This window comes from Schistocerca piceifrons, chromosome 2 (assembly GCF_021461385.2).
Source record: "Schistocerca piceifrons isolate TAMUIC-IGC-003096 chromosome 2, iqSchPice1.1, whole genome shotgun sequence".
NCBI classification, from domain to species: Eukaryota; Metazoa; Arthropoda; class Insecta; order Orthoptera; family Acrididae; genus Schistocerca; species Schistocerca piceifrons.
Genome location: NC_060139.1, coordinates 847,543,200 through 847,687,378, shown reverse-complemented (window position 1 = coordinate 847,687,378; position 144,179 = coordinate 847,543,200). Strand labels below are relative to the sequence as shown.

At 41.9% G+C, this 144,179-nt stretch overlaps 1 protein-coding gene across 1 annotated transcript; it reads left to right on the top strand.

The window, feature by feature from the left end:
• The first annotated feature begins 28,675 nt into the window (after window positions 1-28,675).
• On the top strand, window positions 28,676-115,034 carry LOC124776682. Its single transcript, XM_047251785.1, has 8 exons — window positions 28,676-28,792; window positions 42,109-42,234; window positions 63,552-63,808; window positions 73,706-73,757; window positions 81,596-81,844; window positions 94,264-94,453; window positions 106,486-106,700; window positions 112,177-115,034. The coding sequence occupies exons 3-8, from the start codon at window positions 63,653-63,655 to the stop codon at window positions 112,356-112,358; spliced, it is 1,044 nt and encodes a 347-aa protein (XP_047107741.1). The 5' UTR covers window positions 28,676-28,792; window positions 42,109-42,234; window positions 63,552-63,652; the 3' UTR covers window positions 112,359-115,034.
• Window positions 115,035-144,179: the final 29,145 nt, after the last annotated feature.

The window sequence follows — 144,179 nt, the reverse complement described above, 5'->3', positions numbered from 1 at the left end:
TTCCGCACCAGGTCGGATTGAAGGGAGGCATCGAAGGAAATCAGAGACCAGCTGCTAGATTTGTTACCGGTAGGTTCGAACAACGTGCAGGAGTTACGGAGATGCTTCAGTAACTCAAATGGGAATCCCTGGAGAGAAGGTGACGCTCTTTTCAATGAAAACTATTGAGAAAATTTAGACAACTGGCATTTGAAGCTGACTGTAGAACGTTTCTGTTGTCGCCAATGTAAATATCGCGTAAGGACTACGAAGATAAGATACGAGAAATTAGGGCTCGTATGGAGGGATATAGATAGTCTTTTTTCCCTCGCTCTTTTTGCGAGTAGAACAGGAAGGAAAATGACAAATAGTGGTACAAGGTACGCACCATACGGTGGATTCCAGAGTGTGGATGTAGATGTAGATACCATCTACATCTACATCTACATGATTTGCCAAGCACAGAGCTTGTCTCGGTTATGATGGGAAAATGCGGACTTTCACACCGACTACCAGCCAGTAATTTCCATGGACTGACACAGAGTACCATGTTTCGGGCATAGAGGCTGTTTTCTTCCATTTCACAACAAATACTAGAGAGTATCCGTGCTTGTGGGGGGGGGGGGGGGGCGACAGCTCACGCTAATTTTGATTATGCCTGTCAAATCCTAAAGACTACAACTTTAACCATTTAGGACCTGTTATGCCTCGAGCACCTCCACGAACTTTTGGTAAATAACAGACGGGGGCTTTAAGGTTCAGTGCTTTCAATTTCAGTCAGTGTATTTTTGAACTACCGGTCACTTTGCTCTTCCATGTTTACAGCCACATTTGAAATGAGCTAACTACAAGAAGTAGTGCCATCACCATAGAGGAACCACATATTTAAAGGCACCGTATGACGTGAACCCGACTTACGTCGAAATATTCCAATCTTCTTCGCTTTTGTTAATCTGGGTTCTCGAAATGCCTCGTGGGATATTCTGACACCTCCTGCTATGTAGGCTCTTTTAAACCTATCTTGCAACTTTTGATATTATTCGGTGATTACTGGAACATCCGGTAGAGCGAGACAATACAAAATATCGCGTAAAACTGTACTAGTAGCTCCACACGGATAAAGCCTCCATCAGCTCTATCCACGAATCCAGGACATTCAATACGTTCAGTGTTATTTGCCGTCGTAAACACCGCTGTTCCATATCTAACATAACCTGTAAAGTTGGTAGCATTACTTCCGTTGCGATATACACTATAAATTTGTGAAATAATTGTTCCAATCTGTACTCAAAATTATCCCCCCCGCTCCATCCTCCCTTATCTCTCTCTCTGTTTTTCTCCCTCCCCTCTTCTTCTCTCTGTCATTCTTTCTCTACCTATCTCTAACCTACGTCACTTTCCTTTTTCTCCTCTCTTTCGTCCTCTCTCACGTAATAACTCCTCCCCCTCTCAGTCCACATCAGTACCCCATACTCTAAATCTTCCCTCGCCCCTTCCACTCTCTCTCTACATATAAGGAGCGAAATTCAAATATTTGCTCAATGGCGGTGGTTTCTGTTATTCGTGGTTTCCTTGAGTCAGCTGAGACGAATGGTGATACCACCAACGATTCCGTTGTTCAGCATTTGCCTATCAGAGCTTGTACTCTCTTTCTCATTTTCTTGATGTCAACGGAAATTATAATTTTCTTTTGTTTTATCACTTTTTCTGATGTTATCAACATGTAGTCACTTTTACTCCCATCGTACTCCATCTCAAACGATCATACTGATGACGAGACGTCAAATGATACCAAAATAAGAGAAGAAGAAAAATCATTTCCATAGACGTTGCATTACAATGTTCAGTACTATTCTTAAAACAGAAACAAGCAAAGCAAAATCTTGACCAATTAAATACCAGCAAATTGGCGCCAGAACGTGTATTCGACATTTTAGGAAAATCTAGGAACTTTCTCAGTCGTACGTTGCAGCGTTTGATAGCTTTCGGATTGTGTCAGAATGAGGAAGCTGGTCAGACATTATCTTTTAGTTTCAACAACTTCACTCGATACATATACATCGCACTCTTTTATCAAATAACCAATTGATAATTACTGTGGCCTACTCGTTCCGTTGAAAACGCGCAAGAAAGATTTCTTGCCATCGGCAGGGCATGGGCGGTGTAGTTACTTGTATCAGCTAACTACTTTGTAATCAAGAAGGCGCTACACAGCTCTCTGATATAAAGAAAGAAGACTAGCTACTGGCGTCCTCCGCAATGCTTGGCTGTAAAGACGCAAGGTTAGGGTATGACATATCTTTAGAGACAGATCAAAACATACCGAAATGTACGTACAATGAGATAGCAGAAACGAAACAAGTCATGAGGACTGAGTGAAGATCTGAACATGATGCAGACAAAAACTCAAAAGAATTTTGTGAAATGTGATTCATAGTGTTTGAACATCGGAAGAGGGGCCAGAAAGGGACATGTAAATTTACAGACGTAAAGTGCTACGCTACTACAGCATCCGTCCATTTCACGATTCAATGTTCACGATTAAAACATCCGCTATATCTGTACAGTTATTTATTAAGTGAAGTGTTTACACCGCCAGGTTTCAAGGACTCAGCCCTACCTTCAGGTGCATCTATAAATAGTAGAGCGAAGAGTCCATGTGAAAGCTAGCTTACAAGGCAACACATCTGCCGCACATGGCTCATGAGTTTGAATACCCAAAAGTGCCCGCGCAACAAGCATCTTCAACATGTTACTGATCGTAAGTTACCCTTTGTTCTTTGAGGGGCCCGTATTTCTCGTGGGCCCCGATGTTCATGGAGCGCTGCCACTGAAAGGCAACATACGGGTGAGCTGCAACAAAAACTCGTACAGAGCGCTAATTCATCCCGTCTGCTAATAGAAAGAGTCTGATGAGCCATGTACTGTAGATGTGTTGCCTTGCAAGTTAACTTCGACATGGACGTTCGACTACTGTTTGTAGATACCCCTGAAATCTAGTAGCTTACGAACTTAAGCCAATAAATACACTCCTGGAAATGGAAAAAAGAACACATTGACACCGGTGTGTCAGACCCACCATACTTGCTCCGGACACTGCGAGAGGGCTGTACAAGCAATGATCAAACGCACGGCACAGCGGACACACCAGGAACCGCGGTGTTGGCCGTCGAATGGCGCTAGCTGCGCAGCATTTGTGCACCGCCGCCGTCAGTGTCAGCCAGTTTGCCGTGGCATACGGAGCTCCATCGCAGTCTTTAACACTGGTAGCATGCCGCGACAGCGTGGACGTGAACCGTATGTGCAGTTGACGGACTTTGAGCGAGGGCGTATAGTGGGCATGCGGGAGGCCGGGTGGACGTACCGCCGAATTGCTCAACACGTGGGGCGTGAGGTCTCCACAGTACATCGATGTTGTCGCCAGTGGTCGGTGGAAGGTGCACGTGCTCATCGACCTGGGACCGGACCGCAGCGACGCACGGATGCACGCCAAGACCGTAGGATCCTACGCAGTGCCGTAGGGGACCGCACCGCCACTTCCCAGCAAATTAGGGACACTGTTGCTCCTGGGGTATCGGCGAGGACCATTCGCAACCGTCTCCATGAAGCTGGGCTACGGTCCCGCACACCGTTAGGCCGTCTTCCGCTCACGCCCCAACATCGTGCAGCTCGCCTCCAGTGGTATCGCGACAGGCGTGAATGGAGGGACGAATGGAGACGTGTCGTCTTCAGCGATGAGAGTCGCTTCTGCCTTGGTGCCAATGATGGTCGTATGCGTGTTTGACGCCGTGCAGGTGAGCGCCATAATCAGGACTGCATACGACCGAGGCACATAGGGCCAACACCCAGCATCATGGTGTGGGGAGCGATCTCCTACACTGGCCGTACACCACTGATGATCGTCGAGGGGACACTGAATAGTGCACAGTACATCCAAACCGTCATCGAACCCATCGTTCTACCATTCCTAGACCGGCAAGGGAACTTGCTGTTCCAACAGGACAATGCACGTCCGCATGTATCCCGTGCCACCCAACGTGCTCTAGAAGGTGTAAGTCAACTACCCTGGCCAGCAAGATCTCCGGATCTGTCCCCCATTGAGCATGTTTGGGACTGGATGAAGCGTCGTCTCACGCGGTCTGCACGTCCAGCACGAACGCTGGTCCAACTGAGGCGCCAGGTGGAAATGGCATGGCAAGCCGTTCCACAGGACTACATCCAGCATCTCTACGATCGTCTCCATGGGAGAATAGCAGCCTGCATTGCTGCGAAAGGTGGACATACACTGTGCTAGTGCCGACATTGTGCATGCTCTGTTGCCTGTGTCTATGTGCCTGTGGTTCTGTCAGTGTGATCATGTGATGTATCTGACCCCAGGAATGTGTCAATAAAGTTTCCCCTTCCTGGGACATTGAATTCACGGTGTCCTTATTTCAATTTCCAGGAGTGTAATTGTACAATTGTAGCCTATGTTTTAATAATGAACATTACGTGTAGCATTTGTGGATCATCCACCAGCAAACAGGGAATTCAGTTCCTAATGGTCTCAAAGGTGCCGGCTTTAATGACGCTGATACCTTTATGAGAACCAGTGCCGAAGATTCACCGAATTATAAAGAGATCAAGAAGAACTTTAGGTGTGAGGTCCTTAAACTTCATAAATCTTTTCATCAGATCTGTTGTAGTATGGAAATATCCATGAGATTTTAGAGTAACAGGCGTGGTGCCCAGTACAGTTAAAATACGATATGGAAGCCCCAAAACCAATTTTTATGACGAGAATGGCTTGTTATTTTGTCGGAGTTAGCGTCACGCCTAATACCTATGACTGAAAGCGACAGTTCGAGCTCCTGTACCACAAATAATATTCTTATGTCTGTCCTTCGCTAGTGAGCTGCATCACTCATACTCTGTGAATCATGGCATAACGTTTGGTCGAACTTGTAAAATTTACATGTCGCTACACGACCGTGGGGAAAACATTTAAAAAGACCCCCTAGCACTGCCGTATTTAGAGGCTACTGCATTTACCTGAGTTGTGGAGGGGTATGATTGTAACATACTCCTCGATACCTGGGAAAAGGTCTATATTAAGAGTTACTAGCTAGTGTGAGTTCTGGAATTCAGTTTCGTAATTGCTATCAGTGGGGTTTCAGGAAATATATTTCTATTCTTGATAAGCTGAATCCTGTTGCAGGCAACCGGAAGTCAAGCTTTCCTATTATAACGATACCTAATAATGCCGTTTGATTTCATGCGTAATAACTTTGTTTAACTCCGTTTTTTGGGGTTCAGAGGATGACTAATTATCTTTATACGAGCCTGTGTTCGCTACTCTGCGAGACCTCAAAAATCAAAAGTATGTGTGCGTTTGCGTGCGAGTGTGTGTTTCGACGTTGAACTGCGTTCTTAAACTGTGACAAGTTTCAACCCTCTCGATCAACTTTGTGGAAGTGGACAAGCAGATTACTGTAGACTTGTTCTTGCACTCTGCTGAAACATGTCTCCAACAAAAAAATCGAGACGGCTTCTGCAACTCTGTGTATTTCCCAGATATGTTAAGTTAAAGGAAAGAAGTAAGATTGGGGTTTAACGGCCCGTGGACAAAGTTATTACGGAGAATTGACAAAAGTGCAAACAGGACTGGTCACATACACAAACTTACCATGCAATCGTCTGTTACACTCCTCCCGGTAACTACAAAGTTGCTTAGAAACCCCGCAATACACTGTTTAGCGGCACTTACGACTGAAATAGACAGCACTCTTTCAGTATAAGGATGATAAATACAAGTTTACATTACCATACTGGTTTTTAATATCTGAAGTTAGCGCCAACGTCACATGGAAATACACGCTAATGGCAAACATTTTATAAATGAAAACCACAATATTATTTATTTTCTACATATTTCTGTAAAACATAGACAGTATTGCATATCAGAATCAGTTAATTTCGGATCATTTTAGGTTAGTCTTGACCGTAACCGTTATGAATACATCATCAACAGATATTGTACGTGACATAAATACTTCTGAGATAGAAGCCTTTGGCCACTGAAAGACAGTGCCACGTATTGCCCACAAAACGTCATAGATACTAATCGTCCATGCTTTAATAATTAAAATAAATGCACCTAATGACGGAGGAACAATAAACGTGACTCGTTACAATGATTTGTAATTTGAAATGATATCCTAAAGGGTCTGTTCAGTGATGCTATCTCACTACAATCTCAATCTCCGCATACCAAATGGATTAAGCATCTGCGATGCTGAAATACACGCAGAATTAAATGAGATGATGCAGATGAGAATATGTAATCTGGTTCTGAAATTTTTTTGGTACTGCGACTGTGGGTACTTCAAACTATCCAGTGCTGGGGACGTACCAACAAATTTAGACCAAATAGGACTCCCTTCTGCATGAAAAAATAATTTGGAAGCAGTTGTCGTTAAGCAGCATACCAGGGCATATATTTATGAAAATATACACTGAAGTGACAAAAGTCATGGGATACCTCCTTATATCGTGTTGGACTCCTGCTTCCTGTCGTAGGCAAGGACTCAAGTCGTTTAAAGTTCCCTTCAGAAATATTGAGCCACGTTGTCTGTATGACGATCCATTATTGAGAAAGTTCTCCAGGTGCAGGATTTTGTGTACGAGCTAACCTCTCGTTTAGCTTCCACAAATGTTCGTTGGGATTCATGTTGGGCGATCTGGGTGACAAAATCATTCCCTCGAACTGTCCAGAAAGTTCTTCAAACCAATCGCGAACAACTGTGGCCCAATGACGCGGCACATTGTTATTCATAAAAAATTCCATAGTTGTTTGGGAACGTGAAGTCCATGAGAGGCTGCAAATGGTGTCCATGTAGCCGAACGTAACCATTTCCAGTCTACGACCGGCTCAGTTGGCCAGAGGACCCAACACTTTCCAAGTAAGCACAGCCCACTCTATTATGGAGCCACCACCAGCTTGCTGAGTGCCTTGTTGACAACCTGGATCCATGGCTTCGTGGGGTCTGCGCCACACTGGAACCCCACCGTCAGCTCTTACCAACCTAAATTGGTACTAATCTGACCAGGCTACGGTTTTCCAGTGGTTTAGTGTCCAACCGGTTTGCTCACGAACACAAGATTGGCGTTGCAAGCGATGCCGTGCTGTTGCAAAGGCGTCGGCCTGCTACCATAGCTCATTAACGCCAAAGTTCGCGACACTGTCCTAACGGATACGTTCGGCGTACGTCCCACACTGATTTCTGCGGTTATTTCACACACTGCTGCTTGTCTGTTAGCACTGACAACTCTGCGCAAACGCCGCTACATTCGGTCGTTAAGCGAGGGCAGTCGGCCACTGCGTTGACCGTGATGAGAGGTAATGCCTGAAATGTGGTATTCTAGGCACATTATTGCTGCTGTGGGTCTCGGAATATTGAATTCCATAACGATTTGCGAAATGTAACGTCCCGTGCGTCTAGGTACAACTAGCATTCGGCGTTCAAAGTTTGTTAATTCCCATCGTGCGGCCACAGTCATGTCGGAAACATTTTCACATGGATGACCTGAGTGCTAATGACAGCTCCCGCCAATGCACTGCCCTTTTATATCTTGTTTGTAGTCGGCCGGGGTGACCGAGCGGTTCTAGGCGCTACAGTCTGGAACCGCGCGACCGCTACGGTCGCAGGTTCGAATTCTGCCTCGGCATGGATGTGTGTGTTGTCCGTAGGTTAGTTAGGTTTAAGTAGTTCTAAGTTCTAGGGGACTAATGACCTCAGAAGTTACGTCCCATAGTGCTCAAGGCCATTTGAACCATTTTGTTTATACAAGGGTTGGAACTTATTCACAACCGATACAAAAGTATTACATATTTGCACCTGTCACTGTCCTTCAAAGTAGTCGCCAGCGTTGTGTAGAATCCGTAACAGCGATGTGGAAGGCGTAGTATACCATTAGCAGAGCCTGTTCTGTTGATGGTGCGAATGGAGCGGTCTACTGCCTGTTGAATCTCTGGAACAGTTCTAAAGCGAATGCCACGAAGTGGTTCCTTCATCTTCAGAATCAAATCAAAGTCACAAGGACTTAAGTCGCATTACTGTTTGTTTTTGGAGCATCGCCTGCGAACAGCTTTGCGAAAGAAGCGGCGACACTTTCTGTGCAACCCACCCATCATTTTGCACGACAATGCGCTGGCGCATACAGTGCAAGCTGTGGCTGCTCTGTTCGGTCTATGGGACTGGGAAGTAGTGTACCACCCACCATACTCCCCGGACTTAAGTCCTTGTGACTTTTATTTGATTCCGAAGTTGAAGGAACCACTTCGTGGCATTCGCTTCAGAACTGTTCCAGAGATTCGACAGGCAGTAGACCGCTCCATTCACACCATCAACAGAAAAGGCTCTGCTAACGGTATACTACGCCTTCCAAATCACTGGCAACGGGTTCTACACAACGCTGGTGACTACTTCGAAGGACAGTAGTAGGTGCAAACATGTAACTCTTTTGTATCGTTTGTGAATAAATAGTTGCCACTATTTAAGTTCCAGACCTCGTACGTGCATACCGCTGCCCCCTGACTTCAGTCACCTCATTGCAGTAGACACTTCACCCAGTATGTCGTCATGATTCAAATTGCATCTCAATGAGCCATCTCCATACAAGCACTTGACGATATTGTTGAACGTACATATGGCAACGTGAGTGGTAAGAAGTAAGAGGTAACTGGAAGTGTTCCAGTAGACAGCTATCTGGCCGACGATTTCCTGTTAGCGTTCTTTCGAACAACCCATTGCATTTGACACACAAATTGTTTCCCCACTGAAAGACTCGCCTGTGTGTATTAATATTCCACATTTTGGTGAATAGGACGTTATATGCTGATGATAGGGGAGCGTACAGTTCAGCTTAAGGGCTTACACTTCAATTTGCTTATCGACCCGACAAATCCCAAATGAGATTTACATTTTTATGTTAAGTACCATTTAATTTCAATTGTATTCTATTTTCAGAAGTCTGGTATGTATTTCCACGGCACCTTTTGCACCATCCTTTACGGTACCTTAATTTATTTAAAAATGGCAGTCTTCTGTTTAATGTTAATCCTTTTTGTCGCGTTTGTATGTTCGACTTTATAATTGAATTCCTTTTGAGCGCGTATAACAATGACGTTGTACCCCCTACTCCAAATAAAAAATGAATAGCCTGCCGCCTTGATTTGCAGTTTCAACACCAGAGAGCTATTAAATCTGCTAATACATTTTGATAAGAAAAGAGTTTGGATATTAGTTAATTCATTCATCAGATATCAGCAGACACCCTTTGCGCAACTAAGAGTCTTAAATATCACGCGATTATTATGTTCCTGGCCAAAGACTGGGATAATCAGCAACGTTACGGCAACATTTAAGCTTGCATCATCTGAGTCAAGTGACCAGCTGAAGTACTTTCACAATCATGAATTGACAAGTCCGGTGCTGTCGGTAGTACATTATATATTTCGTAATGAGACTCGTCAAGGTCAAGAAGAATCTAAGTTTTGCTTTACCAACAGCCTACTTTTAGCTTATCTGCTGCATCTCTAATAGCACAATAAGAGACTTTGTCCATTTTGTTTCCATATTCATTTATTGGTCTACTTGAAACAACTTAAATTTATTTCAAACGACTGGTTTCGGTGCATCACTTACGTCATCTTAAAGTCCACTGTCAACCAAAAAAGTTCTTACATTCCTTAGTCCGTGTATCGTGGCGCCCTTATAGTAGTACTTGTCGTGTAGAGTGTACTCCCCTGATGTATGAAATCCACAAGAACTAGCATTGTATGGGTTCTACGATACACGGGCCAAAGAATGAAAGCACTCTTTTTGCTTAAAGCAGACCTGAGAATGGCGTAAGTGTTGTGTCGAAATTATTAGTCTGAAATAAATTTATTTGATGATATGACTGTTGTGGTTCATGTTTCTCTCTCAAATAAATGTTCACAAATAACTATTCTACAATTGGTTTAGCACCTATGTCGCTGGTATAAAAATACATAGAAAAGAACGTGATCAATCAGATTCTCTCGAAGCAATTCCGCAAACTAATTATTTTGAAAATTTAATGAACATAATTCAAATATTCCTACTATAATAACCTATGACACAACTAATTAAGTGCTTATGATCTAGATTAAAACGGAAGAGGATAACTTATGAATGATTTGTGATCAATCAGATTCTCTCGAAGCAATTCCGCAAACTAATTATTTTGAAAATTTAATGAACATAATTCAAATATTCCTACTATAATAACCTATGACACAACTAATTAAGTGCTTATGATCTAGATTAAAACGGAAGAGGATAACTTATGAATGATTTGGGACATGTTATTTATACATCAACATGAAGCTACAATTTGACACATACAGGAATACGGTGTTTAAAAAATACGATGAACCACCTAAAGTTGCTCATCTCTGCTAAAAACATGATCAAGTAAAATTTTTCGAGAAGATGTTTCTTCAAAGATTAAGCTCTGATTACACTAGCAGGATATCTGATATCAAGAACTCATTGAATACTTTTGTGCTCGAGAAATGAGCATTGTGTTCATGATAGACCACATGTTTCGTAAAGGGAATGATTCATAACGAAAAAACCACAAAAAATATTATTTTTGTATACCTATGGAAAAACACGTGCAGATGTCACAAGTTTTCTGTTCGGTATTTCACTAACGGAAAGGGAGGATAAAGTTATTCGTAGCTCTTGTTCACAGTGAGAGGTAAGGGACAGAAATGGGCGCAACAGAGCCCTATGATACTCTAAGGATGACCGCGTAGCTCTTCAATAAAACTGAAATTCCATCCAGGGGTGGTTTAGACGTCATGACAAACATTTCTGAGAACAGATTAAATTTTCTGCGTCCAGCGTTCCCAGGAAAGCTGTTCCAAAGTGTGAGAAAAGTCCTCCTAGCTTCCCAGAGACGTGACAGATTACGGAGCGTTCTCAATCTTACGTCAGTCCGCTATCTAGGGAAATATCCTCCTTGCAGTGTAGGTAGCAGGTTTCCCAAGTTGTCCCTGTAAGTAAAGCGTGAGGTTATGGAGCTTACCCATCGCTGCAGACTAAAGCCTAAATGAGCAGTCACAAAATCAGTCAGAAAGACACGTCTCTTGTGGTAAGCTGCAAAAGGCCGGACCACAGGCAACGATCTGTATGTGCAGTTACCTGCACAGTGTCTCTACATGAAACACACTAGCGGAGAAAAATCGCAGCACCGCGGAGTTGTGCTACATAAATGAAAGATGTTAGGCATGTTTCTACATCTGTAAAATGTTGCCGGCCGGGGTGGCCGAGCGGTTCTAGGTGCTACAGTCTGGAACCGCGCGACCTCTACAGTCGCAGGTTCGAATCCTGCCTCGGGCATGGATGTGTCTGATGTCCTTAGGTTAGTTAGGTTTAAGTAGTTCTAAGTTCTAGGGGCCTGATGACCTCAGAAATTAAGTCCCATAGTGCTCAGAGCCATTTGAACCATTTTTTTTTTTTTGTAAAATGTTGTCTATTAAGATTTCAAGCCAGTCGCGTAAGAGTGGCGCTAGTAGTGTAACTGTGAGGATGCAAATCATGTCTACTTTAAATACACGCTGTAACTGCCGTGAACGTTAGTTACCTTCAAGATTGGATGTGGTGTGTTGATGTTAGTCAAGAGTACATTTAAGGTGACAAAGACGCCACTATCAACGCCCTACTGAGGTCTTGACAAATGGACCCAAGGAGGTCTTGTAATATGGCAGCGAGCAGCTTAATGTTCCTTCTGCGATATTGCAGAAACACTGGACAGGAATTTAGTCACTGTACACGATTGCTATCAACGGTAGGCACGAGAGTAAACAGTCGCAAGAAGATAGGGCTCCAGATGGCCACTTCGCACCACCGAGAGGGAAGACCGCCTGTTCGTCGTATGGCTCTGGGGCATCATTTCCGCCGTTTTTACTGACGTGAAAAACACACACAGCGAGACCTCGAGAGTTGGTGGTCCAGATTGCTGCACACACCGGTACCTTTAATAACAAGTAGCACGTCCTGTTGCAATGACGCATGTCTGTATTCGTCGTGGGGTACTATACACAACTTCATCAAGGCACTGTTGATCCAGATTGTCCCACTCCTCAACGGCGATTCGGTGTAGATCTCTCGAGTGTTTGGTGGGTCACGTCGTCCATAAACAGCCCTTTTCAATCTATACCAGGCATGTTCGATAGGGTTCATGTCTGGAGAACATGGTGGCCACTCTAGTCGAGCGATGTCGTTATCCTGACGGAAGTCATTCACAAGATGTGCACTTTGGGGGCGTGAATTGTCGTCCATGAAGACGAATGCCTCCCCAATATGCTGCCGATACGGTTGCAGTATCGGTCGGAGGATGACATTCACGTATCGCACAGCCCTTACGGCGCCTTCCATGACCACCATTGGCGTACGTCGGTACCACATAATGCCACCCCAAAACAGCAGGGAACCTCCGCCTTGCTGCACTGGATGGACAGTGTGTCTAAGGCGTTCAGCCTGACTGGGTTGCCTCCAAAAACGTCTCCGGCGATCGTCTGGTTGAAGGCATATGCGACACTCATCGGTGAAGAGAACGTGTTGCCAACCATAGCGGTCCATCCGGCGTGTTGTTGGGCCCATCTGTACCGCGCTGCATGGTGTCGTCGTTGCAAAGATGGACCTCGCCATGGACGTCGGGAGTGAAGTTGCTCGTCATGCAGCCCATTGTGCACAGTTTGAGTCGTAACACGACGTCCTGAGGCTGCACGAAAAGAATTATTCAACATGGTGGCGTTGCTGTCAGGGTTCTTCCGAGCCATAATCTGTAGATAGCGGTCATCCACTGCAGTAGTAGCCCTTGGGCGGCCTGAGCGTGGCATGTCATCGACAGTTCCTGTTTCTCTGTATATCCTCCATGTCCGAACAACATCCCTTTGGTTCAGTCCGAGACGCCTGGACACTTCCCTTGTTGAGAGCCCTTCCTGCCACAAAGTAACATTGCGAATGCGATCGACCCGCGGTATTGAGCTTCTAGGCATTGTTGAACTACAGAAAACACGAACCGTGTACCTTCTTCCTGGTGGGATGACTGGAACCGATCGGCTGTCGGGCCCCCTTCGTCTAATAGGTGCTCTTATGCATGGTTGTTAACATCTTTGGGCGGGTTTAGTGATATGTCTGAACAGTCAGAGGGACTGTGTATGTCTGAACAGTTAGAGGGACTGTGTCTATGATACAATATCCACAGTCAACGTCTATCTTCAGTAGTTCTGGGAAACGGGGTGATGCACAACCTTTTTTGACGTGTGTAATATTTTACAGTGAATATTACACAATGGACTTCTGATTTAACAGTTTTAATCACTTCATCTGAGTTCAACAAAAGATAACTTAAGGGATATCATTGCACTATAGCTATCATCCCTTAGAGCTACTTACCTGTATCTGTTTCACTTACCGTTTTACGAAGGCTTTTATATCTTTTTTATTATGCAAATGTTTGTCAGAACATCGTATTCTTCACATTTACACAGCAAATGAACAGAACGTCAGTACCTCACATATTGTCATACTTGTGTTGTTATATAATAAAAGTTTACTATTTTGCCAATAACTTTATTTAAAGGTAGATTGCAAGTGCTATTAAAGAAACTGTACTAATTTAATAATGGCCAGTGATATGTGTAAGCAGACAACACTAAGGAAAAACCAAAAGACGTTTATGTCAAGAAGGCATAATCTGACTGTTTAAATAATGTTTCACGACAGTTCGTTGTCATTTAGAATGAGCGCATTTGCGCAAAAACACTGGCTTATTTATTGCTGAACATCTTTCATTTATAGTTATTGTGAATGATCTCAGTCTGATCTAATACTTATAACAGTTATTTATTTAAATATTTTTGTAACATATTACTTTATGTGACTGTAGGCTTTTCTGGTGTATACTGCTGATGAAGGTTTCTCCCGTCTCCAGCGTTGACATAGCGTTGATATTTCGCGATGTATCAACGCTACCACCCGGCTGGAGACCCGAGAAACCTTCATAGTATTAGTTTAGTCTGGGTAGTTGACAAAATGAATCATATCATGTCTCTGGCATGTAAGAACATTGTATTTTTGGCGTGGATGACCTTCAGCCAGTGGAGAACCAGGAGGTTCCACAACACCACAAGAAACAAGTGGAGACTGAGACATTTCGAGTAAAGAGGGAGCGAGTTGAGTCAACTCAGGTTGAGTTTTTTAGCCTGAGGTAACATGCATGATTCGGTCATATAGGTGTTTTATTCTGGGCAGTGGATGGCTGCTACCATACCTGAACTTCTGAAGGGGATTCATATTTCGAGAGGTCTGAATGTGCTCCGTAATAGGACTAAGTTATTCCGCTTGTATCACAGAGCTTAGGATAGACGAGTATGAGAAACTATTCTATGTATCACATGTGATAATTTTAAATCATCAGGTCAAACTCTGAACTGTTTTGAGCTAATGAATACCTCATGTTTTTTTGTTCATGAAATGTGCTTAGTTTTCACATAGCTTTGTTGACAATTACGTTTGGGAATTTTTGTATCATTCTCGTAACACTCTCAATGTAGATTTAGTGCATTTGATAAGGGTATTTTTTGTCTATATTTTAACTGAATATTGTATTTGAGATGTCCTCTATTGAATCAACATCATTCATAGTTATTCTCTGTCGCCTGCATTAATTGGAGGCGTTACAGTAGAACCATTGTTATTAAAATATTAATTTATCTTTTATTTTATATTTCTGTATATTTTATTAATTCGCAATTATAGTCACCACATAGACTATTTGACTGCAGGATCACAGCTACAGGTTATTATTTGCAGTGAATTAGCGGTGGGGCGCGAAAGCAGATGGGCGCAGCTTGACCCTATAACTACATCAAGCTGTTCTTTTTAACCAGAGCCGTGCATAGTCCCAGTACCTGAAGTAAGAGTAACTGCACAAAGACACAACAGGTTTGCTTGTGTTAGGAAGAGCAATAATAGTACCGTTCCAACACAGATGGGAAAAAATTGCTGCTACTACTTCTACCTTCAGCTCAGTATAGTGTGTTTAGGATCTAGCCATCGTTTCCCTTAGTGCTTGACACGACTCAGTGTCTGTAGCAATGTCTGTTATTATTCGTCTACTTCAATTATATCGTTGTTTCCAGACCTGCATTCCACCATGCTTTTTACAGTGCTTCCTTTCACTTACATTGGGTATGTGTAGTAATTCCAAGATCTAAAGAGAAAAACAGAAATCTCTTGCAAGATATATGTTCAGCCTTTTGCGTCCCTCACAAACCTTCAACTAATTCCATGCACATTTTGGAAGCATTTGTTAATGACTACCCCTTGTGAGGCACTTTGACTTCACGATTGATCGTTCACAACACAGATTCAGCCTATTAATCAGGGAAATTTTTTTGTATCCTGAAACAGACAAAACAGCTATAATCTGGATAAACTATCCTATAAGAAGATAAATTTACTGGGTGGCATTGAAGAAGGACAACAGTAGGATAAGACAGAAGTCACATCGTGATGCCAGTGGTTTGTATTACAGCCATCTCTCCATGGTCCCAGTATCATGTTGAGATACGAAGTGCAGCGCGCTGATGACCTCTCCCGTTTTCCCTTTACCATACATATACCTTTACCATATATATTCCATCAACACTGCCGGCCGGAGTGGCCGTGCGGTTCTAGGCGCTACAGTCTGGAGTCGAGCGACCGCTACGGTCGCAGGTTCGAATCCTGCCTCGGGCATGGATGTTTGCGATGTCCTTAGGTTAGTTAGGTTTAATTAGTTCTAAGTTCTAGGGGACTGATGACCTCAGAAGTTAAGTCGCATAGTCCTCAGAGCCATTTGAACCATTTTTGAACCATCAACACTGTTAGGAGTCACAAAATGGGCCTTGGGACAATTTTATGCTATGGAAGAGTTACCATGTACGACGATTTTCGACAATAGGCACCAATTGTTAGCTCAAGGAACTCACCTGCCTTTTGTAGAACCAAGGACATTCGCCACCTTCTCTCAGCACTGATATAACCACAATTAAAATGTATGTAACAAAACAGGACCGTCCCAGTATTACTGCTACTAGGAATGAGAGTTATCAATAAAAATTTAATAATAAAAATAACTGATGTTTAAGGTTGAAGACAGTTTGATGAAATATGTTAAAAGAGGAAGAAACCTGATATGTTTCTATATTTCGAATGATGCTTGAATTCACCGAATATAGCACACACTCAGGCTGGAACAATTACTAAGATTTACCAAGAGAAGTAAACAAGGTGGCACAATGGCTAAAGAATACTATGGTATGACAAGTTCCGAGATGTAACAAACGCTGACCATTACATATTTGTCACATTGAAAGTTTTCACACGGTATAAATGCTTCGCCAACGAAAATTTGTCTTCTCTTTCCTGATCGGTCTTAGACAATTGGCTTAATGACGAACACTACAAGACTTGTGTATTTTATATGTACATTGCATAAAGCAGCACACAATTCGCCGTGCACTTTGGATAAATATGAACAAGTTAGGAGTATCCCCCACAAACACCACAATTACACTTTTATATGTAGTAAAAGACGAAGAACACACACACACACACACACACACACACACACACACATCGTATAAGAATGAAAGAAATGTCAAAAGAGAAAGTATTCGTAAATATGTAGTATCCTGCTATGAACAAACTTTTATCAAACAAACCACTTTCAGTTAAGCCTACTTACATTCCTAAAGATGTTTTATTATTTTAAATGCCTGGAAATTAAGAGGCTTCAGGTAGGGAGCAACAATAAGAATTATATAACTTCAGCAAAAACTATGTGAACTGATTGACCATTCTGTTGTTCTTGGCAAATTATTTTATACATTCTGAATGAAGACACACAGTATTATAGAATATTACACCAGTATTGCGTATGCTCCCATTCATACTATAAGAAATTATGTGTTTTAGAAACAAATTTTCAGAAACTTGCTAACATTCCTAATGTACAATCGTTAAACACATAGCAGTGGGAAATGTCATGTCGTCATCCCACCTTGGCCCATGGATCAGAAGTGTGATCCTTATTGAGAATTTCCGCTGTAACTGTTCTCTTGCAAATTACCACTTGTGTGGCGATGCAGTACCAAGTGAAGTACTTAGTCTTCTCAGTAAATGAAGTGTCTGTAGTCAGCGATGTCGACCAAACGTGATACACTTTTACATTTCTACTTGACAGCATGTGGTCAGCGTCAAAAACAGTCCACTTAGTGATCAAATTTCCCCATTATTGAAACATCGTAGATTTCGAATTACTTTGTGAAATATCAGCACATGACAAGAAGTGAATTTTTATTTCACAATATACACCATGCAATGAAAGCAGCCATTTCAAATGTCTCTTCATTCTTCTGATACGGTAGCTTTAAATACATTTTTATACGAGTATTATGACAGAATTGTTTATGTGGTGTCTTATATCGATACCACCCCATGGTGTTTCAAGTATGGTAACGGAATGGCTGGTTTCTGTCTGATTCCGATAGCTGTTGTGCTGTATCTGGCGGACCCAGAGGTGTGCTTCTGCTGAGTCACTCCTCCAGAAGCTCTGTACTATGAACTTCCTCTCACACCGTAATATAACATGTCCAGCGGTAGCTGCTCATTCCATTTGCACTTGGAGCCTCAACGCAACATCTCCATTATACATGCTTACTTTAGGGAGCCTCATCCTGGTTGATATTGTGATAGCTGGACTCCACTTCTTGCTGCATTATTTATGGTGAATCTTCGTTTGTTGTGTTAACTTGTTGGTTAATCATTTGCGCTCCTGTTCGGCGTAGCCCGGCTCTCGTTACCGTTGTGTATGAAGTCAAACATAATATTTTTTACATTACCGATCAGGTGTTCTGATAAGGGAACCTCCCCATCGCACCCCCCTCAGATTTAGTTATAAGTTGGCACAGTGGATAGGCCTTGAAAAACTGAACACAGATCGATCGACGAAACAGGAAGAAGTTGTGTGGAACTATGAAAAAATAAGCAAAATATATAAACTGGGTCGTCCATGCGCAATATAGGCAATATTAAGGGCAGCTGAAAAGAGGAGAGCCGTGGTCCTGTGGTTAGCGTGAACAGCTGCGAAACTAGAGGTCTTTGGTTCAAATCTTCCCTCGACCGAAAATTTTAACTTTTTATTTTCAGTTTATGTGACAAACCCTTATGTTTTCATCACTTTTTTTTGGAGTGATTATTACATCCACAAGAAAACCTAAATCGGGCAAGGTAGAAGAATCTTTTTACCCATTCGCCAAGTGTACTAGTTAGGTGGGTCGACAGCATATTACTGTCATGTGACGCACATGCTGTCACCAGTGTCGTATAGAATATATCAGACGTGTTTTCCTGTGGAGGAATCGGTTGACCTATGACCTTGCGATCAAATGTTTTCGGTTCTCATTGGAGAGACACGACCTTTCGTCAACTAATCGCACGGTTTTGCGGTGATGTCGCAAAACACAGACACTAAACTTATTACAGTGAACAGAGACGTCAATGAACGAACGGACAGATCATAACTTTGCGAAAATAAAGAAAGCAAAATTTTCAGCCGAGGGTAGATTCGAACTAAAGACCTCTCGTTCCGCAGCTGTTCACGCTAACCACGGGACCACGGCGTTCCTCGGCACGCATTGCCCTTAATATTGCCTATCTTAGGTATGGACGACCCAGTTTGTATATTTTGCTTATTTTTTCATAGTTCCACACAACTTCTTCCTGTTTTCTCGATTGATCTGTGTTCAGTTTTTCAAGGCCTATCCACTGTGTCAACTTATAACTAAATCTGAGGGGAGTGCGATGGGGATGTTCCCTTGTGAGTAGCGTTTGTTTCAGGAGAGTTTGCTAGCCATCACAGTCTATGGAAACCCAGATCACTTCGACATTACTGTGCAACCCTTGATCCGTGGCAACTCGCACTTTCTTCTTGAAAAATAAATGGCCCAAGGTTTGTATCAGTGAATGGTTCTGGCTATTTTCATTATTTCCTTTACAGTGATTCTACAGTATTCCATACCACTTTCTGTAGCAATACATACTTTTGTCCTAATTATTTAGAACAAAAGACACCCCACACCAAAAAACCTTCAGACTATGGTATGATTCCAAGAACATGCACATTGTTCAGCTCCTCTGCTACATCATTTTCAGTTTCAAGCTAGCATCTCTATCATACACATTAAACTTCTTTTTCTCAGAGGAAATTGCCCACTTCTAGTGGTAGCGTAGTTTGTAAGTAGAATTCACTTTGATTCAAATTCCGTTAAATTCATAGTCCACTCTATGCATAGGAAATAGTTCACGTTATACAATGTAAACACACTCTGTAAAGCTCCTGTCATAAACGAGCGATTCCCACGCTTCAGTACGACAAATAATCAGTCTCTCCACTTCTCTCCAGACTCGTTTGATACAGCTTCATATAGCGACTTATCCATTACCATTCAAAACTAGTCTCTCTCCCAAAAATTATATTAATTACAATTTTACATTATAATACAGTTTTATGTACGGAGAAACATTATAAGAAAACGTCAGTAAATGTGTAAGCACACAGAAAAAAAAAGAAAAATAACGATTCCAGACATGGCAGTTACATAATATACATTGACGGAAAAAGAATTACAACACCAAGAAGGAGGTACACAACATAACTAAAGTAGTTAGGTGTGTTTCTACATCTGTTGTAAGATCATATCTGTTCTATTTTCGCTCTAGTCGCCTAAGATTAGCACTAGTAGCGCCACTATGAGGATGCAAATCAGGTTTGCTTTAAATAAACGCTGTACCTGTCGTGAGAGTCAGTTACCTTTGAGACTGGACATATTGAGTTGACATCAGTCAAGAGTGCTATTGAGGCGGCGAAGACGCCATTATCAACACACCAGTGAGTCTGAACGAAGTCGTGTAATAGGGCTAGGAGATGCGGGATGTTTCTTGTGCGATAATGTAGAAAGACTTAGCAGTAATGTTGGCACACTACACGATTGCCGGCAGCCGTAGACACTAGAATGTGTCGTCGTAACAAGAAGGCCGTGTGATCCTACCGAGGGGGAAAACCATCGTGTTCGGCGTGTGATTCTGCCGCATCGTACTGCATCTACAGAAGCTGGCAGCACAGTGACACAACGAACTGTTCCAAATCGGTTACTTCAAGGACGCCCTGTAGCATGCATTCCACTGCCTCCAAACCGTGGCCATTTGCGACTCTAATGGTGTCAAGCGAGTGCTCATTGGAAGGTAGGGTGGAGGTCTGTTGTGTCCTCAGATGAAAGCTGCCAGTGATGGTCGTGTGTTGCTTAGAAGGAGGCCAGTTGATGGTGTGCAGCCAAGCTGTCTGCATGCTAGACACACTGGACCTACACTTGGAGTTATGGTCTGGGGGCTCGATTTCGTGTGACAGCAAGAACACCTCGTGGTTGTTCGACGCACCCTCACTACAAATTTGAACTCAGTCTAGTAATTCGTCCTGCTGTTCTGCCATTCATGAACAGCATTCCATGGGGCGTTTTACAACTGGATGACTCTGGCCGACATACTGCTGTTGTAACCCAACAATGTGTCGATAAGTTGCCTTGGCCTGCTCGATCACCAGTCGAGCACATGTGGGACTTCATCGGACGACAACTCAACAGTCATCGGCAAACAGCATTAACCGCCCCTGTATTGACCGACCAGTTACAACTAACACGAAGCTCCATCTCACAAACTGAGATCCGCCAAAAATACAACAACATGCATTCACATTGCGTGCTTGCATTCAACGTTTTAGCGGCTACACCGGTTATGAATTTATCACCATCTTACATTTGCAGTGACCTGTGATCTTGCAATGCTAATCACTTAAATGTATTACCTAAACAAATATAATCCCAAAATTTCCTTACTCTACATTAATTATGTTTTGATGTTATGATTTTTTTCTGTTAGTGTAGTGCAGACCCTACTTTTTCTGTTGCATGCACTTTTATTACAAATTTACACGTTGCAAGTAACTTCATGGTATGGTCTTACAACTGTCAGTAGTTCCAATTTGTCTGTCAAACTTCAGATATCCGTGTTATATTTTGCTCATGCCGAAAACACTGTTCATTCACTCGTACTAAATGTAGATGCTAACCGCTATGAACGTTTCCTAAATCTCTTTAGCTCTTATCTTTTCTTTCATAAAATCTGTCGCAGTAGGTACTTCTGTCCTCGCTTTTACTACCTAGCCCACTTTCATGCTTCCTTCTACATCTGCGCGCTCCTGGTCTACCTCAGATAAATGGTAGCTCAGTAGAAGGTTCATCAAAGAGTTCTAAGGCATCGCCATTGCACAACGATCCCCCGTATCATTATGAAACCCTGTTTTACAGGTCAAAGTCCAAATTATAACCCCACTACGCTTTCCCTTTACCGATTTTCGTAAAAACACGCACACAAACGTATTTCAAGTCCAACCTATTCTCTGCTGTCAACGCCCCCTACCTTCGCTTAAAAAACACTTACTATATTTATTCCTAACTGGACATAGCATATGAGGCAACTGAAAATAATTTTTAAGTGAAATTTTTACATAAAATACACATTCGAGGGCGCGCTGGAAAATAATTCCTCCGAGTTTTTAGTGTGAAAACTCTTAAATTTTTTTAAGTAAAACATACGTTATTATCATTTTACGTCTTTATTCTACGTGTCTACGTCCCTCTGAGGCTAGTTGACTTCGAATTGTAGAATAATTCTTGGTGCTGTGTTACATAGCTAAGTCAGTGTGTGAGAATGAGAGTGCTATAATCGAACTTCGAATTACTAGAGTTTGCACACATGAACCATCTTCTCCTTGACGATGACAATGCCAGACCACACACGAGTGCTGCAACATCTGCAACCATGTAACGCATCGGCTTCTCTGCCATCAATCATCCTCCTTGCAGCTCCGACTCGACCCCATGCGATTTTTATCTGATCCCAAACCTTAAAGAACTCCTTTGCGATTTTCCTTTGATAATGATGAAGCGTTACATGCAGAGGTCAGGTTGTGACTCTGTCAACAAAGTCAGACATTCTACAGTGACGGTATCAACAAACTGGTCACAAAGTGGGCGAAATGTGTCCATCGCAAGGGTTCTTTATTGAGTAATAAACATGAAGAATGAAGATATAGAATGTTAATTACGTTTGGTTTATTTCAAAAGGGCGAAGAGTATTTGCATAAAAAATTAGGTGGCATTATTTTTCAGCTCTCTCACGTATGTTCATAAAAAAATTATATCTGTGTAAAACGAATCAGCATTTAACAACCGCAGGTAATTAAGTAATAATATCCCTTTTATCTCCCGTAAAGCTTACTCGAAGTGAAAAGGTCACACCACAAACTGATTGCTGCTCTGTTCCCTGGTCAAATTCCTCATGTTCTTACCCAACTTTATTACGCTTATACAGGATATCTATATAGCTTTAATCATTGACTGTTACACCATATTTATCAAACTCTACGGAGATGTTCATCACATAACAGATATTAAACTATAACTTTGTTTAACAAAATCTGTTTCAGGTGCTGCCCCCTGAGGCACGAACGTATTCCTTGGGACGCGGAAGCAAACAGCCTCTGAGTATCATATTGCCATGCCTGAAACACATGCTTTGTCTGTTCATGAAGATTGTCGGCTGGACTGAAAGTATACGCCTTCCCATCGCAACCGAGACGTGCTCTAGGGGCAACAAATAGGTTCAGTCCAGGAATTACAGATAGCTCAGGGTGTTTTTAGTAAAGTATGTGCAGAATAAATTGTTGGGTAGATGTGCAGTAGGGAGGTCAAGCATGGGGAGAATGTGGTCCCGGGAAGCCGTCAGCGCGGTGCAGGTGAACAGCTGAGCGCTGGAGAGTGGGTGCCGTTCTAAACTGAAGCGTATGCTCACATATTTTGTAAATATTAAGTGGAACCCCTCCACCCCTACATTTGCATGGTGATCATCCAAACAAACCTACTGTCACCTCTGCTTTGGTTAGCATCTAAAAAGAATTCCGCTGAAAAGACAATAAAAGTAGCGATTTGGTTTCGCCTGACTTGTTAGCCCTTTGTGACTTTCAGGGAGCTGTCATGAGTGGCAAATTCTGAGTAAAGCCTACATTTCTCTTGTTGTCATAATAAATTTTCCTTCTTTTGTCAAAACACAGTGGAGTTTACACACTGTCATCTCACTAAAATGTTGTGCAGATGCAGTTACGTGAGAATTATTCCGGAACAGTGGTCTACTAAGTGAGGCCTGAAATCAAGTAAGGCCAATAGCTTAGGAAACAGCACATCTTCAGTAAAAGAAAAGAACTTGTAATGCGTTCACTTATGTTGTACCAAATCCACAGGATTTGTCATTTCAACAGCTATCAATGGCTCTTAAAGATGGAATCGACAACGTCTGTAATTAATGAAATAACAAAGTAGATAATGAATTTTCACATAGTAACGATATGGCAAAATTCTCTCCTCTTTGCGTGCTATCATTTGCCACTATTTCGTTCCGATATCTCAAACAGCTTATGTGGTATGGGTAATATTAAGGATATTTCATTACAGCTTTTGCACTAGCGTGCATGATTGAAATTAAATGCGTCAGGTAAGACCAGTTTTCTCGAGACTGGTGATCGACAGAGACCTCTTACCAAGTCTAAAGAAAAAAACAATATGTTAGCTAAATTTCATATGCAGTAACATTTTATGTAATACGCACCAAACGCAAAATTATAGCGACCACTAATTTTCATTGCAAACTGTTTAGAATTTTGCACAGTGTCTTACTTAAATGCAAATATCACAATTACTGTGAACATTAACGAAATAATGGGCACGTCATCTTCAAGCTGACGTGAATATAAAGCTTTTTTTTAAGGAATAGTTTGTGTAAAAACATTTGAGAAAGATTGCGCGATTTTGTCATCGCAGTGCGACGCCATCAAGCCAAAAACGGGCGAACAACGTCGGTCTTCCCTTCTGAAGAAACAAATGAACTCGCGCAGCACTCCAGACGGAAATTGGTCACTGTACACTGACGGAATATGCCATTTGGCACCCTGGTTGTAAAGAGTATACGACAAGGGAGTTCACCATTCTTGCTACGTAATGGCGAGCATTGAAACTTCCTTAAAAAGTTGCAAAATCAGTCATGTTTTCATGTGTAGTATTTCCCCACACGTCTTTAAGGTCTTACAGACGTGTTAACTTTGTTTATATGCTCTGAACTACATTAACAAATATGACTTAATAATTCTCTAATAACTGTTGGCATTGTACTTGATGATGGGATAACAGCCGAAATCTGGATAAAGCAAAACACAAATATAATAACACATAGTGAAATGGTGGTTTACTCTTTTAAAAAGTATTGCATGACTCTGGAGCAACGCTACCCAAAATTTTTTTAATGAGCCAACGAGTTTGAGAAGTAGGTTCTTCTGACCTTTTACAGGTTATCTGTGGACGCGTTGGCGTAGATCTGACCGCCATAATCAGAAACGAGACAATTGCCGAAAATCTCAGAACGCCGCTCAGTGTTTCACTTCACTCTGGCTGTACACCATACAAATATCTGTTCTCTATGCTACTGTGTCAGATGAAAACGGCACATCGCAGCTTCACGACTCAACCCAGTTTTTAGTGACGTCTTCCCAGCTGTCTGTTGTTTCTCTTCATCCTACGGTTTTGCCCTGGATCCATCTCATCACTACTCATTCTGCTGTCTTTGCTACAGTCGCCTGTTTGTGCCATCTGGCTGTGCGATTCTTCCAAGTACACATCGCATCACCGAAAAATAATTAAAGTAGAGCGATGAAAATTCTGAAATACATATTTATGTGGTTAACATTGCAAGATCACAGGAAGATTAACAGGCGGTGTAACCGCCAGGAAGTTGAATGCAAACATAGAAACGTGCATGCGTTGTGTTGTGTGGGTGCCGGATGTCAGTTTGTAGTATGGATTTCCATGCTGGTTGTAATTGTTTGGTCAATGCAGGGGGCAGTTAGTCCTGTTTGTGAATGATGTCCAATATGTGCTCGATTGGAGACAGATCTGGTGATCGAGCAGGCCAAGGCAACATCTTGATACTCTGTAGAGCACGTTGGGTTACAGAATGGGTATGTGGGCGCTAACCAGTTAGCTATGTTATCCTTGTGTGATTATCTGAGCGGTGCTACTGTAACGTTGTGGCTCCAAATGCGTTGTATCGTGTCCGTAGAATTAACTGTACCAGCAAAACACCGCAGTCTACATCTAAATCCATTGAAAACCATTGAGAATGGCAGCACAACAGGTCGAATAACCAGATTGACAAACAGTTTTGCAGTAAGGATGCATGGGATAACCATGAGGGTGGTCCTGCTGTCGCACGAAACGGCGCCCCACGGCATAAATCCAGGTGTAGGTGCAGTGTGCCTAGCATGCAGATAGGTTGTTGCAGGCTCTCAATTGGCATCCTTCTAACTAACACATGGCCATTACTGATACCAACGCCGATCCACCTTTCATCAGAAAACAATAGATCTCCTCCCTGCTCTCCAATGAACCCTCGCTTGACACCACTCAAGTAGCAAATGGCTGTGATTAGTGGTCGGTGGAATACACGCTACAGGAAGTCTGGCTCTGTGCCCTCCTTGAAGTAACCATTTTGTAACAGTTCGTTGTGCCACTGTGGTGACAACTGCTGCTCAGATTGCTGGTACAGGTGCAGTACGATGCGCCAGAGCCATACGTCAAACACGATGGTCTTCCCTCTCGACAGTTCCACGTGGCTCTCTGGAGACCGGTTTCTTGCCAACATACATTTCCGTGACCAACGCTGCCGGCAACCATATACAGTGTCTACATTCTTCCAAGTCTTTTTGCAGTATCAGGGAAAGAGCATTCAGTTTCTTGTTGCCATATTATACGATCTCGTTCAAATTGAATGAGGTGTCGACATTGGCGCCTTTGTCACTTTAAAAGCGCTCTTGACCAAAATCAGCTCACCAGTCCAATATCAAAGGTTCTGGGTACCTCATGACCGTTAAAATGTGTATTTAAAACAAATCTGATTTACATCCTCATGGTGGCGCTACTAGTGCCACTCTTATGCGACTGGCATGAAATTTGAACAGACATATCTTTCAGATGTAGAAACACGTCCACCAACTTTCGTTGGTGTCGCACAGCCCCTTCTTGGTGTTGTGATTCTATTTTTTTCCGTCATTGTACCTCATGCCAATGACCAGCGTTTCTCAAACTCCGAAAGATGACGAAATGCTACACGTGTGCGTTCTCTGGGCATTCTGTGTTGAGACTGAAAACTTTCGGTAACGTGATCCGCACCCAATAATTATCATGTACTAACACGGTACTTCATTTGCAGGAAAGGCTTTTTCTGTATTGTGAGTAAGCTCTCACAAGGACATGATTTAATCGACACTTCACACACCCATAGAAATACTAGAGCATTAGTTTGGTGACGTTTAGCCTAGAATTCCCATTTCAGTCAGTGTAGTTTTCTCCATTTGCGAAAAATGTGGTGCAACAAATTTTTTGCCGTCCAGCTTGCTGTCGGAAAAAGAGACCTTTCTCTGCTGATCCTCCATCATTTCGGATGTGGTAATACAGTTACCTCTAGGACAGGTACAATAATCTTGGAAAACATCCCTGTAAAACAAAAAGCTTGCAGATCGAACAGGAGACGCACAGATCAGGTTGTAAGCCTAACTACACATATCAAAGTCGCGTTTCAGTAAGAACAGAAAATATCAGCAGTCTTTGTCGACTTTACTGCTGTTTGAGATATTTTATGGAATGGAGGGTCTTAGACAAGTTTATCAAGAGTCATCCCCTGCCAAACCAAATCGAGACTGATTAAAAACATAGTCTTTCAGCAGGCACTGACGAGTAGTCCAGGGCCGTCTCACAAGCAAAGAACTGAAATTAAACAGTAGACTACCTCAGGGGTCAACATATGTACTATACTTTTCAATCTTTAACATACTTGAAAGAGGCGCAAAGAAGTTTGGATATGCTCACATTCTAGCACTTCTGGTTCAGCACAAGAAGGAAAAAACTGCTGAAAACCTTCTAACCGATGATATGAATGTGCCCCTAAAATAGCGTCAGCACATCGAACTAATTTATGAGCATAACATAATGTCACAGGAGCAACTACGTATATGACATAATCTGTTACCAAAAAATCATCAAAAAATTGTACAATCGCACAGGAAATAAAGAAAATGGCAGCTGAAGGCTTCAAGAAATCATTCAATAAATTCATCACAGCTGCGGAACCTATCGCATTGAGTATTATAGAACTACATAAGTATTTCATCGTGTGGAGACTCATACCCTACCTTTCTAAAACCATAACCACCAGCCTCCACTTGTACAAAAGTGCAGTAGACAGTAAACTGTAAATCTGTATGAGGGACACAGTGCTACTAGAGTCATCCAAATTATCTGGGCATAACTCTTAAAAGGACACTGTGTTTCAGGATGTACCTCGAAAAAACTTCTTGTTAACTAAGCACAAGAGTGCATCACCAGGTACGTTTCGAACATCTGCGCTCAGTTTAGTGTTTTCTACGGCTGATTATTGTGGGCTCCGGTGTTGTTAAACATACCGCAAATAAGATAGACAGTCGGCTCAATAGAACCATGTGAATCGTCTACGTGTGCATAAGAACTACTCCACTATGCTTGACTTCCAACACTCAGCCACTTAGCACTTCCTCTGTTAAGAAGACTAGAAGCCCTGTTGAAATAATATTCCAAAATAACGAATAACTTTCAGCTTCTCATCCATGAAGAGATTCCCAAGTTGAAAACAATCCGACTTCGTTCTAGAAATACACCCCTGCGATTGGCCAAACAGCTTGTTTTGCCAACTTCACCATTGACAGCAAATGACGTGAAACCTGGACTGCGAGTGCTCCACGTGAAGTGTAACAACTTTTTCACTCTCTGCAGAGCCCAATAGCTTTGAACTCGCCCAGAATGAGTGAAAGAATATAAATCGCAGCCGAACAGGACATGGTGTGTGTGCACATAATCTGCACAAGTGGGGTAAGCAACCAATCCCAAGCACTGTTGTTGAAGCACCGAATCAGACCACCCGGCACAGCATCGAGGAGTGTAAATCGGGAGACTGCCTGAGTGGTCCAAACGACTTTTACATGGATACACTATCTAGCCTTGGCTGGATCAGGATATTGGACATCAACATATAACAACTGTTTTTTTTAATGTATTGTCTGTTCGTGTATTTTTTGTGTATTCTTGACTGTATATCATGTACAGTGCTATAACTAAATAAATAAGTAAACCCCACTGTCACATCCAGCGAAATAATAAAATCAGAGCTATGTTTGCAGGAGATGTGCTTTCACAGTAAAAGGTGAACTTCCTATGAGGCGGATTAGTCCAAAGCCCGTGCAAAGACAGGTTTAATTCAGAGTCCATGCAGAGGCGGTGATTGCAGAGAGCCCACCTAGTAGGACGTCAGCTGGAAAACAGGAAGAGGCGACCGCAGACCGCAGATTGCTTCCACACGTGACCATACGTTACCTCGCGTTGTCCAGTGGTAGTTTGCGATGAGCGCACGCGACATTACGTTTCCCCCTGCCTTCAGTGAAACAGCGGTATTTCAGCCTGATACAGCAATACCTACTAGTCGGATATCAAACGGTGAAAAAGGTAAACATTATGGAACATTTTTGGTGATGGTTTCTAAATATTCGTTTGGACGCAGAGATAGAGTGCGACGACAAGTCTGAAACTTTGAAACCACGTCACGAGCACCAGTTAGCTATGTTATTCTTGTGTGATTATCTGAGCGGTGCTACTGTAAAGGTATGGCTGTAAATGCGTTGTATCCTATTGGTAGAATTACTGTAGCAGCAAAATACTGCAGTCTATATCTAAATCCATTGGAAACCACTGAGAATGCATGACAAAGGGTACTTCTCACTTTACCACATATTAGGGTTTCTTATGGAGCGCAGAATGAATGATTGTTTAATAAATGTAAACATGGTTCGTAGTAGGCTGTAATGTGATTTTTGTTTAATCGTGTGATCAGCTAGTTTTGACTACTTGTCATTGTCAACCACCTGCAAAACCAACAAGGAGAAACAATACACTATCTGCACATATTGCCATAGTAAATAAAGCTTTACACATCTCACATTAAGATAAAACAGCTATGTGTAAATAACACTCTACGGACTTCACATTAAGATAAAATAGTAATGTTTCATGTTAAAGCCAGGTGTGTAAAGTGTTATTTATACATGGCGATGTATGCAGACAATGTAGTGCTTTTCCGTGTTGGGTTTACTGGTGCTTCAAAATGAAAAGTAATCAAAATCAGCCAATCGCAAGATTAAACAAAAATCACATAAGAGCGTCATACGGACCATATTTACGTTTATTAAAAATTTGGAGACTGTGAATCCTGACAAACACAAAATTTTAACAATTGTTTAATTTGCTGTTTGTATGCAATTAGTCCACACTTGTGAACAAGGGCCCTTCGAGAGCGATACGTGGCTGTAATTCTTTAAACTTTTTTAGTAGGATGGTTGGTTTGTAGGGGTTGAAGCGACCAGACTACAAAGACCGTCAGTCCCTTTGTTAGTAGGATTTGGCAGGACTACTGACAGCCTTCAACTGTCTGTCAGCATTTTCGTGACGCTCTCCCCCTTCGAATGTCAACTTGCCTCGCTTGAAACACATGCTGACTCAGTTCTTGAAGATTGCTGTCTGAAAGTTGTAAGAAAGTATACGCCTCCCCATTGCATCCCAGCCACGTTTATTTCATTATTTTTAGGGTTTTATGTCTCAGTCGGTGAAAACGGAACGTATGGTATCGCTTTGTAGACCCTCTATCTGTGTGTCCGTCTGACTGATGATAACTCTTTTTCTCAGAACGGGTGGACGTGTCAAGTTGGAATTTGTGTCACGTACTGATGTCCTTGGCCGTATAAGAAACTTTAGCTCCTAAGTGAACGCAATCAAAAGGTACGGTTATTTATATCACTCATCAACACCTTTAGGGTACTTCCCGTTGATCCATAATGATGAAATTTTCTCAGTACAAATAAAGGGAAAAATTCGAAAATTGTTAGTTTATAACTACATAACATGAGAAAAATATTTCTTCTGTCATTTTTTATTAGACGTAAAACTTGCAGTTAGTCAGTAGTTCCACAGTCAGGCTGAATGGGCCGCCGAGGCGAAATTCAAATATTGGGCAAGGAATGACTTTATCGCTCCTACGACACGTTTCGGACTAGTCTGCGAATGTTTGTTTCACATACTTGAAATTCCATATTTACCTGCAGGAATCGCTCCTGGATATCTGTTGATGGATAAATTCCGAAACGTGTCATTTGAGCAATAAAGTAATTTCTCGTCTGATGTTTGACTTTTACCATTGCGATCCACGCAGCCTGAATGGAGAATAATGCTGATTGTTGTAATAGAGGTCACCTGCATCCTGAATAACTTTCTTTCACATTCATATTATTGAAATTAAACATTCTAGAAATCTATAAATCCATGGTACCGTTATTTTACCAGTATAAACGCCAATAACAGGCAGAAATGGTCCAGATTCTAGATTCCCGGAATTGATGAACTGTCTGTATACATAAATTAAGTTTGTACGGAACCCTAAGTGCGGGAACCCTACTCGCATCTGACCGATTTTTTTGTCATCAGTCTTCTGACTGGTTTGATGCGTGCTATCAGAAATTCCTCTTTTGTCCCAACCTCTTCAACCTAGCTTATCACTTGCAACCTACGTCCTCAATTGCTTGCTGTACGTATTCCAATCTCTGCCTCTCCTTTCATATATTAACCTCTGCAGTTCCCTTTAACTACATGGAAGTTATTCCCTGATGCGTTAACACATGTCCTGTTAGCCTGACCCTTCTTCTTGTCAGTGGTTTTCTATATGTACCTTCCTTCGCCGAGTCTGTGGAGAACCTCCTCATTCCTTATCTCATTAGTCCACCAATATTCAACATCCTTCTACGCACCACATCCTAAATGCTTCGATTCTCTTCTTTTCCGGTGCTGTCCATGATTCACTACCATACAACACTGTGCTCCAACGTACATTCTCAGGGATTTTCTCCATCAGATTATGATCGATCTTTGATACTAGTACACTTCTCTTGACCGAAATGCCCTCTTTGCCTGTGCTAATCTACTTTTCTCGTCCTTCTTGCTTCGTCTGTCATGTGTTATTATTCTTCCAATGTAGCAGAACTTTGTCTACTTTGAGGTACTCAATTTTGATAAGTTTCTCGTGGTTCCCATTTCTGCTATCCTAATCACATTTTTCTTTCCTCGGTTTACTCTCAATCCACATCCTGTGCTCAGAAGACTGACCATTTCATTCAGTATGTCCTGCTTTTCTTATTCGGTTTCACTGAGAATAGCAATCTCATCAGCGAATCTTGTGATCGATATTCTTTCAACCGAAACTTTATTCCCACACCAGAATCTTATCTTTCACTTACAGTATTGCTTATTCGATATCTAGATTGAACAGTAGGGGCGATAGACTCCGTTTTTAATCCGACAACTTCGTTCTTGGCCTTCCCTATAGTATATACCTATTATTTCTGAGAATTTCACAAATCTTGCACCCTTTTACATTGTTTAACGCTTTTTGTAGATCGACATATCCAATGAGAGTGTTCTAATGTTTCTTCAGTCTTGTTTACAATCCCAAGCGGAAACTATGAACTGCCTCTCTAGTGCCTTTACCTTCCCCAAAGTCAAATTGATCGTCATCTATTAGATTCTCATTTTTATTTCCAATTCTTTTGTGTAGTGTCAGAAACTTGGGTACATGAGCCATGATGGTGATTGTGCCATAATCCTCGCAGTTATCTGCACTTATTGTCTTCGGCACTGTGTGGATGATATTTTTCCGAAAGATTGATGGTATGTCTCGAGTCTCATAGACGCTACGTGCCAACTTGAGTAGCCGCGTGATGTCACTACCCCCATTAATCTTAGAAATTCCGAAGGAATGACATCTATTCCTTCTGCCTAATATGATCGCAAGTCTTCCAAAGCTCTGTTAAGCTCTGACTAATATTGGATCTCCCTTGGTTTCTGTATCTACTCCCACTTCTTCCTCAATCACCTCATCAGATAAGTATTTCCCCTCGTACAGGCTTTAATACATTATTCCCACCGATCCGTTGCCACCTCTGTGTTTAACACTAGAATTCCCTTTGAACTCTCGATGTTACCACCCTGCCGTTTAATTTCGGACGATCATTTCTTTTTCGATTTCTTAATATTTTTCATGCAGCCATTTCGCCTCAGCTTTCCTGCACTTACTATTTGTTTCATTCCTAAGTGACTTGTATTTCTATATTAATGAATTTCCCAGAAAATTTTTGTGCGTTCTTCTTTCGTCGGTCAACTGAGGTATTTCTGCTGTTACTCAAGGTTTCATTCACAGTTATCTTCCTTGTACCTATTTTTGTCGGTCCAACTTCCGTGATCGCCCCTTTAAGAGATATCCATTCCTTTTTATCTGAACTGCCTGCTACTATCGCAGTATAGCTTCTAAGAAATTCAAACACATCTAATATTTTGTAAGTATTTCAGAAGCACAAAGGCATTTAAACAATCATTTTTTTCGCGCCTGTACGTGAGTGGAACGAGAAAAAGCCCTAATAATTGGTGCAACGGGACGTGCCCTCTGCCATGCACTTCTCAGTGGTTCGCAGAGTATAGCTGTGGATACAGATTTAAATGTAGATGTCGATTTGTCGCACTTCGTTAGGTTTTAATTCTTCTGGACGAGTCTCTTAGACTTCAGTCTACTCTTCGTTATCGTGTACCGGTCGATACCTGCGCCTTACTATGCAACATTTGATTTAGGAGTCTCTATCTGGCCACAATGTAATCAAACTGGAATCTTCCTGTATCTCCAGGACTTTTCCACGTATACCTCCTTTACTAGACGAAATTTGTTGGATATCTCAATTAGTCGTTCTCCTCTCTCATTCCTATTAACAAGCCTATACTCTTCTGAAATACTTTGTTTCATTCCTACCCTTCTAATTCATTCCAGTTTCCCACAATTATTAGATTTTCATCTTCATTTACATACAAAATTATCCATTCAATAGCCTTATACACTTTATCTCTTCAGTTTCTGCTTCTAACGTCAGCATCTATTACTGAACTATTGTTGCTGTCATTGATTTGCTGTTAATTCTGACGAAAATAACTCTACCACTGAACTACTGGCAGTAACTCACTTTCTTATTCATGAGGAGTGCTGGTAATAACATTTTCTACTGCTGTTGATATTACCCTTATTCATCTGATCAGAAATTCTTATCTACTTTGCATTTCACTTCATTGATCTCCACCGTATCTCGGCTGAGCCTTTGTATTTCCCTTTCCAGATTTTCTAGATTTCCTCTCACGTTAAAACTTCTTATCCTTCACGCTCCGACACTATTACGTTACCCTTTCATTGGTAGTTCACTCTTTTTCTCGTAGTTACCTCCCTATTGGTAGTCCCTTGCCAGAGATACGAACAGGGGACTAGTCTAGAATCTTTTGCCACTGGAATAATCATCATGACACTTTTTCAGTAACAGTCCACTTATCCTATGGGTATTATTTGTGTATATTTAGTGCAGTGGTAAAGATGGCTTCTGCGCCCTCATGCTGTTGATCATTGCTGATTCTTCCACCTTTTAGGGGCAGTCTCCCATCCCAAGAGCAAGTATGCCGTGAACGTCTGTCGGCTCCCCGCTATCTTAGATACGGCCTCTGGCAGAATGAGTGTGTCTCGTTATACCGATAATCTTCGGCGGTCATTTATGAGGATTTTTATACAAAATTTATGCAGTGGCTGGGTTCGAAACCGAGGCCCAAGACGTGTTGTTAAACACGCTACCCATAGACAATGCGTCCATGATCAGTGGAAGACAAATCAAGGGACTGGGTAAGCCACCAAGACTTATAAATGCCTCAAGTGATTATAGTACGAACTACAACCTGGATAATGCGCTATCTCGTTGGAATTTATCATTTGGCACTCTGTTCATGAAGGGTATGACAATATGGCTTACCGTTCTTGCCACATACGCGCAAGCGTTCAGCCTCCAACAACTACCAAATCAATCCTGTTATCATGCGCAGTAGCTCTCTACTCCACGATATCAAAGCTTAGAGAGGTATGAATCCAGAGAATCTCTGTTTTCCGTGACCGTTTACCAGGTCGGGACAGCCAAAGATGATAGAACACCAGAGAATGTCATTCATTATACGAGGTATGATAAAAAAATACGTTGAATGATTTGATTGGAAACAAAGTAATGAGATTACATGGAATTTGATTTAATCTCCTTGAAAGTAATGTCCTAAGTTAGCAATGCACTTATCCCAACGTTGAATCCATGACTAGAAGCATTTCTGGAAGGCTTCTTTTGTTAGGTCGTTCAGTTGTTCTGTCGTGGCCCTCTCAGTGTTGGGGATGGAGTCAAAATGTTTTCCTTTAAGCACGGTTTTAATTTTTGGGAAGAGCTTGATATCGCATGTTGCTAAATCTGGTAAGTGAGGCGGATTTGGACAGGCATGAACGCTTTTTCCGGCCAAAAACTCGCGAAATGTGGGACGGCGCATTGTCGTGATGAAAAAGGAAGCCATTGGCTCATTTTTCTGTTTTCTTTCTTCTCGCGGGCCTCGGTCGAGTTTGTTTCCTTGGCCACATGGCATAACCGCTCGCCTGTTGCACCGCGTTGATAGCGTGCGCGCCTGCTTGATGGTGAGTGAGTCTTTATTTGGCCTCCACAGGATGTACTATATACCTAATTGTAGGAAGAGAATACATATATGCGTATTTACAGATATGAAATCTCAACCTGTCACAATTTTTTCCACGGTAATTTTCTCTTAATGAATAGCATTAGGAGTAAATTAGAGAATGACAAAACTGTCGGCCACATGCTTCTGCACCGCGTGTAAAGCAAGTGACGGAGAAGGAAAGACGCTCAAGCGGCTTGCCTACGCGGATGCAGTCCTCTGTTCCACACGTTATTTATGGCAAGAGTATAACTTCCGGTTCAGCAGCACGCTCCACACTGTATTCTTTACACTGTGGATGTCATTGAGCCGGTCGATGTGCCCGAGCGGTTCTAGTCACTTCAGTCTGGAACCGCGCGACTGCTACGGTCGCATGTTCGAATCCTGCCTCGGGCATGGATGTGTGTGATGTCCTTAGGTTAGTTAGATTTAAATAGTTCTAAGTTCTAGGGGACTGATGATCTCAGATGTGAAGTCCTATAGTGCTCAGAGCCATTTGAACCAACCATTTGATGTCACTGATAAATTGACGGTTGCCTATCTTCTTCACACGATCCAACAACATCTGAGAGTATATACGATTCTTTGTTTACAGCCTTGACTTGCTCCCTGTGACTTAAACTACTAGTTTCATGTAGTTTTCTGCCTACATAGGTAAATTTCTTCCAATTAGGATGATGACTGGTGCGAAAATTTTCTCTGTACCCTCAATGACTTTCCAGGAACTATATCGAGCGGCATCACTTCCATGTCTGCAAGTATCTACATAGATTAACACTGAAACTTCGGCATCCAGTCACGGACTGTTAACAGTCGTAAACTCGACAGTGGATCCATCACACACAGTTGTGCATTGTTTAGCAAGATTTCCTCACTAACATTTTTGCGGCAGGCAGCTATATTTTATGAAAAATCCCTAGTTTACAATCACCGCGCCTTACAAGTATTGCTCTTTCGAGCTCTCATACCACTTGAAATATTTATTCCCGCTTGCAATATACAGCTATACTCCACAAGCCACCATACGGCGTGTAGAGAATCGTATTTTGGTACAACTATCCGATCCCCCCATTCCTGTCCCATTCACGAATGGCGCCTGGCCAAAATGAGTTTCGGTAAAGCTCCGTATATCATCACATGTCTTTAATTTTCTTGTCGCGATCGTTTCGTGAGATATATGTGGGAACAATTAACATGTCGTCAGACTCACCTCGAAATGTAAGCTCTCGGAATTTCAACAGTAAACATATCCTTGATGCTGGATCCTTTTGTTGGAGCGTCTACAGTCGTTTAAACTATCCCGTAACGAAACGTGCCTCTCTTCGTCCGATCTTCTGTACGTCTTCTATTAACCCTACTCGATAAGGCTTTCAGCCTGATAAACAGTACTCAAGAATCGGTGAAACGTGTATTTTGTAACCCACTTCTTTCTTGAATGAATTAGGTTTCTCCCAATGAATCTCAACAAAGGATCAGCTTGTCCTACCAATCTACTTTAGGTCGCTTTGGATCGTTACTCCTTCGTATTTTATGGTAGATACTGTTTGCAGGGATTTTTCGCCTATAGTTTAATCGAACAGTAATGGATCTCTTTGCCTATTAATGCACGATACGTTACACTTGTTTACGTTCAGGGCGGACTGCCAATCTCTGTTCCAATGGACAACCCTCTGCAGGTCTCCCTGCTTTACGTTACAATCTTCTGGTGTTGCAACCTTCTTATAGACAACAGAATCGTCCACTAACAGCATCACAGAGCCTACAACGTTATCCACTAGACCATTGATATACACAGTCTAACAAAAAAAGTGAAAACCTCAGAAGGGGAGGAGCATAGGAAATGAAAGTTGCAGGTTGACAGGCTATGCAATGTTATTGCAGTGATTAAGAAATCGAGTATTACAAAGAACTTGGCAGTATTAGCCCACTTATCAGTATGGCACTGCACCCCTTCTGGCCCGTATGCATCCTCTGATTGGGGTAGCAGGGATGTCACAAAGCCATTGTGTCCTCTCCTTAGGCGAGATGTTCCACAACTGTTATAACTGGTCGTTCATGTCCTGGACCCTAGCACTGCTACACCAACATCATGCAGAAAGTTCATAGACACGTGCCATGTGAGGACGATCCTTGTCCTGTGAAAAAATTTCACCACGATGCGTTTGCATGTGTGGTAACACATGAGGACGAAACACGTCCGTCACCTACCGTTGTACCGTCAAGAGTTCCCTCAATCATTACCAGCCGTGACCTGAAGTCATACCCCTACATTTACATCTACATGGATACTCTGCAAATCACGTTTAAGTTCCTGGCACAGGGTTTATCGAACCACCTTCACAATAATTATCTATTATTCCAATCAGGTACAGCGTGCGGAAAAAACGAACACTTAAATCTTTCCGTGCGAGCTCTGATTGCCAATATTTTATTATGATGATCGTTTCTCCGCGTGTAGGTCGACGTCAACAAAATATTTTCGCATTAGGAGGAGAAAGTTGGTGATTGGAATTTCGTGAGAAGATTTTGCCACAACGAAAGACGCCTTTTAATAACGTCCACCCCAAATCCTTTGTCATTTCAGTGACACTCTCTCCCCTATTTTGCGATAATACAAAACGTGCTGCCCTTCATTGAACTTTCTCGATGTACTCCTTCAATCCTATCTGGCAAGGATCACACACCGAGCAGCAGTATTCTAAAAAGAGGACGGACAAGAGTAGTGTAGGCAGTCTCTTCAGTAGATCTATTGCATCCTCTAAGTGTTCTGCCAATAAAACGCAGTCTTTGTTTAGTCTTCCCCACAACGGTTCCTATGTGTTCCTTCAAATTTAAGTTGTTCGTAATTGCAATTATTAGGTATTTAGTTGAATTTACGGTCTTTAGATTTGACTGATTTATCGTGTAACCGAAGTTTAACGGATTCGTTTCAGCTCTCATGTGGATAACCTCAGACTTTTCGTTATTTAGGGTCAGTCGCCAATTTTTGCACCGTCAGATATCTTTTCTAAATCGTTTCGCAATTTATTTTGATCTTCTGATTACTTTACTAGTCGATAAACGACAGCATCATCTGCGAACAACCTAAGACGGCTGCTCAGATTGTCTCCTAGATAATTTATATAGTTTAGGAGCAGCAAAGAGTCTATGACACTATCTTGGGGAACGCCAGAAATCACATCTGTTTCAATTGATGACTTTCCGTCAACTACTACGAACTATGACTTCTCTGACAGGAAATCACAAATCCAATCAAGTAACTGAGACGATATTCCATAAGCATGCAATTTAACTACAAACCGCTTGTGTGGCACAGTGTCAAAAGCCTTCTGGAAATCTAGAAAGACGGAATAAATTCGAAATCTCCTTGTCAATAGCACTCAACACTTCATGTGAGAGAAGAGCTAGTTGTGACTCACAACGATGTTTTCTAAATCCATGTTAACTGTATGTTAATAGACCGTTCTTTTCGAGGTAATTCATAATGTTCGAACACGATACATATTCCAAAATCCTGCTGCATATCGACGTTAATGATATGGGCATGTAATTAAGTGGATTACTCCTACCACCTTTCTTGAATGTTGGTGTGGCGTACGCAACTTTCCAGTCTTTCTGTACGGATCGTTCGTCGAGTGAACGGTTGTGTACGATTGTTAAGTATGGAGCTGCTGTATCAGCATACTCTGAAAGGAACCTAACTTGTATATTGTTTGGACCGAAAGACTTGCTTTTGTAAAGTGATTTAAGTTGCTTCACCACTCAGGATATCTAGTTCTACTTTACTAATTTTGGCAGCTGTTCTTGATTCGAATTGTGGAATATGTACTTCGTCTTCTTTGGTGAAGGAATATCGGAAGGCTGTGTTTAGTGGCCGCTTTTGCAGCACTGTCGTGTGTACTATATCAGTTGCTATCGCGCCGAGAAGGAATTGATTTTGTCTTGCCGCTAGCATACCCCACATACGACCAGAATATATCTGGATTTTCTGCCAGGTTTCCAGACAAAGTTTCGTTGTGGAAACTATTATGAGCACCTCGCATTAAAGTCCGCGCTGAATTTCGAGCTTCTGTAAAAGATCACCAATCTTGGAGATTTTGCGTCCGTTTGAATTTAGCAAGTTTTTTTCGTTGTTTCTCCAACAGTGTTCTGAACCAAGAAGGATCAACGCTTATGTTGTTAATTTGGAAGAAGTGCAGATTGTCCCTCAGGCGGGCGTCAAGTGAATTTTTATCTGCTTTTTTGTATATGTATGCTTTTCGTTTATTTTTTGGACGATGTTGGGGTTACAATATTCAACCTCCCTACGACAACCCTGTATTCACTAATCCCTGTATCCGTTTTGATGCTTGTTATTAGCTCATGATTATTTCCTGCTAAGAGGTCATGTGCGTTTTCACAACCGTTTACTACTCGCGTGGGCTCACAAACTAACTGCTCGAAATAATTTTCAGATAATGTGTTCAGCACGATTCCGGGTGTAGTTTTATGCGTACCTCCTGATTTAAACACATATTTTCGCCAACATATCGAGGGTACATTAAGGTTACCACTAACTATAATAGCCAGAGTAGAGTACGTGTTAGAAGTTAAAAAGTTTTCTTGGAATCTTCCGGCAATTGTATCATCTGAATTGGGAGATCAATAAAAGGATCCAATTATTATTTTGTTCCGGGTCCCAAGAAGGAACTGTGGCCATACTAACTCACAGGAAGTATCCACTTCAATTTCGCGACAAGGTAACTGCTTCTAACAGCAACAAATACTCCACCACCAACTGAGTTTAGCCTATCCTTTCGGAACACTGTCAGATTTTTCTCAAAAATTTCGGTTCAGCTTATCTCCGGCTCAGCGCCTGTAACAATTTGAGCATCAGTGCTTTCTACTAGAGCTTGGAGCTCTCGTATTTTCCCAGCACAGCTATGACAATTTACAACTATTATACAGATGATACTTGTATCTACGTTCTTCCTGTGTTCAGCATGCACCCTTTCAGAATAAAGTCCTTTTTGTGTTTTCCCGAGACCCTCTAACCTAAAAACGCGCACAGTCCATGCCACTGTAGCCGCCTCCTGTGTGTAGTGGTCTCCTGACCTATTAGCAGAACCCGAAACCCAACCACTCTACGGCGCAGGTCGAGGAATCCGCAGCTACACGGTCTCAGAACCGTCTGAGCCTCTGATCCAGACCCTCCACTCGGCTCTGTACCAGAGGTCCGCAATCTGTCCTGTCGATTACGCTGCAGATGGTGAACTCCGCTTTCATCTCGTAAGTAAGACTGGCAGTCTTTACCACTTCTGTTAGCCGCTCGAAACCAGAGAGAATTTCTTCCGATCCAAAGCGACATACATCATTGATACCAACGTGAGCCACCACCTGCAGCTGATGACATCCATACCATAACAACATGAGTAACGCCACTGTGTCTCTCCAAAACGTTGCAAGAATGGGACCTGTCCACAGGTTACCGCAATACTAGCAGCTGACAGCCATCCGGGGATGTGCGGAATCGCTATTTATTGCTGAACACAACGCGAGTCCATACACCAGCAGTCCATGTTACTCTGTCACGTCACTATTCGAAAAGCAGTTATTTGCCTTGTGGTGCGGGATGCAGTTCCAGGTCAAACCTCTCAGCCTGCAAGTTCCGGGGAGTTACAGAGGGTAGAAGTATTGATAGTCGGGAGCTCCAATGTTAGGTGCATTATGGGGCCCCTTAGGCACATGGCTGCCAAGGAGGGGAGGAAAGCCATTGTGCACACCGGTGGGAGTCATTCCAGACGTGGAACAGGCCCTTGTGGGTGCCATGAAGGGCACAGGATGTAGCCAACTACAGGTAGTGGTCCACGTCGGTACCAGTGATGTGTGTCGCTTTGGAATGGAAGACTGTGTGAACTGGTAAAGGCTCCACGTCTTGCTCGCGAGATGAAAATAGAGCTCACCATTCGCATCATGGTCGACATGACCAACTGCTGACATCTGGTGTAGCGTCGAGTGGAAGGTCTGAGTCAGAGGCTCACACGGTTCTGCAACCCTGCTGGCTCCAGATTCCTCGGCTGCCGCTAAATAGATCAAAAGTCCATTACACGCAGGAGGCGGCCACACGCGTAGCGAGGCCTGTGTGGCGTGGACTGGACAGTTTTTTAGGTTAGAGAAACATGGGGAATTGCGAAAGAGGCTTCATTCTCAAAGGGTGCAGGTCGAGCACAGTAAGATCGTCGATATAGGAACCACCGGTATAACAGTTGTAAATTGTCGGAGCTGTGTTAGGGAAGTACCAGAGCTCCAAGCGCTAATAGAAAGCACCGGTGCTCAAATCATTACAGGTGTTGAGAGCTGGATAAAGCCGGAGATATGTTCAACCGAAGTCATCTCGAAGGACCTGACCGTATTCAGAGAGAATAGACTAAATACAGTTGGCGGTGCCATGTTTGTTGCTATTAGAAGTAGTTTATCCTGTAGCGAAATTGAAGCAGATACTTTCTGTAAGTTAGTATGGGTAGAGATCATTCTTGGCAAACGGAATAAAATAATAATTGGGTCCTTTTACCGATCTCCCAACTCAGAAAATGCAACTGCTGAAGGTTCAAAGAAACCCTTAATTTCAAACACATACCCGACTCATACAATGATAGTTGGTGGTGACTTTAATTTGCCCTTAACCTACGTTGGTGAGAATACTTGTTTAAATCCGGAGGTGCTCATAGAATACCATGTGAAATTGTGCTAAGAACATTCTCTGAAAATTATTTCGAGCAGTTAGTTCATGAGCCCACTCGAACAGTAATCGGTTGTGAAAACACACTTGACCTCTTAGCAACAAATAGTCCTGAGCTAATAACGAGCATCAAAACGGACAGATGGGTTTTGTGAACACAGGGCAGTCGTATCGACACTGAATACCGTTACCGCAAAATCTCGGAAGAAATCATGACGTACTTGCATTGACACGCGAGAGAGCTGCCTGTTATAATTTTGATTGTGGCAGTGTCCAGACGCGTTAAGTCTAAGCTCAATTTCGGTTAACTCCATGACGCAAGTCAGGGACGTGCAAGACGAAGGTCACGACCATTATGTGCTTCGTGGCACAGGTAAATGGCAAGCGTATTAAGGCGCGAAGTGTTTGCGTTGGTGAATTCGTGGAACCTTGACCGCAGGTGGAGCAGAGTGCCTGAAGTGGGGAGACGCTGTACGCGGAGCGAGTGTATACGAGCGGTGCCTACAGTCGCTGCTCGGCTGCAGCGCCTGTGTGGCACGAACAGGTCTGAACGGCTATTCAGAAGGTACGTACGTATTTCCATAACGAAATTTCCCGGACACCACGGAAGAACTGTTAGGATTATCGTTATACTTTTCGACGAAGTATATGAAACCATCCTTTGTATTGCTCACATGAAACCTCGAGAAAGCTCAACCTTTTCATTTGTTTTTAAAATAGTTGCCTTAATATTTCAGTGATCTCGAAGCACTGACTACTTTATCCTAACTACAGCAAATTAGCAATTCCATCAAGTTATTCTATGATTCATTTTAGGGAAACCATTGTTGTCATTTCTTCCACTTCTTCATATCAAGGATTATAACTGTCGCCCTGTTCAGATCTCAGTTTAACTACCTTTTCTTTGCTCTTCCAGGATGTTTTCCTTGCGGTTTGCAGTTAAATATTTGTTTTGGTGTTCTCTTTGATGTATTCTATCGGTATGTTCTAGCCATTTTACTGGTTTTTCGTTTTATTTATACGTGAATTAAATAAATTCTTGGTTCAACTCTGATGTCTTCATTTCTTATCCGATCCCTCAGACTGAAACCTTTCGTGTGTCCTATGTACATTTCAGTAGTGTGTATAAACATTTAATATTTCTTTGTTATTGTCCACAACTCTGAGCAATATGTGAAGACCGGTGTAGCCATTTCTTTATATTTTTTTTCTGTCCGCCCCTTGTTGGTTAGAGGTGTTTACATTGTGCCACATATATACATACTTATTTAATTTAATTCATTTTCAAGTTGGAAGCTTACGTCTCAAACTTAGAAGCTAAAATGGGAAACTTGTTCCAAAACATGATCATTTAGCACTATTTTAGAATATACAGCTTTTTCCTATAAAATCCCTAAGTATCTGGCTTTCTGTGCGAAATATTAAAACTGTAGCCCTTGCATATCTGATCTAGGCAACGTATTACCTTTTGAATATCGTCCTCACTCTATTATAAAAATGTTTGGTTTTTGAACATCGCGATTTTCCGTGACTAGCACTATCGTCAATATAGATATTATAAAGTGTGGGCGATAAGTTATTGCTACTGTTCCAGTCATTCCTCTGCCCTTATATATTATGATTTATTTTTCTTGACGTAAGCTTTTAATAACTTGCATTGAGTGCTTTGATACCCTCGTCTTTCTAAAATACTCCATAAAATAGATCGGATGACCTTGTTGAAACCATTTCCTTTAATCTATACAATCCATACGTGTTTCCAAATGAAACTCTCTCTTTTTTATGATTTGAGTTATAAAAGCTCGTAGTGTAACAGGTAGGTATTTTTTTATGCTTATTGCGACGCGTTTCGAGAGTTTATTCTCATTTTCAAAAGCTAATGTTTTTGTACGAAAGCATTCTTTGTGATGTTTACGTGTATGATGTTCTGCCTCTTTGGACTGAATTCCTTTCCAGGTTACACTGCAATCGGAAAATCGGACAATATATATCTTGAGATATTTCTTACGTGCAAACGTTAGAAATAATATTCTCGCAAGTCCACTTACAGGTTCTGTCCCGCTCCATTACTCAGAAATCCACGCTCAAACCATCACTTACCATAGTTGTTATTGAAATCAGAAATATGCTACAAAGATGGCTTCGCAGAGAGTTCGGATGCAGGCAGAGATATTAAATTTTCTGTGAATTACAGTATTTACGTAAAGTTGTCATTTATTAATTTTTTCTAACTGTTACCGCCTATCACTGGTTTTTAAATTATACATTTTGCTTTGTCCTGTATTTCGTTGCAAGTACTGAGTACAGTATATGAAAAAGTGAACAAATCTACGGAATTTGCTGTAGTTGTTACATACAGGAGAAACAATTGAAAAAATTAACTTATTCGCTATTTAGTTTGTCAATGACAATTTCTCAAATTCTGTATGTCTGGGTTTTGTGGGTTTCTGCGTAATGGAGGAGACACAGTACCTGTAAATAGACAGACAAAAATATTAGAATTAGTATGGAAAAAATCTCAACATTCATTAGGTCCTATTTTACGATTACAGTATAACCTCAAAACGACGGCTATTATGTAAGAGAAACAGAAGAATACACATGCAAATTTCGCAAAATGTACTTATGTAGTTATTCGCATTTGACAATGAGAATAAATTCTCATAATCATAAAAACTGTTGGAGTGGTTTTCTGTTTAAATCATGAATGACACAGTTGCTGAGGTGTATGTAGGTCAGCCCTGTACTAAAGATGTGTTTAAGTGCAGTGGACATTCATATTGCTGTCGTAATGTATGTAATTGCAGAGTTTATTATACGATTCGATAATACGCTTAGGCTCGAATCTATGCATCAAGTAACAAAGGAAACTAATATTGCAACTCTGACGGTTCTCAGTTACTTATTGCGTAATTTGGTGAATACAATAACTTTTTCGTATCCATCGGAGTGGGTTATATCTCATACTGATGTTGTTTATGGGCATCCTTTGGAATGGAAAAATCTTCAATCATTTAATATGTGATGAATGTCTCTACAGCGTTTTATAACTGTCTAACAAGTGCTTCATGGTACAAAACTTTCCGTCAATGTAGGTCAACAACTAGAAGCTGTGTTTGAAGTATCCGCTCAATGCAGGGAGCAAGTAAGTGCGACAGTGCTCACAGGGTAGAAAATTTTAATTTTTTATTTTTAGTCAACGATTCCAAGAAAACGACGCGACACCACATACTAAGTCTTTCTAAACGTTGTTAAAGAATTGCATCAGAATTTCCGCAACACTTCTACTTTCTGCTGATATTACACACACAAATTTCAGTCATCCGATAACTGCGCCGATATTCAACACTACAGCATTCTCAAGTCGATCCGTTACCTCCAACTCGTACAGTATACTACCGCCGAGGCTGCCCCACATAACTAGTTTCGTTTTTGGGAAAGTAGTATATTGGCTCTTTCTCACCGGTAGAAACTGATAATGGAAATATTGTCAATAAAGTTACTGCAACAATACGTGTTCCGATGAATGCACTTACAAATGTTATATAATGTGACGTTAATAACGGCGTTGTTAATGAGACTTCGCTTCAACAGAACTAACCTTAAAGTAAATTTTATTTTCTCTTCGTTTACTAGGCAAAGTCGTAATGATGACTCCAAGTTTATTTCATAGTTCATCAAAGATTTTTACACGTGTTTCAGCAAAACTAAATTCTTTTTCCTGTGTTCACAAGGCTTACAAAACGGTAATAAACATGCTGTTTTTAGAGAGTGATCGTAACATAGGATATTAACAGTACTTTTTCTCCTAATCTCGCAATTCCAGAGGTAAGTTAGTTAGTTAGTTAGTTACGTGTTTCATTGATCAATCCCACGGTAAACGTTATGATGTGGAACGTGTCGAGTTCATAAGAAATGCACGCATGTATGAAGGTTTTTTTAAAGCTTAAAATTTTTATTACCTACTCCATTCCCCTAAATGGCACAAAATGCATGTATTATACCTATAGATTTATTTATTTCTATTCAAGAATTCATCTGTGGTATAGAAGGAGCTGTCAAGGAAATATGATGTCAGTTTATTTTTTAAACTGTTACAGCTGTCTGTCAGACATTTTATTTCATTTGTTAAGCTTCACAGCAGCATATTTCACCCCTTTCTTTGCCAAAGATAGGTTAAGTAGAGGATAGTGTAAGTCTTTCTTTCATCTGGTATTATAATCATGAATGTCACAGTTGCTTTTAAACTGGTCCATGTTATTCCTAACCTTTTAAAGATATGCCTACAAGATGTACGACTATGAGCCCCACACATTATTCTAACAACTTCCTTTTGAGCAGTGAATACCTTTTGCCTGAGTGTTGAGTTACCTCAAACTACGAGTATTATTCTGTATGACATCAGAGAGTGAAAGTATGTAAAATATGTTAGCTTGCTAATTTCTATATCCTAAAAATTAGCAATTATTCTAGAATGAGATTTTCACTCTGCAGCGGAGTGTGCGCTGATATGAAACTTCCTGGCAGATTAAAACTGTGTGCCCGACCGAGACTCGAACTCGGGACCTTCGCCTTTCGCGGGCAGGTGCTGTACCATCTGAGCTACCGAAACACGACTCACGGCCGATACTCACAGCTTTACTTCTGCCAGTACCTCGTCTCCTACCTTCCAAACTTTACAGAAGCTCTCCAGGAGAGCACGACTCACTCCCGGTACTCACAGCTTTACTTCTGCCAGTACCTCGTCTCCTACCTTCCAAACTTTACAGAAGCTCTCCAGGAGAGCTTCTGTAAAGTTTGGAAGGTAGGAGACGAGGTATTGGCAGAAGTAAAGCTGTGAGTCCCGGGCGTGAATCGTGCTTCAGTAGCTCAGATGGTGGAGCACCTGCCCGCGAAAGGCAAAGGTCCCGAGTTCGAGTCTCGGTCGGGCACCCAGTTTTAATCTGCCAGGAAGTTTCAGCAATTATTCTGATTGCCAAAGTCGCTGAATCTATTCACTTTAGGAGATCCAAAATATGAATCTTCTAATTAAGATTCTCATCAATATGTACATCCAAAAACTTAATATGCTCTACCCTGGCTACTGACTTCTGTTGATTTGTATTTGTTGAAGGAACTGTGCTCCTTGCAGTAGAAAATTGGATGTACTATGTTTTTTCAAAGTTCATAGCAAGCCCATTCACAGAAAACCAATCAATAACATTTCCAAAGACATTATTTGTATAATCTTCTATTGGAGTTTCATTTACTGGATTAATAATGATGCCTGTATCATCAGCAAAGTGTGTCAGTTTAGCTTCTTGCTTCAGATGAGAAGGGAGCTCATTCACATATATCAAGAACAGAAGGGGACGCATGCTCGAACCCTGTGGAACACCTCATGTAATTTCATCCCACTTAGGCGAAGTCTGAAACTTCCTTAAATCTCTTAAACCATACAAAGAAACTTTTTGCTTCCTGTTCTGTAGGTATTACTTCAACCACTCATATTGTGTTCCATTCATGCAATAGAATTGTAATTTCTGTAACATAATAACATGGTTCACACAATCAAACGCTTTGGATAAGACATAGAAAACTCTATTAGTGACTTTTTACTATTTAAAGACTCTATTACGTGGCAAGTAAATTTGTATATCGCTGTCTAAGTGGAACAGTGTTTTTGAAATCCAAACTGTGATTTACAAAGTATCCCATTACTGTTGAGATGGCTAACCACTCTTGAGTACATTACTTTCTCGACAATGTTTTAAAATGCTGTGAGCAAAGATACTGGCCGGTAATTATTGACATATGTGGTGTCCCCTTTTTTGTAGAGAGGCTTTACAATGACATATTTTAACCTGCCTGGGAAAATACCTTGAGTTAGTGGTATAACAGATGTGACTCAGAACATCAGCTATAACAGGTCCACATTGTTTTAATATCTTATTAGAGATGTCATCTACTCCAACAGAACATTTATTTTTTTGAAGATTTAATGATTTTCCTTATTTCACAAGAGGTTGTTAGATGAAAGTTAATCTGACTAGGGTTTCTGAAAACTGACCTTTCCATTTACTGCTTAGCTTTTTATTTTGAACTATTCTTACCAATTTTTAACCTCCACTTAAGAAATGGTCCCTCCCCCCCTGAACCATAGACCTCGTCGTTGGTGGGGAGGCTTGCGTGCCTCAGCGATAGAGATAGCCGTACCGTAGGTGCAACCACAACAGAGGGGTGTCTGTTGTGAGGCCAGACAAACGTGTGATTCCTGAAGAGGGGCAGCAGCCTTTTCAGTAGTTGCAGGGGCAACAGTGTGGATGATTGACTAATCTGGCCTTGTAACACTAACGAAAACGGCCTTGCTGTGCTGGTACTGCAAATGGCTGAAAACAAGGGGAAACTACAGCCGTAATTTTTCCCGAGGGCATGCAGCTTTACTGTATGGTTAAATGATGATGGCGTCCTCTTGGATAAAATATTCCTGAGGTAAAATAGTCCCCCATTCGGATCTCCGGGGGGGGGGGGGGGGGGGGAGGGGACTACACAGGATGACGTCTTTAGCAGGAGAAAGAAAACTGGCGTTCTACGAATTGGAACGTGGAATGTCAGATCCCTTAATTGGGCAGGTAGGTTAGAAAATTTAAAAAGGGAAATGGATAGGTTAAAGATAGATATAGTGGGAATTAGCGAAGTTCGGTGGCAAGAGGAACAAGACTTTTGGTCAGGTGGATACAGGGTTATAAATACAAAATCAAATAGGGGTAATGCAGGAGTAGGTTTAATAATGAATAAAAAAATAGGAGTGCGGGTAAGTTACTACAAACAGCATAGTGAATGCATTATCGTGGCCAAGATAGACATGAATCCCACGCCTACTACAGTAGTACAAGTTTATATGCCAACCAGCTCTGCAGATGACGAAGAAACTTAAGAAATGTATGCTGACATAAAAGAAATTATTCAGATAGTGAAGGGAGATGAAAATTTAATAGTCAAGGGTGACTGGAATTCAATGGTAGGAAAAGGAAGAGAAGGAAACGTAGTAGGTGAATATGGAATGGAAGTAAGGAATGAAAGAGGAACCCGCCTGGTAGAATTTTGCACAGAGCATAACTTAATCATAGATAACACTTGGTTCAAGAATCATAAAAGAAGATTGTATACATAGAATCAGCCTGGAGATACTGACAGGTTTTAGATATATTATATAATGGTAAGAAAGAGATTTAGGAACCAGGTTATAAATGTAAGACATTTCCAGGGGCAGATGTGTACCCTGACCACAATCTATTGGTTATGAACTGTAGATTAATATTGAAGAAACTGCAAAAAGGTGGGAATTTAAGGAGATGGGACCTGGATAAACTGTCTAAACCAGAGGCTGTACAGAGTTTCAGAGAGAGCATAAGGGAACAATTGACAGGAACGGGGGAAAGAAATACAGTAGAAGAAGAATGGGTAGCTTTGAGGGATGAAGTAGTGAAGGCAACAGAGGATCAAGTAAGTAAAAAGACGAGGGCTAGTAGAAATCCTTGGGTGACAGAAGAAATATTGAATTTAACTGATGAAAGAAGAAAATATAAAAATGCAGTAAGTGAAGCAGGCAAAAATGAATACAAACGTCTCAAAAATGAGATCGGCAGGAAGTGCAAAATGGTTAAGCATGCATGGCTAGAGGACAAATGTAAGGATGTAGAGGCTTATCTCACTAGGGATAAGATAGATACTGTCTACAGGAAAATTAAAGAGACCTTTGGAGAAAAGAGAACCACTTGTATGAATATTAAGAGCTCAGATGGAAACCCAGTGCTAAGCAAAGAAGGGAAAGCAGAAAGGTGGAAGGAGCAATGTAATTGAGGGCAATATTATGGAAATGGAAGAGGATGTAGATGAAGATGGAGATATGATACTGCGTGAAGAGTTTGACAGAGCACTGAAAGACCTAAGTCGAAACAAGGCGCCGGGAGTAGACAACATTCCATTAGACCTACTCATAGCCTTGGGAGAGCCAGTCCTGACAAAACTCTACCATCTGGTGACTGGAATAGTCTCTTTCAAATTCTGAAGGTGGCAGGGATAGAATACAGGGAGCGAAAGACTAGTTTACAATTTGTACAGAAACCATATTGCAGTTATAAGAGTCGAGGAGCAAGAAAGGGAAGCAGTGGTTGGGAATGGAGTGAGACAGGGTTGTAGCCTCTCCCCAATGTCATTCAATCTGTATATTGAGCAAGCAGTAAAGGAAACAAAAGAAAAATTCGGAGTATTTATTAAGATCCATGGAGAAGAAATAAAAAATTTGAGGTTCGCCGATGACATTGTAATTGTGTCAGAGACAGCAAAGGACCTGGAAGAGCAGTTGAACGGAATGGGTAGTGTCTTGAAAGAAGGGTTTATGATGAACATCAACAAAAGCAAAACGAGGATAACGGAATGTAGTCGAATTAAATCGGGTGATGCTGAGGGAATTAGATTAGGAAATGAGACACTTAAATTAGTAAAGGAGTTTTGCTAGTTGGTGAGCAAAATAACTGATGATGGTCCAAGTAGTGAGGATATAAAGTGTATACTGACAATGGCAAGGAAAGCGTTTCTGGAGAAGAGAAATTTGTTAACATCGAGTATAGATTTAAGTGTCAGGAAGTCGTTTCTGAAAGATTTGTGTGGAGTGTATGGAGTGTATGGAAGTGAAACATGGACGATAAATAGTTTGGACAAGAAGAGAATAGAAGCTTTCGAAATGTGGTGCTACAGAAGAATGCTGAAGATTAGATGGGTAGATCACATAACTAATGAGAAGGTATTGAATAGAATTGGGGAGAAGAATTGTGGCAAAACTTGACTAGAAGAAGGGATCGGTTGGTAGGACATGTTCTGAGGCATGAAGGGATCACCAATTTAATATTAGAGGGCTGCGTGGAGGGTAAAAATCGTAGAGGGAGACCTAGAGATGAATACACTAAGCAGATTCAGAAGGATGTAGGCTGCAGTAGGCACTGGGAGATGAAGAACCTTGCACAGTATAGATCAGCATGGAGAGTTGCATCAAACGAGTCTCAGGACTGAAGAGCACAATAACAACAAGAAATGGTTGTTAAATACATTTTCCCTGCGGTGATCTAAAGTTTCCTTGAAAGCTGTTTGGTGTTACATTTAGTAATTTTTTGGGGGGCAACAGTGTTCAGAAAGGGATATTCTTAGATCAAGGAATATGTTACATTTATCATTGGCAATTGGTTCATTATATACATCTCCTCAATTAACGTTTCTTAAACTTTCACTGAAGTATTCTGTAGATACCAGGTTGACCAGCCTTACACTTTTACTCAGTGGTTCTGAACTGTACATCCTGCTAAGTTTTGTAAGCTAATCAGTTGTGCGTTATGATCTGATAATCCATTTATCACAGGGAAAGCATGTGTTAGTTTTACATCCTCTTGCAGCACAAATACGTTATTATTACAGTGCGACACTCTTGAGCTATACGTGTAGGGTAATTGGTCACTGATTCTAAGTTATATGTCTTTAATAACACTTCTGGTTCACTTTTCCAATCAAATTGCTTAGAAAGTTTACATTGAAATCACCACAGATTAATGACTTCTTTTCGTCTGACAGACACCATAATAGGGAGCCAAACTTTTTTATGAATAGCTCTCAATCTCCTAATGGGGACCTGTACACTGTTGCTAATATCAAAACTACATTATCTAGCTGTAGTTCACATGCACAAACTTCAAAGTGCTGATCGACACAAAATTTGCTTACTTCTACAGTTTTGTACTTATAACCTTGTTGTCTATAAATGGCAACTACTCCTTTATTCATGCTAGATCTGCAAGTGTAAGATTCTAAATTATACCCATGGCTGTATGAGACATCTCCGTTTTGTAACTGGGTTCTGGCCCAGCGAGTCGCTCTCCGAGTAGTTGCGACCACGAGCAACCGTAGCTTTGTTTTTGGCCACAGCTTCCGAGCACCGCTCGGTCGGAAAAAAAGGAAGATTGGATTTAACTTCCCGTCGACATCGAGGTCATTAGAGCTCGTATTGTGTCGAGGATGGGGAAGGAAAGCAGCCATACCCTTTCAAAGGAATCATCCCGGATTTGCCTAGGCGAGTTAGGGAAATCACGGAAACCTAAATCTGCATGGCTGGAGGCGGATTTGAACAGTCGTCCTACCGAATGCCAGAGAAGTTTGATAACAATTTCAATCTGGCAAAGGCTTCATGTAGGACACCGTTAATCACTAAACAGTATCATTCGTGGCACGGCTGCAGTAAATTTCATCTAGCAATATCAGACACGCCGCTCAAACATCGCAAGAGACGGAGGTATACTTGCAGAGGGCTGAACACATTTGAAGATACCAGCTGGATTACAGCACGCTGAGACAGAGGTCCAGAAATCAGATAATGTGTTGTAAAGCTTGCTCAGGACAGATATAGACTCAAATCACAATTCAGTAACGTTGAAGTTTAAGAGAATCAACAAGAACAATCAGCGTCCAAAGATGTGGAATATTGAAGTACTGGAGACTAATTACGTGCGTTTGAAGTTCTCTGAGGCCGTCGATGTCGCTATAATGAATACCACATAGATCGATCAGTTGAGGAGGATGGCCATCTTTAACAAGAATAGTCCCAGAGGCTTCTTTGTCCAATTCATTATGGTACCGTCATCGATCCGACGAAGATCAGTTCTTGATTTAGTTGCATTCAGTTTTTTCTTCACGTGGAGCCCATGTGAAGATATGGAGATAAACATCTTTGTCTGCGACCGTGTGGACCACGCACAAATTTTGAACATAAATGGCGTGTCCTAACCCCCACCGTCATTTGGGAATAAAAATAAAGTAATTTGTGATAATCACATAGTGGTTCCGACATCACTGTCTGATAATTCAGTCCTTCCACAGTACGTTGGTAGCTTCGAAACTTGGCACATAACTGGTTTCCTGGAAGAGATTTGCATATTAAGTTTATCTACTTGCTTAATGCTTATGAACCAGTCGTTTTAGAAGGGAGCTTATTCCTAAATCATTGTTTTGAAGGAGTCAAAAATATGTATGTTGTACGTGCAATAACTTGAACAGTTTTTATAGTACCAAATATAAGTTGAGACTAAGGCAGATGTCAGAGAATACATTAACCTTAGCCCATATGTATCTTCTACGTAAAATTGGTCAATTGAAAAAAAAAATCCTTTCTCACACACTAGCCAACGGATTATTACATCACAGAAGGATTTATATTCTTCACGGATGTATCTGTTTAGGTCACGTACATCATTAATTTGCAACACATTGATAGGGACTTGGCCATGATATGCCCTCTTTAACGAGAAATGACCTTGAGTTGCAGGGAGTCGCATATCAAAAGTATGCCTTACAGGTCCTCCAATGTAAGGAGATAGTGTAATCTGATGACTTGGAGATAAGTGCTCAAAATACATGAAAGCTGTTGGCTAAAACTATATTTTATATTGTGTGGAACACCTCTACCACGTCCCGCAAGAGACAGCCATCCTTTCACATAGTATTTTGGCCATCATTTCGAAAAATCATAGTTATCATCGTATTCACCAAGTTCACAGTAAAGTGACAGCTTTTTGCAGCGTGCGCTATTAGTTCATAATATTCCTTCACAGTTCTGTTACTGCAAATTTTATCACAGCAAAATCTGTCACAAACTTTAAAAGAGAAGGAGATAGGAAAGAAGTTTCACATTCTGCAATATCCCTGTTTCACTAGAGGGGCACACAACCTAAACATCTTCTAGGAAGAGGCTCATCGCCTCCTGATATTCGTCGTCGAACTACACTTTTAGGTTTAATAAGACTCTTCTAAAAGATGTTTTGTTCATTTTTTGTGTTGAAATTGTACAATTTTAAGAACATATTAATTCGTTTCTCCTCCAATATTCTTTTAAAGCAGAGTTCACGGAACCTAAGACAAAATAAGAACAAACTTTAGTGTGATCATATGAATAATAAATCCACACTTCCTTAATTAACAGAAATTAGGGTACAATACGAAGCTGCAAGACTCTCCGAGTTTCTTGATGCTTACATCTTTTCTAGAATACATTGTGTATTCCCATCCCTTTACTGTGCATGTTTTATAACATTAGACTTATACTCATTAATATTCCTCTGTCCTTCTTTCCTTTCCCTTACACCAGAAACCTCAGAGCTGCTTGTAGTAGACACTCCCTCAATTTTGACAATCTGTAGTTAAACAAACGAACATTACGAATGTGATTATAAATGAGGCCACTGTGTTCATTAAGAAGGCGTTTCTATAAATAAATGCGCAATTATCTAACATAACCGATTATAGAGTGAGATCTCATTTTTCCCAATTTTGGAATAATTCTATAATGACAGATTAATACGTAATCGGCCAGTGAATACCATTAACCGATTTGTAAATTCATGAGAATCTGTGATCTGAGTTTAAGTGAATTTATGAAAGATCCTTTCTTAGTATGGATTGGATATGATGATTGGCTTGATCTTGCTAAAGAGAGCGTGAGGCGCCCAGGGGGAGTCTATGGTCTGCAGAGTGTAGGGTGCAGGTCCGACCAGAGTTATCCCTGCGAAGCTTTTGGAGTGTGTTTCGTTTCACGAGGTTGGCCCACTCACTCAGGTTGCCGAGAATATATGTTTTCCATTCCTCTACGTCTTCATGTTGAGTACTCTGTGGTTACTCCCATCTTCCAAGGTGACAGCAGTCGTTCCTGGTTTGACGAACACTCAAGCACCCTATCAGACCTCGGCTAGCCAGCTAAACGATCCGATGGAATCCTATAGATAATGTCTGGAACTATATGGAACAGTGAGTGAAGTGTAGCAATCAACACTGCCCTACTACTCTGCGTAAACTAATTAGCAGTGACCAGCTTCAGATTGACCTGACATACCTGCAGAAACTTAAGGAATCACCACTTGGAAATGAGATTACCATGACGATTATAGGTGGTGGTATGCTGTATTAGTGTGATGTCTTCTGAGGGTTGCTAATTTACCCGGTGTGCTTATTTTGAGACGTATTACTAAATTATAATTTATTTGCCAACATTGGATGTCCCACCGTAATTAAGAGCAAAGTAAATTTTAAAGTGTATATTAAGAATATTATTTGTAGAATACATGCCGAGAGAGGTACTCGCAAGTGTACAGAGATGTGAGAGGGATGTTGAGAGGTACTAGCGGTGGAAAAATACCAGTTTGTACTAATTTTCACTTTTTATAGCCTTGGACTACGATGTTTAACAGGGTTGTATCGAATATGTCGTCGTTTTGCTTTTGAAACGAAAGAAATGGATTTAATGTAATGACTGGGCGTATTGAACTACAATAACGCATACTAGACTGCAATGTTCTAAGCAATAGAAATAATTCCTGTAATTCCATCGATTCTCAAAGTGTTGTGTGTTGAAATGAATATTATAGCCTACAGATTATAACGACAGTGTTGTGTTTATGGTACGTCAAACTTTTCCCTTATACTTCAATCTTGAATCTTATCAGAATTTGAACAAATTTCTCGTGTTTATATTTTGGATATTTTAGCAAAACGTTCCTGTGGTCTATGGCTTGTCGAAGATGGTGACATTTTTACTGAAGCAGTAAAACATCATACGAGGGTAATCCTAAAAGTAAGGTCTCCTATTTTTTTTTATGTAAATAGACCTGTTTATTTCTACAATGGTTTACACCAGTTTACTGCTTCAACATTTAGCTATTCTTCGACATAATCACCATTTATGTCGATGCATTTTTTAGACGCTGTGGCAGTTTTTGTGTGCCCATGTCATACCAGCTCGCCGGCATGCTGTTCAGAAAGTTATGAACCTCTTCTTTCACCTCGTCGTCGGAGCTGAATCGCTTTCCGGCCAAATGTTCTTTTAACCTAGGGAACAGGTGATAGTCACTGGGTGCCAAGTCAGGACTATAGGGAGGGTGGGTGATTATGTTCTACTGAAACTGCTGCAAGAGAGCAACGGTTTGCCGAACGATGTGTGGGCGAGCGTTGTCATGAAGAATGTGTACGCCCTTGCTCACTGTTCCTCTTCTCCGGTTCTGAATTGCCCGTTTGAGATTTTTCAGAGTCTCGCAGTACCTGTCAGCGTTAATTGTGGTCCCAGCGATTCAGCTCCGACTACGAGATGAAAGAAGAGGTTCATAACTTTCTGAACAGCATGGCAGCGAGCTGGTATGACATGGGCATACAAAAACTGCCACAGCGTCTACAAAAATGCATCGACAGAAATGATGATTATGACGAAAAATAGCTAAATGTTCAAGCTGTAAACTGATGTAAACCATTGTAGAAACAAACAGGTCTATGTGCTTATAAAAAAATAGGAGGCCTTACTTTTGGGATTGCCCGCGTAGAACATGAAGTCGGGAGCATGGACAAAAATTCTACTAGAAACAGAATTTTCTCACACATCACCGGCTACATCATTGCAAGAGACTGGACGAGAGAACTTAGGTGCTAACAATTGTCGCATCATTTCTTCTTTGCTACAATGGGCAACACAGCTAAATGGTACTCTTTCGGAACCCCCTATTTGTCTCGCATTGCGACGCAGAAGTGTAAAATTTGGCTCAAGGTGCCTGTGGCCTTCTTATGTAATGGTGCATAAGCGCGGCGCCCTGCAACGTCACCCTCGAGCTGGACGACGCTTGAAACAGCAAGGTGTCAACAAGTAAGAGGAAAAATCAGAGCTCAGAAGTTCATGTGAGGTGTAACGTGCGTTCATGATGTCACATTGACAGCAAATTTCATCACAGTTCTGCCCAATGCCACCGTGGAAGCGTCAAACGATGGGTGGTCGTCACACATCTTCTTACCCAAATTTCAGGTCTTCGTTTGACACCCCTGCGATGGAGGTCAGAATAGCGACACCCAGCTTTGAAATCACGCGATCTTCTTCTTGGTGGTCCACGAAAACACTTCAAACACACCGCCCCTCAGAATCTACACGAAAAGACCTCAAGGCGCCGATGGAAACATCCCTTCCCGCGACGCGTTGATTCTCACACATTTCACAGTCGAAAACGAGGGTTCACACAGAAGAATTTCGTCCTACACAACCTTTGACATTGCTGACACTCCTCGGTCGATTCAGACCTTTTGTAAGGATATCTTGGGACTGCAACCATATTGAACGTCAACTCACCCCTTTGAAGTGAAGCGTAACAGCAGTTTTTGCTCTGATATGAAGGGTGGAACCATTAGGCACAGTTCAAAATCATTCTACGAAATTCGAAAAGTTGTAGAAAGCGGCAAAAAGTGTATATATTTCTTCAGCCCTCCTGTTTCGTCCTCGCCTGTGGTACAATCACAGGAAAGCGCGACATTCATACATGGGTGAATAAAGCTGAAAAGGATCCCTTGAGACAGCCCATTTCGGCAACAGCCTTGGTGCCACGTGCACATCTTTATTGAACACTTTAAAAATGTAGCTGCACAGAGACGTCTTATCACTGATTACTAGGAATAAGCGTGACAGGAATTGTTTTTATTCACTCCTTAGATTTCGCAGCTCAGGGGTATCGAAACTGTTGTCCGTCCCACTGGTGTCTAGTAATCAGTGACTAGCGGTCTCTGTTCAGGTAGATTTTTAAACTGTTCTAAAAAGGTGCACGGATGAAAGCGAGGTTGTTGCCGACTCTAATTCACGGGTGTCTTAATGTCCCACCCTCCTCGTTCCCATCCCCCGTGATCACGTCACAGTATGGCTGGAAAATGATGGCTGAAAAGGCATAAACAAATTTTGCTGCTTCGAACCAACTTCAAATTTCGTCGAACCCTTGCGGTTCCACCCTGCGTACCAGAGCAAAAATGGTGGTCGCGCCACACTCCAGAGGTGTGCGATCACGTTCAGTGGGGTTGCAGCCCAACGATGTCCATAGAGAAGGGTTAAATCGTCTGGGTGATTTCAACAGAGACAAATGTTGTTGAGAACGTCGTCCTGTTGGTCACTGCATTGAGAACTGTTGTTTTGACCGCGAAATGGGTGGCAATCAACGCCCCAAGGGAAGACGTGGTTTCACTGACACAATTTATTCCACCCACTGAAGCCCTCTCGTGTCACTAATGAGCGCCGGTGTGTCTGTAACGCTTTCCTCGGCCACCCGTAAGCAAGCCGAGTGACTTTAACGCTGGGGGTTCTGATCTCCATCGTAGAGGAGTGAAAAGAATGGGTGAAATGTGGATAAGAAAGGTGTGAGACGACCTTTCCATCGTGTGATACTTCCACAGCGCCGATGGGCAGAATCGTGGTGAAATCTGGTGCCAATGTGATATAACTAAGCCATGTTACACCCCGCATAAACTAGCGATTTCTGGCCTTTACTTTGCAAGTTGTTGGAAAGTGAAGCGTCGCTGAGCTCGAGGGTGACGTCTTGGGATCCCGCGCTTGTTCAGCATTACAGAGAAAAGTTGTTCACAACTTTGAGCCAAATTTTAAACTTCTAAGCCACATTGGGAGACGATTATTGGGTTTCGAAAAAAGTGATCCTCTAATTTTGTTGTGCAGTCTACTTCTAGATTAAAACAATGCTTAGACTGTACATGATTTACTGTCATATTTGCAACAAGATTTTGGGGGTTTGTAGAAGGTGTCTTGAGGAACAAATCTATGAATGGAATCAGTGTCCAGAAACTTCTTCCAACAACTCAACATAGCGTCGAAACTATAGGTACTGGCGCCTGCCGCTAGGCTACCCCTTCGACAGCAAACTTGACTTTGAAGATCCATAGGCTGAACGTCTCGCAATGTTGTTTGTTATTCAGTGGTCATGACTGGTTGCCACGATCACCTATGGAGCTAGCTGCTGGGTAGAGAGGTCCTGTGTTCTACGAATATGATTCTCTGTTGCACAATCACTAAATAACAAACAACACTGTGAGACATTCTGTCCCAATCTACTAGCATACAGAGACAGGTTTGCTGCAGAAGGGGTGGCCTACTGCCAGGCGCTGGAGCCTTTTACTTTGACGCACTGTAGCGTCGTTGAATGACTTTTGTGGACACGAGTTCCTATTGTCGATTTGTTGCTCAAGACACCCTCTAGAGCACTTCGAAGTTTGTCGCCACATTTCTGGGACACTCTGGATATGAAGTATACGACTACATTCAGAACACAGAAGTAGATTTATAATTTTTCTGTGATCTACTACAGGACACTAAAGAGTTTAAAATTTCACAAAATTTGTCACAGTTAACTTTTAGTACCAGTTGTTTACACAAGGAAGTCTTACAAGCGGAAAAAAAAATTTCATGTATTGTTTCACACATTGAGCCATTAAGACAAAATGGACTGTCCCATCTTCCTACATCAGGAAATCACTTTCACTTAAAATCCCAGTATGACAGTGGCCGTTAGGAAAAACCATTTATGTACAAAATTTATGCATGGGCTACACGGTCGCAGATGGAGATGTTTACCTTCGCATTGGTGCCACGTGAATAGAGGAACCTTGGAGTTAAAAAAGTTCTCACTACAGCCTTAATAACGTAACAAGGTTAGGGGATGCAGCCATCCTGTTAAGCTGGTATGTGAACTATGTTTTTAGTCGTGGAGGCACACCATGCTAGTTATGAAACTTCTGGAGGGACTGCATTCGTTTACTTTGAGAGGCACCCACATGCCTTGCTCATACTGTGGCATCAAGCAGTCAGGTCTGCATGATGAGTGGTCTGCCAAGCGAGCGGATTAATTCTTATCTGTCGAGTAACATGAACTCTAGTACTCACAATAAAGTTACAAATTATCCTCCTGTATGAATAATGCGCAACGGAAACGCACATCTGACTATCAGTAATTTACAGAACTCTGACTGTTCACTATGCACTGGCAATACCACACTTTCTTTTTTCTTTTATTTAACGGCTTTTATGAACACGTGGACACCGCACTGAATATGAATGGCGCACACATTATAAATTCGGGACATCATGACAACATACAATTCGAAGGAAAAGTCCACCAATCTTTTTCTTTTCACTATCTTATTTATTCCGATAAATTCTATAACCTAAACATACAAATTCTATAACCTACAACAATAACACATGAGAAATTCCGCCCAGTGGGCATGGCTTTACATTGGTGATTCTCTACCTTATGGTCTCGTAATTATTTAACGCTACAGTGCACTTTCTGGCTAGGATGGTGGATCTTTTATTATATCTCACACTTCGACTCTCACAATCATTATCACGAAACTTTCCTCCAGATCGAGCGGTACAGAAGGAACAAGCATAACCCACTAATCTTTTGAAACTACCATGTTACTCTCCCATGCGAACCACACATACCCAAATTACATGACATACACCACACTACAACATGGAATACAATACAATAAATAGTCACAACACTATCACTTTCAGCTTTCCCACTTCAATTAGTATTTATCGCAGTTTCACACGACACTGCCCCACTTTGTAATTCTACTTTCCTACTATGAACTCTGGAGATATATGCACGTCTTCCTGTGCAATGCAAGCCAAGTGGCATTGCTGGATAGACGGCCGACTCACCTTGCTTCTCTCTGAGTTTGAATCTAGCGTCACACGGAATCATATCACGCAAAGTAATATTAAGAACATATTCATCACACACGCGAGTCCTCAACTGATACCATGGACGAGTACTTCTCTTTATCCTTTGTCTCATACACAGATTGAGACTCACACAGTACTCACCACATGGAAGTACTCGTCTCTAATTTCAAGTCCTGCACACGCCATTTCTTAAATATTTCAACTTATGGTACACACACTATTTCTTAAATATTTCAACTTATTGTACACACGCTAGTAATTCAGCTTAATTTAAGCACACGGAAGTATTTCAACTTATTGCTACACGTGGTTTCATTGTGACCGTTGGTCACTTCCGAAGATTACGGAGCACACCTAAAACAGGTCTTAACAACAAAAGATCCAGCGGCAGAGTGCCGAAACATGGCCGTTCTTCAGGTCCTCTCGCACCTCTGATGAAGTGGGGGAGCACCTTGCTACCGTATTGGTCAGCCACATTTCAGGCGCTCAAAGCTCAGGTAAATTTCATCTCTTTGGTCCCACCAAAGGTGGCCAAAGGATCGACTCAGAGATGATCATATATCCACATTCACTATCTGCGGTTAGCAGACGACCATACATTCATTCATTTCACTGATCTCACCAAACAGGATGTAGGGATTTATTTTGTGGGAGTGCACATGTGATCAATTAAATAAATAAATTGTCATTCTTTCCCACACTGGTATCCGGCTTCGCTGTATTAATTGAAATTGAGTTATTTTACAAAAAAATGTGTTGTTATGACAAAAATAATGAAGTATGTTGTGCCTATTTTCAATGTCGGGCGGTACTGTACCCTTTCAACTTTCTCGCTAGGATCACTCGCGCAGTTCATTCACTCGTTTCGTGTAAACGTGTAGATTGGCGCAGAAGTCTGTCACTACACTAGCTGGATGCTCAGACGTCCAGTACAATGTATTCTGACTTGTAGAGTCGAGAATTGCTGTAAATTCCGTCGAATCGCGAGTCATGGCATCAACAGACGGCAGAGTCGAGACCACGCACGCCTGGGTCCGGCGCTACGTGCAGTTCCGTGCTTTGATACTCTGATACGCACTACTGACTATGCCCGTAATTACAACGTATCCCTAGGACTCTCAAGGCTTGTTAGCAACTTCCATTCTCCCTCAGCATAGCTTTCTCCCGAGTTCGTTCGACATTCGGACGATTTTGTTTGTTTCTTAGGCGTGCTTGGTAGTCAGTTAGTTAGTGGTCATCCTAACGCTACGTTTAATAACATGCTGTCGGCTGGACTAAGTCAACTTTTCTATCTTCTCGATATTTTTTCCTATCTTAACAATTTTTCAGTGATAATTTGGTACTACAGATTAGTGTCTCCTCAAAATAGGATGTCTGGCTCAATTTCCGTACATATTGAAAAATATAACCAGATCAAGCTAAACTACTACTTGTGCCAATATAGGCCTATTCGAACGGCTATCTTAGACACTAAAACTAGAAGTCCGACGCTGTCTCGGCCACAGCACATGAGAAAACATTTGGAAGTAAGAAATTATAAGGGTTGTTCAGAAAATAAGTTCCGATCATACGAGAAATGGAAACCACAATGAAAATCAGAAATTTTTAATCTGCAACAATTAGCTACACCTTCCAGCCATTTCTCTGCATAGTCGCTGCTCCGATTCAGACATTTGTCTTACCGTTGAACCAACTTTCCAGTACCCTCGTCACAGAAAGAAGCCTCCTGTGTTTTCCGCCAACTCTCTAAGCTGGTCCGCAACTCTTTGTCTTTGTTAAAATTCTGTCCTCATAGACAGCGGTTGTTGTGATTAGAGGGAGTCGCGTCCGGGTTTGTGATGGGTGATCGAATACTTCCCATTGAAAACACTGCAGGAGCATCTTTATTGTCCCTGCAGTGTGTGGCCGAGTATTGTCATGAAGAAGGAAATGTATGACAGTTACATTACGTGAGGTTGCATGAAACCAGGCGAAATCTCTCGACGGGCACCTATAGTTGGAGGGAGATACTATTTTCTAGACATCTTTACGCGCCTACTGTGCACTCGAAACTGCAAAATGCAACGTGACGTTATCGATGAGCGTAACAGAGACACTGGCAGCAGATCTGTGCAGAGTTTCATCGGTTTTTCAGTGCGGTTTCCATTTCACGACTGATCTGGATACCCCTCTTACATATCTGTGAGAGGGGAAGGAAGCGACAATTACTGAATGATAACAGCACATGATCTACAGCACGCTGCAGGTTAAGCGTCTCAGTGGACCGTCGGTTGCCTGTATGCCTTGCATAATACGCAGTCAGTTATTGTTCAGTATCTATATTGTGTGGCCCACTAAAGACATGTAACTCTTTGTTTCACAGTGAGTAATACATACTGTGAGGTACCTGAATCCGAATATCCAATGCATGCAGTTCCCTTTGCAATTTTCCATCGGAAACTGACTGGGGCTGCCTGCATTCACTGGTAGCAGCAGGTGCTGAAGTGTTTAAAACCAGTTATCATGACGAGGCGTGACACTCATTTCCGGCTCCAGTCAACCAGGGTCTTTTTACGATCGCTGTTCTAATGCTACATTGCACGGCAGCAAGTGGTAGGCCATTCCTTGTAGGCGCGTTGAACAGTCCGGGTCGATGCCCCAATGGTTCAAGCGGCTCTGAGCACTATGGGACTTAACATCTGAGGTTATCAGTCCCCTAGAACTTAGAACTACCTAAACCTAACTAATCTAAGGACATCACACACATCCATGCCCGAGGCAAGATTCGAACCTGCGACCGTAGCAGCAGCGCGGTACCGGACTGAAGCGCCTAGAACCGCTCGGCCACAGCGGCCGGATCGATGCCCCAAATCGAGCTTCCAGTGTGGTATTGAGCGTATCCAAACGCGACAGCTCATTTCCGCAATTACTGTGTCACGTCTGCACGTCGACGAATCTTACTCTGCTGATTTAGCGCAACCGACTGGCACATACTTCACTGCTGTGTTTTGCGTCACCGGTGGCGGGTCTGCTATCGTTTGTACACTTTCTAAGCGCTCCAAAGCGAGTGGTGTGCTCTTTTAATATGAGTGACGTCAGATGAGCTTAACTTAGTAATAAACCTCAAAACATTCGTGACAAATGTGCCAGCTAAGTTTCAGAAGTTGAGACTGGTGCCACGTAGGCACAGCTACACTTATGACTATGAGTGTATTTACGAAATGGTATCAGCAGAGCCTGTTGTCCAAAACGAGATGGACTACACAATAATCACTACATTTCCTACAACCCTTCAAGACTTTTGTTTATGCCAAGTATGTATTGCTGTACAGTGAGTTCACGCCAAAGACGTGCACGTGGCTTGGAGGCGCTGCTGGTCAGCTAGGAGGCTGGGCGGTGGCCTCTTTGTGACTGGTGGCGAACAGCTGAGGTCATGACACTCCGCACCGCTGCTGCCATCGCCGTGGCCGCCCTGTGCGTGACCTCCGTAGCCGCGGTCGTGGGCGGGCTGGACCAGCGCATCCGCTGCGGCTGCCGCGTGGTCGGCTTCGGCCACGTGCAGATAGACATCGGCTGCGGCTACAGCAAGGTCAGCAGTCTCACAAGTGTCCGGCGCTTCACTGGACAAGCGTCTACATGAAAATTTAAGGCCGTATTGACAGTTGATCGATCGTGACTGTTTGGGAAATGCGGAAAGTTTTTCAGGGGCCGCTGCCAGTCACAAAATTATCTGTACAATTAATTTAATTTTTTAATAAAGTAATGTGTTCCGAGGTACAAACCTCATCTTCAGGTTACATGGCGATACATAAATATTTAGCCGACCGTGGTGGCCGTGCGGTTCTAGGCGCTGCAGTCCGGAACCACGGGACTGCTACGGTCGCAGGTTCGAATCCTGCCTCGGGCATGGATGTGTGTGATGACCTTAGTTTAGTTAGGTTTAAGTAGTTCTAAGTTCTAGGGGACTGATGACCTAAGATGTTAAGTCCCATAGTGCTCAGAGCCATTTGAACCATTTTGAACCATTTGAACATAAATATTTAACAGAAGTGTACATATAATAGCGAAGTTGTTCTGTACAATCTTGGCAGGTTGTATAGTCATCCTGTGGACAAAGTGAAAGATAAATAAATAAATGTAAATGTCGTGTTACTAGGGCCTTCCATGGGGTAGACCGTTCGCTGGGTGCAAGTCTTTCGATTTGACGCCACTTCGGCGACTTGCGTGGCGATGGGGATGAAATGATGATGATTAGGACAACACAGCACCCAGTACCTGAGAGAACAAAATCTACGACCCAGCCGGGAATCGAAACCGGGCCCTTAGGATTGACATTCTGTCGCGCTGACCACTCAGGTGCCGGTGCCGAACAGTGAAGGATAATCTAATATGAAGGAATACTACCTTCTTTTGATGGTGAGCTTTTTACCTCATTCTTTTAAAATAATCAAACTTTTTCAGACTGAAATTTTCACACAGCAACGATGTGGATGGTGATGAGAAACTTCCTACCAGATTAACACTGTATGCCGGACCGAGGCTACAACTCGCGACCTTTATCTTTTCTGGTCAAGTGCTCTGCCGACTGAGCAACCTGAGCACGACTCACGACCTCACCTCACAGCTTTACTTCCACCAGTACCTCGCCTTCTACCTTCCAAGCTTCACAAGCGTTCTCCTACAAACCTCGCAGAACTATCACTCCTGGAAGTTCGCCTGTAAGGTTCGCAGGAGAACGCTTGTGAAGTTCCGAAGGTAGGACATGAGGTACTTTGTGCCTGAGGTAAATCTGTGAGGAGGGGTCGTGCGACGTACTTCGGTAGCTCAGTCGGCAGCAGTGCAGATCTATAGCAATGTTCGCCGCACGGCAGCGGCTACGCACCGCCGGCTCCTACACCAGACACATGCTCTGATACGAGACACCAAATTGCGTCGCATGGCTATGCTCCTCAGAACACGTTATGTCAAGTCTCCAAACTGAACTGTTTTGCACATGTCCTTCCCTTGCCGGTTGTGATGGCCGACAGATTTCAAGCAGCATATGGACATTTCGTGATCGCCGGCCTTGCTTTTAAAGTCCGATACGCCACCCTGACACTACCGTAGCGGGCGGGAGGTATCGGTTTCATTCATGTCTATAAGCGTGTGCGATCGCTTTATCTCAACACTATGCGTCGCACGTGGATCTCCACCCACGCCGCTCTGACGGGCACCCTGATAACTGAAGTGGCACCACACTCTCTGCATCCCCCGGTTTCTGTAAGACACAATTCACCGGCACTCGTCCACTTCTTTAGTACCTCTGCTACTTAGGGTCAGACCTTCCGACGACACGGGTGCCCAGCAGGAAAGACTATTATCGCCTCTATCAACAGTAGCAACCTATCAGTACGGTCGCACACAGACATCCTGAAATTGCCTGGAACACTGTCTGGCGAGCGGTACAGAGGCCTTTTCTACCTACGACGGTGCGTCCATTGTGGTACGTGGCTGTGAATCAGAACTTCGCTAATCGTCAGAGGCTACATTCCATTCATCTGATTGACGAGCCCTTGTGTCCGACATGCTCAGTCGTTGACTCGGATGCATACCGTCTGACTTGCGCCGCGACCAGCGTATGCTGGCTACTGACGCACCTCATGCTGGCATTACTATTGCGGTGATTGCCGGAGTCTATCTCCCCTGATGACATATTGCGTCCCGACGGCGTATGCTTTCCATCGACCAGGACGAACGCCGTTAACTGACTAAAAGACATGGCCCTTTACTACGTATTTTGCAATGCTCACAAAGGCACACTCGACTTTTGGTCCCTACTGATGACGACACATGCAGCTTTCACCCGCCACCCGAAGTACAGAACCCGTTTCGAAAATTGTGTAGGTTCAATAATTGCGGATCCTCCTGCTCACTGGGGCGTTCCGGGTATGAGACGCTGAAAATGAAGAAGGATCCTCGAGCATATTGATCCTCTACGGACGGAATAGGGGGGAACCCCTCCCAACAGACGAGAAGACGACTCGGACCCTTTGCTACGGCAGCTGTAGGATATTTTTTTATGAAACAAAATTAAATCCATAAATACAATAGAAAATAAATAAAGATTAAAAAAAGAAATTTAAACATTGTAAAAATTGAATAAATAAATAAATAAATGAAAAAACATAGACACTCCCGCTACATCCTCTCTCTGATCCTTCGATCGTAGAACGCGTTGCTTGGGCATGGCGGCGGGATGCCCAGGTCTCGGGTGTCGACCCTTGCGCCATCCGCCGTCCTGATCCTGCAGCGGTTCCTAATATTTTAAAAAAATAAAGGTCGGTAGAGCACTTGGCCGCGAAAGGCAAGGGTCTGGAGTTCGAGTCTCGGTTAGGGACACAGTTTTAATATCTCAGGAAGTTTCAGTCACTCATTCTGTTCATATGAAACGGCTGTCCTTTTGTGGTGCGTTTAGTTGCCTCCATTGATTTGGTTCCTTCGTTCTTGTTAACCACTGTTCATAAAGTTACAAAGGACGCCAAGATTATTTCAATTTAACCATCGATGTGTCTATCCTGGTGTAGTCAGATGTGCAGAAGACATTGCAGGTTACTGACAGACAGAAGTAGGAGTTATTTGACTGATGTCAAGGCAGACATTTCAGTCCTTGTGTTCAATAGTCCAAAGGCCCTGTTACACGTCCACCCACATTAACGTTCGACGTCAACGTCCCTTAGCAATCGCAGACAGCAGGTGGTGGCACTATCAGTGGAGAGTGTGTCGGGGGACGCAGCGGAACACAGTGCTGCCATTGTCGTAATGCGGAAACGGAGCGATTTATAAGACGTTCAAACGGGCATGATCATTGCCTTTCGGGACAACGGCCCAGTCATTTACGAAACGGCTAACTCTGTAAACTGTTGACATGCTGCTGCGGTTAGAGTATACTGTGCATGGCAAAGTGGCGCTATCAGAAACCGGCGTCGAGGCAACTCTGTTGCACCAAGGGGCGTAGATGACAGGGGTGAACGACGGCAGTGGATGTGTGGATAACAGAATAGACGTGCAACTGTTACGCAACTGACCGCCCGGATGAACCACGGGGCTACGAACAGTGTCTCCTCAACGACCGTTCAGCAAATATTACTGCTAATGGGCATCCGGAGCGTGCAACTAGTTCATCCACCAATGCTGATTCCTGTTCTTCGGCGACGAAGGCTGGAGTTTGCTTGCACGCCAAAACCGCAAATGGACTTCTACTGCGTAGTGACAGACGGCCTTTTCAGACTAATCACGTTTATGGTCCATCAGACAGATGGCCGTCGCTGTGTACAGCGTGAAAGATCTGAAAGCTGACACCCTGCATCAATCATCGGATGGGTCCAAGCCGGACGGTGGAGCGTTACGACCTGGGGTATGTTTACGTGGTATTCTTTGGGTGATCTCGTCTCTCTGGAAGGAAAAGTGGAAGAACACGAGCATGCATCCATCCTTGGGGACAACGTCCATCTTTACGTGCAGTTTGTTTTTCCTCAGCATGATGAAATCTACCAGCAGGAAAATGCAACAATTTTTCAGTTTTATGTTACGTGGGACTGCTCTATTTTTCTCAAATTTTAAAGGGTAACTTTTCTCAAAGAGAAAATGGAAAAGAGCTGCACAGGATTAGTCAGTAAGAAATTCTGAAGAACTATAGCAAATTTCAGAAACTGCGAAACAATGCTTTTGACTGAAGAGGCGGAAAACGGCCTACCTCTATCTACCTGTTAGGCATTTCTGGCCACGGCAGTGACAGGAGCGCAGGAGAGAAGGTAGGTCGCCCGGCGGAGGCGTTTCGACAGTGTCATAAACGCCCATTGTGTTTACAGCCGGCGTCCATAAAAATCCACGAGTTCCCATGTTTGTATTGGACTGGACGCTATAGATGGAGTCATTAGGTGGTATCGTCCCTTTGCCTGCCGAGTTCTTGGGAAGAATTTTATGATGGAACGTAACATTTGTGGTGACTCTGAAATGATCTCTGTCGGGACACAAAAGCACTTCTCTTGGTTGAGCCAAGGCTCCTGATCAGACATTCTGTAACGTTCGACCCTTCAGGATAATGATCTCTGTGTTGTTCACTTTAGGCCTAAAAGAAAACTATCAAACATGCCGTCTAAAGTGGCCGTGGGAAACACAATTCGGAAGGATAAAGTCTTTTCCTCCCAGCGCCGACATTTACGAGTCAGGGATTGACTACTTCTCTAGCAGGGAAAAGAATGTTATTAACTTTGGTTAGTATTGGTCGGGAGGCTGAGGATACTAGCTAGAGGGGAGACGTGTCGCTGGTGTAGTCGTATGACTGGCACGAAAGCCGTGTGGGAGCGGTTGCATTGGTGCCCTTTCCGAGTTTACCGAGTTTTGATGGAAAAGTGATGTGTGGAGAAAAGTTTCATATCATTCAGACTGTGGTCTGGACAGGAAATTCTAGTCTTGACTCTGTTTATGAGTGGATTTCACCTGGGATACTCACCCTGAACGTGACTTCCCACTAGCACTGATCTTAACACTAAGCCGTCCGGCGACACCACAACAGTGTCGTGCGTGAAATAGCGGTCAATGGCCGGCGACACCGCAGTGGTGTCGTGTGCATAGTATCGCACAGTGGTCGGCGACACTACAGTGGTGTCGTGTGCGTAGTATCGCTCAGTGGCCAGCGACAGCACGTTAGTATGTTTTGCATTCTGTTGGTGTTTTGTTTAGGTAACAATAAATTACACACGTCAACAAGTGTTTTGTTTTAATAGTACTTGTGCCCTTTCATCATGGTGGACGAAAGAGATAATAGGATTACTTACGATGAATGGGCGGACATCTTGTCTGACGTTCCGGACGACTTGACCGATTGGAAAGAAGACATTAGATATCAAAATAATGAAAGCGAAGCAGAATCGCAGGAAGAGAGCGAAATACGTCCAAGAAGAATTCGCTGAACGCTACGGTTGCTAACTGATTCGGCTGAATCAGACGAAGAACACAGTGCACAGTGGTCAGACTTTGATTTGCTGAGAACCAATAATAAACTTGAAGGATTCCCAGGTCCAAACATATTTCCCAACGATACACAGAACGTCGAGGATATCGTACAATTATATGTTGGGAACGATCTATTTGAACATATTAGCAACGAAACCAACAAGTACTATAGTCAAAATTGCAATAGAAGAAAACTGAATTAAGAAAATGTCAAATTTGTCGACGTTACGGGACTCGAACTTAGAAAATGGTTTGGGCTTGCTGTCCTTATGGGAACTGTAGAAAAAAAAGCAAGGATCGATTATTATAGGTCAACGAATCCGTCGACAGACACACCGATATTTCGCAAAACGATAACCCGCAACCGATTCAGACAAATATTATAATTTTTACATTTTTCCGACAGCAACAGTAAACCGGATAATGCCGACCGGCTTGTCAAAGTACAATTCGTAATTGATTGTTTTTCCAAAAAATTTACACAAACGTTTAATCCAAGTCAAAACATCTCAATTGATGAAGGAATGATACCGTGGCGTGGACGGTTAAAATTTAAAGTTTACAATCTGTTAAAAATTACGAAATACAGCATACTCATTCGGATGCTGTGTGATTCGAGTACGGGATACATTTCTTCATTCAAGGTATATTACGGCGCTGGATAGCCTTTGGGAAAAATAGTGATGGAACTATTGACTCCTTCTGATGCAAAGTGGAATCACCTCTGCATGGATAATTATTATAACAGTGTAGAACTTGCAGAGAAGTTACTAGAAAAGAAAATTCAAGTTTGTGGAACGATACGGCAAAATAGAGGATTTACGGAAAATTAAAGCGGGCAAAAGTCAATGTATCTGAAGCTTGTTATCAACGGAAAGGTGACAAGCGGCCTGCGACAAGGCAAGTAATCCGACTTAGCGCTGCCGGCGCCAAGCGGACGTGCGGACGGCAAAGTGTTAAGTGGGGAGCCTGCGGTGTACCGACAGTTTGATTCTCAATCATCTCTGACAACTCGCTGGGCCGAGGACAACCTCATTTGTATAGTATTGCCGCTTCGACGTTTGATTTCCTTGTGCGTACTGCCGTAGAAGTGAGATTGACCCATGTGTGGCCGGCAAAGGGGAATGTCACACGATGGAATCTGCTAAGACGCCAGGGCTCCCTTAGAGAGTAATTGCGATCCGTTGACAGATCGCCTGCCTACGACTTTGCATACTTCGTGCCCGCGGTAACGAATTACAGGTGCCGCTCATCGCTGCTCTGCCGCCGCTTACTCAGCGACCGTCACCCCCGGGACAGCGCTATGCATCGAGAGAGGGGTATAGAGTTGCTGCTCCGACTTGTTAGGTCAAACAGAATCACCGTGTCGCCACTTGTCCTCAGCTGCACCGATGTAGAGTAACTTTTGTGTATACAAAATCCGTCAAAGTCTATTCAGCATTAGATACTCTCAGATTGCGTTATCCATGTTCTGAGCCAGGGTAAATAGCTTACATAGATAAACCTTAGTCTTTGCCAACCAAACGCCACCCAGTGGAATGGTAATTATGTGTTGCTTCTCTTCATGATTAATTTGTCATCTCTCTTAAAGTGTGTTGTTTGTTCTATTTTATGATTAATACACTCATGTTAAGAAATTAAAAAAACTGCTAGAGATAGGACGTTCATATTCACAGGACATGTGCGTTATTATGTTCAGCAGATATTAGCACTTCAGTCGCTTCGGTTCAGCATGTGTCCTATTGCCAAGCAGACAGAGGGTCCGCCATGCGTCATGAGCCAGGCGTGTATAAGGCGCGAATGGCGTAATGTGGTAAAGCCATTCAAGCTGCATTCACCTGGTTCCGAAATTCATCTGTTGTGGTTGGCACTGGCCCGCAGTGCAGTACCTATTGTTTCACCATGTCCCACACATTTTCGATTGGTGACAAGTCTGGTGATTTAGCTGGCCAGGACAAAAGAGTGACATCCTGTTACACCAAGAATGCACATAATCGTGCAGCAACATGTGATCGTGCATTGTTTTGCTGAAAAATGGCGTCTGGGGTGTTGTTCAGAGAGGGTATGGCTACGGGTCGCAGGATGTTATTGACGTAGGTCACAGCGGTCACAGTGCCCTGGGCACACACCAACGTGATTTGTGGTTGTACCCAATAGCAACCCACACCGTAAGGCCTTGACTTGGTTCAAAATGGTTCAAATGGGTCTGAGCACTATGGAACTTAACATCTGTGGTCATCAGTCCCCTAGAACTTAGAACTACTTAAACCTAACTAACATAAGGACATCATACACATCCATGCCCGAGGCAGGATTCGAACCTGCGACCATAGCGGTCACGCGGTTGCAGACTGAAGCGCTTAGAACCGCACCCTTGACTTGGTGATGTATGTATTGTGCGAATGCAGTCACTGAGAAGCCGCTCCCCCTGTGTACAACGAACCAAAGAGCACCCAAACAAACAGAAACTGGTTCCCTCCTAAAACACTATCTGATGCCATTACTATCCCCAGTGAGTCGTTCCATACACCATTGCCATTCGTCAAAGCTAGGCGGAGAAGTGAACAACGCGCACTTAACCCATGCCATAATAGATGGCTACGGATTGTCAACCCTGATGATGTACGGTGTGTTACACTGTTCCGTTGTTGCGACAGAGCCGAGGAGGACGCAGATCTGTCCTGCAATGCCGTTCGGATGAGACGTCGATCTTCTCGGGGGCTGGTCTTGGTGGTACGACGTCTTCCATCTCGTCGTCTTTTGCTATCTTCCGTGAACCATTCTGCACACAGCCGTTGAACACACTTCGCCCCACATGAGTAACAATTTTCCGGATGGATGCTTCATATTCTCTCATACCAATTTTGCCCCCTCTTTCAAACTCAGTAATTTGACGGTACGGTTCGTGCCTACATCTGCGAGGCATACTGCACGTCTGTTCAACTCACACTGATCCATTATCTTCGGCTTATAGCAACAGCGAGAGACGCAGGCACATCTTACCGATAGGTGGTGTTGCGTCGTGATATCGAAGCTAATCTTGAACCCGCGGTCCGACATTGTTCCAATGCTAATCATTTTTGCAGAACATACTACCGCACATGTCCTGTGAATATGAATGTCCTATCTCTAGTTGTTCAAGGTGTTCCATTTTTTTATAAACACGAGTGTAAATATTGCCATTTTTATAAGAGATTAAACCCGTAATGGTATATTAATCACCCTTCACTAATTGAATAGAATAATGTCAGGGCCATAATTTTATTAATTTTTCTCAGAATTCAATTTTTATTTAAGATTTTGATAAAAGTGATATCTCCAATGCAGGGTAGCAATGGTGATTGCTGTTACAGGGCAGATTTAATTTAGGAGACGCATGGAACCTGCAGTCGTCTGTAGTCTTTCAGATCAAAGCGCAGGACCAGTGTACTTTAGCAATTGCATTGTAGAATTAAGCTGGCTGAAGGATAGCGATACTTTTGTTACTCAAAAGAGTTTTTCCTTTGTATATAGAATTAGTTGGGATTTAAAGTTACAACTGTTCTTTCCAAAACTCGTTCTGCCACCTTAGCAAAATTAAATAAACGTCATATTTACGAAATTTGAAACGACTGCGAAATGATGTGAAAATATTTCTATCGTAAGGAAATTTTCGTGCTGATTCTAAAACTGGTCTAAATTTTTGCAATTGTGTAATATTCACGAAGATATGGAGAATTCAATATTATAATTCATATTTTATTAATAATAATGCAGCTGCTGTGTTTGGGTTGCAGATGTATTTATAGAAATGTATTTGTAGAACTTGATCTTTTGACCTCTAACATTAGTTGAACAAACGTTAGTTATGAAAGCAGTCGTTAACCGAATTTTAATATTATACCACAGTTTCCATCGTTTATACATGATTTTCCATGAAACTTATTATCCCATTATGATCTACAATTGTAATAGATGCTTAGTTCATGGTAGCAAAACGGAACCCGATGAATTTAACGAGCTTGAACATTCTAAATATGGAATTCTTACAGCAATCCCAAACAAAATTTAGAAGGACTGTGTGGTATTTATGGAATCATCAAGCAAACAGCAATGCTGTGCTGTTGTTATAAATATATCTTGTGAATGAAAACAGAATTTACGTGATAACAATTTGCAATTTGGATTAGGGTTAAAGAGTCTGTGGCTAGCGTTCCAATCGAACTTTGCTTCCATAATCGATAATCGATATTTATTCGTATATTATAACTCAGCGTGCAAATAATACAAAGTCGACAGAGGAATTCTAATCTTTATCGTTGGATAATAGAAACATAGTATGGAGAGCCACATGTCTTTTATGACAAAACGATTGCTTATACAGCAGTGTGGCCAGTAAAGCTACCACTTTATTAGTCATGCAAGCCTCTTTTTTGTTAAGTCCTATATAGGCACTAATATTTTAGTTGTAGTCTTTTATCACATTAAGCTGCAATGTATCTCTGTGTTTCAGGCAAATGCTTACTCGCACGGAAGAGAAGGGAGGAACATTACCTGCAGGAAAGGTAAATGCATTCTCAACATTACGACACCAACTTGTATGGTTATTCATCTTAACAAATTGCAGATACTAACTACTGGTTTGTAATGTGAGTGCGGCTGTGGAACACCGATTTTATCACTGAGGGATAAGTGGTATTCTGGTGAAACTGTTACATCAGAGGTTGTAAGCAACTGTCTAGATATAAGGAATCGAAAACAACTTTTCCTTGGTTCAAAAAATGTCATGCACTTTTCTTTAAACAGACTTTCAAAACGCAAGATGACCTAATGAATAAAACAGCGGCCTCACATCCAGGAGGAGGGCAGCTCAACTCTCCACCTGGCCAACCTCTTTTAGATTCTGTGTTATTCGCTTAAGGCAATGACACGGTCACTTTCCTGTCCTATCCTTTCTCAATCCGAGCTGTGTGTGTAAAATGTGTATGAAATCTTATGGGACTTAACTGCTAAGGTCATCAGTCCCTAAGCTTACACAGTACTTAACCTAAATAAATGATCCTAAGGACAAACACACACACCCATGCCTGAGGGAGGACTCGAACCTCCGCCGGGATCAGCTGCACAGTCCATGACTACAGCGCCTTAGAAATCCGAGCTGCTGCTCCAGCTATAAATAGTCCTTGATGGGACATTAATCCCTGATTTTCTTCGCTTCATATTCATAACATTCCCACTAGGCATTCCAACGTAAGTTTTCTCTTATTTTTTCTAAATTGCATAAGGCAAATGCCACGATTTTTCCTTTGCAATGGAAGTGGCCGCGTTCTTTCCTCACCCTTATGTAATAACAGCTTCTGCTCTGTATCTAATGACCATCATGTCGACGGAACGCGAAAACCTAACGTACCTCGTTTATGTTTTAAGGTAGTCTCCGTAATAATTACAAACATAGTAAAAGATAATATTAGGTGAGAATGCTTCATCCACGAAGTTTTTGCACCCAGAATGGCATAAAAAAAACGAACATTCACAAAGAAGTGATTTAACAGCTACAAATACTGCTAAATGATGTAGAAAACGAACAGTTACTTGTGTACATAGTTCCCTTGTTTAACATCCTACACACAACAATACCTCAGTGTTAATAAATGTGTCCTACAATACTCCTATCAGGCTAAATCAGAAATCATATGTCAGTCATACGCGCTATGTCAAACTGAAAAGGTCCTGGAAATTGCCTTATGAATTAGAAATGGGTTGGCCATCTGTATAAATATATTTAAATCAACACAAAAGTTGTGATGGATTTTCTATAACGGAATACGAATGTGCATTCGTCCATATATCAAAGCCGAAGTGTTGTCGCAGCTCTATAGACGAGTATTGTTACGCCTGCAACCGTTTGCACTTCGCAGTTGAGAGCTGGCAACAGTGCTACCAGCCGTCAGTGATTCTTTTCCACTGACTCTACTGTATATGGGTTGCACAAATTTCTCTAGATTTGTTACCGTTATTGTCAGCACTCGTACGACTTTTCGTCCGGTACGTAATCTTTTTTACAGCTGCTTAGCAGACGGAATGCAGTCCAGATCATACAAAAAATGTTAATGATACTATGACCTTAGAATTTATATCTGCTTTGTAACTCATCAACATAGAAACTCAATATGATTTGCTAAGAAGGTGGAAACAGATTGATACATTATTAATATTTTGGTGTGATACGAACACCAAATAAACTATTATCAAATCTAAAAGGAACAATCTGTTCGGAGCCCTTAACAAATGAATGAGAACGGCACATCGTTTTGAAAATTGCGTAACCGCTGCGGAAGTCTGCAACCTGTGTGCAATGGAAAGTATTTCAAAACTGGATGTTAGATAAGCCTGTCTCCTACATAGGCGAATTCTTCCACTAGAGTGTAATTCCCAACAACAAGACGCTAATCTCCAACTACTCTTCAGCACCTTCCTCTTTGCTCTGTTTATGCTTTAGTCATATTCTGTGCAAGGTGAGGTGTCCATTCCTCTCAACAGGTTTTCTGGGTTTTCGTTACAGCCATTGGCATTCTGTCTATTCCCCTTGCACACTCATGCTTTTTCCGAAATTTTCTTTTACCCCCTGTTTTGCTTCTTGTATATACAAACTGTACAATGATTGTGGAATAATAGTGGTAACTTACCATCCCTACAAAGATTATAAATTGATTATACTATTGGTCGTCTCTGTACAATGTTCTACGAATTGTGAATGTCTTATTTTGCCATACAATGACAATGGCTTCTTCTAAATCCACAAATACTATGAAAATACTGATATTTCTTCAATCTGCCTCCCTTTCTAAGTGCAGTGTCAAGTTACATACTGGTACTCATATCACTGGCACCTTTCCCCTACCTCAAATTCAATAGATATGTGTACATTAACTCTTAAATTATTGTTCCTATTATTCCAAGTACTCGCCTTCTTTGGTAATGTGATGATTATGGTTTTCTGGAAATTTGATGTTATAATGGGTTCATAGATTTTTTCTTTTTTCTTTACCCAACCCAGATAGCCAACTGCTTCCTACATCTCCCGCAGTTTTCTACAATTACGAATGTGTTTCGCTGATACCACGAGATTTGTCAGAATCCGTATCATTAAGCACTGTGTGTAATTCTGGCCTTATTTGACCTATTTCTTGCACATCAAGGATCTCTTCTCCTATCATACTTTGGCATAGCTCTTCTCTGCCTTACAAACCATCAATGTACTCTTGCCATACATCTCCTGTGTTTAACAGACACTGGACTCTAACCAGACTATTACCCCGTTAGTCTAGTTGAGTTCAGGCACCGAGCAGACATTACAGCAAAACTCGCAGCACATAAAGAAGACGGGTAGGCCTATCGTCGTAATAATGTTCACAAAATCGAAACAGTCACTCCTAAAAACACATGGAAGCACATCAACAATTTAAAAAAATTCTAATCCTAGAGCGAGCTGAGTTTGACACTGAGGGCCTATGGTTCTATAGCGCTATAAGTATCCACTGAGCCAATATATGAAGCTGACATCCAGCCGAAATTTGATGCTGAGCTGCTAGTGCAGAGATAATACAGAGTGACTGGAAAAGATTCATCCTATTTCAAAGAACTGTATCTACTATATCAATGAAGATACAACCTTCGGGTGAATTTGACTCACAATGATTTCATTTTCAAAGCGAACATTCACTTTAACAAGGTTACATCTTTTATGTATATACATATACAAACTTTGAATATTTTTTGCAACCAAGTGAAGGATCAAAGTTTTCAATTATCTTTCACACTTCCACTAGAGCAGGCTCGTCCAAACTGTGCCCCTCTTTCGCCTCAATCTGTTGCTCACAGAGTCGAAGAAATGGCCTCAGATATGGAGCAGCAATTAATGGAGAGAGCGACAAACTACATTTCACTTTCTATCGCTCTTGACGAGTCAGCGGACGTTGCGGACATATCTCAGCTCGTCATATTCATTCGAGGTGTCGACGACAATCTGCGTGTCACCGAAGACTTTCTCTATCTTATACCATTAAAAGACACAACCATGGGTTTGGATATTTTTCTAGCCGTGGAAAACGTGTTAGAGTCAATGGGTTTAAAATGGGAACGCCTGATCAGTGTAATAAGGGATGGAGCCCCTGCGCTACGAGGGATACGTACTGGATTGCTGAGTTACGTGAGGTCAAAAATGGCTGAAATTGGCTGTTCCTTATTCACGACAGTCCATTGTCTGATACACCAGAAGGCTCTTTGTGCGAAGATTGTCAACGTAAAAAATGTTATGGTCACAGCTCTTCGAATGGCTAATTATCTTCTCTCGCATGGACTCACACATCACCAATTTAAAGAATTTCTGGCTGATATCGAAGCAGAATACCCGGACATCCCCTACCACACCGAAGTAAGATGGCTGAGCAAAGGAAAGGTGCTTCATCGGTTTTTCTCCTTGAGGGGCGAAATAAATACCTTCTTTTAAATGAAAGGACGTCCAGAAGAATTACTTTGTGATCTTAAGTGGATGGCGAATTTGGCTTTTTTGAGTGACCTTACTGGTCATTTAAATACTTTGAACATTTCACCCCAACGCGAAAATCACTATGTCGTTGATTTAGTGCAGACGATTGAAGCATTTAAAAAAAAAAACTTATTTTGTGGGAAAAACAATTGCCCGAGAAGATTTGTGGACACTTTCCTGCACTAGACAGCGTTAAAGAAGATGTGGATTTTTCAGATTATGTTGCAATCATTTACGAATTACAAGAACGGTTTCAAAACAGATTTTTAGAGATAAGTGAGCTTCAATCGGCCTTAGATATATTTGTTTGCCAGTTTTCCCCTCGACATAGGACGTCTCACAAGTGCTTCAACTAGAGCTGGTTGACCTGCGGTGCCATATCCGCCTGAAGGACCACTTTCTCATGTGTAAAACTTTGGATTACTTTTAGAGCTGTCTTCAACGAGAGAAATCTCCACTTTTGCACAAGCACGCGGCCTAAGTTCTCTCAATGTTTGGTTCCACGTATATCTGTGAGCGCTTTTTCTCTCTTTTAAAGTTTGCTAAAACTAAGAATCGTTCATTGCTTGGCGATAAAAATTTGAGTAATTCTTTGAGGTTATCAGTCTCAGGGACTATTGTGCCAAACATCGACAAAACCGTTTCCTCGAAAAAGAAAAAAGTGTAAAATGTTAATTGTTTTCTTTAACAATGTTGACTGTAAGAATTAAAGAGATTTATAACCTTAATTCTATTTTGTAATATGTTATCAAACTTGGTCGGTTAAAATTATTACGTACAAAACAGCAAACTAAGGATCCGATTTCTAAACTCTGAAAAAAAAAAAGATGTGGCCCGAAGTATAACAAAAAATATTTACTTGTAACTGGTAACAGTAAGAATGAGACTCTATATCCCTTACATAAAGTTATTTCTAAAATAGAATATTTATCACTCTATTTAATTTAAGAAACTGATATATTTTTCAGAAGACGCCTATTGCACCTATGACGAGTGTGCATGTGCAGTACTAATAGAAAGAGCCTGTGGGTCAGAAAACAACTAAGATGTTCTTCGATTCTCGTTTTGGATATTGTTGTCTAAAGCTTCGCGTAGTAATTCTGCCACATGAACATTAGTTGTTACCTAAACGGTAAATGGTATGCTTGTTTTACCCTTCATCGGCCTCTTTTACAGAGGTGCGCTTCCTCTGTTATTTTGTTTGCATTGGATCTGACTGCGGGACAGTCCACCGCAGAGCAGTGGTGTGCGGTCTCTCTCTCTCTCTCTCTCTCTCTCTCTCTCTCTCTCTCCCCTATGCCGACACTAGCGACAGACGGTCGCGGACGGGGCGCTGAACTACACTGCCTGGCGCCCACGGGGCGCGGGCGCGCATCCGGGCGCAGTTCTTGGATGAGCCTGCACTAGACTCATGACAAACATTCAGACGATAGTCAGACTGGTCCCTTATTTTTGCGAGCATATTTGGTGATACTGCATTCATTACTGTGGCAATATGGCGATGTGGTCTCCCCAAAGTTACTTGTTGGAAGGGGGGTAATAACGACGGAATGTTTTACTAACTCTCACCAAAAAAGTAAGATACCGTTGGGATAGGCGAACATGGAGACAATGGCGCTATGCGAGATCCGCTCGCCCTTGCGGCCGAACCACCAACGAGGCAGCTTACTGTTAGAAATTGCTCTTACACCCAGGTGCCAATATAGAGGTGCTTTCTAATGTTGAAAACTGAAATTTTTTGCATGTTGTGGCAGTTTTGAAGAGGCAGATCTACATTACATCCAGGTAAACGACTACTGCGACCGTCTCTTCTGCAAAAAACACACGGCCGTAAAGGTTTTCGCGGGAAACCGTGCGAAACACAGGAAGCTTCGCAGAGTCTCTATTTCGTACTCGACTATGTAGCTTAGCTATGTCGTTTCCCACGACCTTAGGCTGTAGCGGGTGGTTCAATTTTCCACTTAAATGGAGGGTAGCCTCATCACATTAAACACGAAAGGAAATTACACTACTGGCCATTAAAATTGCTACACCAAGAAGAAATGCAGATGATAAACGGATATTCATTGGACAAATATATTATACTAGAACTGACATGTGATTACATTTTCACGCAATTTGGGTGCATAGATCCTGAGAAATCTGTACCCAGAACAACCACCTCTGGCCGTAATAACGGCCTTGACACGCCTGAGCATTGAGTCAACAGAGCTTGGATGGCGTGTACAGGTACAGCTGCCCATGCAGCTTCAACGCGATACCACAGTTCATCAAGAGTAGTGACTGGCGTATTGTGACGAGCAAGTTGCTCGGTCACCATTGACCAGACGTTTTCAATTGGTGAGAGATCTGGAGAATGTGCTGGCCAGGGCAGAAGTCTAACATTTTCTGTATCCCGAATGGCCCGTACAGGACCTGCAACATGCCGTCGTGCATTATCCTGATGAAATGGACGGTTTCGCAGAGATCAAATGGAGGGTAGAGCAACGGGTCGTAACACATCTGAAATGTAACGTCCACTGTTCACAGTGCCGTCAATGCGAACAAGAGGTGACCGACACGTGTAACCAATGGCACCCCATACCACCACGTCGGCTGATACGCCAGTATGGTGATGACGAATACACTCGTCCAATGTGCGTTCACCGAGATGTCGCCAAACAAGGATGCGACCATCATGACGCTGTAAACAGAACCTGGATTCATCCGAAAAAATGACGTTTTGCCATTCGCGCACCCAGGTTCGTCGTCGAGTACACTATCGCAGGCGCTCCTGTCTGTGATGCAGCGTCAAAGGTAACCGCAGCCATGGTCTGCGAGCTGATAGTCCATGCTACAGCAAACGTCGTCGAACTGTTCGTGCAGATGGTTGTTGGCTTGCGAACGTCCCCATCTGTTGACTCAGGGATCGAGACGTGGCTGCACGATCCGTTACAGCCATGCGGATAAGGTGCCTGTCATCTCGACTGCTAGTGATACGAGGCCGTTGGGATCCAGCACGGCGCTCCGTGTTACCCTCCTGAAAGCACCGATTGCATATTCTGCTAACAGTCATTGGATCTCGACCAACGCGAGCCGCAATGTCGCGATACGATAAACCGCAATCGCGATAGGCTTCAATCCGACCTTTATCAAAGTCGGAAACGTGATAGTACGCATTTCTCCTCCTTACACGAGGCATCACAACAACGTTTCACCAGGCTTCGCCGGTCAATTGCTGCTTGTGTATGAGAAATCGGTTGGATACTTTCCTTATGTCAGCACATTGTAGGTGTCGCCAGAGGCGCCAACCTTGTGTGAATACTCTGAAAAGCTAATCATTTGCATATACAGCATCTTCTTCCTGTCGGTTAAATTTCGCGTCTGTAGCACGTCATCTTCGTGGTGTAGCAATTTAAATGGGCAGTAGTGTATTATCTTTCCATGCTGTTGTTTAACCCTGTTGTATAACAATAGGTACCTTGAAACTGCTGATGCTGTCACTGAATGCTTTGAACTGCACGAGGCTCAGTGGTGTGTGCTCCACGAAAATTTTAAAGGCAAAGTTGTAGCTGAATTGAACCTATTCAGGAGAAAACGGAAAACGGTTTTTGTTGTTCTGCTATTCCCGTAGCACAATGGGTAACTAACGATAGAGCCAGCAAGCTAGCTGCACGAGGGTTGTTCCTGCTGGAAACCTTACGAACCAGACACTTAGAACTGTCGCCGAGGTAAAGTTCATAGTCCTATTCATATTTTAAAATTCGCCGCTAGTTTATATCTTCTTTCATGTGGAAGATATAATGTTGTGCATTTGGACTCTCTGTATATAGAGTGACGTATGAGAGTAGCTGGCGTGGTCTGTGTGTGGTGCAGAGGAGACGGCATTCATCCCCCGCGGCTACGAGCTGCTGGCCGGCGTGGGCGTGTACAAGGTGCACCGCGCGGCCGCCGACCAGGGGGCGGCGGCCTCCCGCTGCTGGCTGGAGGGCGGCCAGCTGACGGTGCCCGCAGACCCGGCGGAGGCGGACGCACTGGCGGCGCTGCTGAGGCGCGCGCACGTCGCCGCCGCGCTCACCGCCATCACGGACCGCGGCAACGAGGGCCACTTCATGTCCAACCTAGGTAACTCGCACCGGCACTTCGTGAACGACATACATTACCTGATCAGAAGTATCCACATACCTATAAATTCACATTAACGTGGGGTGTGTCCATCCTTTGCCTTGACGAAAGCTTGAACTCCGCTGTGGACACTATCAGTAGGATGTCTGAATGTCTGTGGAGGAACGGCAGCCCAATCGTCCTCAACAGCAAAACCATAGAACTTAGTAACGTTGACGCTGGCACCTGGAAAAGATCCTAACTCAGCCCAGAGACGTTCCTTTGGGTTCTGATCCAGATTCTCAGCGGGCCACTTGGATGATACCTGTCGTCTTTTACTACGGCAAGGTTCTGGTAAGATCCGATACGCAAAATATCTCTTTACTGGCTCCCTACCGAGCGAGGTGGCGCAGTGGTTAGCATACTGGCCTCGCATTCGGGAGGACGACGGTTCAATCCCGTCTCCAGCCATCCTGATTTAGGTTTTCCGTGATTTCCCTAAATCCTTTCAGGCAAATGCCGGGATGGTTCCGTTGAAAGGGCACGGCCGATTTCCTTCCCCGTCCTCCCCTAACCCCAGCTTGCGCTCCGTCTCTAATGACCTCGTTGTCGACGGGACGTTAAACACTAATCTCCTCCTCCTCCTACTGGCTCCCTAACTCCCAGAAGTGACTATGCAATTAGAGGCTACGTTTCCTTGCCTGCAACAAGTACCAGACACAAAATTTATGATTAGTGGGCCAAATTTATTTAAATATTAATTAATTAAACTGAAAAATCGCCACCTCACAGATCTTTTGATAATTTAATGAAACACCAGTCCAATAATCATGATAAATTTTATTAAAACAGTGTTAAGTGGAGGTGAAAACTGACTGATTTTAAGGATCCTGACTAAGGAGCGGAATAGCACTGTGAGATGTAATAGTAAAGAATTTAACAATAATTCACAGTAACACACATACACAGAAGTTAAAATACAGTTACTTGAGATGCTAGCGCGTGCATCTACTCATGGCACATTATACAACGCAGCATCTGAACCGACACATGTGGGGCAAGACTGCTAAATTACTGGATACGATTTATCAAGATCACAGACACCACGTTCACCTTGGTCACTCACATAACGAAAGAGAGAATTTAGAAAAAAACTTCCCTAACCCACATGTAAGCCCACTGGGTCATAGCGCGACTGTCTTTAACGGTCAATTTTAGAGAACAAAGTCCACATCTAAAATACCGTACAACTCCGTAATTTTGAAAACAAATTTACTAAACTGTAACACATCTACTCCACTCATGAAACTGAGGCTTCAGTTTCGAACACGAGAGGTGCATTACAGCATTATGAAATGTGGGAATTAAATACAAATTGAACGGTAAATCAAAGAAAATTTAGCACAAGCATTCCACAAAGTAACAACACATTCATACACAATACGCTAAATTAACTAAAGCAGTAAAACATGTGGTGTCACCGCTCGCCCACGCCAAGTTACATTTGCACAAAAGATCTCATCTAATAAACTGAATGCTACTGAAATTAACACCGTTCCCTGATTGAATTAGTTGTTGCGGCATTTTATCAATGCCACGCACCAGAGTGACTACCGGGAACTCAAACAAACCTTTCACACATTTCAGCTCCGCAAACAGAGATGCTGCTCAGAGCATCCGTACTCACCGGCGTCCTATGGAAGAGTAACCTGATCGTCTACCCCGACTAGGGCCCAGAGAGCGTAAGCGGTTTCTACCTGTACCAACCTCACAATGGGTGCTGACCATTCGCCACTAATGCCTGTCTGACCCAACGTAGCAGTATTCTAAACTCTACACAGTGATTGGCTACAACGATAATAACATTCATAGAACCATGTAGCGGCTCAAATAAAGTCATTACACAGTCCACTTTAGGAATCTTGCTGTCCACACACTACTGCCTCCCAGACAACGCTTTATCACCGGCTGAAATTACATGCTGATGCAAACAACCATCACTTCTGATTGTTCCTCCATTGGACCCAATTCATAATGCTGTAAAATGTGTTCATATTCTGCCGTATTACGAGTTATTTTTGCTATGCTCTAAAACAAAAACAGAAAAAAGATGCACCACGAATTAATTATCCAAATGAGACGGAAATCAGTAGATGTGTTGTACATGTATACGTAAACAAATCACTACACTTTTAAAACAATGGATGATTTATTCAACAGCAGGAGCTCCACAAATTGAGTAATCAATAACGCGCTGGTGCACCTCTAGCCCTTATGTAAGCAGTTATTCAGCTTCACATTAATTAATAGGCTTGTTGGAAGACCTTCTGAGGAATATCGTTCCAAATTCTGTCCAATTGACGATTTAGATCTTCATAATCACGAGCCATCCATAACGCTCGGAACGTTCTCAATTGGGGAGAGATCCAGCGACCTTGAACTCCAAAACAGGGCTTGGCAAGCACGAAGACAGGCGGTAGAAACTCTCACCTTGTGCAGACGGGCATTATACTGCTGAAATGTAAGCCCAGGGTGGCTTAATGAAGAGTAACTAAACGGGGCTTAGAATATCATCGACGTACCGCTGCACTGTGTGTTTGTGGGGGATGGGGGTGGAGCGGGCGGGGGGTGGGGGTGCAGATGACAACCAAAGGGGTCCTGCTATGAAATGAAATGTTACCCTACACCATAGCTCCTGGTTGTCAGGTCGTATTCCGGGAGCCAATTTTGTATCCCACTACTTTACGGGCTCTCTAGACACCACTTCGGCCTATAATCTCATTCATTGGAACATAATAGTCGTCAGCAATGAATGCCGCTTCGAAGTGAGCCCCGATGACATGCAAGGACGCCCCAGACAGCGGTAGAATACCAACCTGACTGTCGCTCACTGTACGGCCTGAAACCAGAACTGATGGTCTTTGGTGCCAATTCATTTCATAGCAGGAGTCCTTTGATTGTCGTCCACGGCATCCTTACAGCACAGAAGTACATCGACAATATTTTACGCTCCGTTTTTTTGTCCTTCATGGAAAGCCATCCAGGGTTTACATTTCATCAAGATAATGTCTACCTGCATGCGGCTTCAGTTTCTGTTGCCTGTCTACATGTTTTATAAATCCCACCTTGGCCATCAAGACTGCCGGTTCTCTCCCCAACTCAAAACGTTCGGAGCGTTATGGGCAGGGATTTCCAAGCAGCTTGAGATTTTGACTAGCTAATGCGCCAGTTGGACAGAATTTGGCACGATATCATTCAGGAGGACATACAACAGCCCTGTCAATCAATGCCAAGCCGAATAACTGCTTGCATAAAGGCTAGAGAAGGACCAACATGTTATAGACTTAACCAATTAGTGAAGCTCATTCTCTTGAACAAATTATAAAACTTTTCTGAAATCCTAATCATTCGTCTGTACGTGTACATCACGTCTTCTGATTTCTGCTCCATTCTGCTAATTCCCTCACGTTGTATCTTTTTTATCTTAGAGCGTATTTCAGGGCTAGTTAACTAATATAGTTAGCAAATGCTGGGAGATTTAGTTCAGGCCCCTGCTGTATGATATCTTCTCAGATCGATGACATTCTCTTGGCCCATCTGAGTTCGTGTAACCCGTTGTTGAACTGTAGACGTGATCACCCAGAATAAGCCCGAGCCAGTCGATTCAAGTTTCACCATTTCCTCTGTACTTCACTGCTGGCATTACACATGGCCAGTAACGTTCTTCAGGCATCTGACAATCTCAAACCCCTCCATCAGTTTGCCACGAGTCATCAGTTCAAACCTCTAGTTACCAGTCATCCACTGGCGTCGCTTAGTGCTGACAACAGAAATGTTTGTCTTATGAAGAGCTACTCGACCGTTGTACCCCGTTGTCGTAGCTGACCGTGTAACTCATGAGTGGTTTCTTTGATTTCATACTGTTTTTTATAACCACCTTCTGCAATATTCAACGATCCCTCTCCAATGGTGCATGAGGTCAGTCCGTTCTTGGTTTGGCTGTAGTTATTCTTTCGCGTTCCCACTACACAGTCAGATCACTAATAGTCGATTTGGGCAGCTTTAGAAGAACTGTGTCATTCCTGGTGAACAAGTTAGTCAGGTGACATTCAGTGATTTAGTCCACGATCGACGTCACTGAGCTCTCCCGACCAACCCATTCACTAGGGATCTGGTTCAGACTTGCGGGGCGGTACACAGTTTTGACTTGCCACGTACAGTCATCGCAACATCCATCTAGCGAATCGTGCTGCGAACTACAAACCAAGAGTTCTGCTCAATGGACAAACGTTAAGGTACAATCCTTTCCCAAAATATCTCGGAATCACTCTAGATAGAACCCTGGGCTACAAAGAGCACATCACCAAGCTTTCTCATGAAGTTGTTGCAAGGAACAACATACTACATAAGCTGAGTGGTACCACCTGGGGAACCTCTGCTGACTGTCTGTGTTTAGATGGCATCAGTCTTGTGTACTCTGCTGCTGAGTACTGTGCACCTGTCTGGTTGGAAAGTGTACATGTGAAGAAGGTAGACGAAAACTGAACGACACAATGCGCTAAATTACTGGTTCCATCAAATCAACCCCATGCCACTGGTTACCTGTATTGAGTCACATCCCTCCACCTCACTTAAGGTGGAAACAAGCTCTACTGAGGGAGGCCAAGAGACTCCCTGCATCACCCTCTCTACCACTGCCCCAGGAATTCAGTCATCCACCACAGCAACGATTGCGATCAAGAAGACTAGCAAGTGTTACAGCAAGATCTAAATGAAAGCTGCAAGCATGAATAGTCAACAAAAACATTGGGAACAAGAGCCCATCACCTTGATCCCACGAAGAAGACAAATGTTTTTGACCTACCGAGGAACCTTTGGTGCCGTCTCAACAGGTTAAGGACTGGACATGGTTGTTGTAGCTAATCCAGGTACAAATGGGGCTGGATCAGTTCACCAATGAGTGAATGTAATCAAGAAGAGCAGACAATTGAGCATCTAGTCCAACGCTGTCCATTTCATTCATACCCTGTAACTCCCGACGACTTGTTCACTCTCACACCTAGCTTAATTAATTGGTTGAAAAACACGGACTTTAAGGTTTAATCTGGTCTTATATCATATGTAAATTGTATAGAATCACTTGCTTTATATCAACTGTATATTGCAAAAAATCACCATACTATTAAATAAATCGCGACAAATACTCGGCTTAGGGCAAAAAGAATTAATCTTCTTCATTTTATCCCCGTCCTATGTAATCGATTAATAGTATACAGGAAGAAAACTATTGATATATTTACTCTAATTTTAGTGATATGGACATTAACTAAGAAAAATGTGGATGTTTACTCTAATTTTAGCACGGATATTAACCAGGAAAAATGTGGAAATAAAACATTGTGTCATGCGTCTTCGATCAGTAAGGAGAATTTCGGTAGTTCTGCGCAGTTGGCAATCGTAAGCATTCAGTATTTGAAGGACGCAACAAAGATAACGACTTCCGATTACCGCTAGCCTCTTCTAGATACAGTTTAAACAATGGAATGCGTGAGTGTGAGACAAATAAAACAATCCAGTTTTTTTGTTATTTTCAGAATATGGAAAATAAAAATGTGAGATTACAGTTGTTACTGGTTTATTTGCTGAATGTATTATTAAAACCTGATTCATTGCACGGATTTGGTTTCTAAATATACCATTTTAACAAACAGAATATGATCTTGTTGGTATGTAACGCAGAATGGTGTATTTGTGTGCTGAAAGACAAGATCTGCAACCCTGAGAAAGTAAAGCTAAAATGAAGATGGAAGTTTGCAATAAACATAAACAACAGACTGAGTTGAAAAACAAGAATGGGAAAACTGTATGTGGAGTCCTTAACGAGCAGAGAAAATCATAATTAAGGAGGAAACACCAGAGTTACTAGAGATAGCGGACGTTTCCAGCATTTCTGAAGATGGCGATGATTTCGATGACCAACTATTGGCATATTAAAATCACTACATTCACGTAGTAAAGACCCTAATGGGTTATGTTGTATTTGTGGTGAAGTAGGTACAGGTAAATAACTTGGCACAGGTGTGTTCGGTGCTCCATTTGGATCACGCTACATGTAATTGAGAAGACACCCCAAGACTTTTTTAATGGATGCTTATCCAAGAAATGAACATTATAGAAATTGTTGAAATGTGAAAATGAAAGCAGTTACAGTATTCTAATTACCTAACATAAACAGGAAGACGAAGTGGCGACTATTTTCACTCACGTATATTTAATACAGACTTTCCTTCTCAAACGCCCAATTCACCAATCATACCATTCGGTGTGATTGTGGAATCGCTCGTTTATAATATTTGCAGTTAAACGTCTTTGTATTCTTTATTTATATTTATTGATTTACTATCGTAAAAGCAGAGAAACTGGAGCAATCTCATATACGGTTGGTTTTAGGATACTTATTGTGAAAGTGTCAAAATAATAAATTTTGTTTGAGTGAACACTATTCTTTCAGTGTCCCTTACGTTTCTACACCACAATATCGATGTTAAAGCCCTCACTTAAAGATTGTCAACAATTTGTGTGATGCTATAGTGCTTGCTAAAAAAATAATATTCTGATTTTGGATAGTAACATTCGTCTTTATCGGCGGCAAAATAACAAAATGAACGCAAGCCTTAACCACTTAGACTGTCACATCCCCAGGACCTACACAAAGGTTCAGTGTAACTCAAAATTTGTATCCGGCTTTTCCAGCAAACAACCGGAGAGCCATAAATTTCATTTGGTTCATTTCAGTAATTTAAATGCATTGCGTCACTCGTCTTCGACCTGTTAACTTTCATTTGATACCTAGAAGAAGCGGCATTTGGAGCATTTATGTCTATTTACAAGCAATATGTTACACTTGTTTATGTTGAAAGTCAACTGCTGTTCCCTGCACCAAGCGTCAAGCTTCTGCACTTCACTACAATTTTGTAACGTTGCGACTTCTCCGTAAACAAATGTTTCGGCCGGGAAAAGCATCACGGTTCTACCGATGTAATTCACTTGGCCGTTTACAGATGTTGCGAAAAATAATGGTCCTGTAACATTCTCTTGGAGAACGTCAGAAATTACTTTCATATATGGTGATATCTCTTCGACAAGGATGACCTGCTGTGATCTGTTGGCTAGAAGGTCTTCAGTCGAATAACACAGAAGCTGTGCTGTTCCGTACGCTCGTACTTTACTCATTTGGAGATAGTGTGGAAGACTTGTCGAACATCTACCTTAATAGGTACCGTTGTGTAATAAATTGTAACGTGTAACATACTGGAGGAGTATTGTATTTATTGTTATCGTAGACTATGGATGAAAGTTGAGTCTAATTATATTTGGACGTAATCTAAAAGTTTATTTTTTTTATTTACCTTTGTGTTAACCAGAACAATTTTTCGTACTGAAGTTAGTGGCGGCGGGTAACCACACGTTTCCAATTACTGCGTGAACGACTGATTGCAGGGCTATCTTTGGTGGAACGCACTTGTTTCTTCTGCCGAATATTTTAACTCGTGGAAGTTCTCTCCATTAACAATGATACGTCCTATAGAAACACACCTTGTACTGCAGTTTTTGTTGATATGGGTATTACAATATGAAAAAGGTGTGGCTGTAGTAAGTGGAGAGGAGCTGTGAGATTTAATTATTATTTATTTATTTATTTGTTTATTATCATTACAGACTGACACACTGCCTTGGTAACTATGGTGGGTCGTTTGCTACTATAAACTACTAACAAGCTCCAAAGACAGACTGGTCGTCCTTTTCTACAGTTTCTCTCAGTGCTGTTATTTTTCTTATCGTTTACATAATTCCATTGTTAATTAAAAAACATGTGGTACATAAACTAGATTCTGGAAAACGAAAACAAGTTTTCTATATTCGCTGTACATTATTCTGTATGATGTATGACAGTACTATCTGTTGCTACAATTACTACCTCCTCTTGGCCGCACCATAACCGGGAGAGGGTGACCTCGCGCCTCGTCTCGCTGAAGGGCACTTTTTACCTATGTTGTGCGTTCGTGTTTCTGTAGTTGGGTATTATTATACTGCATGTGTAATCTAATGCACCATATTATAAAGCTCACACGTTTTTCAGTTTGCATCTCATACAGTTTACATATTACACGATTACATGTTAGAAAATAATGATCCCAAAGTCTAAAGAATTACTACTTTGTGCAAACAAGAAAATTCGTTGTCTTATTTCTTATTGCAAACTTATTTCTAAATTCCACGTATGTACAGGTTGTTCCAAAAAGAATAACCTCATTCTGAACGGTAATAATTACGAAACATGGGACATGCCGGCAGGGAAATTTGTGTTGTTTGAATGGGTGTGGCCTAAGGTTTCAAAAAATCGCCGTTAGATGTCTCATCAGTTAGAAGTAAGATAGTGTCCACTCAACAAAAATGGTTCAAATGGCTCCAAGCACCATGAGACTTAACATCTGAGGTCATCAGTCCCCTAGAACTTAGAACAATTTACAACTAACCAACCTAAAGACATCGCACACATCCATGTCCTAGGCAGTATTATAGCCTGTGACCGCAGCAGCTGCGCGGTTCCGGACTGAAGCGCCTAGAAACACTCGTCCACAGCGGGCGGCTCCGCTCAACAGAAAGTGTTTTTTATGCTGCAATTTGCAAACAGTTAGTGATTTCGGTCCAGCGTGCTTTTCGTCGGCGTTTTGGCACTGATTCGGCTGCACCCAAAAATGCTAGTCGTTGGTATTGCCAATTTGAGGAGAGGGGATGCTTGTGCAAAATTAAGAGTCCAGGTAGACCCCACACTTCCGATTACATGGTGGAAAGAATTCGGCCAGCGTTTGACTGGTATCTACGGAAGTCTACTCGCTGCGCAAGCAAATAACTGGCAGTGGTTCTTACGACTGTCTGGCGAGTGTTAAGATGTCGTTTGGGAAGCTCTTTGACTTGGTGATAAAAGGAAGCGATTTAACTTCAGCAATGCTCTGCTACAAGACATTGAAGAGAATACATTTTACTGCGATTAATTTTCAGTGATGAAGCATCATTTCGTGTTGGCTGTAAAGTAAACCGATGTTAATGGAGAGTCAAGAAGTCGCAAAACATCACTGAGCACGAAAGAGACTCACCTAAAGTGAACGTCTTTTGTGCCATTTCCCGAGAAAAAATGCACGGTCCCTACTTTTTCGGAGCAAAAATGAGTTAACTTAAAATGCCGCAGAATTATCTTTTTCCACGACTTGGAGGACTCCGATGACTTCATTTTCCCACAGGATGGACATCCATCACAGTGACGCAACAATGTACATCGGTTTGTCAGTGACACCCTGCTCCAACGCTGGATAGTGTGCAATGGACCACGAGACACTGCCCTGAATTCTTGGTTTCCAAGATCGCCAGACATGACCCCATGACAATTTTTTCTTGCGGAGATATTGGAAGGAAAATGTGTTCATTTCCCGTTTACCTCGTGACATAGATGAAGAACAGTCAGCATAACTTCTGTAAAAGCAGATACATTGTGTAAAGTTTATGATGAATTTAGCTATCGTCTAGATGATGTTCGTGCTGCTGGTGGTGGGCACAGAGCGCATTGTAATAGCATAGCTAAAGCTTGAATACTTTGTGAATATTTTTGGGTTCGGCCCATGTTCTCAGTATGTTTTTATCAATAAATGCGGTGTTTTGAAATCAGATCATTTTGTTTTGAAACTCACTGTATTACTTGGAGTATTGCTGCAGTTGTGTGATCTGCTACTTTACCCTACACATATCTGTATGTGGCGATACTGAACCAATTCATCTGTGTCTGTAGGCCTATGTTCATCTGTTTCCATTACCAGTATTTGAATTTCTAATCACCGTCGTTCTCATTACAGAAATTTATTTGCCCAGAGCATATAAAAACACGCAGTGACTATTAATTGCAGTGAAATAGAATCGCCGTGCAGGGCCAATCCATTTCGTCGATTGTTCACATTAATCAGAAGGACATTATAGAGACGATATTCCGTAGTACCGTCTCTCGTCGTACAATAAGAGGAAAGCTGTGCGAACAGTGCACAATAGTCACAAATAAAATACATTAGACGTGTACAAAATCCTTTCATGTTGTGTCCTTCTCCACATCTGATAGTTTCCTATCAGATATCAGCAAGGACACTAGACGAAAAGATTGTATATACGTCTCATGTATGTCATTTGTGAGTTTTGTGCTTTATTCGCACAGCAAAGTGTGTCCAACTAATGTGAACTGTCGCGGAAATGGATTGGTCCTGTAAAAATTTTGTCTGTGCAGATGATCCGAAAATGGCGATTTAATTTCGCTGAAACTAGTAATCATTGAGTATTGTTATGCGATCTTGGGAAACAAATTTCTTTAATAAGAAGAGCAACGTTGTTTAGATTCTGAAATCGGCTCCAACACAGCTGAAAATGTCATGTACTCATTATAATTTTATTTTTTGTTGTCCCACGTATCGTGTTGCGGCATAGGAAAGTGTCTGGTCATAATCTTATATATGGTCGTTGCTACTTTTAAGTCTTGTATAGCGCTGTTGATATTTCATTACTGCTGCGGTTAAGCGTGGTACATTTATCGGGGCCTCTTAAAGCTTGCCCTATGTCTTCGATTTCTGTCATCGGCCTAGCGCGCGCGCGCACATGTGTATGTGGTGTGTGTGTGTGTGTGTGTGTGTGTGTGTGTGAACCGTGAATTTAGTTTCAAAACTTTTTCTTAAGAATTTGCTTTATTTACCAGCCATTCATCAAGAACATTAACACATTTAATCACACTATGTGAGCGTGGAAGTAGTTGCCAGTGGGTAACTGATGAAAACAAATTAAATTTCTTTCAACAAATGGAGATTTTATTCTTAAAGAGCCCTTAAAAAAAAAGAACCAGATTTAAAATTATAATCAGAAAGCACCCTCTGAATATCAAGTTACAATTTATTCAGAGGCAGAAAGAACAAATTTTGACAGTACGAGCTTTCGGGCTGAGAACCTTGCCGTTCCCTTTTGACATGGCCGTAGTCACGACCGCTCACAACAACCTCTGAAAGACTACACTGGTGCTAATCTGCAACACACCAGATTACTTTAATCTAAAAATTTTAACAAGTCACACAAGCACATAAACTATGAACCCCGTAGGAGGGATGGAAATGGTACAAAACACTAACATTAAAAAAATTAACTTGCCACCGAAGGTGCAACTTGATTTAAAAAAAAAAACTCTTATGGTGGAAGGGTGGCAACTTTATGTACTAAAATGACCATTTAAATAAAAAAACCATTAAATGCAGTCTTACATAAAATATAGAAATATGCTCTACATTACACATATACCGCCTCTCAATATGATAGGCAAGATAAAAACAAATTTCAAGAATTCGGCCGTTACACTTCAAGCAATAAATTCGTTCACACCGAATCTGACAAACATGACAGAGGCAGCTATTAACGTACGGCAGACCGACCGACAGGCAGACAGACAGACAGACAGACACTAACTGCCTAACAAATGCGGACGAGAGACAGACGAGCAAGCTGGGGACGAGAGATTGACTAAGAAAACAAGTAGAATTTAACAAGTAAATGAAACAACATATCACGAATCACTTAACTTCTAATAAACTGCGATGTCTGGCGAAGACCTGGCGCAGCACCCCCAAAACGCTCTCCCGAACCGTCCTCTGCCAGCCGCTTCAACGGACGCAGGAAGTCACGCCGATCTCCCGCCTCACTGCGTCGCAGATCGCGCCGGCCAGACCGATGTCGTGGGTTGACTCCTGTTGCTCCCGTGTCGGCCGCGAAGCCCCTACCGCTCGCTATACGGCGCGGCCCACTGGACTGACGTGGCGACCTCACATGCGCCGACGCTCAAGACGGACAAGTCATCTTGTGTTCCAGTGCGCGACCGACCAACCGATCGATCCAACCGCCAATGACCATTGCCTGAACAAACTCGAGCAGACTGGCGGCCTAACACATACTAGCACTCCGGACGACAGACAGACACTGACTGCCCCACACTGACCCGGCTGACCAGCTGACCAGACTCGACGACTAGCGAGCTCACAGCGCCCCTTAAATGCAAGTGAACAGGCTACCTTTCCCCTTTCCCACCAGAGGGAGACACCAAAGCTGCGATTGCCACAGCGGCCCCACCGCCAGAAACGGAGGGATACTGCTTCACACAACGCGCTGCGGCGCTCTCTTCAAAACAGCAATTTTTTCCATGGCTCAGTGTGTGTGTCGCATTGTAGTGTTATGTGTTCGGTGGACCCATGTTCGCCGCATTCACATCAACACTTCGGCTAAGGCCAAAGCGGTGCAGGTGTGTAGGCTAAGGAGCATGGCCCGTCAGGAAGAACGTGATTTAGGAAACTGTGTGTCTGGCTGTACAGGAGGGTCTCTGGACGCGGCGCTGCGCGGCCGCTGGGAGGCGCGCCAGCCGGACAACGGCGGCCTGTCGGTGCGCCGCGAGGACTGCGTCACGCTGAGCAGCGGCGCGCTCTTCAACGACGTGCCGTGCGACCAGCCGCTGCCCTTCGTCTGCATGCTGCCGCTCTACCCCGTGCCTCCAGCCGGCTACCAGTGAGTAGTACGCCACACGAAATCATAGCGAGTGGAAGGACCGTGTTACGTTACTCAAACAAAGAACGACAGTAGCGCTTCTAGTGGTACGCCAGTGAACCTCGACTACTGGAAAACAAGGCGCGAAAAGCAGTATTCTTTCTTTGTATTCTGCGAATACTAGCTTAGCGCCCGCTGCTTCCCTCGCGTAGACTGTCTGGGCCGCAGAGATTTTTTTTTGTGTTCATTTAAGTGTGTAATTTTTATGTCGTTCGCCAATTTGCAACAATTTCTAAGCTTTTCATGCTAATTAAGGCCATATAAGCATGTTCTTTTCCGAGTGCACTTCTGGCAAAAAAAAAAAAAAAAAAAGCGATTATGGAGCTAGAGTCCAAAGTTTTTGTTAAGCGTGCCTTTTGAGATTTGTGGAGATATTTCCATAGCAACTTCCATCGCCTAACAAACATTTCTTTATAATCTAAACGAAAAGTGAAGTACCAATTTACATAACTTTAGCTTTAAGATTGTTTTAACGTAACGAAATATTTTTTCAAAAATTTTCATCCGCTATTGCTCTCCCTTAGGGGTTGAATTTCCAGAAACTCTGAAACATGTATTTTTTTAAATTTCTTACCGAGAAATCAAATATCAGCTGTCATAGACGTAGCCTTAAAAATCCTTTTGTTGTTCTTTAGTAGCTGTTTATTTTCACAAAACTTTCACTCAGTATTTGACCCCCTTTGTGGGTGAATTTTCAAAAATGCTAAACCAAGTTTTTTTTATCTTCTGACTGAGAAACCAGATACCACTTCTAGCTTCAAAATTCCCTTCATAGTGACATATTTTCAAAAAGCCTTTCACCCCCTTAGGAGTGGAATTGCGGATAATCCCTTCTTAAGCGATGCCTACAGTATAAGATCCACACCCTCTCCTAACTTCAACTTTCTGACCTTAGCGGCTTGGGCTGGGTAATCATGAGTTAGAGCATTTCACTCCCTTAGGGGTTGAATTTGCAAAAACGGCGAAACACGTATCTTTTCGTCTCAAACCGAGAAGCCAAACATCAATTTTCAAAGATTTAGTTTTTATAGCGCTTTCGCTATGAAATACTTTCATAAAATGTTTCAACCCTATTTAACTGCCGTAAGAGTTGAATTTCTGGAAACAGTAACATAAGTAACTTTTACTTCTAACGGAGAAACCAAATACAAATTTTCATAGATTAAGCTTCGAAAATGTTTGCACAATAAAATATTTTCATGAAAACTGTCATCTCCCAGTCCCCCCCCCCCCCCCCGCCAGGGGGATACCACTAATTACTTCGTGACAATTTTCTCAATCTGTGTTGGCTATTTGTCAATAAATCATTTTCTTCGAGGTGATTCATTGTGTTCGAGCTCAATATTTGTTCCAAAATACTACTGCAAATCAAGATTAGTGAAATGGGTCTGTAGTTCAGCGCATTACTTCTATTTCCTTTCTTATGTATTGAAGTGACTTGTGCAACTTTCCAGTCCTTTCGACGAGGCAGCGGTTGTATATAACTGCTAACATACTGTGGGAAACAAGAGTGGTATACAGTCTGGATCGGGGGTCTTACCTTCATTAAGTGATATCAGCTGCTTTACTACACCGAAGATATCTACTTCCGCGTTACTTATGATCTAGATTTGAATTCTAAAATATTTACTTCTTATCCTTTGGCGAATGTCGGAACACTGTGTTTAGTAACTCTGCTTTAGTGTCACCGTCATCCGTAACATCACCATTGCTATCGCTTAGTGTGGGTACTGATTGTGTTTTTCCGCTGGTGTACTTTACATTCGATAAATCTAAATCAAAAACTAAGATTCACTTCTCGTAGCTGGGGTTCCATGGTCATGCAAAATTTTGTGAACGACATCGTGGTCACCCTTCCGCTGTAAGATTATTTATTTTAGAAACACAGTAAAGTAATTTCGACCTAGTGGCCATATCAGGTGGAAATAATCAAGCTTTAGCATGCGTAAAAACATAAAAAGCGTATGACAAGACATAGCACAGAAGCTCCTTATGGATACTGCACTATTTGAATTCCATTGTGAATACATTGCACGTGTTCTACTAAACTTATGCTTGCATCTGTAACATTGGTTGGGGAAAATGATTCCATATTTGTTTTTGTGTAATATAAAATAAAAACTTGTAGCAGTTCACACATCTGCGTCTTGAATCAAGGAACTCTAATGAGTCTCTGTGGATTTGGAGTCATAGGCAATGAGATTCCATCTCACGGACTTTTATAATCTCTCGGAATTAAACCATTTTCATTGTAGATACTTTCGGTTTATTAACCATATTAAAAATCTCTAGTGACTTCACAGCGATTGAATATGGAGGTAGTGCAAAGCCCTTCACAAACACGAAAGGTTCTATGGAGCAGACAAATGTGCTCTCTAAAAGAAACAAAGTGAAATACATTCAGTTTTTAGAGCCATCAGTGGAACATATGCTGTCCAAGGAAGACGCTTATAGCCCCATGCGATCCATACAGTCATGGAAATCACGGTCCTGCAAACACTTGTGTATGGGACACCAGTGGCTGTCATGTAGTTAGTCTCTTGAGAAGATATCGACTACACGTCAAGAGGTGATACCTTGAAGACCTATGAACTATAGCCCAGCTGTACATCATTTCATTGGTCTTAAGATTAGCACATATCAAATATTTCGGTTATTTATGAGAAAATTTTAATGTCGGATGTTGATTCGGATATTCTCTTTCCACAATCTATAAGCGCATCTAATAAAAGTAAAAGGAAACATAGATGCCTCATAATGTATGGAGACAGTGAAATTATCCAGTCTTAACTAAAAATTGACACTTAAAAATTAAAGTGGGACATTTGCTCACTAATGTACGACTCGGTGATATCATACTTACAGGTTAGGCATACGAAAATTTTAAAACAAGAGGCTCTCAACGTTTGAGTGTTTCGAAAAGCAACGTATTGTATTCAACATTTCCTGATCGCTTAGTAACACAACCACTACACAAAAAATAGAAAGTGACCTAAAAACGCCTAAATCGAGCCACAGTCTATGACGATATACTGATATACAGAGGGCTACAGCAGAAGGGAAGAATCTGTTGTAAGCTAATAAGCACAGTACAATATATTGAACGAATCATACAGATAGATTGAAAGGAGGGAGGATGGACACACACACACTCTCTCTCTCTCTCTCTCTCTCTCTCTCTCTCTCTCTGTGTGTGTGTGTGTGTGTGTGTGTGTGTGTGTGGCGCACACACACACATACACACACACACACACACACACACACACACACACACACAGAGAGAGAGAGAGAGACAGAGAGACAGAGACAGACAGACAGACACAAAGACACTAAAGAGTAATAAAGCAGTAGTTCAAATAACGTGACACAGCGAGGAAAATCCAGTCGAACATCGGCTGTACCTATGCGTGTTCTGTCTTCTCCTTCTGACCTTATTGCGTATCTCCACGGCGTCAGTATGTCAGTTATTTGGGTATGGCAATGTTAGTGGTAGAGGATGGCCGGATACCCTTGCTGTCGCCACCCCTTCTACCTCAAGATGGATTTTGTGTATCCCAACTGTCTGCGTCTAGTGTTATCCCATTCAAAAGTATGAGAACGTGTTCTAAGTGTTTGCGAACGGTGTAATTGAGGTAGAATGTGGCTACCAGCGCAATATTCACCTAGCTGGATGTGGCAAGCGCCTAAAAACCACGTATACACTGGTTGGCACACTAGCTGTCGGCGTTAATTCAGTGGGTGTATTGGATGCGGGACTGCCTCGTATTTCCAAATCCCCGTAGCGGCGTGCTAACGCGCACGGCTATCCGGACAGATTCCTATTTGTGCTGTATAATCATAAGTGTTGCGCTCTGAAGCCAATGCTTAACGAAACTATAGTGCTATTAATAACATTAACAAGTGGAAAGGTTTTATGCCTCCTTCTTCACGACAAAAAAAAAAACCACGTAAATGATGACAAAACAACAAAAATTTTTACGTCGGTAAAAAATAAAGGTTTTCGTACAATAAATTACAGTGGAAAATAGTTTTCCGTAATTTTCCGACTTTCTTCGTAAAAATATTATATTGTTTCAGACGACAAACTGCCAAAAAATTGAAGTGGTGTTCTACAATACCTGATTGGCAAGTAAATAAGGTAAACATTGCAACAGATGTAATGAAATACCTAGATCTAGTAATAAAAGATATATTGTCGGATTTTCAATAAAATAAGGGCTCACCAATGAAGACACAAGTTTTGCTAAGAAAGCTAAGAAAAATAAGTGTTTTGCAAAAACAAATGGAAAATAATTTTTTCTGAAATCGTGGTTACTTTTAGAGTATAAGGAACCAAACAACGATTATTTGACTGGATGCACAATTTTATCCCCGTTATTTGCTATCGTACCACCTGCCAACTTAGCTGATGAACTCTTTCTATGCAACACGTATTTGTTCTGTCTTCTTCATATTAGATGGCGCTTCAATTCACAGATGGCAAAGAACCCCTTGAAGATCATATGTACGGGGTGTATGGTATCTCGAAAAGAGGTTACAAGATGAATATCAACAAAATTACATCACGGTTAATGGAATATAGTCGAATTAAACTAGAAAGTACTGAGGAATTTAGATTAGGAAATGAGGGATTAAGACTAGTAGATGAGTTTTGCCACTTGGGCAGTAAAATAACTGATGTTAGCCGAAGTAAGGGTGTATAAAATGCAGACTGGCAGTGGCAAAAAAAGACGATTCTGGAAAACATAAATTCTTTAATACCACACTTAAATTTATGTATCAGAGCATTCTTTTCTGAAGCTATTTGACTGGAGTAAACTCTTTACGGAAGTGAAATGTGGACGGTAAACAATCCAGACAAGAACACAAGATTTTGAAAGGTGGTGTTACAAAAAATGCTGAAGATTAGAATGGTAGATTGTTTAATGAACGAGGAGCTATTGAAGTGAAATGGAGAGAAAATAAATTTGTGATACAATATGATTAAAAAGAGGGATCCATTGTTTAGACACATCTATAGGCATCAATGAATTTTACATTGGTAATGGAATAACGCACGGAGGCTGCAAAAAAGTGTAGAGGAGACCAAGGCTTGAATATAGAAGTTCTAATGAATGCAAGTTGTAGTAGTTCTGCAAAACCGAAGGAACTTGCACGGAACATACAAATGTAGAGAGTTGTATCAAACCAGTCTTCGGACGGAAGGTAACAACAACAACTGTAAGCACGACAACAACAGTTCTTAGTGATTTAAACCGTTTCTCTGATTAAAGTTTCATTGTATTGTCTTACCGATCTCTTACCTGCATTTATAGGCTATATTTGCAGGTGAAAAACCTTCTAATCTTGCTAGTTTGGAGAATTTAGACCACATGGTACACTGTGAGCATCTAACTACATCAGCCAGCTGTAGACACGAACATTTTCTTTGTAGTGTCTGGTGGTCTTGCTGAAATTGTAGCTCCCATCGCACTTAAGGTGGGGGTGAGAGTTGCATTCAGATTTGCGGTAAGACAACCTTGGTTCACTGCCACGCCACTTGGAACATTGCACCCTTAATCATCCCGTTTTATTATTGAGTGATTTAAAGTATTCCATATTCGAGAGATTTCCTTTCAAAAGTGATGCTGGGTTCATATCATTGTGTTTCTGATTACGACAAATCGATACCAAACACGATTATCTTCAACGAAATTGTTTTTCTCATGAGGCATTTTCCCACAAATCAGGTAAAGTTAACAGGGACAAAATGGTGTCCAGAAAGTCCACAAGTTGCCTTAGATCACGTTACGGATTCCCCTAACATGAATGTGTGGTGCGGTTTAATGCGCACAACAGAATCGTTGGTCTTTTCTTTTTGGCGAAAAGTCAGTAACGGCTAACACTTACCTGGATGTGTTAGAATAATTTGCGGAGCCTCAATTGAGGGACTTGCAGTCTGATGTGATTTTCCAACCACCGCATTGCGGATTGCATGGTTAGAAATTTTCTTAAAGAAACATTTCCGTGCAGATGGATTGGGCGTGATGGTCCCACCGACTGGCTTGCAATATCGGTAGACATAACGCTTTTAGATCTATTTTTGCGGGGCTACTTTAAGGACAAGGTTTATTTTACACAAGTACCTCATCTGGATACATAAAAAGGATATTGACAGATGCTGTTTCTGATTTGATGCTACACACTGAGCGTCGTGAAACATACGGCGTGAAGTCGAATATCGATCAGACATTCTTCAAACAACAAACAGTGCGCATGTTGAATTTTATTGACATCATAACGAAAACATGACGATTCATTCTTTCATTTGTCACAAACTACAAATTTTTAAGTTCTGCAGTTTTTGTAAAATAAATATTGATAATTGTAGTAAGTCTTCAGACATACACCGTATATTGCTCATATTCTACGTTAACTTTATTTGCATCCGTTTCCCGTGCTTTCTCGAATTTAATGGAGAACTGCATGTTAGCAGCGTTTGACAGAATTCTTATTAAACCTGATCACATGCCCTCACGGAATGAGTATGTAATTCTGCTTTGAATCGTCTTGCTTCTTGCCGCTGATTGCCAAGTATTTGATAGTGGTTTGCAGAGTACAGATGTAGATGTAGATGAGTAGGCTTTGTAATCTTAGTGACTAGAAGATTCTTTCTTGCAAATGCTAAAAACGCAACGGAAATTAGACAAATGAGTTCACATGTTATTAACAACTATTACGAACAATAAATTTAGCAGAAATTAATGTACCTTAATCATCTTCCATAGGGAAAATTTCAGAGGTCACCTTTAAATGTGAGAAAATATGAAAAATTCATGGGAACAAAATTGACGCAGAGTACAATCAATGCACTTGAATCGAGCAGTTATCACACTGCCAGAATGAGATTTTCACTCTGCAGCGGAGTGTGCGCTGATATGAAACTTCCTGGCAAATTAAAACTGTGTGCCCGACCGAGACTCGAACTCGGGACCTTTGCCTTTCGCGGGCAAGTGCTCTACCATCTGAGCTACCGAAGCACGACTCACGCCCGGTACTCACAGCTTCGGTAGCTCAGATGGTAGAGCACGTGCCCGCGAAAGGCAAAGGTCCCGAGTTCGAGTCTCGGTCGGGCACACAGTTTTAATCTGCCAGGAAGTTTCATATCAGCGCACACTCCGCTGCAGAGTGAAAATCTCATTCTGGAAACATCCCCCAGGCTGTGGCTAAGCCATGTCTCCGCAGTATCCTTTCTTTCAGGAGTACTAGTTCTGCAAGGTTAGCAGGAGAGCTTCTGTAAAGATTGGAAGGTAGGAGACGAGATACTGGCAGAAGTAAAGCTGTGAGTACCGGGCGTGAGTCGTGCTTCGGTAGCTCAGATGGTAGAACACTTGCCCGCGAAAGGCAAAGCTCCCGAGTTCGAGTCTCGGTCGGGCACACAGTTTTAATCTGCCAGGAAGTTTCAGTTCTCACACTGATTTACAAGCAGTACCAAACGGACATGAGTCCACAGAATGCCATGCGATGAAACCTAACGTATTCTACTAAGTATGTAATAGAGAGCACGTTTGTCTCCTCCTTGGTATCTTTCGTGTTTGCGAAGAAGTTTTTACTACCTCCATATTCAACCAATTTGAGAAAATCTTTAAAATTCCGCAGAATAATTTTGTCTGAGTTACCTTTAGGAATAGCCAACGACCTTGCCACAGTAGTAACACAGGTTCCCGTCAGATCAGCGACGTTAAGCGCTGTCGGGCTTGGCTATCGCTTGGATGGGTCACCGTTCGGGTCTGCCGCGTGCTGTTGGCAAGCGGGGTGCACTTAGTCCTTGTGAGACTAATTGAGGAGCTACTTGACTAAACGTAGCGGCTCCGGTCACGAAAACTGAAAACAGCCGGGAGAGCAGAATGATGACCACATGACCCTCCGATCCGCGTGCAGTGACGCCTAAGGACTGAGGATGACACGGCGGCCGGTCGGTACCGTTGGGACTACAAGGCCTGTTCGAACTCTCATTGGGAGTAATGGAATTCCGAGAGATTATGGCAGTTTGCGAGTTGGAATCTCGATGTCCAAGCCCTCAAATCCACAAAGCCTGATTGGACTTCATTGAGTGAAGACGAAGATGTTTGAATTGTTTTTAGCTTGTAATAATACAAAATTTACATGGAACATAGTTGAAACGTGTCACTCTCAAATGCATAGCTCGTAAGACACACACATGTGTGAAATATGCAGACACACGTACTCTGAGTAGGGCCTAATCAATATTTTTGAATAAAAAATCAACAAGCATTTTTGTTATCCTGTTGGACCGCCGTCGGCGAGTGCTTCCAGACGTGAAAGCGAGCCCAGCTGCACGAAAAGCGAGTGATAAGGAACTAATTCCGTTCACACAACAGCCGGCCGGGGTGGCCGAGCGGCTCTAGGCGCTACAGTCTGGAACCGCGCACCGCTACGGTCGCAGGTTCGAATCCTGCCTCGGGCGTGTATGTGTGTGATGTCCTTAGGTTAGTTAGGTTTAAGTAGTTCTATGTTCTAGGGGACTGATGACCTTAGAAATTACGTCCCATAGTGCTCAGAGCCATTTGAACCATTTCGTTCACACAACATGAAGTTTCCTCTTTATTACTACGAAGTTTGCATGTACGGGACTGTACACTGAGGGCAGAAAAGTCATGGGATGTCTCTTCATATCATGCCACACCTCCACACCTCCTTTTTCCAGACGTAGTGGAGCATCTCAACGTGGCATCGACTCAACAAGTAGTTGGAAGTCCCCTGCAGAAATACTGAGTGGTGCTCCCTGTATAACCATTAATAATAATTGTTGGAGAGTTGCCTGTTAGGATTTTATGCACAAACTGACCTGTTGATAAATGTGCGATGGGATTCAAGTCGGACTATCTGGGTGGCCAGATATTTCTCTCGAAATGTCCAGAATGTTCTCAAAACCAGTGACGAACGATTATGGCCTGGTGACGTGACGCACTGTCATCCATCAAAATTCCATCGTTGTGTGGGCACTTTCAGTTCATGAACTGCTGCAAATGGTCTCCAAGTGGGCAAACATAGACATTTTCAGTCGGCGATCGGTTCAGTTTGACCAGAGCACCCAGTCCATTCCATGCAAACACAGCCCACACCTTTATGGAGCCACCAGCAGCTTGCACAATTCCTTGTTGACAACTTGAGTCCATGGCTTAGTGGGGTCTGCGCCATAGTCGAACCCTACCATCAGCTCTTACCAACTGAAATCAGGACTCATCTGGTGAGTCCACTGTTTTCCAGCTGCCTAGATTAGATTAGATTAGATTTACTTTCATTCCAATTGATCCGTAGTGAGGAGGTCCTCCAGGATGTGGAACATGTCAGAAAAACAACAATACATGACAAATATTTAAACTAAAACAAATAAGCTAATGTACCATTCCACAGGTCCCAAGTGGAATGATCGTCATTTTTTAATGAACACTAAGAGTCATTTTACAAATACTATTGCACTGAATTTAAAATAAAAAAGTTTTATATTTATTTATAAGGTAAGAAACATGTAATACAACTACTGTAATACTTATTTACAATGAACACATTACTGCACTGAAATGGTGCAGAAGTTAGATTATACCTACACACACACACACACACACACACACACACACACACACACACACACAAATTTTCAGTGAACACATTACTGCACTGAAATTGTGCAGAAGTTATGTTGTACTTATATACAAATCAGTTGGTTTTCCTCAGAAATTCATCAATGGAGTAGAAGGAGTTGGCCACCAATAAATCCTTTAGGCTTCTCTTAAACTGAATTTCATTGGTTGTTAAGCTTTTTATGGCTGCTGGCAAGTTATTGAAAATGTGTGTTCCTGAATAATGCACACCTTTTTGTACAAGACTAAGTGACTTTAAATCCTTGTGAAGATTATTCTTATTTCTAGTATTGATTCCATGAATTGAGCTGTTGGTTTGAAAAAGTGATATATTTTTAATGACAAATTTCATTAAGGAATAAATATATTGGGAAGCTGTAGTTAGGATCCCTAGTTCCCTAAACAGGCTTCTGCAGGATGTTCTTGAGTTCACACCACATATAATTCTTACTGCACGTTTTTGTGCCCGGAAAACTTTAGCTTGGCTTGATGAATTACCCCAGAAAATAATCCCATATGACATTATGGAATGAAAGTAAGCATAGTATGCCAGCTTTTTCATTTTTATATCCCCTATGTCTGACAAAATTCGCATTGCAAACAGAGATTTGTTAAGACGCTTCAGCAGTTCTGTGGTGTGCTCCTCCCAGTTGAATTTATTATCAAGCTGTAATCCCAAGAATTTAACACCGTCCACTTCTTCTATCTTCTTGTCATCATATGTTAGACATATACTCTTGGGACACCCCTTACAAGTTCTGAACTGCATGTAGTGTGTTTTTTCAAAGTTTAGTGACAAAGAATTGGCTAGGAACCAGTGATTAATGTCTACAAATATTTTATTGGCTGATCTTTCTAAGACTACACTTGATTTGCTATTTATTGCAATGTTTGTATCATCAGCAAACAAAACAAACTTGGCATCTGGTAATGTTACTGATGAAAGGTCATTGATATACACAAGAAAAAGTAAGGGCCCCAAAATGGAACCTTGTGGGACCCCACATGTAATTAGTTCCCAGTTGGATGATGCCTGATAGCTTGATACATGTCTCTTTCCTAATAACACCCTTTGTTTCCTGCCAGAGATATAAGATTTGAACCATTTTGCAGCATTTCCTGTTACACTATAATATTCTAGTTTACTTAGAAGGATATTGTGATTTACACAGTCAAATGCCTTTGACAGATCACAAAATATACCAGTTGCCTGCAATTTTTTGTCTAATGAATTAAGTACATTTTCACTGTAAGTGTAGATAGCCTTCTCAATATCAGAACCTTTTAGAAATCCAAACTGTGACTTTGACAGTATGTTATTTGAGATAAGATGGTTATAAAGACGACTGTACATTACTTTTTCGAAAATTTTTGAGAATGCTGGCAACAGTGAAATTGGACGGAAATTTGATGCTATTTCTTTATCTCCCTTCTTAAACAGTGGCTTAACTTCAGCATAGGTACCAACCGATATGATTACGATCCCAGGAGACTCGCTGCAGGCTATGTGCTATTAGAAAAAGATGCTTGCTTGAGTCGTCTGCTGCCATACACTGCTAACGCCAGACTTCGCCACACTATATTGACGGATACGTTAGTCGTAAGTTCCACATTGATTTCTGAGGTTATTGTCTTTAAGCCGACTGCTGTGACCGAGCGGTTCTAGGCGCTTCAGTCCGGAGCCGCGCTGCCGCTACGGTCGCAGGTTCAAATCCTGCCTCGGGCATGGATGTGTGTGTTGTCCTTAGGTTAGTTAGGTTTAAGTTCTAAGTCTAGGGGACTGATGACTTCAGATGTTAAGTCCCATAGTGCTTAGAGCCATTTCAACCATTCCTGCTTGTCTTTAGCATTGACAAATCTTCAAAACAGCCGCTGTTCTCGTTCGTTAAGTGAAGGCCGTCGGCCAGCGCGTTCTCTGTGGTGAGAGGTAATGCCTGAAATCTGGTATTCTTGACAAACTCTTCATACTGTTGATCTCGAAATATTGAATTCGCTAACGATTTCCAAAATGGAGTGTCCCATGCGTCTAGCTCCCACTATCATTCTCTTTCAAAGTCCGTTAATTCCCGTCGTGCGGCCATAATCTCATCGGAAACTTTTTCACACATATCACCTGAATACAAATGAAAGCTCTGCCAGTGCACAGCCCTTTTATACTTTGTGCACGCGATACTACCATCATCTGTACATTTACATATCACTATCCCATGTCTTATGTCACCACAGTGCACAAAAGAACAAATGTCAGAAACAGGCCCATTTCGTCCTAAGCAAGAAGTAGTGCTGATGTTCCGAAAAAGCGGAGCGCCAAGTGGAGTTTCTAAACATATATATGTTCATCTCTTGCAGGTACATACCAGGCCTGGGCTTCTACAAGCGATACACGAAACCAGAGAAATACGAGGAGGCGAAGCGTATCTGCGAAGGGGGCGGCGGGCACCTCGCAGTACCGGACACGTTTGAGGAGGCCGAGGAGCTGCTCAAGCTGGCGGCTGGTGACGGCCGCTCCTCCTACGTCGGCATCAGTGATATCGAGAGAGAAGGAAGCTTCGTCACCGTCACGGGTGCGAGTCGCCAAATATTGAACATCCCATACTTTACTTCTTGTCGTGTCAACAAAATCGAAATCGTTTTTACTGGAAGACAGAGATGTAGGGACTGAGGTATAGAGAAGTGCAGTACACACGTAAAGGAAATTGCATATAAGTCGCTAATGGAACGACTTCAAGAGTGTTATTGCTTGTTTGTAGTCCTTAGCAATTAGACATGACAACAGATATCAAATGAATCGAGACACATTTCTATGGTCGTGATAGTTAGCTACCAGGGAAATGTAATTCCATCAGAATTAGTTAGGTGTTCCATACATCATTTGCACTATTCTTGTATCGAGATTATGTGGAACGAGTCGTTTATAGGATATGTACCCACTATTAGTATTAACACTAAACAAAATATCTTTTATCTGATGGAATTATATTTCTATCGAGACATATGAGTCTCAACTTTACCTATGATAAGGACAGAAGCTGAAGTAATGAATTAAAATTTGTGTTATAGCTGGAACTTGAGCCCAGGTCACCTATTTACTAGCTGTATGTGCTAACCACTACACCATTGTACCATTAGGGCAAATACAGCTGCACGGAGAGCCTGATGGTTTAAGAAGAAGAAGATAGACTAAAGACATGAACTGAAGTTTGTATTGGTACAGATACAGGACGGAACTAGACTATGGCAGTCTCTGCAGCTGTGATTGCCCGAATGTTATAGTGGTGTAGTGTTTAGCACATGTGTCTAGTAAGCAGTAGACCCGGGTTCAAGTCTTGTCTGTTGCACAAACTGTGATTCATTGCTTCAGCTTCTATCCTTGTCGAAGACATAATTTTTTAGTTCATACTCATAAAACTACACTTAAAAACTAGGTGCTTTTTTATACAGGCTACCAGTTTTGAAATAGGAATTTGTCCATGGAATACAAAGAGTTGTTCAGGAGAAATGATTTTAGGTCGGATTTAAAACTTGAATTGCTACCTGTCAAGCATTTCATGTTATTGTCCAAATGATCAAAAATTTTTGTTGCTCCATATTGAACTCCATTCTGATCCACTGACAGCTTTAATAATGCGTACTGAAGGTCATTGCTCCTAGTGTTGTAGGTATGGACATCACTGTTCTTCTCAAATTATGATGGACCATTTGTGGAGAACTTCATTAGAGAGGGTGCAGTTACAACGCCAAACTCCTTGAAGACATATTTATATGACGACTGTGGGTGAACACCACATATTACACTTACTACTCGCTTTTGTGCAGTCAGTACTTCTTCATAAGTGATGAATGGCCCCAGAAAATTGTTCATAAGACATTATTGAATAGAACTATGCAAAATATGTCAGAGGTTGATTCATTTGTTTCCAAGAGTAGCAATAATGCAAGGAGCTAAAGAAGCTGGACTTTATTGTTTGAGAAGCTCAGTACATACTTCTTCCAGTTCAAGTTTTCATCAGTATTTACACCCAAAAAGTTTGGGGCATTCTATCTTATTTACAGATTCCTCTTCATGTGATACATCGATTGTTGGTATGCCATTTTGTTGTACAGAACTAAGTATAGCGTGTTTTCTCAGAACTTAAGGAGAGTCCATTTGCAGGGAATCAATACATAATTATTTTCTTTTTTTTAGAAACATCATTAGCAATTTCTTTTGTTGGTTTGTCTCTAATGAGATTTATTTTAACACTAGCATAGTCTGCAAATAATTATATTCCCCCAAGGTAATTTAATTGGGTGGTCATTCACATGTATAAGGTAAAGGAGCGGACCCAGAATTGAACCTTGTGGAACTCTCCTTATGATTTCTCTTCAGTCTTTAACATTTTCTTCCCTTCCAACATGCTGTGAATTATTCAGCACTACTTTTTGCGTTCTGTTTCTTAAGCATGATCCAAAGAAGTCGTGCATAAAGCCATAAGTTCCATAAAACTTGAGTTTTTCTAAACGTGTTATGTGATCTACCCCATCATACAACAGTATAGTCTTATGAAAATGTAATACAACTGCTCAGGGGACTTAAATGTGAATCTTTCGACGATGTACTTGGTACTAAATCTTCTCACGTAAATTTAGAGAACTCTTTATTCAATGAAGATTGTGTAAACAGTCTGCTGGCACCATCGTATATTCCCATAGAGATCATGAGACAAGACAGATTAGGCTGCACGCACGAGGTAATTTTTCACTCATTCAGTATACAAGTGGAAAAGGTCAAGAATCGCCACTTCACGGTGGCTTGCTTATTATAGACGTAGATATAAATTTTGTTTCAATTTTTCTCGTTCCTCTGCTTTCCTTTTTTTCTTGTCTAGCAGCAGGCCCAAAAAAATTTCTCCAGAAGAAATTTTTACCTTGCATGAAGCTATTTGCTGTTATTCAGGAAAACGTGCTTGGGACATGTAAAATATGAGCGGTACACTGGTAGACTGAAAGTGTATCATGGTGTCAGTGTTCAGTTTGTTACACACAGAACAGTAACTGAGTTGTAAAAAAGTTTGAAATACAACTAGCGCGGTCTGTTGGAATAAAATTATAGCATTCATGCGCATGAACAGATTGAAGGAAAGTTACATGTATCCAAATCTTGATGGCTAATCGGACGTTTGAACCAGTGTTTAAACTTCGACTGGCAACTTCGAGTTCGCTCTACCTTGGGTATGGCTGGCTGCTGCAGGCACTCTGATATGTAAACTTAATTATCGTTTCAGCTATGGTGAAACATAGAGTCCATTTGATTTGACGCTACAGCCAGACTGTTAGCACAATTTATCGTTGCCTAAACCCTTAATATGGTGTTTCAGAAGAATCTAATGTGTCGTCGGTTCGATGTCAGCACTTTAACCGAACAAACACAACATTTCGGTTACACAACAAAATACACAAGTTTAAAGATTGTCGATTCAGATAAATGCCTGGAATCATGAAGTAGAAACCGGTGTGAAGCTGGTGAATCGAAGACAGCATTTTATTGGCAGAACATTTAGAAGCTACAACAAATCTACTAAAGAGACTGTCTAAATTAGGCTTTTCCGTCCTCTTCTGAAATAGTGCTGCGCGATAACACATCGTTGCTAGATAGGAGTGACGGAAGGTATCAAAAAATTTCAAAGAAGGGCAGAGGTTTTTGTATTAATGCGAAATAAGGAAGAGAATGTCACGGATATAACAAGAGAGATGGGGAGGAATTTATTAAAATAAAGGCTAGGATTCGTTGTGGCGAGATGTTTTCAAGAAATTTCGAGCACTGCGTTTCTCCTCTGGAGGCAAAAATGTTTTGTTAACTTTCCCTCGCCCCTCACCTTCCGAACATGGAAAGAAATTACCATCCTAATAAATGAAGACAAATCAGAGCTAACACTGACAGATGTAGGTGTTCAAAACGATCCTCTTTTATTTATCAGTCTCATTTGCACATTTTTTAATTCACAGCATGTTTGAACCTCTCCTGATCTTCTTCAGACCTATGTAGTGGCGTCAGAAGATGATCCAGGGAGATCGAAACACGTCATGTATTAAAAACGTGGAATTGTGACTGAGGAATAAATGAGAACTGTTTTGAACTCTGAACTCAACTACTTGGATCTGAAGATGTTCCAGAGAGACCGAAACGTCACGAATTTAAAAATGTGCAAGTGAGACTGGAATCCAATACCAATACAGTTGCTGTTCTGACGCAGTGGTTATGTTACCTATAGCGATTTAGTTATTTGTTTTTCTCACACACTATTCGAGAGTTGAACGATAGAGAATTGGAATGAAAGTGGTTCGATGAACCCTCTTCCAAGCACGTAAGTGTGAATTGCGGACTAGTCATGCAGATGTACACTGCGGAACAAAAGTAAAGGGTCACATTTTCGAATAACTGAAATTGCCTCCTTGCCAACGCCCTTGCCGCAGTGGCAACACGGGTTCCCGTCAGATCACCGAAGTTAAACGCTGTCGGGCTGGGATAGCACTTGGATGGGTGACCATCCGATCTGCCGAGCTCTGTTGGCAAGCGCGGTGCACTCAGCCCTTGCGAGGCAAAATTAGGAGCTACTTGTTTGAGAAGTAGCGGCTCCGGTCTCGTAAACTGACATACGGCCGAGAGAGCGGTGTGCTGACCAAATGTCCCTCTATATCCGCCTCCAGTGACGCGTGTGGGCTGAGGATGACACGGGGTCCGGTCGGTACCATCGGTACCGTTGGGCCTTCTAAGGCCTGTACGACGGAGTTTAATTTTAGTAATTGCCTGCTTTGCAAGGAAAAGTTTGAAGTGTGGCTCAGAGATGTCTAGAGCCTTCCTCTGTAATGGCGCAAAAGCGTAGTGCCCTGCGACGTCGCCCTTGGGCTCGGCAACGTTTCAGACAACGTACAAAAAAAAAAAAAAAAAAAAAAAAAAAAAAAAAAAAAAAAAAAAAAAAAAAAAAAAAAAAAAAAAGACCTCAACTTAGAGGTTCATGTAAGTTGAATGGGGTTTAATGATGTTACATTGACACTGAAGCTCACCACATCTGCCTAACACCACTGCGGACGTTTCACACAATGAGAAGGTCGCCACAGCCCGTCTTACCCACATGTCACCCCATGATGGAGGTCAGCCGGCCGCTGTGGCCGAGCGGTTCTAGGCGGTTCAGTCTGGAACCACGCTGCTGCTACGGTCGCAGGTTCGAATCCTGCCTTGGGCATGGATGTGTGTCATGTCCTTAGGTTGGTTAGGTTTACGTAGTTCTAAGTCTGGGGGACTGATGACCTCAGATGTTAAGTCCCGTAGTGCTTAGAGCCATTTGAACCATTTGATGGAGGTGAGAACCGGGACACCCAGAATTGAAATCACACAGATTTGTTATGTGTGGCCGAGGAAAACTTCTCAGACACACCGGCGCCAGGGAGTGGCATAAAGAGGCGTCAATGAGACCACTCCTCTCCCTGGGGCGTTGATTCACACACATTTCTCGGTTGAAAACGACAGCTCGCAGTGCCACGAGCAACACGTAGATGACAGCCTGGCACGTTTCAGCCCATCTCTAACACATTGTGAGGCTGCATCCCCACGGATCACGATCCCACCCCTTTTGAAGGCAGCGCAAACGCAGTTTTTGCTCTCGTGTACAGGTTGGAACCACTAGGGACTGTTCATAACCATTCAACGAAATCTGAATGTGATCCGAAGCAGCAAAGGACACTCCTGATTTTTCAAATGTCCCGTTTTCCGCCCTCTCGTGGCGTAATGACGTGGTAGTGCGACATTAACATGTGCGTGAATAAAACGGCAAAGGGTTCCAGTTCTGCAACACCCTCGGTGCCACCCACGCAACCTTGTTAGGCACGTTACAAATGTTGCTTGTAAAATTTGGACACCATTCCAACTTGGGGTTGGGGTTTAAGCAACCCCTTCGACATTCCTTGGGTGGTTTTTGCCTAGCTTGTAAGGGAGTCCTTTTAACTGCTGTGTTAACTGTAGTATCTGAGAATGCACTCCTCATTTCAGTTCTCGTTTCACAGGCCAATCGTTGGGTGAGTTGGCGTTTGACAACTGGGCTCCGGACGAGCCGAATGACTTCCTGCACTTCCTGGGGGGCGAGGACTGCGTGGAGCTGAAAGCGTCTGGCCTGCTCAACGACATCAACTGCGGCATCGCGCTGCCGTTCTTCTGCGAGAGACCGTTGCCCTCCAGAATGAGGTAGCCGCTCCCCTCCACCAGGAGCAATACGCTACCGCAGATGCTCTACAGTTCAGCAGCACCTCCTTCTAGAGATTAGGTGCTATACTCACCTGCTCCCGTCTCTATCATCTATCAACCCCTTACGAGGTCTCTCCAGTTTCCTCTTTCTGTTCGGCCGATAATTTACTTATTTTCTTTTAATAATCTAATTCCTATCATTCTATGGACACCATCCTTCCATTTCATTAAGTTGTCTTCTATCTTGTCATTAACTGAAAATTTTTTAAATCTGATTTTACTGACTCATTCCTCTGTTGGTTAGTTGGTTACGTGTTCCATGGATCCTTTTGCACGATAGATCGTAAAGACATGGAGCGAGTCATTATATTCGCATCGCAAATTAATTTTTACATATGGTTGCATTCTGAACATTTCCAAGATTTTGTTTCGAAAGCAAAAAAATGTACAGATGTTGTGAGTTAGTAAGACCGAGCCACCATTTTTTACAACTTACAGTAATAGAAATTCTTCTGTGGAATGCAAAGGGTTGTCAAGGAGAAACTTTCCCAGTTTGTTTCCTAATTTTACTTTGCTGTCTGTCAGACATTTTATATCACTGGGTAAGTGATCAAAAAGTTTTGTTGCAGCATTGTGCACCCCTTCTTATGCTAAGACACCTTAATGTGGAATAATGAATGTCTTTTTTGCTTGCCGTACTGTAATTCTGCACATCATTGTTCCTTTTGAACTGAAGTGGATTGTTTACAACAAACTTCATGAGGGAATAAATATACTGTGAAGCAGTTGTCAGAATGCCCAACTATTTAAACAGATGTCTACAATACCATCGATGGTGAACACCACATAATATTCTTACAGTGCGTTTTTGTGTAATGAAAAATTTTATTCTTAAAGATGAGTTATCTCAGAACATGACATTACATGAATGTGCTTTTTCCAATTTAAATTCTCATCAAAGTAGACATCACGTAATTTTGAAATTTCCACCCTATTTATTATTTTCTTGTCATGTGTTGCAGTTGTCGTTGTGTATTTTATAAGCAGAGTGTGAGATCTCCTCCAGAACGCCAATCAATGATTCTTTTAAGAACTTTGCTTACTATTTCTTCTGCTTCAGTATGTATGCTTAGTTTGATTACAGCACTAGTGTCACCTGCAAAAAGAACTAATTCTGCTTGTTGCTTACTAGACAGAAGATCGTTTACATATATGAAGAACAATAGTGGATCTAAGGTTGAGCCTTGGGAAACATCATACGTGATTTCTCCTCAGTAAGAATTATGTCATTCACAGACTATATTGGTTGAATAACTAAGTGCAACTTTCTGCATTCTTTTGGTTAGCTATGTCATTATCTATCCATTGGCTGTTTACACCATCAGTCACATAAAACTTCAACTCTTTTTTCCTTGCGCGAAGGTGCGAAAGGATGTACTTCAATAAAATATTTGCCTCAGAGACGCTGTCGCGAATATACGATGCAGTGAAACCGTATCACGCAACCTCACTGTGTCGTGTGCTAATGACATCATCACTAAAACGAACATTTTATTGGAGTTCCTAGTACAATATTCTGCATTTAAGTACCTATCAAAATATTTTAAACGTGGGTCACCATCCACTCGGTGATTAGCTAGACAGAATCAAGCAGTCGCAACTCCTCCATAACTAATAGCTACATGTAGACACTCAATAAGTTTCTGATTCAGTCTCTGGAATTATAACAACGCAGTGTTAAGGGCGATGTTACAAAGAGATTCGTCGGATTTCGCAACATTATATATTTTGGATGAATGAAAATAGAATATTAGGGAGCATTTAAATTTAAGCAAAGGAATAAAACAAATTTATTTTACTTACATGGTCATAAAACCTTGTGGTGTCTTTTTCACTTAAATTTAGAGTCAAAGATTTGATTTGCCTTTCACAACTGTTCAGTGTGCAATCTGCTGTTCTCTCTTTTGCTCACCTCGATCCTTATAACTGCAACAACTTCTCCTGCTCCCTTCCTAAGAGGAATTACCAAAAGCGAAATAGTCACCTATGGTGTAGCATCTTCAACACAATCTTTATCAATTTTCTTTATAAAAAAAGATAGAAGGAACACTCTTTGTTCTATTTTAACCCCATTATTTTACTGGTTTTAACTACAAATAAACTACGTCACTATTTTTAAGAACACTGCAGAGCAGCAATGTAGCTGCTGCCCGGCCCCTGTCTGCATGTGGTGGTAATGAAATGTGTGCAAAGGAAAGATCAGCCCTGTCACACCAGAAATCCGCTACGTCGGCACAAGAGAAGAAACAATACTAAGAGCCTGGAGCTACATCCGAGAACAGCCATGAGTAAGATTCTTGAAAAGAAGAAACTGTATACTGTAGCAACAACATAACACTGCCCAGTTCGTTGCGTATGATGCACAGCTGGTGAAGAAGATCATTGCTCTACTCCAGAGGAGTGCCCCAAATAGTCATAGATTTGCAGTATGACTTCTTGTTGCGTAAATTTTATTTTCTTGAGTGTAGAAACGTTGTACTTCATCATTATGACGAGCTGTTATACAACATTGTTCTTATGTTTACTGTTTGTTTCTGCTACTATCTTTTTTTAAGGTATTTGTTGTATGTCTTTGTATTCAGTTTAACTAATAGCTCAGGGACCGAAACCGGTTATGACAATAAATACGTTTCTTATATATTGAAAGTGCTATTTATTGAAATTGATTGGTTTTAAAACCAGAAATATACTTTCCCATTTCTACTGTCTCCTACGCCACTTACATATCTCTGCTACGTGCTACCTTTTTGCCATAACACCTTGTTACCATCGTTTAGCACTAAGAAACGTTCCTACTGTCATTTTGATCTAAGAACAATAAAGTTTATTTCTGACAGTCACGTAAATTCGTTAACGGCTAAAAGGTTTTGTACTGAGTAGTCATTATCAACAGCTCTATAAGAAATAAGAAACAATATGCAAGTAAGCATAGAGCGATTTATGGTGTTGACAAGGAATCAGTTGCAATTTCAAAGGTAAAACAGCTTAATAATTCCTGTTATATCCTATTGTCTTGCTGCAGATGAAGAAGCCAGCGATGTATTTTGTACTCGTAAATGTAGATGGCGTCTATTGCTTGCAACTGACATGAAATGTACGCTGATTGGGTTGCATAGCTTTCCTAAGTGATGGCGTCATCAGCGACGACTTTTCGTATTGCGCACAAGGCAACGAAATTCCTTGTCGACGTGGTTGACGTCAGCTGCAACTCGACCGCCGTTACACTGGGCTGCCGCATGTTGCTGGACGACGAGACTATGCTACATATTAAAGATGTTAAGAAAGTAACAACTATTGCTGTCGAAATACGTTCATTGTATATAAAAATTAAGGATTACGTGACAAAGACAATATGTAAGGTATGAATAATAAGAAATAAACTATAGCTAATCGTACATTACATATGTAATAGAAGAGTGACAGCTTTAGAGAAGATCGGTGAACGAGGATTATAAATCGTTCTTATTGAAAAGGACTTGCTCGTTAACCAGTTTGTTAACTCATTTCTTGGACGTACTGCGACTTTCAAACTCCTTTACACCATTTATGAGATTTCATTTTTTTATTTATTTCGTGCCGTCAGTATATCATGAAAGGCACAAAATAAGCGAAAATAATCTGGCACACGAAGATTTTTCTTTAACTGAAGATGAGAGCACCATTCATTTGTTCCTCAAAGTATCACTGTCAACTGGCTTATTACCCGGAAAATTTGTGGAAGACTAAATAAAGTACTGTCTACTGAATTATTCTGTTATGGAACTTTCAGTGTTAATTTTTAAATATTTGGTTCCGCAACAGATTTTTTTGTACGTGTTCGCATGTTGTAACTGGATTACAATGAAAGGTTTCAGATTATGTAATGGTTGTACAAAGATTTAGGAACCAAGTTTTAAACTGTAAGACATTTCCAGGGGCAGATGTGGACTCTGACCACAATTTATTGGTTATGAACTGTAGATTGAAACTGATGAAACAGCAAAAAAGCATCGATTGAAGGAGATGTGACCTCGATAAACCGAAAGAACTAGATGTTGTAGACAGTTTCAGAAGGAGTATTTGGGAACGTTTCAGATGAACAGGGGAAAGAAATAGAGTAGAAGAAGAATGGGTAGCTCTGAGAGATGACACAGTCTAGGCAGCAGAGGATCAAGCAGGTAAGAAGACGAGGGCTAATAGAAATACTTGGAGATATTGAATTTAATTGATATAAGGAAAAAATTTTAAAAAATGCAGTAAATGAAGCAGGCGAAATGTGTCCGAAACGTCTAAAAAGGAGATTGACAGAAAGTGCAAACTGGCTAAGCAGGAATGGCTATAGGACAAAGGTAAGGATTTACAAGCATATTTCGCTAGGAGAAAGGTAACCTTACACGAAAATTAAAGAAGCCTTTGGAGTAAAGAGAAGCACCTTTATGAATGTCAAGAGGTCAGATAGAAAACCAGTCCTAAGCAAAGAAGGGAAAGCTGAAAGGTGGAAGGAGTACAAAGAGGGTATACAAAGGCAGATGTACTTGAGGGCAGTATTATATAAATGGAAGAGGACGAAGATGAAGACGAGATGGGAGATGTAATACTGCGAGAGGAATTTGACAGAGCACTGAAAGACCTCAGTCAAAATGAGGCCCCGGGAGTAGATGACATTCTATTAGAACTATTGATAGCCTTGGGAAAGGCGGCCACGACAAAATTCTTTCATCTTGTGAGCAAGAACTATGAAACAGGCAAACACTCTCAGATTGCAAAAAGAATATAGTAATTCTAATTCCAAAGAAATCAGATGCTGACAGGTGTAAATATTACCAAATATTAGTTCAATAAGTCATTGTTGCAAAATACTAACACGAACTCTTTCAGAAGAATAGAAAAACTGGTAGGAGCTGATCTCGGCGAATATTAGTTTGGATTCCGGAGAAATGTAGGAATACTCGCGGCAATATTGACCCTACGACTTCTCAGAGAGGATAGGTTAAGGTAAGGCAAACCTAAGTTTATAGCAGTTTTAGAGAAAGCTTTTTGCAATGTTGACTGGAATACTCTCTTTGAAATCCTGAGCGTATCAGGGATAATATACAGGGAGCGATAGTCTATTTCCAACTTGTACAGAAACCAGACGGCAGTTATAAGAGTCGAGGGGCATGAAAGCGTAGCAGTGGTTGAGAAAGGAGTGAGACAAGGTTGTAGCCTATTCTCGATGTTATTCAATCTGTACATTGAGCGGGCAATGATGGAAACAAAAGAAAAATGTGGAGTAGGAATTAAAATCCAGGTAGAAGAAATAAAAACTTTGAGGTTTTCCGATGACATTGTTAATTTGTCAGAGACAACAAAGGACTTGGAAGAGCAGTTGAACAGAATGGACAGGATTTTGAAAGAAGAATGTAAGATGAACATCAACAAAAGGAAAATAAGGATAATTAAACGTAGTCAAAATCAGGACACTTAAAGTGGGAGATAAGTTTTGCTATCTTTGCAGCAGAATAACTGATGATGGCCGAAGTTGATGCGATACGAAATGGAAATGTAGACTGGCAATGGCAAGAAAAGCGTTTCTGAAGAAGAGAAATTTATTAACTTCGAATACAGATTTAAGTGTCAGGAAGTCTTTTCTGAAAGTATTTGTATCGAGTGCAGCCATGTATAGAAGTGAAACAGGGACGATTACTAGTTTAAACAAGGAGACAATAGAAGCTTTTGAAATGTGATGCTACAGAACAGTGTTGAAGATTAGATGGGTAGATCACGTAACTAATGAGGAAGTACTGAATAGAATTAGGGAACAAAGAAATTTGCGACACAACCTGGCTAGAAGAAGTGGTCGGTTGGTAGGACATATTCTGAGACGTCAAGGAATCACCAATTGTAGACGGTGACCAAGAGATGTACACAGAAGTGAGATTCAGAAACATATAAGTTGCAGTAGTTACTCAGAGATGAAGAGGTTTGCACAGGAAGAGTAGCACAGAGAGCTACATCAAGCCTGTCTTCGGACTGCAGACCACGACAAAAACAACTCAAATGACATGAAACACCATTGGTTGATACTTTTCCCATACAGTGTAAGATATATAGCATTACTGGTGTCTCACATTTGTACTTTAACTGGTAAACCAGATATTTAACGGTGCAAGTTTCTATAATATTTCTAACATGACTTGATGCGAACAACGTGTTCTAATAATTTGTACATGTATTTCAGTTTTACGCTACATATATAGTCATAAAGTTTTTTTGAACATGTTTGAGGTCTAAAACGCATGCTACGAGTAATATTCAACAACAACAACCTGCTCCATTCTAAATGTTATTTATTGCACTGCATATTCTTGGCTATTAAGTAATTCAGAAAAGGCTATGTGTAATGGTCCATGAAGGGAATATACAGTAACATTTGAATAACAAATGAGGAAGTTGTTACGAAATAAACCGATGTATTCTTTCTCGTACCATTAGCGAAATGCTGCAATCGGTTTCTCTTAACATTACGTACGTCTATTGGCAGGAGCATTTCGTGCTTTGTAATGGTCGACATTCTCCATTATAACGCTGACTGAAGACTGCATTCATTCCACTGGCCATTGAAAACGGATTGTCAGGTCAAAACCATTATCGCCGCAGAGATACTTATTCGCGAGCTTCAACTGCAAAGAACTTATTATTCTATAGCCCTGCAGAGTTCCAGTCCAAGCGATACATTTATCTTTGAATGCAGCATGTTTGCCCGTTCCCTTGTTACGAGTTAATGTTTCTGCTTAACCTGCCAAATGTTATCGAATGTTACCGCTCAATCCATTACAATGATTGCTGATAATACAATAATCTTAGTAACAGCTTTCGCAGATGAAACTTCCGAGCGAAAATTTCGCTGTAATACGCTCTCTATTAACAAGCGATATCACATAGCGGACACGTCTGATTATATGTCAGTCGCCGGAAATGCTTTCTTGTGGGTGCCTTACGTGGCTCCTTACGACGTTACTGTTTTTTGACAGCCGTATCTATTGTTGGCTTCGGAGTGACACTGTAGCTACAGTTGTGCTTTCGCTCCAAGAGCGCCTGCACTTCAGTTGTGTCTACGTTGTAGACTCCGAGGAGGAAGCAGGTACTAAACGTATCCAAATAGAGATAAAAGTATTTCACGTAGCCGGTCGGTGTGGCCGATCGGTTCTAGGCGCTTCAGTCTGGTCGCGGTCGCAGGTTCGAATCCTGCCTCGGGCATGGATGTGTGTGATGTCGTTAGGTTAGTTAGGTTTAAGTAGTACTAAGTTCTAGGGGACTGATGACCTCAGATGTTAAGTCCCATAGTGCTCAGAGCCATTTGAACCATATATCACATATGTATGTTCAAATGGTTCAAATGGCTCTGAGCACTTTGGGACTTAATATCTGAGGTTATCAGTCCCCTAGAACTTAGAACTACTTAAACCTAACCAACCTAAGGACATCAAACACATCCATGCCCGAGGCAGGATTCGAACCTGCGATGTATGTATGTAAAACATTCTGAATTACACTATCACTCTCCAGCCCTTAATTACGAAAAACAGTGTAATAAAACTTTTGCCAAATCAAATCGTTTACGATCATTCAGCGAGGTTTGCGATCAGAATACTGTTACATGCTCAATAGTAGGCTAGAGACTTACTGTTCCTGTCGTGACGTGGATGTGGAAGCGCTCGGAGTCTTATTTTGTGTGGAGCTACTCTCGTCGTTCACCTCATATTGACCATACATCCTGGTAAAGCTAAACGAAAATCTCAGCCTGACCTCTGAACTGCAACCTATCAGCACCATAGCGACTTCCAGTATTACCCATCTTCTCTCAATATCATTCGTACCTGCCTTTCCAATAACACTCTCTGCTATTGCCTGTGACGTCATAACATAAATAGCGTTTCGGAAATTGCCCAATTTTTGGTGAAAATGCAGGAAGTGGTGTAGTTACACCGTTAGCGCCGCTATTGTTGAAAGTCATCTGAGGTTTCGTAGTCTCACGTTTCAATAGAGCTACTCTGTAAGTCCCGTTAACGTGGAATGTTTTAACGTTCGTAGCCTCTGCAGGCATGCCTCAATTAGAGATATACGCATCTAAATGAATAAAGGTACACAGCTCCCCATGAAAATACGGAAATACACACTGCTCCATTTGGAGTTCTGTAGACGGAGTAGACCTAGTACAGGGTGAAGCAAATAGATATGGCTCGGAGAATAGAGTTCCAGGACGCAAAGAAACACACCACAGGAAAGGAACTACAGTACTAACCTGAATGTAGCACATGTTTTAAGTGACCACCATTCGTCTCTTGGCACTTTTTGTTTCTGGTCAGCAATTGCTGAAGGCGGATCGAAGCTGGAATTGCTGCAGCCTCATCCGAAATGTTCTGCTGCAGTTCTTGAAGTGTGTGAGGGCTGTTGCGATACGCCTTAGACTTGACGTTTCCCCACACAGAGTAATCGCTCACTGCAGGTAGGGTGACGTTGGTTGCCACCTAGGGCCGCTACCAGACTGGCACCTGCTAACACCTCTGCCTGGGGTGAAGATTGTGTAAATGTTTCCAAGGTTCAGCACCTGTGTGGTCACTTGTTTCATACTGTTGGACGTAGCTGTAGATCTTTTCCTCCTCCATTAACGATGCCAGAAATGGTTTAAAAATGTTGGCAATGCAACGCTCCGAAATCAGCGTCTGATAAAAGAAGATGGGACCAATAATGCGGCGTACAGACACTGCACCCAAAACCCCAATCTTCCGATCACGGAGTGGTGTTTCTTGGAAGTTATGCGGACTCTCTGCTGCCCAGAACCTATGATTCTGTGAGTTGACGCAACCACACAGGTGAAACCAGGCTCCGACAGCCATGAAGAACAGATCCATGTCCAAGCCATTCATTGTTACCTCAGTGAACAGCCACTCATAAAACTGGAGGCGCTGAGGAGTCTCTGTTGGTTTTGATGCATGAACAACAAATAATCGTAGGGATGCATGTGTAGGTCCAGGTGGAGTACTGTCCGCATGATCGAAGTGATATGCCGTTCTTGCGACAAGCGTCGGGTTAATTTGGTAGGACTCTGAAGCATTTTCTGGTGATTTGCAGCCACATTTTCTGGTGTACAGACCGTTTCAGAATATTTCTGACTTGTTCAAAATAAATCCTGCCTGACGCCATTTTCTGACTGAGCGTTGCTTGACACTCTTTGCTGACACCTTGACTCAATCAAACTTCTCAGCAAACAACTGACCACGACGTTTCTACAACTCTGTTGTCACGTACCTTACCACAACAAACAGCTCCTGCTGCACCACTGTGAGTACTATCGACCCCTTTTCACGGTTCCACTCAATTCACACAGCCCTCACTACGCTATGAATCGGTTTGGATCAATTGGCGGGGTGTGATTATATGCACACGTTCACGTCCAATCTTATCCATTCGTCCAGGCCTCTTTTATTTGCCCCACCCTGTACTAGGAAGTCATGTGACCCTTCACTGCTGACGGAAATTATAGCAGTGAAGTGGAGCTTATGTGCCAGTCAATTCTTTCGAATGAGATAACATGAGGCGAAGTGGAAACGTGACAGAATGGCAGAAGGGAGCTATCGTGTTTGGATGTTCTCATGCCTCACTGCGAATTAAGTTCCCCGATATATCGTGGCATCAAGCGGCCTGTCCAACGCATCAAAAATACATTTCTGCACTAGTGTCACATTATTTTTTTATAAGCTATACCACTAGCAGCCATATAACACGACGTGATGAACTTCACTCGTAAAAATAACTTATCTAAGACGGATCAGAGACGAGTATCACGCATTATAACTAGTTTCCTACGACAAACTTCTGTTGATGAATTCTACCGTCTTATACGCATAGCACCCCGGATATCAGACAGAGAACAGAGGCAGAGCTTGAGAGAAAAAATGGGGAAATGATTTCAGGTACCCCATGTTGGGCAGTGACGTGTTATATCCTAGGCTAAACTCAAGAAAGTGCTTTCTTCGAACAAGTGAAGCAGTTACATCATCACCTTCCGCTCGCAGAACAGAACTGCCGCGAAACAAGGCAAATGGAAGTAACAGGCAATACCAAAAGAAACAGACGGCTGTCAGTTACCAGCTACCCTACCAAACATGGAAGACTCCAAACAAGAGTGAAGACGTGCGAACAAAATTCGAAACCGTAGGACTACGTACTGAAGATGCAACCTGTGAGTGTGGAGGACTTCAGGATGCTGAACACTTCACAGTCTGCCCGAAGTTGCCTGAAGCCTGCACACTGGATGACTTAATCTTAGCAGATGTGACAAAAGTCTTGGGACATCTTCTAACATCGTGTCGTACCTCCTAGCGTAGAGCAGCAACTCGACGTGGTATAGACGCAACAAGCCGCGTTGGAAGTCCCCTGAAGAAATGTTGAGCCATCTGCCTCTACAGTCGTCGATAATCACAAAAGTGTTGCTGGTTCACGAACTGAGCTCTCCATTAACTTCCACAAATATTCCATTAGAGTCACGTCGGGCGATCTGTGGGGCCAAATCATTCGCTCGAACTGTTGAGAATGTTCTTCAAACCAATCACGAACAATTGTGGCCCAGGACATGACATTGGTGTTTTGCAACATGAAGCCTATGAACGGCTACAAATGGTCTCCAAGTAGACGACCATGACCAAATCGAGTCAGTGATAGGTGAGTTGGACCAGAGGATCCAGTCCATTCCATGTAAACGCAGCCCACATCATTATGGAACCACTACCAGCTCGCATAGTGCCTTGTTGACAACTTGAGTTCATGGCTTTGTGGGGTCTGCACCACACTCGAACCCTAACATCAGATCTTAGCAACGGATATTGGCACTCATCTAACTAGTCCTCAAATTTCCGGTCATCTATGGTCCAAACGATATGGTCGCGAGCCCAGCGAGTCGCTGCAGGCACTGTCGTGCTGGCAGCGAGGGCACTACCGTCGGTCGTCTGCTAAAGCCGGATTTTGGCGTACTGTCCTAACGGATACGTTCATTGTACGTCCCACATTGATTTCTCGCAGTGTTGCTTGCCTGTTAGCACTGACAAATGTATGCAACCGCCGCTGCCGTCGATCGTTAAGTGAAATCCGTCGGCCACTGCGTTGTCCGTGGTGAGCGGTAATGCCTGAAATGTAGTATTGTCTGCACAATCTTGACGCTGTGGATCTCTAGATACTGAATTCCCTAGCGATTTCCGTGATGGAATGTTCCATGTTCAAAATTCGTTAATTCCCATCGCAAGGCCATAAACACATCGGAAATCTTTTCACATGAACCATTTTTGTACGAATGACAGCTCCATAAATACACTACTCTTCTGCACTTGGGGACGCTATACTACCAAGTGTATATGTACACTACTGGCCATTAAAGTTGCTACACCACGAAGATGACGTGCTACAAACACGAAATTTAACCGAGAGGAAGAAGATGCTGTGATATGCAAATGATTAGCTTTTCAGAGCATTCACACAACGTTGGCGCCGGTGGCAACACCTACAACGTGCTGACATGTAGAAAGTTTCCAGCCTAATTCTCATACACAAACAACAGTTGACCGGCGTTGCCTGGTGAAACGTTGTTGTGATGCCTCGTGTAAGGAGGAGAAAAGCGTACCATCACGTTTCCGACTTTGATAAAGGTCGGATTGTAGCCTATGGCAATTGTGGTTTATCGTATCGCGACATTGCTTCTCGCGTTGGTCGAGATCCAATGACTATTAGCACAATATGGAATCGGCGGGTTCAGGAGGGTAATACGGAACGCCATGCTGGATCCCAACGGCCCCGTATCACTAGCAGTTGAGATGACAGGCATCTTATCTGCATGGCTTTAACGGATCGTGCAGCCACGTCTCGATCCCTGAGTCAACAGATGGGGACGTTCGCAGGCCAACAACCATCTGCACGAACAGTTCGACGACGTTTGCTGTAGCATGGACTATCAGCTCGCAGACCATGGTTGCGGTTACCCTTGACACTGCACCACAGACAGAAGCGCCTGCTATGGTGTACTCACCGACGAACCTGGGTGCACGAATGGCAAAAAGTCATTTTTTCGGATGAATCCAAGTTCTGTTTATTTTTATTTATTTATTTAACCTGATCAGATTAGGGCCATCAGGCCCTCTCTTGCATCGGACCAGTGTTTCACACATTCAGCATTTCACACATCAGAGTTACATCATGACAATAATTTAAATAAGAAAATTAGATTACTCTAGTTACAATATGAATAAAGAATAATGACTAAGACCTAATAAAGTAAGTACTGGCAGTATTTTACAACAAGTACTATACATACAAATTATGATAAAAGTAATAATAGTAACAGTAAAAAAAATTAAATAATAATGATAAACATGAGAAAAATGGGCAATAGTAATGAAGATTTGTGCAGATCTACATTAATATCTTGGTGTGTAAAGTAGATGTTTACTAGTATAGCGAGTTTTGGGGGAGGGAGACTTAAGGAGGGGGAAAGAGGGAAGTAATGAGGTGAAGTGCATTCGCGTACAAAGGAAAGCATTACTGTTGCTTAAGCAGATACGTCATTAACTGTTTTTTGGAGCTGGACATGTTTTTAATTTCTCTAACATACCGAGGGAGGTTACTCCATAGTCGGGTTCCCGCTACTGTAAAGGACTTGGAGAAGGTGACTGAGCGATGCAGTGAAACAGAGAGGATTTTATTATGATGGGAACGTGTGTTTCTGTCATGTTGTTCAGACATAAGCGTTAAGGACGAGGAGAGATATGAGGGACAGTGTACATTTATAAGGCAGTAGATGAGACAGAGTGTATGAAAATCTCTGCGTTTGTCTGCACGCAGCCAGGACAATTTTGCATACGCTGGTGAAATGTGATCAAAAAGTCGAACGTCACAGATATATCGGACGCAGGCATTCATGACCAGTTCCAGACGTCGAGAGTTTTCCTGAGAGAGGCCTTGTAGGATAATATCGCTGTAATCAATGACTGGCAGTATAAGCGTTTGTGCTAATTTCTTTTTCAGATCGAAAGGGAAGAGTTTTTTATATTTCTGTAGGACATGCTTTTTTGCACACTGCACTTACTTGCTCTGTCCAATTTAGATTTTCATCTATTATTACTCCCAAACTCTTTGCTGAGGGAGAGAAGTTAATATTTGTTCCATTTGGGATAAGTGATGGTACGGATTCCCGATGTTTTGGGCTAATGAGCTTAGAGTGACCAACAAGTACCACTTGGGTTTTAGATGGGTTTAGTTTTAGTCCTATGTCCTGTGCCCATTTTGATAGTGCATCGAGATCAGTATTGAAGTTTTCAATAGCTTTCTTAAGATTGTTTGGTTTCGCACTTAGATACAACTGAAGGTCATCAGCATACATATGATATTTGCAATAAGTCAGAACCGATGACACATCATTGACATACAGAGAGAAGAGTATGGGACCTAGTACTGAGCCTTGGGGAACGCCTGACACTACCTGCCGCCATTGTGATTTTATATTCCCGGAGAGGACGCGTTGCTGACGAGACGTCATGTATGAGCGAAACCATTGCACTGCACTTGGTGAGAAATTTAGACCGCTAAGTTTGGCTAGTAAGATGTCGAAGTCGACAGTATCAAATGCTTTGCTGAAATCTAAGAAGCAAATGATAGTCGCTTCTTGTCTATCCATGGCAAGTTTCAGGTCATCTGTCACCTTTATCAGTGCGGATGTTGTGCTTCGATGTTTGCGGAAAACTGATTGGTATTCGTCTAGTAGGTTGTTAGTAGTTAGGTAGTTGGTGAGCTGGTCATGGACTGTATATTCTAAGGCCTTTGATAGTGCAGGAAGAAGGTAGATGGGGCGGTAGTCAGAGGGTGCTGTGGCGATGTCGTTTTTAGGCAGTGGCTTAATTTGTCCCAGTTTCCAGGCCTTAGGGAAAACACTTGTGATTAATGAGTCGTTGAAAATGTCTGTAATAGAGGGCAGTAGTTGATCAGTAATAAGTTTTACCATCTGGATAGTGTTGCCATCATGTTCAGTAGATGCTGATCTAATCCGCATTATGGCTTTCTTGACAGTATTGCAAGTGACGTGCCGTAGATAGAATTTTTCTTTGCTACAGTCGTTAATCCCCATGAAGTGAAGTAATCAATGATTCTCTCTCTCTCTCTCTTTTTTTTTTTTTTTTTTTTTTTTTCCCCGGCTCAATTGTGGTTGCAGGTAATGTGAAGAATCGGTTTAGTTCTTCAGCTGGGACCATGGGATTTTCTGCAAGTTTTATTTTGCCTAAACCGAGACTACGGAGATTTTTCCACAGGATAGCTGGTCTACATCTATTGTCAGCTAATGTACGGGCATCCCTGAGCTTAGCGTTTCTCACCACTTGACTGACTTCGTTTCGCTTCTGCTTGTATACAATGTGATTTTCAGGTGTAGGTTGTATCTTGTATGCTCGATGTGCAGTGTCTCTGAGATTCATGAGCTGTTTTAGTTCATCAGTCAGCCAAGGTGCAGGTTTCCTTTTTACTTTTCTGGTCTTTATTGGAGCGTATTTGTCATATAGTTTAGTAATTTTGGTAGTGAAATCTTGGAGTTTGTCGTTTATGTCCATGAAGGGAGTAGAGGTCATCCCCCAAACTATTTCTTGTGCCTCAGTTTCGAGTTCAGGCAAATTTATGCGTTTGAAGTCTCAGTATGTAGACAGTTTTTGTTTTTTTATAGGACATTCTAGTGAATACGTCACGAAAATGATGTCATGGGCAGTCATGCCAGGTGCAGATATTTGAGAAGTGCGGATTATTCTGTTTGGAGATTTGGTTGCGAATATGTCTATGAAAGTGTGACTGGTAGTCGTGTGATGAGTAGGTGCCAGCTGAAGTAGCGTCATATTTGAGGAAGAAAGCATCCTCTTAAATTTCCCAGTGGAAGGACTATTGCACAGAAAATTAATGTTTGTGTCATCTGCTATAATTACATGTTCATATGACGATTCGAGACTAGAGAGGGCAGTTTCGAAGCAGGCGAACCCACCTACTTTAGGAGGTTTGTAAAGGACACATATTAAGCACTTTCTCTTAAGGGATTTGATCTCTATGAACACATATTCCTCTTGTTTATCTACATTGTTGTCGGATGTGTGTAGTACAGTAGGTGACAAATCAGAGCGTTTGCACGCCCCTACTCCGCCCCGTCGTCTGTTGCATCTGTCGTGCCTGAGGAAGATATAGCCATCTAGGTTTACGGAAGTTGTAGGAACACTTGGTTTCAGCCAAGTCTCTGACAAAAGTATTACATATATATCAGTAGTCTGAAACATATATTTGAACTCGTCGAAGTGAGCTGGCAGAGATTGGACATTTGCATGTGCAATATGCAGCTTGGTGCGTTCGGGTGTTGATTTCCCGAGGAGACTGCCGATAGATGTTTGCGGGTCGTGGTTAGCGGTGACAAGAGGGTATGGCATGAGGAATGCGGAAGGCGTGTGAAGGAGAGGGGGTGAGGGAGTGTCCTCCCAGTTCTGAGCAGGCAGAGCGGCCGGGAGGGGGAAGGGGTGGGTCCCCGGGGAGGCAACTTGAACTGCGGCCAAGGTCAGCGATATCTGCAACGGTTCTGGAAGTAACCGTGGGCCGGCAGGGGAAGGAATTTCGCTAAACACAACGGGAGTAATCTGCACGAAACGGTAGAGTGTGATATTAATTGCACTTATGAAGATAACAACTAAAGTATGATGGTGGGTTGCTAATTAAAGATGGAAGTGAGACTACCTTATGTAATAATTAACAAAATTACATGAGAAAACAATTATAGATTAAAATAGTTGTGTGGAGAAACGAAAAGTTGATAATACAAATAATAAAAAAATTACATTAGAAAACAATTAGAGATAAAAATAGTTGTGTGGAGAAACGAAAAATTTGATAATACATTAGTTAAGTTATGGTTGACAGTGTAAACAATATAAACATACTGGTTAGTGGCAGCAAGATTAGACATGATTCAGCTTCTAAAGCACAGGCTTTCGAGTTCATTAACACTGCAAATTGTTCTCTTTCCGTTTTCGGTCTTAACCATTATCCTGCCGTCATTTGTCCGTACATTCTGTAGCCCAAATTTCGAAATCGCTCTCTTCAAAATGTTCAGTCTTTCAGATGTCAGATCTTCATCATGATGGTCGAATTCGTGTTTAACGACATCACCATGAACGCACACTGGAAGTGGGTATTCGTCATCGCCATACTGTCGTATCATCCGGCGTGGTGGTAAGGGGTGCCATTGGTTGTACGTCTCAGTGACCTCTTGTTCGCATTGACGGCACTTTGAACAGTGGACGTTACATTTCAGATGTGTTACGACCCGTGGCTCTACCCTTCATTCGATCCCTGTTCAGATGGCTCTGAGCACTATGGGACTCAACATCTATGGTCATCAGTCTCCTAGAACTTTACTTAAACCTAACTAACCTAAGGAAAGCACACAACACCCAGTCATCACGTCGATCCCTGTTAAAGCCTACAGGCGGCCGGTGTGGCTGAGCGGTTCTAGGCGCTTCAGTCTGGAACCGCACGACCGCTACGGTCGCAGGTTCGAATCCTGCCTCGGGCATGGATGTGTGTGATGTCCTTAGGTTAGTTAGGTTTAAGTAGTTCTAAGTTCTAGGGGACTTATGACCTCAGATGTTGAGTCCCATAGTGCTCAGAACCATTTGAACCATTTTTTGAAACCCTACATTTCAGCAGGATAATGCACGACCGCAAGTTGCAGGTCCTGTACGGGCCTTCCTGGATACAAAATTGTTCGACTGCTGCCCAGGCCAGCACATTCTCCATACCTCTCACCAATTGAAAACATCTGGTCAATGGTGAGCGAGCAACTGGCTCGTCACAATACGTCAGTCACTGCTCTTGATGAATTGTGGTATCGTGTTGAAGCTGTATGGGCAGCTGTACCTGTACACGCCATCCAAGATCTGTTTGACTCAATGCCGAGGCGTATCAAGGCCGTTATTAGGGCCAGAGGTTGTTGTTCTGGGTACTGATTTCTCAGGATCTATGTACCCAAATTGCGTGAAAATGTAATCACATGTCAATTCTAGCATAATATATTTGTCGAATGAATACCCGTTTATCATCTGGTTATTTCTTGGTGTAGAAATTTTAAGGGCCAGTAGTGTATATATCGCTCTCCCATGACTTTTGTCATCTCAATGTATTTGCATTTTTAGTGATTGTACTCTACCGTCCTGTATACGAAGACAAGAATAATACAAGTACATATGTTCCAGTTTTCGATCGAATATTGCGAAAGAAACTACATGTAATAGATATTCGAAGTGAGATAGATCGCGATATATCTTTGCTCACAGCGACACATTAATTTGCATATCGTCAGTGGACCAATCAACACAGAAATTTGTCAATACCTGACTGGAGGCATGTAGTGTAGTACGACGAGTCACAGATTGGCCACTTTTCCAATGATGCGTGGTATGGAGCGCAATGACAGCTCAGTGAGACCCTTAACTTGCAGTGGGTGGAGACTGTAATTCAGACCAGCATGGTGCTGTGACGTTTTAGGGATGTTTTTCGAACCATGACCTGGGCTCACCTACTGAGGTTACAGCTAACATGTACGAGGTTGTACATTTAAACATTCTCGGTCGCCGAGTGTTGCCCTTCCGTCCAGGTCCACATGAGAAGCATTGTGTGAAAATCTCATCTTCTAGCGATGTCAACAGCCCTGTTCACGTGGGTGCACGCATAAATTCCCGGTATGACGATCACTCAAACACCCTCGCCTCGGCTAAGTCATCTCATCTTAACAGCACAGCAAATATATAGGACTATTTTGAATAGCATGTGAAACGTAGCAATAAACAGTCCTGAAAACTGTAGTTACACAAGATGTAACCGTTAGTGAATTTCAGCTGTGTATGGAATGCCTGAAAAATCTTGAGGCCTTTCTTTCTCACAGAAATGAGGCCGTTATCAAGGCAGAGGCGATGTTACGCCGTGTTAGCTTGATGTCTCGTGCATGTTAGTAATTTTTTGTCCCACATCCTTACATACGTGCGGTAAAAGTTTCTCTGTAATACCGTCTTCTAAGTCATCTGTTAATTTGTTTCCATTGTGAAGTCGATACTACCAACTCCCTACCGGTACACTAATGAGAGAATGGTCAAATCTGGAATGTCGAAACAAATCCTGAAATTTTTTGTTGAAGAATAATACACACAAACAAATACTCTATCAAACTTTATCTGCTAAGATGCATTGCAAGTATTTTTGAAAAATTATTGAGAATTTCCTATACCATTGCCCACCATGCAACTGGAGAAATGTTCATCCTAGTGGGGTTTTATCCCTCGCAATATCAAGGGTGGTGGTGAGGGGGGGGGGGCGGTAGTACTTTATGCCCACCTTTTGAAAATATTGTAATCTAGCCAGTTACTCTATATTTTAAAATTTAAAAATACCTATGGTTATAATGAATTGTTCTATCTAATTCAATAAAAGTTTAAAATTTTCGCAAAAGTTTCAGTCTTAGATTTTGCTTTCATCTCCAAATATTATATTCAGTATCCTTACTTGCACATCAATACCTCCTCAAATAATATATTGTGCGTAAAAGTCAACAATAATTAACGAAATTTGCATTTTTTAATTCTTTTTTCGATGGTCATAAGTTATCTCTCCATTGGCAGTGTGCATTTTTGAATGTGCATTGATACTGCTAGCGGTATGCTAAAATATTTCCTTTTTGAAAGGTATGTTGTTGATATAAGCCAATAACAATTAACAAATCTGTTTTTTTTAAAGGTGGCGTTAAGTACCTGTGACCCCTTGGTAACGCACATTGTAGAAAATGTGTTGGTGTTGCTATGGTTAAGCTGAATGTGCATGAGCAACATGGTTGGTGCACAGCTTTGGCTGACAGCACACCGATAAACATATGACACGACGTAACCCAACGGTAATTTGTAAAGTAATATTCATTTGCATTATTAGTTCCTGTGACACAGTACTTAACGGTTCCGTCGAATTTGAAGCTCTTTCGGTATTCACAAACGACAATAGTTACCAGTCCCTTTTGCGGTATTGTATATACCTGTTAGTAGAATCTATCAATGTGCAGATTCCAGAGTTTCACAGTAATGTGTAATGCCATTCTTCTTCTTCTTCTTCTTCCTCTTCTTTTTATTGTGCCTTTGTCAAAAATCGGTGCAAGGGGTAGCCAGATACCTTCCTACCGCTACTTCGTGACCCCCTCCTCCCCCACTGGGACGGAATGTGTGCATCCCATCAGTCTGTGTGCAGTGTTATTCATGTGAACATGTAAGAGTTTTCTAAGTGTTTGTCAGTAGTGTAACTGAGGTGGGGCTTGAGTACCATCCCAGTATTCATCTAGTGGGATGTGAGAAACCGCCTAAAAATCACATCGAGGCTGGCCAGTACACCAACCCTCAGCGATAGTACGTTGGGGCGACTCCATCTCAGGCCAGCGTACCACACCGTCCCGGAAGAGGCGTCTTAAACGCATAGTTATCCGGATGGGTAGTAATCCGGTATGCTGTTAACTCTCAACATTTCAAAGATAATATATGAAGAATGCGATATCAACAGAAAGCAACAAGTTATACTTAAGACACACTAACAGGTGTGGTTTTTTGGCTGTTCTCTTGGAAATATAATCGAAGGACGTTGACATTCCGATATAAATTGCAGAAACATTAAAAGAAACATCTCTAACGATACTGGAATCGTAAGTCAAGCGATATTAGTTGTACCAGTTGAGAGTCCCAAAGACAGCATGTTGTGTATGCAATGACTTTCAGTGACAAAGAAGAGGCTTTGAAGGAGGAGATAAACACTTAAAGCTAGTGTTAGCAAAATCGATTCCATTTTGTAAAATTTGAACGTGAGGTGCACTAGTGAGGGTAAATAACTACTCGTAGAAACAAGTCTCCATAAAAACGAAACTCGGAGAAATATGAAAGGAAAACTACTCGAAAGATTTAGAACTGTACGTTAGACGCAATGTATCCACATTGACCGGCCAGAGTGGCCGTGCAGTTCTAGGCGCTACAATCTGGAGCCGCGCGACCGCTACGGTCGCAGGTTCGAATACTGCCTCGGACATGGATGTGTGTGATGTCCTTAGGTTAGTTAGGTTTAATTAGTTCTAAATTCTAGGCGACTGCCGGCCGGTGTGGCCGTGCGGTTCTAGGCGCTGCAGTCTGGAACCGCGTGACCGCTATGGTCGCAGGTTCGAATCCTGCCTCGGGCATGGATGTGTGTGATGTCCTTAGGTTAATTAGGTTTAATTAGTTCTAAGTTCTAGGGGACTGATGACCACAGTTGTTAAGTCCCACAGTGCTCAGAGCCATTTTTTTCTAGGCGACTGATGACCTCAGAAGTTAAGTTGCATAGTGCTCGGAGCCATTTGAACCATATCCACACTAATGGAGATTTATTAGACTGGGTCCATCAAATCAAAATTGAAATGGACATTGGTGATTTCTCAGGCTTTTTCGTGCTGGCTTAGCAGACTCAAGAAATCATGAAATAGAGAGTCGTAAAATTTCTAATTTTCTGCAAGTAAACATGTAGAGTGTACGCCACTTTGCGGTAAAACTATAGGGAAATTAAAGTTTCACGTGAATCCGTAGCTTGTGTTATCTCTGCAACTGCTGTGTATAACGCTCCCAGTCATGTTCCGTGGGAAAATAAAACTAACTGCACGAAACCCCACTTTATATTTATGTTGGCACAAAAATGAGCGTGTATCTGTATACCTGTCTTCAGAAACCTCAACATGAATTAGGACCAAAAATTATAAAAGCGCTGTTTACTTGCAAAAATCTTGTAATCAGTGTATAAAATCTGATAGAAAATGAAACAGTAATTCTATACATTTCGTCTGAAACGCCTTACCAGTTGCAGAAAATAATTCGTTGCCTTTGTTGGATTCTTTGGGAGGACAAAACGATCTGTTTGTCTTTTAGAAAGATGACAAAGACATTTGATAACCGTCTATTCCCACCCAGAAAGTTTCTTCATAATGCATTTTTTGGGCGGAAGTAAAAAAGTAATGGCACTCTGAACCAAATTTGACCTTTGACCTTGAGCATGACCTTGCCTGCACTTCCCCTCCACCAGACTATCCACTTCTCGTCCCCACTAATCTCTCCTACTCTACTGCCTTCACCAAACTCCCCTCCCATATTCCTAAGCCATACCCATTCTCTCCATTAAGGTATGTCCCTTTATTTGCAACAGGCCAATCAGAGAGCTTCTAAGCCAATTGTGTTACACATGTTTAGCTCTTGCTTAGAATCAGGCTCTGTCCCTGCTTAAACATAGGGACAGAATTAATGCTGCTTGTTGACCTGTTGTTATTTAGTATTCACTGTCGGTGTCTTGACATTGTGTGCAGGCTGTGGGCGTGCACATGCTGAAATACTAGCAGTTGTTGAAGACGTCACCTTGGTGCATTCTACTTGTTGTTTGAATAACAGGCCGAGAGAAACTCAAATTCCACAATTATCTCGTAATACGCTCACCTCTCAAGTAGGATTTGAGCCTGAAAGTGCAAGTATAAACTTGACCATGTTCTGGAGGAGCTACCTTCCAATCTGAATGCAGTAATCCCAATGCAGTTTATGTTTAGCATTGTTTGCGTCAGTCACTCAAATCGTGGAACTAATACTTCAGTAATGCCATAAAAAATTAACCCTGTTGTCATGGCTAAGTTCTACCGTCTAACAACGCTTATATTTGGCATACACCTCTCTTAGACATTATTTCGGTTTTCAAAACTGGAGCGACTGTTTCTCCTTAAAGGTTCTCTTCAGCTGTGGTCGTAACTTTGTCTTCACTCCCCCCACCTCCCCCAATGCAAACCCTTGACATCACTGGGGATTGCACGAAGGACTTCTGTGGGGCATTAGAAAGGCTACCAACTCAGTTGGCAAGTCAGATTTAATATAACCACTATCGACTTATTCCTGGGTCAAATAAAGACTGAGGTTCTGTAGAAAAGAAGACAGCAAAGGAACAATTCATACTCGACATGGAGCTATTTATTTTAAGTGGTTGTACCCTACTGTATTTAACATTTTCTTTTTCAAAAGTGTTCCTGTTTTTTGACTTAACTGACTGTAAATTAACTGAGTACCTATAATAGCATGTCTTTTTTAAATCTGCATTTGTTCATCTTCTTACGAAAAGAATGAGGAATTTGTTACGCTCTCTAGAATCACTGGCAAAGTCAAGAATGGTAATGGAATTAAACAGACGAGTGGCAGCATACTATCAGATGGGCTTCTTATCAACTACATTACAAGGAGATTTTCATCACAACTGTCCAGGGATGCCGATTTTAATTGTGCCAGCCACCCAATTACTCCTTCAGGAGTCTGCTTTCAAAGTAAGTCAAAAGCGACTGTTAAACGTTATATACTTCAACCAGCTGTGCATCTGGGTATGGCTTTATTCCAGTTTTATTCTGCCCCTTCGCCTTTGTGTCTGTCTCCTCTGATACCTCTCCATCCAACTCTTCCTCCCCCTCTCTCTGTTCACATGCTCCAGTCCCCATTCTTTGGCCATCTCCTCCTGCCCCTCTCTCTGCCCATCCGCTACTTCTGCATCTCTCTGTCCATCCACTTCACCCCACTCTGTCCATCTACTTTTCCCCCCAATGACCACTTCCTCCTGCCCCCTCTATCTCCTCCACACTCTTCTCTCAGCCCATATCTTCTTCCTCTTCTCTCTGTCCATCCTCTCCTCCCACTTCTCTCTGTCCATGTCCTCCTACCACGCTGCCACACCACCCTGTCCTCGCCTCTCTATCTGTCCCCGTCTCTGTCCGTTTCCCTGCCCCCTTCTTCTATCTGTCATCTCTTCCTCCATATCTGTATGCATCTCCTCCTCCCCCCTCTCTCTGCCTGTCTCTTCCTCCCACTGTTGCCTCTGCATTTTATAACACCCACCCAAACGGGAGGGACTTGTTACCTCCCACAGAATTTTTTGCAGATAGCAAGTGAGTAATAAGTGTGCCTCAGTTTAGTTCAAATCGATTTAGGTGATTAAGTGTTTTTATGCACTGATTTGCCTACACACACAAATTTCACATATATTTAACATGTTGCACATACACATTTGTACACACCCCCGCCCTTTTGTTTTGAGGCAACTCCATCTTTATGGCGTCGTCTCTTCTGAACTGTGTGTCATACAGTGATATAATTTTGCAGGTACATTCAACGGCATATGTGGATACGGTATGTGAAATATGTTGTAAATATATTCAGTAGCAGCGAAATAATAAATTTAAACATCAGGCATGATGCAGCAGTTTCCGACACATCTCAATGTATATAGTGATACAATTTTGCAGACAAATTCAGTGGTCTATGTCAGTACTGTCTGGAAAGTGTCACGAATACAGTTACTAGTAAAGATATCCTGATTTGCACAGAATAATTTTCAGTGTATCGTAAAAAGAGCTACAAATAAATTTTAACATTTCAAGAATATAAATCGTTTTATTATTATTGTTTTAATATTTATTCTTTCTATAGGTTTTTTAATTATTAGTCCTAATTTGATGAATTTTGGTGGTTGAAATTAGATTTATTAAATAAATTTACTGAAGTTCTTTCAATTAAAATTGGAATAAATCTGTGGTTTAAGCAACAGATTTCTGAACATTGGGAATTATATATCAGGAGAAAAGAATATAAATCGTTTTATTATTATTGTTTTAATACTTATTCTTCATTGATTAATTTTTTTGATAATGTTGTTGCAAGGTAAGATAAATTAATTGTTTGATTTTTTCTTTATTTGAGTTCTTATCATTCTATTTTTTTTTGGTTTTATGGTTTTAATTTTAATAATTATGCTTTATTGTATATGGCAGTTGTACTACACGAACAGCGAAAATGTACTAAGCGATAAATGTTTTTTCCTGTCATAGTTTTATGGTGGTTGTCAGCGAGAAACTTTCGCAAAGATTTGAAATTATGTGTAAAGTTATTTAAAAGTCAGTAAGTGCTCTTTCCTTCATGTTGGATGAACAAAGTCTGGGTATTCCCGCGTCGTGGATCGCACTTCGTTATCTCTACCCCTATCCCTTAAAGTAAGTAGGTGGTTCTTAGCCACATAGCGATCCTTTCCAAACAATAGGCTATATTTGCACAAAGTTTGGTTGAAATCTTTGCAGCAGTTCAGGAGGAGATGTGGAACATGCATACATAAACATATATTGAAATAATCAGCAACCAATTGGATAAAGGAAATATAATTTCTTGACTGGTTTGAGGCACTTACTGCCCTTCTTCAGAACGTTATAACTATAGCATTATTTGCAAGTGTTAACAATAAGAACCAGGCACTCTCAAATAATACCACAGTAAAAACCTTCTGAAGAAGGGCACTAGGTGCCTGAGAAAACTGGTCGCTGATTACTTCGACATATATAGTTATAGTAGCTGAAAAAGATGAGTAGTAGAGGAAAAGGTGTAAAAATGGACATCCTTCAGGAAGAGGGTATGGGAAGTGCTGCAGTCTGGCGACCAGGACTGAAACGGTGCCTGTTGTTGATAGACGTTAGCAGTGAACAGTTGGAAGCATTGTTTCAAATAGCGTAGTTACAGCGTCGATTATTGTGTGAATTGGTGAATGTTGAGGACTGCAAACGTTTGGCAGGTATGTGAAATCGTTTTCTTTTTATTTCCTTCTGATTAGTTTAAAGCAATTTCTCAGTGATGTCCGGAATAACGGAAGCTTAAGCTACTTTTAGAAGCAAGTTTTACGTTACACACGCCTTTAGGTTAGACGTGATAGTGGCCATGTTGCTTAAGAATGGTTGGTGCAAAAATGGGCCCAGTGGTTTCGTGTAAAAATGGGCCCCTATGTAAGGAGAGCTCATAATTACACAGTCTCTTCTATTAAACAGTGTAAAACATTTAAATAATTTTATGGGGATATGGGTAATCTAATTTTGTTTAAAGTTCATATATACAACTCACACACAGCAAACAAACAAATAAAATTTTCAAATTGCGATAATAGATCCTAGTGCTTTTGTTCGTCCTCATAGAACGAAGAAGCTCTATGGATGTAAGAGCCAGAGTCATCAGTGGGATAAATCTCAGATCGTACGTGCCATAGCAGCTGTGAAAGCAAAGGAGGCTTCTGTGAAAGGAGCTGCAATAACTTTACGAATGCCTAGTATCACTTTCCATAAATTTCCTAAAACTTGATAAAATCCCTGATCAAGCGGTTCAAGAGACAAATCTTGGAAGAAAACCGATTTTAAATGTAGAGGTCGAAAAACAGATGGTTTCTTATTTCCTTGAGATGAGCAAAAATTCTTTGGGTTCACTTTCACGGATTTGAGACAAATGGCATGTTTACTTGCCCAGGTAAATAGTTTGACAACCCCTTTCAAAGGAGGGAAAGCAGGACGAGCTTGGGTTGGCCTCTTTGTTGAGAGACATAAGGATCAGCTGTCAATTCTCAAACCTTTTGGAACTTCATATGCCACAGCCTTAGGCTTCAATAAAGAGAATGTGATGGTTTTCTTTGATTTATTGGCAGACGCTTTCAACAAACACTCTTATCCAGCAGACCGAGTGTATAACGTGGACGAGACAGGCCTGTCCATTGTCCAAAGCAAAATTCCAAAAGTGATAGGGATGAAAGGGAAGAAACAAATTGCAGCTCTAATGTCTGCAGAAAGAGGGGCTACAATCACAGTTATCGCTTGCCTTATCACTTCAGGACATTATGTTCCGCCAATGATAATTTTCCGTAGAACCAACATGTTCCAAGCTCTAATGAGAGGCTGTCCCCCCCCCCCCCCCCCCCCCATGGTGCGATGATTCGTTCACTTCATTGAGAAACATGTCCGACTGAACAAAGGCCTATTCTCCTCGTCTTGGATGGTAATTATAGCCACATTCGAAATCCAGCTGTGACTGACTTGGCGAAAGAACACCACGTGACTATCATCTCACTTCCTCCACATTGCACTCACAAACTGCAGCCTCTAGATAAGGCGTTCATGGGACCTCTGAAAACGTACTACAGCGATGCAGTGGGAGTATGGTTGCATCACAATTGGCGTCCTCTCACACTCTACGAGGTTATGAAGGGTTTTGACCGAGACAACCTTCGTCCACAGTCAGCTGAGATAGCAATAAACGGATTCAAAGTAACTGGGTTGTACCCTATTAACCGTTACTTCTTCACCGAAGCTGATTTCATAGCTGCTGACTTGGTCGCAAGAAAAACTTGCCCCACAGTGGGACAAATGCCTAATGCTTCTGAATCATATGAGCCTCTACTTGATATCTATGGACCATCGAACATCATCTGATTCTTCCTCGAGTTAACCTGATGTACCGTCACATCAGGCTCTAGCTATGCCAGATGATGAAGCCATCGAAACACCAGGAAGTTCTCCAGGGACTTAAACAAATGCAGTTTCATTGTTCGACATATCTCCTGTCCCCAACATTAATAAGAGAACCGCAAGGCGGGGACGAAAAGCAGCAACTGCCTGCCACATCACTGGAACGTCATACAAAGATCAGTTGACAATGTCGCTTGACAAAAGTGCTGTCAAGAAGAGGTCGTTGAGTTTCCCTGGGGTTAGAGGCCGTCCTGCGGATAGAAGTGCGAAATCCAAAGGTCTTCAAAAAAAGAAAATTTGTTCCACAAAACTATCTGATTCATCATTAGACTCACCTTGTGGGCAGCGATAATGACCTTGATGTGAACGATGGGGATACACCAGACTCAAGACAAGCAAGTTGCATCTTTTGTGATGAAAAGTTCTCTCAGGACAAGAGAGGAGAGGTGTGGATTAAATGTATGATGTGCCAAATGTGGGCACACTTAGATTGTACTGGTGCTTAAGGAGCTACCTACGTTTGCGATTACTATAAATAATTTCAGATTTCATGCATAAATGTATGAAAGTGGCTTTTTTTTAGACTAGTCTACCATTTTGTATTGTTTTAACCCATTTCATTAAAATATTTCAAAAGATTTCTTGACCTTTCTGTGGATGTCCGTATTTGCAACTCCTTTTTTTAAGTTCATTTTACAAACTTTTTGTAAATCATTGCTTTCGAATAGAAATAATGGATACTAATCATTATTTCACCTCACATCATTCCTTGAACTTCTTATAGTTGTTAATGAAGGTATAAAATACACAATTTTTATAAAAGAAGGTACCTTTAAGTAAAACCCAAAGAGGGGGTCCACATTTACAACTTTACCTTTATATCATACATGTATACAAACATACATACATTTTGTATTGTGTGTGGATATTAGCACGTCACTGGGAAGCAATACGTCTATGCCTCAATTGTATCACGCTGTTGAATTTATACTTTAACAGTTACTGTCGCAGTATTAGAGCAGTTTTTGGGTCGGTCTAGGGTCTGGTATTTATAACGGACCTTTCATTATACTTTCACTGCTGATCGTGGCGTAGATCTGTTGCTTCTCTCTTGGCCTAAAGGCGCTACAGTACGGAACTGCGCGACTGCTACAGTCGCAGGTTCGAATCCTGCCTCGGGCATGGATGTGTGTGATGTCCTTAGGTTAGTTAGGTTCAAGTAGTTCTAAGTTCTAAGGGACTGAGTGATGACCTCAGATGTCTTATAGTGCTCAGAACCATCTGAACCATCTGATCTTGGCTTAAAGCGGGGTACGGTACAAATCGGGGATTTGATTGTCATATAGTTGATATAATATTTTTCCCCTATAAACAGACTTCGCTGAATTTTTTATATATATATATATATATATATATATATATATATATATATATATGTATGTATGAATCATCAGTCCTCTGACTGGTTTGATGCGGCCCGCCACGAACTTCTCTCCAGTGGCAACCTCTTCCTCTCAGAATAGCGCTTGCAACCTAAGTCCTCAATTATTTGCTGTATGTATTCCAATCTCTGTCTTGGTCTGCAGTTTCTGCCCTCTACAGCTTCCTCTAGTACCATTGAAGTCAGACCTTGATATCTTAACAGATGCCCTATCATCCTGTCCCTTCTCCTTGTCAGTGTTTTCCACATATTCCTTTCCTCTCCGATTCTGCACAGAACCTCCTCATTCCTTACCTTGTCAGTCCATCTAATTTTCAACATTCGTCTGTAGTACCACATCTCAAAAGCTTCGATTCTCTTCTGTTGCGGTTTTCTCACAATCCATGTTTCACTGCCATACAATATTCTCAGAAATCTCTTCCTCAAATTAAGGCCTGTGTTTGATACTAGTAGACCTCTCTTGGCCTGGAATGCCCTTTTTGCCAGGACTAGTCTGCTTTTGATGTCTGCCTTGCTTGGTTGTTTTGCTGCCTACTTCATATACGTCGTGACCATCAATCCAGATAAGTTTCTCGCTGTTCTCATTTCTGCTACTTCTCACTACTTTTGTCTTTCTTCGATTTACTCTCAATCCCTATTCTGTATTCATTGGATTGTCCATACCATTCAGCAGATCATGTAATTCTTCTTCACTTTCACTCAGGACAGCAATGTCGTCAGCGAATCGTTTCATTGATATCCTTTCACCTTGAATTTTAATTTCTCTTCTGAACCTTTCTTTTATTTCCATCATTGCTTCTTCGATGTATGAACAGTAGGGGCGAAAGACTACATCACTGTCTTTGACACTTTTTAATACGAGTATTTCGTCTTGGTCGTCCGCTCTTATTGTTCCCCCTTGGTTCTTGTACATATTATAAGTTACCCGTCTCTCCCTATAGTTAACCCCTATTTTTCTCAGAATTTAGAAAATCTTGCACTATTTCACATTGTCGAACTCTTTTTCTAGGTCGACAAATCCTATGAACGTGTCTTGATTTTTCTTTAGTCTTGCTTCCATTATCAATCGCAACGTCAGAATTGCCTCTCTGGTGATTTTGCCTTTCCTAAAGACAAACTGATCCTCATGTAACACATCTCAATTTTCTTTTCCATTCTTCTGTATATTATTCTTGTCAGCATCTTGGATGCATGAGCTGTTACGCTGATTATGCGATAATTTGCGCGCTTGTCAGCTCTTGCAGTCTTCGGAATTGAGTGGATGATATTTTTACGAAAGTCAGTCGGTATATTGCCAGAGTCATACATTCTACACGCCAATGTGGATAGTCGTTTTGTTGCCACTTCTCCTAATGATTTTAGAAATTCGGATGTAATGTTATCGATCCCTTCTGGCTTATTTGATCTTAAGTCCGCCGAAGCTCTCTTAAATTCTGATTCTAATACTGGATCCCCATTCCCTTCTAAATCGACTCCTATTTCTTCTTTTATCTCATCAGACAAATCTTTCCTCTCACAGAGGACTTCAGTGAACTCTTTCCACCTTTCCGCTCTGTCCTCTGGATTTAACAATGGAATTCCAGTTGCACTCTTAATGTTGCCACCCTTGCTTTTAATTTTACCAAAGGTTCTTTTGACTTCCATATATGCTGAGTCAGTCCTTCCGACAACCTTTTCGTTTTCGATTTCTTCACATTTTTCATGCAGCCATTTCATCTTAGCTTCCCTGCACCTCCTACGTATTTCATTCCTCAATGACTTGTATTTCTGTATTCCTGAATTTTCCTGAAAATTTTTGTGGTTCCTATGTTTTTTCTTTTCAGCTTTTATGATTGCTCTTTCTAGAGACGTCCATTCCTCTTCAACCGTACTGCCTACGGGACCACTCTTTAGTGCTGTATCTACAACATTAGAGAACTTCAAGTGTATCTCGTCATTCCTTAGTATTCTATATGCTACTGCTGTTAAATGAGCCACTTGATTAGCAATTTTAGTAAACATTGAACCACTTCGCGCGACCAACTCTCTTTTCATCGACGGGCGTATCATCTCAAAGTCGAAGTCTCACGACTTACGTAACAATCATTCACTACGACCGATCGCCAAAGGTTCTTCCGACCGACTCCCGCTAATGGTGGACAAACCGAGAGTCGATAACTACAAAGTTCTTGATTCCAGCGAGTTCACGTTGTTCTCGGGAACCGACTTCGGTCCTCGGTTTTTAGTTCTCTGTTCTCAGTTTTTGTATCTTACTGCTCAGTTCTCTCTTTTAAGCTGTCGCTTCTAAATTCTCGGTTTTCGGGTCTCGGTTCTCAGTTCTGGCTTCTATGTTCTCGTTTTCCAGGTCTCGCTTTTTAGTTCTCACTTCGGATCTCACCTCTTAGTTCTCGCTTCTAAGTCCCCGGTTTTCCGGTTTCGCTTCTCAGTACTTGCTTCTTAATCCTCGCTTCTAAGTTCACAGTCTTCGGGTGTAGATTTTTAGTTCTTGCTTCTTAGTTCTCGCTTATAAGCTTTTGGTTCTCGGGAAACGCTTCGCAGTTCTAAGTTTCTGGGTCTCACTTTTTAGGTTTTGCTTCTTAGTTCTCCCTTTTAAGTTCTGGGTTTTCAGGTCTTCCTTCTCATTTCTTAGTTCACCTTCCTTGATTGTCACTTCTTTGCTCTCGCTTTTTATTTCTCACTTGTCAGTCCTCAGCTGTGTGTTCGTTCCCATTGACCAAAACGAGACCAAAGTACTCGGTTTTCAGGTTTACATCTGTTTTCATTTGATGCATGTAGGCCTTTTACTACAGGAAATCAGGCATTGTCGCTGAGGTCTTCATTTATTAAACACATTAGAACGTTTAACTGAAATACGTATTAACATAGTAGAACATATTTGCAACAACAAATAAATAGAACTACAGAAAGAAATGTTCCATTAACTTTCAAAACTTATTGTGAAAATGGACATTGGTAAAATTTCTGCGGATGACTTGTGATGAAACTAATGAAGCTGTTTAACGAATAAATGTAATGGACAGCGGTGAAAGTCTCCGTGTAGGCGCACAAATACGAGTAAACACCGCTGGGGGACGCCTCAGGGGTTGGGTAGATTTCTCTCCAGACGTCGCAAGTAGATTGCTGGCTAGGCGTCTGTGATGTAAAGGTGGCGTTAGCGATTATCGTAGCGGAAGTCGCTGGTGCGAGTCTTGTGTGAGTATGTATTTTAACAAGAGTCGTCGCTGAACGCTTTCTTTTTATGGATCAGAGATGAATTTCGTGAGAGATGGAGTGGCGTTGTGTGAACGTAATATTTGTTATAATGTAATATATACGTTGTAGGTACCCGTGGGAACCAAGAAATTCGAAGCACAAATGTCTTTTAGAAATAAATGTGATTGGTCGGTAATTGTCGAAGCACGTAAACGTACAATTGAGGATATAAGAAAAAAGGCAAATTCATTAGATGCTGTCATCAGGAGGGACTGGACTGAATAAGCACAAACTTTGTATTTATTTTTATTAAAAAATGACACTGCAGTTAATTTCTTTATAAGCAAACAAGTATGAATATGTATCTACGTAGAAGAAGGTCGGCAAACCGTGGCAGACATGCATCGAGCAGATCGTTCTAGCGTCTCTGAAGAAGACGTGCATGCTGTTGCCGCGTTAGTGGACAGTGATCGACGCCATACGATTCATGAGCTCGCCCACGAAACCGGGTTAGCGCATACGACTATGCTTGTCATCCTGAAGGAACGCCTGGGCAAGCGCAAAATTGCATCACGATGGGTTCCGCATGACTTTACGGAAATGCACTAATGGATGCGTTACGACGCTGCTCAGACGCACTTGGAGCGCTATGAGGGCGAAGGAGACGCTTTCTTACGCCGTATCGTAACACTGGATGAGCCACGGGCCATATAGTACGAGCC

What these genes read in the sequence shown, in the direction of transcription:
- LOC124776682 (XM_047251785.1), top strand. Translation starts at nt 63,653, where the DNA reads ATGACACTCCGCACCGCTGCTGCCATCGCCGTGGCCGCCCTGTGCGTG. An exon ending in TCGGCTGCGGCTACAGCAAG is followed by an intron (nt 63,809 to 73,705) that starts GTCAGCAGTCTC and finishes TCTGTGTTTCAG; the next exon opens with GCAAATGCTTACTCGCACGG. An exon ending in CCACTTCATGTCCAACCTAG is followed by an intron (nt 81,845 to 94,263) that starts GTAACTCGCACC and finishes CTGGCTGTACAG; the next exon opens with GAGGGTCTCTGGACGCGGCG.